Source organism: Arvicola amphibius, chromosome 5, assembly GCF_903992535.2.
Source record: "Arvicola amphibius chromosome 5, mArvAmp1.2, whole genome shotgun sequence".
In the NCBI taxonomy this organism is placed as follows: domain Eukaryota; kingdom Metazoa; phylum Chordata; class Mammalia; order Rodentia; family Cricetidae; genus Arvicola; species Arvicola amphibius.
In genome coordinates this window covers 73,035,698-73,179,876 of record NC_052051.1, presented here as the reverse complement: position 1 = coordinate 73,179,876, position 144,179 = coordinate 73,035,698, and the positions used below count along the sequence as shown (strand labels likewise).

Genomic DNA, 144,179 nt, shown 5'->3' with positions numbered 1-144,179 from the left:
ACAATAGAGGAGGGCCGCTGCCTCTTCTCTGCCAGAAAAGAGAAGTGCTTTAGATCTGAGTAGCATGGCTGGTGTCAGAGGTACCGCGACTGGACTAGCAGCTGGGCTGCGACCGGTTGCCACCTGACTCGGCTTGGAGTAATCCACTGCCATCCACCAAAGCTTGAAAAGAGCCCCAAAGGGCCGTGATGGGAGAGGCTGCTCCTGCATCCTTTTATGTGGGTGAAAGCAGCGCTACTGCCCGGAACACCTCTTACAACAAAGATTTGCTTCGACTTAGCACTTTGGCTGGGACAGAGGGCGAGTCTCCCCACAGCCCGTCAGATCAGCCAGGGAACTGATAGGAGGACTCTGTTACGTATATTCATCCAAGCCATGAATTCTAATGAGAATTTTAACTGGGATTCAGAGGAATAAACAAAGGGTGGGCCCCTAAACGTCTCTCCCATTGTACATTGACACACCAGCAAGAGGAAACAGGTTTGTTCTGGAGAAAGATAACTCAGGAATCCATATTGATGTTTACAACTGAAATGTACAGTCTCAACTTGTGTGGGTTTTGCCTATCTCTCATCTTGTTTCAATTCCTTTACATTTTCTCTGTGTGTGCTGATGCCTGTGTATGTGTATGCGCACTGGTAAATGCCTGTGTGTACAAAGGTCAACCTCAGGTGTTTCGACACGGGCTTTCTCGCTGGCTCAGAGCTCACTAGATAGGTTAGATGGCTGATTAGAGAGCCCTGGAAATCCACTCATCTCTGTTCTCCACTGCTGAGGTCTCTAACAGGACACTAGGCTTGATTTTTTTTGTGTGGGTTCTGTGGAACTGAACGTGGGTCCTCATGCTTGCAAACCCTTTCCTGATGGTAGCTATCTCCCCCGGCTCCTCTCTTCTGTCCTGAAACTCTAGGTTCACTCCATTACCAAAAGGACTCCTTTGAACACCCCGCTGCGTCACAGGACAGTTCTAAAAGGACGGTAGCAGTAGTGTCCTCTCTGCACGAGGCTGTGCTGTTGCTCGTGCGCACTGGTGCTGGTCACTGCGGTTTCTACACCTGTGTGACTTTCTTGGGCCAGTAAAACGGAAGAGTGATTGCCGGTCATTTCCAGGAAGAAAGCTTAACAGCCCAAGTCTTTTTTCTCTTTGCCTCAGTGACTAACTTTAAAATATCCCAGACATGCCATTCCCAAAGCTTGGGTCACAGCGGGAAGATGGTATGGGGTGGGGCTGGAGCCCACATATACTAAAGAGGCAGCCTGAGGTTGCAGAAGGCACAGTCATTTGGGGTTATCTGTCACTATAGCATAGCATCTCACCCAGCCTGTCCTGATCCACATGATATTGGATATGGCTTAAGATTTCTTCATGTTCTTCTTAATCCTTAGAATATATATCCCATGAACGACTTCCTGTTAAGGTGCCATTTTATGGAGTTGTCCACACTAGCTCCTCCTCCTCCTCCTCCTCCTCCTCCTAGAGATAGAAGAAGGACAGAGCGAAGGAGACGGAGAAGAAGAAGGAATAGGAAGAACGGAGAGAGAAGCGAAGAAAAGAACAGAAGAAGAAGGGAGAGAAGCAGACGAAGAGAGAAGATACGCAGACATCTCTCCCTCTCATCCTCCTCTCCTCCTCCTCTTCCTCCTCCTCTTCCTTCTCCTCCTCTTCCTCCTCTTCTTCCTCCTCTTCCTCCTCTTCTTCCTCCTCTTCCTCCTCTTCTCATACTACTGACATAGTACAGTTATTGCCATGCTCCTTTTGCTGGATTTTTGTTGAAAAGATTCATAGATAGGGAATTGCAGTGCTGGAGGCTAGATGAACTTGAGATTTTGCTCGATGCTCCAAATCTCTCTGTTAGCCTGGCATCTTTCTGCATCTCTCCCAGCCAGCACCTTGTGATGGGGTAAGTCTTCAGTCTTAGCACAGCTCAGTAGCAGACTTTGGGTATTCACCAATCTGACAGGGAAGGAAGATTTCTCCGCTGAGCTTCCACCCACAGCTCGTAGTCGGAGAAAAGTGAGCCTCTTACCAGATAATGTAATGGTCATTCGGATCCCCTCATGGACTCTTCATATAGTCTGCCTGTTTGGGGTGGCTGGCGGCTTCCTTCTTAACTTTCAGCAGCTCTGCATTTCCTAGGAATATTCACATTTAGTCTAGGATACAAACTGTATTTCAGATGGAATGCAAGGAACTATGGAACATCTAGCATGATTATTAATGTGTCCTTCCTTTGACCCAGAAACCCCCCAAGGCACTGGACTTGGCCTGGCTGAGCAGGTGAACCAACAATTTCCTACTGCTCTTCTTGTTATACAATAAATACACAAATAAACCCTTAGCCGTAAGGTCATCAGCTTTTTGCTTATGTATTTGCTTTTGTTGCTTGACATTTTCATATATATTCAAGCCATTATAAATGTGTATTTAAATATTTTCTCTTTCACAAAGCAGGCCAAACATCTAATCTTTCTCTTGTCTGTCATTTTTCTCCTCCTCATTTATTTCTTATATTTTTTCCCACCCACCCTTAACAATTTAAAATAAAGGATCTGATGTAAAGTCTGCTGCGTGCAGCAAGCAAGCAAGTTCCCTATTGATACAGGTTGAATATGTCCTTAACATGCTGGAAACCTAGTCCTCAAGGCAGTGTCTAAGAGGTGGAATCTTCAGGAGTAGATTCCTACATAGTCCAGCCATGAACGAACGGATCTGTTGGTTACTGGGGAAGTGGCTCTGAGATAAAATTAAGCTCTGGCTGGCATACTTGCTGTCTCACTCTGTCACATGTCCCGTGTCACGTGAAGAAACTGTGAGGAGGCCTACCCCAGGTGTTGGTGTCAGCCTCCAGAACAACAAGCCAAATCTACCCGTGTTCTTCACAGTCTGCCTAGGCTGTGGTGCTCAGCCGCAGCAGCAGAACTCGGATGTAGACACTGGGACGGGAGAGCAGAAGGTGGGGGACCTGAGGGGTTTGTTCTGTTCTCTTTTCGGAGCAAACACGGAGATGGAGGATAGGCCGTGCAGCACTGGGGACAGCTGACACTATGCACAGTCCGTGGAAACCGTGGAAACGGCTGAGGTGTGGACAGACGCTGGACCCTATCTGTTTTCCTGTCCCTGCTCAAGCCCCCCTCAAGTTTTGTTATCTTTGTCTCTAATCTGCTTGGCCATATAAACCGTGCCTTTCTCCCTGATCTGGGTGAGCTTGCATATTTCAAGACACCCACACCACAAATTCAGCTTAGCTTACTTTGTCTGTTGTGCTTCGCATTTTGTACGGAGGCTCCTAGATTGGGTCTCTACCCCACACAAATGGTACTGGTCCTTAAGGGTTTATATTTAAGACATTTGCTGCAGTGTCATCTGCATGGATAAGATCTGGCCTGTCTTGGGGTTTCTATCTTTACAAAACCACGACCAAAGCAACTTGGGGAAGAAAGGGTTTATTTCGCTTACACCACTATACCACAATCCATCATTGAAGTAAGTCAGGGCAGGAGCTGATGCAGAGGCTACGGAGGAGTGCTGCTTACTGACTTGCTCCTAATGGCTTGCTCACTCTGCTTTCATATAGCACCCGGGACCACCAGTCCAGGGGCAGCACCGCCCACAATGAGTTGGGCCCTCCTCATGTATCATCAATCAAGAACATGCACCACAGGCTTGCCCACAGGCCAATAAAGTTGGGGTGTTTTCTCAGTTGCAGTTCCCTCTTCCAAGATGATTCTATGAAATTGACATAATACTAGCTAGCACACTGTCCTTCTTGTGTGGGTTATACTTGGGATAAAACCTAGGGCCTTGTACATTTAGGGCAAGTGTTTCTCCGAGGTCCATCCCTAGTCCAGTTTCTACTTCTTTAAAACATTTAATTTTACTTACAGTAACATGAGTGTGGTAAGTCCATGTGAGTGTAGGCACTTGTGTGCCACAGCAGATGTGTGGAGGGCAGAGGACAGCTGTCTTGATTCATGTCTTTCCACTCTGGGTTCCAGGGACTGAGCTCAGGCCATCAGGCTGAAGCTGCAAGCCCCCTCACCCACTGAACCATCTCAGTCTTAGGTTCCGCTTCCGAGCACCGCAGCTGGAAACAGGAATATTTCTCAGCAGCTCCAGTCCATGGTGGTACTTCCAGAGAACAGGCTTTGTGTTGCTTCTTAAGGATGAGTACCAACTGGATTTATTGGCTTAGAAAGGTGGCAAGATACACTGCATCTCAAACGCTATTCGAGAGAGATGGACCCTGTGTTCGTTATGTGTGTGTGTTTGTAAAACACAAAAAACAAACAAAATTTCCTTTACATCCATAGATTTGCATTAATTAATTAGTTAATCTATCTTTATGTGTAAATGTATTTGTGTCATGTGCACATGCACCCTTGGAGGCCAGAACTTGTGTCAGATTCCCTGGAGCTGGAGATACAGAGAATGTGAGCTGCCTGATGTGGGTGGTGGGAATTGAACTCCAATTTCCTCTGGAAATCTAAGCCATCTCTTCAGCTCTTAAACTACTTCTTCTTCTTCTTCTTCTTCTTCTTCTTCTTCTTCTTCTTCTTCTTCTTCTTCTTATTATTATTATTATTAATTATTATTGTAATATATACAAGCATAATAAATGCTTAATAGTACTATTGTTATTTTAAGTAAGCATTGACAAATGAATAGAGACTGTTTTGGGCTGGTAGTGCTGAGGATAGCGTGGTAGGAGAGAGAGATGAAAGAGGAGACAAAATTGCTGCTTTCTGCAAAATGGAAATATTATTTATGGTAAAAATTAAAATGGAAATGTGAAAATTAGCATCCTAAGTTACAGCTATAATATTATAATGAATATGGAAAAGTTATATAGGAGTGTGGAAAAATTAAAATATTGATTTAATTACATGAGTAGAGTTGGGGCAATTTTTATTTAAGGTTCTGTGGCTATTTCGATGTTATTTTTCCTAGCAACTCTTTCAAATGGGAGCCCAGTATAGCTCCTGGCGAGCAGATACTCAGTAAGTGTCAGATGTTGCTGAAGTCATTTTATTTTGAGAGCAGTTTCCCAAGCAGCTTCCTGTTCTTGGACTCCTTCCAAACGCCATGGCTCCTCACAGCAGCCTCCATGGCTCCCCTCTGCGCTGCTGCAAGGCTGCTCAGTGGTCTTGTCTATTGAGCCAAGCTCACTGCCTGGAGCACGGTGTTCCTGAGATGAGGAGTCCATCCCAATTATCCAGGCGACCCTTTGCAAGCACAGAGATCTCTGTGAGAGGGAGGCAGGAGTCAGAGATAGGTGGAGCTGCCATGCTGATGGCTGGAGCAACATCCATAAGCCAAGAACCATGAGCAGTGATGGGAGCTGGAGACAGAAAGAATGGCCTCCCTTGAGCTGCAGGAAGACCCCCTCATATTTGTATCAGCTGTTTCCTTCCTCGTTATAGCAAATTTCCTGCAAAGAAACATTTTAAGGAAGGAATATAATGGTTTTCTTTCTGGCTTACAGTTAGAGGGGAAACAGTTGGAGGGATAGTGGCGGAGAAGTTATGGCAGAGGTAAAGTCCGGCTGGTCACATTGCATCCACAGTCAGGAAGCAGGGAGTTAACAGTCATGTACTTCCTGCAGCAAGGCTTTTCTTCCTAGGGGTTCCATAACCTCCACAGACAGGGCCACCAGCTGTGCACCAAGCACAAACACATGAGCCTATGAAGGACATTTCACATTCACTACCATACCTGACCTCCTGAGACTCATTCAGACAGTCCATAACAATGGTAGAGGATCTCTTCCATCAAACTACACAATCATGACCCCTTTTACACCACCTGCAGCAAACTGACAAAGGAAGTTTGGTTAAAACATGTCTCATCACCCCAGTTTCCTGTAGCGTTCCATTTGGATGACTAGCGCCAAGTACTACCCTGCTTTCTGCTTGAATTCCTGTATGACTAAATCCCAGTCTCTTCTCAGGCAGATGGATGCCTGGGGAAGCCTTTGGACAAGGTGTTGCGCTTGGAAAGACAAGAGTTTACACACATATTTACATATGTACAAATGACAGAAACAAGACTGGAAGAAAATGAGCAGAATATTAGCAGTGGTGGAAATGTTAACTTGTTGTCTGCCCTAGGCTTTTGAGGATTTCCCCAGATATCTCTAACATAATGGTTAGAAATGAGACAGTCTAAATGTTTGCACAATTCCCTGGCACTGCAGAAGTGATCACGAGGGCTAGAGAGGTGGGGGAAGGCTTGTGAGCGGGCAGGAGTCTGAGCAGGGTCTGGAGGGATCACACTGGAGGACAGCAGAAGCAGAAGGCATTCCTGCTGGGGGCTAATGTGAACTGAGAAAAGGATCACGTTCCCAGGAGTGACGGTTTGAATGAGAATGTCCCCCATAGGCTCATATATTTGGATAGTTGGCCCCCAGTTGGTGGAACTGCTTGGAAAGGATCAGGAGTTGTGGTCTAGATGGAGGTGTGTCACTTGGGCTGGGCTTTGAGGTTTCAAAAGCTCAAGACATTCCAGTTATCAGTTATATGTGAGTTCTCAGCTACTGCTGCAGCGCCTGCCTGCCTGCCTGCCTGCCTGCCTGCCTGCCTGCCTGCTTTCTAGCTGATGGTCATGGACTCCAAACCCCAAATAAACACTTTCTTTTAGAGTTGCCTTGGTTTGGGTGTCTTATCACAGCAATAGAAAAGTAAAAAAGATATTAGGTTAATAAATAAACCCAATTAACTTGAAGAAACAATCCTCAGGGATTCTAATAAGAGTACAAAGAAAAAGTCAAAATGTTTTTATCATGGATAATTAGTGTTGGAAGCTGTACTAGTATTCTCTGTGCAATATCTAACACTATAATACTGTATTATGTCACTTTATCCTTCCAGACACTCTTACAGAAAGGTTCTAGAATTATCCTAGATATGTAGATGAAGTCATAGAAAAACAGACTTGAGTAATTGCAGTAAGTAGTTGAATCTGGATTTGGATCTCCAAATCATTCCAAAAAAAAAAAAAGGTGTGTTTCAGAAGTAGGTCAGAGAGACAGGCAAATAAAAATACTTGAGACCTTGTCATGGCTGGTATGTTCATTTTCTATTGTGGCATAGCAAATTACCATAGATTTAGCAGCTTAAAACAGCATCCATTTATCTCATTGCTGTGGGTTCTGAAGTCCAGGTGGGCTCACCTGGTTTCTCTCGAGGGTCTCCCAGTCAATCTCGCTGGTGGCCAGACCAGGCTCTTATCTGGAGACTCCAGGGAAATCCATTTCCAAACTCTTTCTGTTGTCACTCAAAGCCGTCCCTACGGTTGTTGAGCAAAAAGGGTCTTGTTTTCTTTCTAGCTGTTGTTAAATTCTTCCCATGTTTCTAATTTTTAAATTCTTTGGATATTCATGGAATAAGACTCCATCCCATACCTGCCCCACTCCACAATCTCCTTTTTGCTGTCGGCCATGTGGCTGTGGTGGCATCTCAGCCGGCTAACAAATCCCCTTCCCCAAGGGGAGCAGGTTGCACAGGGCTTGTATTTCTGGGTCATTCTCAGAGTTCTGCCCTTGGCCCCAGGCAGATCTTTACTTTATCTTGGAAGAAAGGCGTGGTTAGAGTATTGATAAAGGCCATGCCTTGTGGAATGGTGGGTTCTGGAGAGGTTACTGGATATTAGTGTCAGGGGGCTGAGGCCAGGAAAGAGTGAAAGCAAAGGCTCCAAGCCTGGGTTTCTGATAGCCGGGTGGGGCGGCGCTGGAAGACGAAGCCAGATGGGAAAGACAGTCGTAAGTGAGACCTCTGTGGGCTTGGGGTTCATTCTTGGCCTTTTGGAACACTTTCCTCCGGTATTTCATCTGATCCTCATTTCACACCTAGAGGCTGAAGACATCACTCCTCCAAATGACAAATGAGGAAACTTACAAGACTGGGAACATCCGTGCCTCAAAGGTGTACTCTGGCCATGTGGCCAAGGCCACTGGGTGGGCCTATCCTTCTTGGAGCTCAGCCCAAGGACACTAAGCAGTATGGATTGATGGCTGTATTGTCACGGGTTCTCTGGGTTCCATCTACCCTCGCCTGGCATGTAGGCAATTTGTTTCATCCTAAGAGAAACAAGTCAGGGAGTCTGGTTGACAGGCATCCATCAGGAGACAGAAGATGGGAGAAACTGCTTCACAATCTGGACTCTGGCTTTCTGAGGGAAACTCCAGAGGGGCAGGATGAGAGGAGTGGTCTGGAGGGAGGGTGGACAGACTAGCCGCATCCCTGTGAGGTACGGAGAAGAGGCAAGGGACGGCTTAACAAGGAATGGAGAGGGCAAGGAGGATGGAGGGAGTGTGGCTCACAGAAGGGTAGACACTTGCTGGTTATGGTGAGTTGGAGCTATTGTGGATGAACAAGCCCTGCAGAGACGCAAGATCGAATTCCAGCTGCCCACATTCCCACAAGTCAGAAACAGCCTCTTCTAGGTCTTTGGGAGTCAGAGTTTCCAGATTTTGCATAGGGGTTTGTGTGTCTTAGAATAAGTGCCCACTGCTCCAGAATCTGACTGATAGATACTGACGACAGCAGTGAGGGTGGACCTGGGACCTGTCAGAGCAGCAGCCTTTTTCAGTGACCCACGACAGGCGGCCAGGGAGTCCTGAAGGAGTCCTTTCCTGTCTGGAGAAGCAGGCCCCAGGCAGCCTGGCTTTCAGAAACGCTATAGGGGAAAAACCCACTCCATTAAGAAATCTAGTCTGATAATCTCCGACCTCAAACACTTGCATTTTCTCCAGTCTGCCTGGCTAGGAGAAAGACAGGAAGGAGAATTTAAAGTGGCATGTATTGATTGGCTTGGCTCACCAAAAGAAGGCCCTTTACCAGCTCTTCCAATTACAATTTATTCGATCGTGAAAAGGGAGCTAGAGAGACACCCACCCCACCCCCACTCTGGGAGTTGCTTCCCCCTCCCCGTGAATTATGACGTTATCATCCTTCGCTTGCATTTCCGAAAGCCGCCTGGTGAAGCAGCATTTCCTCGTACCTGGGAGGAATCAGTTATGAATGAGATGGAAGTCTGTGTTCCAGAGGCCTGGAAGACTGGATGAAGTAGGGAGCCAGTTGAGTTCCTAAGGCTGACTGCCTGTTACGTTAGGAAGTCGCAGGGTGGATGGAGACTGGGCTGGACTCCAGTCCTGCCACCACCCCTCTCATTTTTTAAAAAAATAATTTTTTTAAACCTCTAAGCACTTAATGCCTCCAAGCACTGGTTTTCCCGTCGATAAAGCCACGGGCCTCCTTGCCTGTTTGTTGTGAAGAATCATATAGGTGCTGTCTTGCGAGTACATCAACAGGACTGAACAAAGGTGTCTCTTGGGGATTGTGACCTCATATCCTGTTCTGTGGGTGCTGGGATTAGAGTTCTTGCTGAATAGGAAGCCTTGCCTTGTGTTCTCTCAAATAACTATCGGATTAGACGACGTGAGGTTAGTTCCTTTGGCTTTGCACTGCCTCTTCTTGCCTGCAATTTTAGCAGCTGCCACTAGGCTGGGGTTCTTCTCTGCTGAGGGTTCCTTTCCTGATGACACAAGGCCATGCTGGCTTCACATAGTGGAAGCTGAGGGAGCATTCCAAGGTCCCTTCTGTCCAAACTCCATTCTTCCGACATAATCTAATCACTCACCAAAGGCCCACATCCTCACTCCATCTTCGGGGGCCCGGACAGAAATATGAATTTGGGGATGTATAAATATTAGTTCCATTACAGCTGCCAATAAGGCTAATAGATCTATTTTTAGGGTCCAAGAGACTTCCGTTATCTGGCTTTCATTTCTCTCTGCATTTTCTTAGGGAAAAAGCAATTACCTCCTGGGCAGTGAATCACTAACAGTAGTGTCGTGTGTGTGTGTGTGTGTGTGTGTGTGTGTGCACGCGCGCGCGTGCGCGTGCACATCAGCACATACTGTGGAGGAGTTGGGATGGAGAGACAAGGGAAAATTGTTTGGGATAGGGACTGGGTTGAATCCTCTGCCTTTTTTGAGATCTTTTCAAGATTGTACCTTCAGAGACAGAGTTAACAGGATCCACAAAAACTTCTGTGAGACGGGAGAAACAGAGAGCAGCATTTTCTCATAGATGTCTTCATGTGCACTCTTGATCCATTTTCCTGTTTCAGGTCTGAAGGCTCCTAAGGCATAGTTAACCAGGACAACCACATGGGCACTCAAATGGACTGCATTTTTAAGGGAGTCAAACATGACTCAGATGACTTCTATATTGAAAAACCTACAGATGAACATACAGCTGAAATACACAGAGAGTTTGCAAATCTCTGTACTGTATAGATTATGAACCTGGACTAAAGCTAGCTAGGATATGGGAATTCATGTTGGCCTATGTGACACTAGGGCAAAGGCTTTCCCTTTTGGGGCCTTGGTGAAGAAATGCAATCAACCTTGAAGGACTCCTCCAGGTAGAAATTGTTGGGTGCATATAACAGACCAACTACTTGGCAAGAACTTATATACAGAGGGGCTTAGTCATATAAACCCCAAGTCGCACAGCCCATGGCTGATGTGGCACTAAGCGATATCATAAAACTCAGGTGTTTTTCTTTCTTTGTCTCTTTTCTCTGTCACACTTAAAAGTATCAGCTCGTCTCACGATCACACATGGTCTCCAAGCAATGTCTCTTTATTCTTAGCAAACAAAGGCAAGGGCAAAAAGAGCCGGAGGGTTTACACCAGCAAAGACTGTCTCAACACATAAGAAAGTGAAGCTTCCCGTGAAGGTCTGAACTGAAGGTTTAAGCTTGAGTCTCCCAGAACTTCACACTGTGGTCACTTGACTTTAAGGTGGCTAGTAACTAGACTGGACTTAGGTCTGACCCACACTGTTGGCTGCAAACAAAAAAAAATCAATTCCTGCAGTCACACAAACATTTCTGGACCCTTAAAATCATGAGCGCACTGGCCAGTCAGCTGGTCTCATGATGGCTTACAAAGATGGAATCTGTTTAGAACATCCCTACACATATAGTCCTATGGACTATAAACCCACGAACACACAAGCATCACTCCCTTGACCTCCTGGTTTAGAACCTGACCTACCACAGGTGCATGTTAACTCCTTGTGACTGAACAAACCCATTTCCATCACTGTGCTTGGACCTCAGTGGCCTGGGCTCTCAGGCAATGGGGTATGTACCGGATAACTGGATTTTGGGGCAGCTGGAGGGCGAGGCGGAGATGCTGATGATCTCAGATGAATTCCAAATACACTGCTCTAGTGCTTTGTTTCTATACCTGATGTTGAAGTGCTGTGGGAGGTCCTTCTGTGTATGTGCTGCTTTTATTGGTTAATGAATAAAGAATCTGCATTGGCCTGTGATAGGATAGAGGAGAGCTATGTGGGGAAAACTAAACTGAATGCTGGGAGAAAGAAGGTGGAGTCAGAGAGACGCCATGTAGCTGCCGCCAGGAACAGATGAGCTGGAACTTTGCCTTTAAGCTATAGCCATGTGGTGATACACAGATAAATAAAACTGGGTTAAATTAAAATGTAAGAATTAGCCAAAAAGAAGTTACGGCTAATGGGCCAAGCAGTGTTTTAAATAATATAGTTTCTGTGTAGTTATTTCTGAGCAGCCAGGAACAAAAAAGCAGCCTTCTACAACAAATTGGCACTGCTAGGAGTTCACAGGCAGGAGAGCATGGCAGATTCCCACTGCCGTACACAGAGATATTTTCAGGATGTGCAGTACGCTGCATGAAAAAGGGTTTATGTGCTGCACACTCCTTCTCAGAGTTAAAGTGGTGAGTGAGACTCCTACCAGATGGTCCCAGAGCTGGCGGTAATAGTACCTCTGCCATTTTGAAAGGCAGAGAGTGGTGGAGCCAGCACCCAAGTCCACAGCAGCCAAGCTGCTTACCATTTTAAAAGCTCTCTAGGACAGAAAAGGATACACAATAGGGCAGATTCAAACATAAAAGAACTCTAAATGAGTCATAGTGTGTTTTTAAAATGTATGTAGGGTTGGGAGAGAGAAGAAAAATAATAAAGAGAAAGTAAATGTAATATAAAAGAGTATAGACAGTCATAGATAAAAGGAAAAAAAACCAATAAAATAAATATTAAACTTGCAGAAAAAGTAATAGAGTAAGAAAAATAAACCATGTAAAGATGGAATATACACAGAGTCTAAACTATGTATATCATTGTGTTGTTTTGTTTTGTTTGTTGTCTGTCAAGAAGCTAAGTAACAAACATATATACTTTAAAGGTATCTTGTCTTCAAAAATGGGTGTAAGAATATGTTGCTTTGGAAAAGTTCTTTTTTTTTGTTTCCCCAGAGGATGAGAACCTGTGTAATCCTTCCAGACTAATGTGGTTTGATGAACCAAGATCCTCCCAGAAAGGTTGCCATGAACATCCCAAAAATTACTTTGCCCAACAAAAAGCAGGAAGCAGTTTGGAGAGAACTACACCCAAATTCCCTAAATGATTGTTTATAAATGTTTGTTTACAATTAAAGGAGGATATGCTATAAAGATTTGTATTGGTATGGATCTTGGTTTGTTGATACAAATTTAAGGTCAGTTTTAATACATATATATACATACACACACACACACACACACACACATATATATATATATATATATATATATATATATACTTCTGCTCTTGATTAAGGTATTGTATTTGTGCAGCTCATTTAAAAATATAGTGTATAATTAAAAATATGGGTTAATAGAGAGTCATCTATAATAAGTTTATAGACGTGTTAGGTTTTCTAGATGTACAGAGATATATTTCAGATAGATAGGTATTCCTCAACCACTTCAAAGAGCCATAGAATATGGCATTTAAAATGTTTTAATAACTTGGACTTTTCATGACAATGAGACATATCTGCTCCTGGCAGCACCAATTACTTTAAGAGGAAGATGGGCATCGAAGAAACTCCTTATGGAGTTTGCTAGCCATTTGGGCAAAAAACTGCTCTTGCCTGGATTTCTTGATGTTATTCTCTGTGAACTGGACATGCAGGACCCACAAAGAAATGACTGCTGAACTTGCCTAAAGGTAAGATGATCCTTTGGGGGTTCCTGCTTCATGAAAGAGTCTGCAGACATTCTGCAGGACACAGAAGAAAGTGACTGACAAATTGCTATTACAAGGTAGAACAGATCTTCAAATTTCCTGCTTCATGGAAAAGTCTGCCTGATACTATCTATGGGCTTGTAGGCTGAAGATGGGTGCCCACAACATTACAGAAGAATTTTGGGTGACTGTTCAGGCAGCGAGATGTCTCTGTCAATTCTAGAGTTTTGGAAGTTGCTTACAATGTGCTTCCTGTTAACTTAGGTAATATTATATCATTCTGGGGTCTTTGATGGAGTTGATGAATAGATAGTCATAGTTTTCTTTAGTTATAATAAAAGATAAAGTAGATATCAATATTGTAACTATAATTCTTGCTAGATAACTGTTTTTATATGTAATTTTACTATGTTAAAGTTAATACTTTCCTTTTTATTTAAACAGAAAAGGGGAAATGGTGTGGGAGGTCCTTCTGCATATGTGTTGCTTTTATTGGTTAATGAGTAAAGAATCTGCCTTGGCCTGTGATAGGACAGAGTAAAGCTATGTGGGGAAAACTAAACTGAATGCTGGGTAAAAGAAGGTGGAGTCAGAAAGACACCATGTAGGTGCCACAGGGAGCCAGTAAACCACAACCATGTAGAGATACATTGATTAATAGAAATGGGTTAAATTAAGATGTAAGAGTTAGCCAATAAGAAACTAGAGCTAATAGAGCAGTGATTTAAATAATATAGTTTCTGTGTGGTTATTTTGGGGCTGAGCAGCTGGGAACAAACACAAGTGGCAGATTAAAGAAAACCAATAGGGGGTGTGGAAATCCTTTGGGGCTGGGAATATGGGGGAAATGTTTTCACCTCTGACTGAAAGGATAAAGAAGAGAGTGGATCCTTAAAAAAAAAAACAGCTGTGCATACAAGATCCCGCCCCTCCCAAACACAAAAAAACAAAACAACCCAAGGGAAGGAAGGGTAGAAAGGAGAAGGGAGGGAGAGAGGGAGGGAGGGAAGGAGGGAGAGAGGGAGGGAGGGAGGGAGGGAGGGAGGGAGGGAGGGAGGGAGGGAGGGAAGAGCCATAGCCCTTCCTGGGGCTGGAGCTGCAGCATGAGCGGAGCTTTGTTACACTTACAGGAAGCTGAAGGACCAAACATTCCCATCTCCTTCTCTCACCTTTGGTCACCATTTGGTGCCTCCCTTTTGCTAAGCCCCACTGGAGCCTAGAAGGGGAAAGGGGCCTGCTGGCTGATGTAGTCCCTGGAGGTCAGACTCCAGGGCACAAAGTGGGGTAAAGGGGTGTGGGGTTGTGATTTACAGTATGAGACAGCTTTAATCATTGTCTCTGCTCTTAGCACGGACTTCCCAAATCATTTTGGAATTTCTGAGGTTACCAGAGGCATAAAGATGAGAATAATAAACCGGTCTAAGCACCCTGGAGTTTCTGTGAATAAGGTGAGTTTTGGTAAGCTCCTCAGGAAGAAGGCTGGCTTCCAGGGAGGCTACCACTTGACTTTCCACTAGCCCAGGATTTAGGCAGATCTATGCAAGAAAGCCTTTGAAAGATAAGCATCCATGGAGGTGACCACAAGTAGCAGCCAGGAGGGGAGCACACATGGAGAGGCCTCAGAAGCCCTGTGCCACCCTGTGCCATCCCCATACTCTGTCACATGTTTCTTTGGAGACTTGGAGGATGATACTCCTAAAACAAGGTAATTTTTTTCTTTTTAGTATTTTGGACAGTTTGATTGGACAGAAATGAGAAGTCTTTTGAAGAAATGTGAATGCAGATCCCGACCTGTCTGGTGCTCCCCATCCTAGCCCTAACTCCTTTCATCCCGATTGGATTTCCCCCAAACAAAAACTCTGTGGCCTTCAGTCTACCTGCTGAAATGTCATTAGGTATAGAAAAAGAGCCTGGTGTGTCAACACTCCTGGACAAATGTCTGCCAGGGTGTTGCCCGCTGTTTCGGTCCCACAGAGAATAATGTGTAAACTGTTGTCTGTTTGATGGGCTACATGTAGGCTGAGGCTACTGTGTGTTCTCTAACCCAGTTCAGCTCCTCCCCCAGAACCATTACAGCTCCCTTGCTGCCCCCCAGTTCTCCCTCTCCTGGGCAGGTGAGCTAACCACACTGTGGGATGGCCTCTAACAAAGAGACACCTTTCTCCAGGGGACAGATTTTGTCGTTTTTTTTACCCCTCGAACTGCTGCGGGAGCTCCTTCCGCTCCTTCAGCCAATAGACTTTAAGATACCAGCTCACTTGGGCGTGGTCTCGTTTGCTTTAAAAAAGCAACGGTAGCTGTGTGCTCGCTCTCTTGCTTCCTGCTCCACTTCCGGCTACTAGACTCCTTTCCTGATCACGCAGACGGCTTTTGTCTGGGACGGTAATGTGTAAGGTTTCTTCCCTTTAAATAAATAAGCATTCTATTAATCATAATTCCAAACTGTTGTGGTATTATTTGTAACCTCATTGAACACCTTCATTGAACCTTCTGGGGACAGAGGAAGCTTTCCACTGGGCGGCATAGGTTTCTCTCTTCTGCTCTTTTCTCCCCTTCCTGTCATTTCTTCCTCCTCCTCTTGGCCAGACCCGAACTCATGTCACTAAGTAGGCAATGATGGCCTTGGGCTTTGGAATCCTCTCTTCCACCTCCCAGGTGCTGTGGTTATAGGTGTGCACCACCACGTGGTTAATGTGCTGCTGGGGATGGAAACTGAGTAGTGCCTCAGCTCCCTCGTCTCGCCCACGTGACTATGTGCCCGTTCTGTTTTGGGTTTGTTTGTTTGTGAGTCAGGGTCTCTCTGCAAAGCCCTGGCTGTCCTGGAGCTCACTATGTAGACCAGGTTTTCCTCAAACTCACAGAGATCCACCTGCCTCTGCCTCTGCCTCCCGAGTGCTGAGATAAAGGTGTGTGCCTACCGCCCGGCTTATGTGCTAGTTTTGCATTACTGTAACAAAATCTCACAGACCAACTTGAGAAGGTTCTTTTTTTCAGTTTCAGAAGTTTCAGTCCGGCGTTACTTAGCTCACCCACTTTGCACATGGCGAAGCTGTGCTTTAGGTGGGGGCAGGTGGTGGACGAAGCTGCTTTCCAGCTGGCAGTTGGGTGTCCAGGCCCCACTGTTCCTTTCTAGGGCATGCCCCCAAATAACTAGGTCCCATCTTTGGAGGACCCCCTCCTGTTAGTGCCAATGCTGGGGATCAATCCTTCGACACGTGGGTCTTTCGGGAACATTCCACGTCTGAACTGTAGCAAGCTGCCCCTGGACTTTGTTCTTCCATAGTCAACTAGTGACTTAATATCCCGTTTTTCTGGGTTCTGGGAGCCGTTCTTACAAATAGTCAAGCTTGGGAGACACTGCGCTCCTCTGGTTAGTGCCACCAAGTCAGAAGCACAATCACCGGGACTTCCTGTTGCCATGGAAGCAGGGTTGACGTGGTGAGACTGATGTCTTGGGAGGAATGAAGCCAGAGTGGCGAAGAACTGCTTCTGGGCAGCAGCATGGATGCTGTGAAGTGCAGGGTTGAAAGCTGAGTGCCAATGGGGGATCACATTGAGAGGGGAAGAGGCCAGGACTGGCAGTTCAAGGCAGGCTCAGTATCATTTATCGAGGGACTGCTATGCCAGACTCCATGTTAAATGCTTTGTATACATCCTCACAAACCTGCCAGCAAGCCGGGAACTTTCATTTCCCTGTTCTAAGTGAAGCTCAGACTCTCATTGACTTGTTAAAGGCAGAAATTGCATTCTGAGTTGAGATGGCCCAGCTGCATAAGCCGGGCGCTTCCTTTCACTTCCGTGGCTGCCCTCTGGATGCCACAGACTGCTTTGGATCCACCTGAACCTCCAGAACTTCCAACGGACCCTTAAGGCAGAGACCGACCTCCCCAGATGGTGGTGTGTTTACACTAAAATCCTCATGATCTGACACCTATGGGAATGGATGTTTGGAAATCTTGGGCTGGCATCTGAAATTGAGCGACAGCTGCTCCGGTTAGACGGGAGGTTTGTCCTCACTTAGCCACAGTCCCCACCACGCTCTCTTGTCCCCAGTACTAAGGCTGAGTGAGGATCAGTTGCCATCTCTCTCCTGCCTGGCTGCTGGCTCTTTTGCACTTGAATCACTCTACTCGTTTATGTTTTTATGTGTGTGTGTGTGTGTGTGTGTGTGTGTGTGTGTGCAAGCACATGTGTGCATGTGCGTGTATATGTGTGCATGTTTTCTTGAGTATACATATACATGTGCCTATGAGTGTGGGCCGTTGTTCCTCAGGCGTAGTTCACCTGAATCTCTCTCTGAGACTGGGAGCTCACTGTTAGACGAGGCTGGCCTCAGGCAGCTTCCCACTTTTACATCTGTGGGATGCTTTCTAGGCCAAGACTACTGGAGATTGAATGCCTTGTGTACACTAAGCATGCATTTTACCACTGAGGTGAATCCCAGCCCCTTTTGATTTATATATTTTTATTTTGATATGAAGTTTCACTGAATTGCCTGGGTTGGCCTCAAACTCACTCAAGGCAGGCTTTGAACTTGAACTCCTCCTACTCTATCCTTCCAAACCGCTGGGAGTACACATGTGTTCCACCAGGCCCAATCTGGATGATGGAGGTACCGATACGAGAGCAGCCGAGGGTAAGCATGCGGCGGCTTGTCTGGGATAGCGACTGAGACTCCAGAGGGTGTGGCGCCGCAAAGTCACAGTTGCTCGGCCACATCCTCGCCCCTGCCCCAACCACCAACAAGGACTGATTCTCAGGTTCATTCCCGCTGGTGACAAGCTCCTGACCACAACAGCAGCTTAGCTCTCATTAAAGAAAAGCGGCTTCCCTTGGGCTGGAGAGATGGCTCAGAGGTTAAGAGTACTGACTGCTCTTCCAGAGGTCCTGAGTTCAATTCCCAGCAACCACATGGTGGCTCACAACCATCTGTAATGAGATCTGATGCCCTCTTCTGGCTTGCGGGCATGCATGCAGGCAGAACACTGTACACATAATAAATAAATCTTAAAAAACGAAAGAAAAAGAAAAGCAGCTTCCCTGTTTCCATTCCTCTCCGCTCTGCCTGCAGCTGCTTTCCCAGGAAGAACACTTTCCTGACTTCCACCCCAAAGTTCTCCTTTGCCCTTGGATTTCCTTCTGGCTTAGGGAGAACCAGGATTTAACTGACCTTAACTCATTTAGTGGAGGGTATGCTCTAGCTGTCATGACAAGCTTCCCTATACCCCAAAGGGAAACTGTAACCCTGAAACCAGGCATTTGGTGTCTTCTCAAGGAAGGGCTGGTCATGGGAAGACCCAAATGTGGGCAGGATCTCTGCAGTGGGATGCCCCATGTTCGTCCTGCCAAGCTTGAGTTTAGATTTTCTCCACTCCTCAAGGTTCAGGGAAGTCAAATCAGCCAGAATTGAAGCCTGTAAGGAAGCAAGCAGGCTAAAGACGACCAAATGTCCCCTGCTCAGGACAAAGGACCTTCAGTTGCTAAAGCAGGGGTTATCAGGGCAAGTGACTAGGCAACACGGATGGTGCTACATTCAAATGTCAGTGAAGACTGTTCAAAGTGTACCGAGTGAGATTTTGGGTCTGTGGGATGTGAGCCCTGGAGGAGTAGTCTAGTGCAGGCCGAGTTCACCGTGCTTCTTTGTCTCGTATAGGGCAGACAAGAATAGAGAGACGGCACCAGATCCGATTCCAGCAAGGGGGCCTCAGCCTGTGCACCCTCAGAGGCACCACTTCTGGCATGTCTTTTCATTTGTGACTCCAGTCCAAACCCCAGAAAGGAAGGTGTACAGGTGAGGGGATCAGGGTTTCGAGAGGCTTGGAGCCTGGTAGCTGTCTCCGCTAAAAAGTGACGGAGTCCGCACTTGGCCTCTGGTCTGTTTGCCTCAGTGTTTGTCCGTTTGAACACTTCCCCAGGCAGACTCTTTTACACAGGAATCCCTCCAAATGAGCTTTGCTGTAACTCAGAAGCTGAGCTCTGTTCAATCTTTCTGGGCCTTTGGAATACTTGATTTTCCACTATTGGTTGGCTGGGGTGTGGCTGAAGGAAGGGAGAGAGGGCCAAATGTCAGTGTCTTCTATTTCTAACTTATTAACACCAGATCAAGAGAGAAGGTCAGAGCTGTCAGTGCAATAGAGGTGTTTGTGAATTTTATTTTCTTGTACCAAGTTGCCACTTCCAATCAAGACAGCCCAGGGCTCAGTCTAGTCTAGAATCCAGGAGCGAGGAGTGCCACCTAAAACCTGTCTTGGCATCTGTGTGGAAGGAAGGTGGGTGAGAGGCTGTCATGCATGTGCACAGACTCCCTCACTCATCAGAATTAAAGCATTGGTGTGTGTGACTCACCTTGCTGCCATGACAACCTGTTTCGATCAAGGCAAATTAAGGGAGAAAGTTCAGGGTGCTTTCTCATAGGTCCAGACTCACAGATGGGTTACTGTCCATGATGGAGAAGTCATGGTGGCAGGGGCTTGAGGCAGCTGGTCACACATCCTTCACAGTAGGAACAGGGAGGGATGGATGAAGACTTAGTGTTCAGCCATCTTTCTCCTCTTTATACAGTCCAGGAGCCCCTAGCCCATGAAATGGTGCTGCCCACACTTAGAGTGTGTCTTTCCATCTCAGTTAACCTGATCAAGATAATGCCTCACAGGTCTGCTAAGAGGTGACCCTAGACTCTGGCAGGGTGACAGTATTAACTCTTGTAATGAGAGAGACTGGTAACCAAGTGAGACTTGACTGACTACAATCTACTGCACTGTTGAGAGATCCATTTGGGCTGAAAGTGTTCTTGCAGCTAAAGGAAATCCATCCATCCATCCATTCAGTTATTCTACAGACAGTTCTCAGGTGTCTCTTACAGGCCAGACACCATGGTAGGTGCTGTGAGGATATGGAGCTGAGACTAACTACAGCCTTCCCTCATGGGGTCCCCAGGCCAGTGAGGAGAGGCTATGGATGGGCATGAGGAAAGGGGGTGAATTACAGGAAGAGGTCGCAACAGCCAAAATCGAGCATGTAAAATCTGTGTTTTTGACTAGGGAGAGGCTGGCGTAGCTCACATAGGGGACAACAAAGGAATACAGAAGGAATCTCCAGAAAGGAAGGAAGTATCCTATGGTGTCCAGAAATAGACCCTTGGAAGACCTCAGGGTCAATGACAAGAGTTAAATGTTGATAGTTAAAACTTACAAGAATGAAACAAACTTAGAAACCGCCAAAGCTAGGGCACAAATGACGAGTTCCAACGTTCAGCTGAAGGCTTGGCATGTCCTGCAGATCTAGTGTAGCTCTGGACAGAGCTGAGTTCATCTTGAGGGGGACTCTGGAGAATGGGAAGAGCTTCAGAGGTTATAGAGAGCAGCAGTGGATGCTGTGCTAGCTTCCTACGACTGTGACAAATAATCGCAACAGTCACCTCATAGAGAGAAACGTCTCTTCTGCCTCACAGTTTGGGAGGCTGCAGTCCATGATTGGATGCTTTGGGGCCTGGGAATGTATAGCTGAGAAAGACTGCTTATGTCATGGCCAGGAGCAAGCCAGTAAGGGGCGAGGTCACCATCCCATTTAAGGATGTACCTTCAATGACCTAAGGCCCTCCCATACAGCCCCACCTCCTAAAGGCTCCACTGCCTCCCAAGAGTGCTACTCTGGGGGTGACAACCTTTAACACATGGGCATTCAGATAATACCTAAGATCCAAACAATTGCAGCACTTCAGCTGTGGAACTAGCCTGAGATTGGCAGGGCAGGCGGGAACCAGAAGGTCGGCTTTGGTGAGCCAGTCTCCTGGCCTGACCCGTGCAAAGACAGGGATAAAGGAAAGAAAAAGCTGTCGTCCTCTCCTCTCCAGACAAGGGGTGAGACCAGTTTGATGGAGAACAAAGCAGGTTTGGGAAGCAAACAGATTGGGTCCAATTCTTTGTGGTTTGTTCTAGACTTTCCTCTACTCTGGTTTGTTCATCTGCAGCTAGGCCTTCAGCAGGCTTCTCCAACAGACAGCATGCTGGGTGGGTAGGAGTGGGGAGCAGTGCAGCCACCCTCGCAGGTAACACTGCCGGTAACGCTTCCTCCTTAGGCACAAAGTGAAGCGCAGGCACTGTTTGGGGAAAGAAGAAAAATGGGCCCTATCACAGCGTTTTGGAGGTTTGAGGAATTTTCTCGGAAGCCTTACTTCTGAACCACTCATGACAAGAGGCAAGACTTTCCTGGGACCACTCAGGTAAACCTCTGGAGCTAGGCGATCTGGCTGGTCAGGTTACCAAAGTCCCTAGCTGGGGTTTGCCTCAACCCAATGATTCATGAAGAAGGCGCAGGCACCTGCCAAGCATGTGAAAGTGCCTGTTTCTTAGAAGGTTTACAAACAGCTGGCAAACACTCGAGTCTCAGCCTGCAGGAATTAACACTGGGGCTTCGGCGGATCATCACAACCAGGTCTGGTGTGTGAGTAGCCACAGCCAGCCATGCTCAAGGTTCCTTTCCTTAATCATATCTGGAGCCAATAAACCTCTAATAAAAAGGAGAGGAGACAATGAAGTGAGATTTCTATGGCAACAGGAGCAGCTTGGAGTGGCTGTATCAAAATTATAGAGTCAGCTACAAAGTTTGTTTGATTTCATACTGCATTTGACTTTTTGGTTTAACCTGTAACATGAATCTCTTATTCTCCAGGGTACAATGCCAAGCTCCATTTCATTTAGTACCCACAACCACCCTGGGTCCTAGTATCAAAGGCATGGAGCCCCGACTGCTGTGACAGCTCTGGGGTGCCTGTGCTCAGGACCACAGCGGGTGGGAACCCGGGAGGGCAAACGGAAGATCCTTGGGGAAGCTGGCCTCCCTCTCATGTGGTCTAGAAGCAGCACCTTGCTCTTCCGGTTGCTGTGAGGATAAAGTTTGCTTTTCCCGTGAGACAAATGGCTGAGAAAGCTTTGGGATGCAGGCAGATTGGATCCTTGCTGCTTTTTGCTATCTGCCTGAACAGAAGAATGTGGAGTGGGGTTGTGTGAAGAGAAGGGATGAACAGTTACAAAAATCAGGCAGCCCACGAGTATGACAACACGTCTGTCTAACATGGCAACAAGATAAAAATAGGTGATAATAAGTAACATCAGACTAATTGCTGAAAAAAAACCAACTCCTAACAAGTCTGCCTTACATAAATGTTTTCACGTCAAAACCATTTAATACTTATGGACTTTATCTTATCAGCATGGAAAATTGCCAACTTTGCCACCATTAGTGGTGTGATTTCAGGCAACTCTCTTCATTTGCCTGGGGCTCAATTTCATTGGCCATAAAACGAGACTAGTAATTAACTGCTTATAAAAATGGACCAGATGAGGTAATGTGTAAAAAAAAAGGCCTTTGAAAACTGGGCAGCACTGTACTCAAGTGTTTAAGAGCACTTATTTTAACAAGTGTATATTTCGGGGGGTAAAAATCGTTGAGAACACAGTTTGAAAACCAGCCTTAAAGATGATCCAGAAGGGCTGGGGGAATGGTTCAGTGGTTCGCTTGTGGTACAAGATGAAGCCCCAAGTTTGATCTTCAGCACCCATGTAGAGAAAAGAACCAGTGTGGTGGTTTGCACCTGTAATCCCAGCACCGGTGAGGAAGAGACAGGAGGGCTCCCGGAATTTGCTGGCCAGAGGGAATGTGAAAAACACTGACATTGACCTCTGTCTTACATGTCCATGTGTAAGCACACTCCCTAAGAATACTCTAGAAGCACTATATTCCAGACTCCTGTTTTTCTTTACAGTGGAGTCTATAAATTGGAGACATCTAATCTCTTTGTGACATACTGCATTTTTATTATACCAACTTTGGTCCTTTAGGTAGCTTCAGAGACCAAACTGTTAACTTGTTTCTGGAAGAAACCTGGGTGGTCCAAGCTCCTAGATTAAGGTAGGTCTCCTTATGAACATATCTTCTGGATAAATATAAAAACTAGATTAAAACAAGCACTTCATTGTGGATAAAAAAAAACCAATCCAATGTCCTATGAGTTGGACAGAGCTATTCATAATCTCACAAATATTGATTATTTATATCTAGGAGTTTGGCTCTCTCAAGCTATGCCCATTAGCTCCCCATTCAAATTCATTTTTGGCTAAAAGCAACCAATGGCAGACCCCTGCTGGCCTAGACTGGTATTGTACTTCAAATCCCATTAATGCTGGAGATATAGGCAAGAGACAAAACCGCAGAGGTGCCAGATGTTTAGTTTTGTCTCTACTTGTATGTGCACCTGTGGGAAACGTTGGACATCTTCCCCAATTGTTCTTTAAAGAAAATATTTATTTTATGTGTATGTGTGTATGCACGTGCACTGGATGCACATATGAGCCTGTGCTCAGAAGAGGGAGTTGGATCCCTGAAGTTACAGGCTGTGGTGCTGGGAATTGAACCTGGGTCCTCCCATAGGAGGCGTAAGTGCTCTTACCTACAAGGACTCCAGACTTCCACCTTCCTTTTTGATGCTGAGCCTTTGCACTGGACCTGAAGCTCGCTGTATTAGCCAGACTGACGGGTCAAAGAGCTCTAGGGCTCCTCTACTCTCTCCCAGTGCTGGGGTGACAGGTGAGTGGGCTCCCTGACATTTATGTGGGTGCTAGGGATGCCCATGTAGGTCCTCAGCCTTGAATGACAAGCACTTTATCCACTAGGCCGTCTCCCAGTCCTACCCGCCTCGATTTCTAACTGCCAATATTTGTCAAAACTGTACTAAAGTAGGGGGAAGAAGAGGATTTTTTTGTTTTTGCTTTTGTTTTTCTACAATGGGGGATCACTCTTGAAGGAGATTCGTAGATCGCAATCTCCCTTTAGGGTAGTTTGGGCTTAGATCTCTGTCCTCACAGCTAACCTCTGTTGCTAACCACAGCTTGTAGGGCACTCAGGTTTCCAATGTGTTCATCCTCATTGCTCAGTGCACGTTCTAAGTCCATCAAGCCTCATCTCTCAAAGGCAAGGAAGAGGACTATGGAGGGCCGGAGAAAAAGGAGTGTTCAAGGACACATGTGGAGAGCTCATGATAGGAATGAGTCTGCAGCATGAGGGAAACCCCAAGACTACAATTCTTTCTCTTCTTGTGATCACTATTTCCTCTTCTTTAATGAAACTGGCATAAATTGAGGTCTGCTCCTATGAGATAAAACAGAATCCCAGGAAAGGAAGCACAGGGCAGGCCAAGGACAAGAAGAACCCACGCACTCCTGCGGAAGAGCACAGCTCTTGTTTGGGGACGGGGTATTGGATGATCCTCTGGATGACGGAAGCTGGAGGTGACAGTCATGAGGTTAGACAGAACAGGCAGATAGAGTACCTGTTTCCGTGTCCCACCTCGGTGTTGGCTGCCGTGGACAGAACACAAACCCGAAGAGCAGACCAAAGGATGAGAACGAGAGCTGGAGGGAGGGGACAGCTCATTCCACATCTGTTTGAGGCCTCACAGATGACCTGTTCTTCCCCTCGCAGGAGAACAGGCTAAGGTTTACCAATGGCCAGGACTCAGGGTCTCCACCCACTTGGCCCATTCAAACCCATGTGTGACATGAGCCAGGGTATCTTTTGTTTAAGCCCCTCACTCTTTTCCTCTGCGGGGCTCAGATCTCTTCAGTTTGGCTTGAGAGACACAAATCCACTCTTCAGAGTAAACAAAATCATCGCTTCATTCGAATCCCAGAGAATGGGTGCTGTGACTGCAAGGCGAGCTGCGGCTGCCAACCCAGACAGGAGGTGATTTCAGATGTTCTGCTGGCTGGGCCAGTGGGCAGGGAGAGCGCCACCCGTGGCTTTCTGCTCTGCTTCTCCGAGAGTCACAGCCGGTCCCCTCCTCATAGATATTTTGGTCATTACGATGTTTTTTTTTGTCATCAGAAACATATTACATAAATATTAGTATGTAAAAACGCCTGCATGTGTCAAGGTTTATAAAAAGGTGTCTTTTAAATATTTGCTTTTAAAATTATTTTTAATTATGTTTGTTTTTCTATGGGTTCCCCTCAGAGGTCCTCAGTGTTTGTGTCCTGGACCTGGTATTACACACAGCTCACAGCTGTCTGGCAGTACAGGGAATATACTCTGCAGGAGCAGAATGTGCTCCTAACCACTGAGCCATTGCTCTAGCCCAGGTAAAGAGATTTTGGGAAATACAATTGGCTATCGCTGAGTTTCTCTTCCAAAATACCTGCTTGATACCTCACTAATGAATTATATATATATATATACACATATATATATATATAAAATATATAGAATAAGGTTATTATTATCCATAACTATCCAATCAACCTAGTAGTTCATTTAACCTCTGCAGAACTCTACTTGACGTGTCTTCTTCTTCCTCTCACAGCCTTGAAGCACCATGAAAAGAAATGGTGAGCTCATTCAATTTCAGGTCATACGTGGTGCTGTCCATTCCTAAAACCAAATCCCGATGTGCATTGGCACACACATTAATACAAACATAAACACACACATTCACACATGTGCACATATACACACAAATGACATCCCCAAGTCCCTTGAGAAGTGTGAAGCAGCACAGCTGAACACCACACTATCAACAGCTCTGCCCACGTATGCCTGTCACTCAGAAACTACGATGGGTAAACGTCCCTTGTCCCTGGAGACAAGGGAGGAGGAGGCCAAGGATAAGGGTGAGAGACAGGGAAGCAGCAGAGAAAGACAGCTGTCCTTGCAAGCGGGGCTATTTATTCCTCACCATTGCTAAATCTCCTGTGACATTCCAGAGGGTCTGACAATCTCTAAAGAAAATACCACCCTTGTGTCTCCTTTTACACGGAAGGACATGAACTCTGCACCAGACAGCCTACGGCTGCATGCGGGGGAGTTGTGATCTGGGGCCACGGACATTTCTGAGAGAGGAATGGTGTCCTGACTGAATTACCACACACACACACACACACACACACACACACACACACACACACACACACTGTATATAGTACGTGATTAAAGTGATTAGTCTCTTGGGTAAGGGAATGGTGGCACAAAAAACTTCAAATTAAAATGAGGTGGCAAAAATGACTTCCAAGAGTGCCTCTAAGGGAAACAATCATATGCGGTTGCAAGCTATGCTTTGAAAGCCATTTGGAAGTGGGTGGGGTGAGACCCCAGGACGGATGCGCTGGACTAACAACAAATGGCTGCTAAACGGTCTTCTAAAAAGGGGTTAGAGCTTCTGATTCTGGGCGTGGTGTGCAGGTGGGGCATAGCTCCAGTGACAAACTCTTCAGGCTGCCTCCATCCTTTCCTTTAAATAAATGTTGATCTAATATCCAAACAGCAGCAGTTTGGAGGAGCGCAGAGTCATCTGTCTTCCCAATGTGCACAGATTTCCTCTGGACTGGAACACACACTCTCCAGCACCTCCCACCCACATGCCGCTGCCTGTCACACTGAAGCAGTGTCTGAAGTTTCCCCCACGACTTCAAGGATAACAATGAAGTGAAGACATGGGAAGAGTTAATGGCCAGTGTTGTTAGAAGCCAGACGACAGCACCCCTTCCTCTTTTTCTTCTTCTTCTTTGTGGTGGTGAGGGCATTGCACATGCTGGGCAAATACTCTACCACTGAGCTCCATGCCCGGCCCCAAACTCTCATCTTTATAACTGTACACTTCAGACTCCTGGTCCAGAAAACAGATGTAAACTCAAATTGGGGTAAAGGGGCCTGCCACCACCCTCAGCTTACTTGGGATATTGGTAGAACCCTTAAGCAGGCCAGTGCTGTACTTTCTTGATACAAAATAAAAACCCTAGACTGAAGCCTGAGACAGAGTTTACCTGGGAGGGAATGGAAGATCCTCATCTTAGAAGACTCTATCTTATCTTAGGGGTATGGAGAAGGCAAGGCGGCTGGAGACCGCACAGTCCCTTGGAGGGAGACTAAGGATGGGAATTAGTTTGCTCAACTCTCTTCCTTGGTCTGCTAGGAGAAATAGGTGTCTGCTGGGGGTACCTCCTGATTTAGACGTTCAGCATCATGAGATAGTATCTGGAGAAAGAGTGAATTTGAAAGCTAGCCAGTCTATCCAGAAAAGGTCTGAATAGCTACTTTGTGTGAGGCAATTTTGTTAGCCCTGGTAACACAGCAGCCAACAATCCAAGCTTCGCAGAGCTAAAAAGAATAAACAAACATATGCTAATCTGAAGTACTTAGAATAGATGTAACTGGGTTCATGAAAGAGCGTGGAGGATCTCACGGCTGGTCTGAGAAGTCCTGTGTGAGCTAACGTAACGATACACTCCACCTATGTCTGCAAAGGGACTCCAGTGATGAGTGACCGTCAGTCCCGTGAGTAGTTATCAGAAGCTACCACTTCTAAAGGCTCACTGTGTGTTCCAGCACTGTACTAGTTCCTGTGCATCAACTACTCGTTTACTCCCTAAGTTAGGAAAGAACAAAGTCAGTCCTAGAACCAAGACTGCTTTGGAAACCCGGGCTCAGGAGCACGCTTCACTTATTCCATGTTTCAAAGGCAAAAGCCACACTTTGTTTTGTTTTTCTTAGCAATGCCACAGCAGTGTTAAACAGCTCTTCGTGTTAACAGGCCTCCCCTCCCCCATCCCCAAAACTCCAGGTCTCAATGTTGTTCTTCCTGTCACTCCATCACTCTTCATTCCACTCCCCGGAGACTCTTCCCCACTCACACACAAAGTCAATTACGTCACATTAGCCAATGCTAGCTGTGTTTACACAGAAGGGGAAGAGCATGTTTTTATGAGTAGAGATTCTGTTTTGCTATTGTTACCTCCCAGGGGAAATAGAAATACCTTCTCTGGAGCTAGGCAGCGTGTGTGGTTTGGGAGCTGAATTGACAAAGGGTGGGTCCACACCACACCTTATTTTCTCTTCTGTGAAAGGATTTTACCTCGTTTTTTTTCTTCCAAACCAATCCTCTTACTCTTGAACACTGACTCAAGCTGAAAAATTTCCCAAACATCTGAAACCTGAGAATCTGTGCCTGGAATCCTTGAAGTTCATGGCTTCCAGATGGAGAGACTGGAAGAAGGGGCAGAGCAGTGGAAGGAGGTGGGTGGATGAAGGATGGTGGAAGCCTGAACTCTGGATCACTTCTGACTTCCCTCTGCCATCTGACAGTGTGCCAGGCCTGAGGAGAGGCAGCAGTAGTCCCTCTAAGACTGTGCCAGTGATCATTAGAAAGTAAGCCGTCGTGAAACTGTCTTCCGGGGGCAGCGATGGGCTGAGCAGCACAGTAGGAAAGAACGCCCATGGCTTGACCATCACTAAACACTCTACATGGCTTTTTGTCATCAGTGCACAGGTGGCATATCTGCAGCCACAAGTGGTAGACCCCAGGGGCCTTCATTCTTTCCCCGGGTCTTGTCCTCTTGCCAGAGCAGGGGGAGGGCTTAGCAGACAGCTTTGTGTAAATAACAGGCAAGTATAGCTTCAACAACTGTGGTTGGGTATGATTTTAATGGGAAGTTTTTCTTGGATCAGACAGGCCCTATCTTCCAGGGTAAATGTAAATGGGTTCTAATTTACCTGTTAACAAATAGAATTGGTTTACGTGTTGAGAAAGTAACATTTTTCTTTCATTCTTCCTCTTGTTGATCTCCTCTCTCCTCCTGTCATGAATGGGACTGGGAGACATGCCGTAAAGTGAAATCCATCAGACACAGACAGACAGATACTGTCTTCTCATTCATAGGCAGGAACTAGAGAGGTGACTCTCGGAGAAAGAGTGGGGTAGAGGAACTGGAGGCTGAAAGGTCAGGGAATTCGAGAGCTCGGGCACTGGGGACCAAAACACAGTTAGTTAGGAGCAGTAAGTTTTAGTCTTTTGCATCACATAGGGGACGGTAGGTTAAACAATCTGCTGCCTATTTAACAGGAGAGAATGTCCACTTCTGTTGCTGTCAGCGGCTCATCTCAAACCACTCTCTTCATGCTCCCGCCACGACCACTTCTTAGGTGCATGCTTCTACGGTGGTTCTGGCCTCTTGGAATAGGCTGATTTTAATTCAAGGATAAAGTCTTTACCTGGGTCCAAAAGGTCATTTAATGGGGGTATGGGGGAAAATAGTAAGAAAAGTTACTTTCAGTTAACACCCCTCACCTCCAGATGTTGTAATAAAGTAGCATGTAGCCAATAGGTTTATTTTTGGACTCAACATTCTCAAGACCAAGCAGAGCGGTCGGCCTCTTCTGAACCTGATCTCATGGTGTGGGGCATAGAAGTGCTTTAAAGTGTCCATCCAGGCTTAGAGATTGAAACAAGCAGAGAATGTTCTGCAGTGGCATGGCTGCAGACCTGTCTTACTCTGAGGTCTGAAGATATCACCTCTGCAACTTGAATGGTGCCCAGAATTTACAGGCTTTTTTTGGAGTATGATATGAATCTGGGACCTGGGCCAGATATTTTCATTGGGAAAATGTGGACAATTCCCACCTCTGTCCTTTTCTATTGCTGGCTATATGGTTCTAAAGTGAATTGGTATTTAATCTTTTCTGCTAAAAGTATACTGCTAAAAGTATATGCTGGCGGCAAAGAAATAATGAAAACCATTTATGTAAAAGGAAGATGGTTGATTAATATTACAGTGAAAGATAAAACTCTGATCACAAACACAGCAAAAGTCTCTAGAAAAATCCTTGCCTGTGTACCAAATGGAATGAAACCGATTAACACACTGCTTCTATACACAATCAGTGCAGTGTGTGCCTTTATAGTCATGTGTATTCACTGCACAGAAAGACAGTTCCATCTGAATGCTGCTGTAATTTTTAAGAAAATCTTTGGGTCACCAGATCAGGAACAACTTACCCTAAAGTCCTTAATGAGCCATGGGAAATGAACTGAATCTTCATTCCAGGACTTAGTATATGTACTCCATCAGAATTACAAGTCAAATACCCTTTGGCTCATGGCTCCAACATAGATAAAGTTCTCTAGGGAGGCAATGGCATCCAACTCCATGCTCACTTTGCTTCTCAATTCTTTCTTCTCCTACAGCAACTAACCACCAGCTTTCTAGGCTGGAATTGTGTTGACATTCAGGTTTATTCTTCTTGCAGCACAGATTGGAGAAGAATTGAAAATCTGTTATTACAGGTTAAATTGTGTTACACTCAATTTGCAGAGAGTGTCTAGTTTCTTTTTTTTTTGTACTTCTGATTTTGTTGTAATGACTATTGCCTAAAATAAATGGGCAATCGACAGAGGCTTAGGGATGCCTAAGTGATTTTTATAATAGCAGTATTTGTTGTTGCAGAATTTGACCTGTATTCTGGTTATGAGTTTTATTCTTCACATTGAAAACTTGGCACTACTATTGTTCATGCCATTCTATGCAAAGCACTGCAGCGTGAAAGTCACTTACAAAGCTTAGGGAGAGCTCTCCGAACATAAGAGCTCACGGCACAATGAACCCTCAGCTAAGTGGATGCACATTTTGTTTAGTTAAACGTTCTGGATTGTCAAGGGTTTATTCCTTCTAATCCCAAGGAGGTTCCCCCGCCTCTCCCGCCCCCATCTGTCATAAGCATTTAAAAACATCTACTGTATAAATACTGACCACCTTTGGCATCTTTTGTGTACATGTGATGCTTAGTTATTATTTTGAATATGATACAATGAGATTCTTTTGATACTAAGTGTCCTCTATACAATGAGTTTTGGAGTCCCTGGTCCACTTGACATTTTGTCTTCTCTATTGCTGTCACTCCCTTCCTTCCTTGAATTTGATTTCTCTGGAAGTCTGTTTCCCTTCCTTAAATTCAGTCTTCTGCAGACTTGGAAACTAATCAAATATTTAGGATTGTGTGCAGAGAACAGAAGCTCTGGGCAGGTGCCTGATGTTTGGATGTATGGCCTCCCTTGCACGATTGCTTTCTGGTATTTATTTCCACTGGTAGAAGGCTTGGCTGCCTATTTCTTAGTTTTTAGTCATTTTTCAATGGGTCGCACTTGTGCTAGGGTTTTCCCAGTTGTCTCAATTACTCATTCTCAAGTCATTTGTTTGGATTTTATGTCCAGGAACCACAAATAAATGAAGTTATCAGATGGCTGAAACTAGATGAATGAGTAGTGACTGAAATCTCAAATGGCACGAAAATTGTGGTCCTTTTTTATATGGCAAATGGTACATTGTGGCCATCTCAGACACAGAACAGTAAAACAGCTTCCTTTGCCACCCTTCTCCAAGGACAGAAAGCAGGACTTCATCAAGGTGCTGGGGACATCTTCATGATGCTTAATTAGACTACAGGCTTTGTGTCAGAGCTGGCTGACACTGGAAATTCTAAGTTCGCAGTCACAGCAGCCCCGATGCTGTCTCCTGGTGATTCCATTATTTATGGCCTTGAAATGAAGGAGGTAAAGCTAGTCTAATAGTCTCCCTCCTTCCTAAAGCACAGCTCTTGGTCTGAAGGGGATTGCAATATCTTTAGTCCTTTTCTCACTTGTTCTGTTTTTTAGCTGTATAAAGCAAGAGCTAGAAAAGGCTCAAGTTATTTGCCCAAGACTGAACTGCATGGAGGGTATGCAGGGGCAACATGATGTCTTTATCAATACTAGGTGGAGTCAGTAGAGCTAGGGGTGAAGAGTGGACACCACAGTCTGACAGCCCGACTACTTAAATCCTGGCTCTCTGTTTATTAAAATATACCTTGGTTATAGTACTTAAATCTCTAAATATGATCTCTGAGCAATAAAATGAGAGACCATAGTGTTAGTGCTCTAAGCATTAAATAAGGCGATGTGAAACTCGGAGAGTCCCTGGCCCAGACAAGAGCTCATTCAATGGCAGCTATTACTGTTAACAAAATAAATGTTTAACACTGGAAATTGCAATATTTAACAAACAGACACTCAGTGCAGCCACCGAATGACTTCAAACAGTCTTGTTTCTCATGTATTTGCTGCATTGTTGTTCTCTCTTGCTGAAAGGCTGGTAGCCTGACTTTCTCTTGAGCATATCTCGCTCTGGCGCCTTGTGAAGAGCAGGAGATAGTCCAGACAAGGTGCAATTTCACTTTTTTATGAGCCTAAAGGAAATGAGGCTACTTGTAAGTGAAATCAAGAAACGATCAATTAAGAAAAAGAAGCTGTGTAAAGAAAGATAATAAAATAAGGAGGACCAGGGCAATGGGATGCGGTATTGAGGAGAAAGATAATAAAGTGAGCAATGGGGCAACGGGATGCGGTATTGAGGTACTGGCACCAGGAAGCAGGGGTGAAGACCTTCCAATACACTGTGGTTTGAAATGCTGGAGACTACCAAGTTTTCTGGCGCCTGGCAATGCTACCCACTCAACCCCCAGCAGAGGTGCCCTCAGCAACTGGGGAGGAAGTGGGACGTAACGACGGCTCCAGGAGACAGTCTTCTGCTTTTGGCTTTAACCCAGCCAGGCTTATTGGGTGACCTTGTGACCCTGTTACAGACAAGATGCAGTTTCACTTTTTTTATGAATCTCAAGGAAATGAGACTACACGTACGCAGAATCAAGAAATGATCAATTAATCAAAGTTCTCATAGTATCAGGTAGAAAGACTTAATGAAGACACATTTGAGAAAAGGAAATTAGAGCAGGGTTCATAAATGTCCTTTCTGGTGGCTTTCAGGATTTTGAAACTTTAAGTTTTAAGCTTTTGGGAAGGCTTGCATTTTCAGGTCCGCATAGTTCTAGCATCTCTCATCTTCACATCTGGCTACTGAAGGCCTGAGTGCAAGACTCCATTTCAGTACATCAGCTGGCCCTACGTGCAAAGCCAGCCTGAAATGAGTTTACTTACAACTTAATTCTCTCATCAATTATATTCAAATAGGTACCTTCAAAGTTCCACAGGGATGGCTCTGCTAGCTTAGCTATAATTTGCTCAAGGGTGCTGGTTAGTTTTTATTTCTAAAGAACATTTGTCACAGACTAAATTTTGATCTTACTACTAGTTAATCAAAATTGTAAAGTTGTAAGTGGTGTTTGAAAAGATCACAGGAGTAAATACCTTATAATCTATCCACGTATCAAATTTGATCCAATCTAGGCACTGTTATAATAATAACATGCTCTGCCACCTTCCAGAGGTCTCCTAAGGAAGGCACTTTAGGAAGTCAGGAGTAAATTAGGTCCCCAAATCTAATAACACAAACACCATAGCTAAGCATGCATATCGTCATGAATATTTACATCTAGCAGGGGCCTTTGTGCACCACTCTGAGAGACAAATGGTATTTCCAGTAATAGTTTATTGATTTCCAAATGCACAGGGGCGCCAAGTCCGAACATCCTGGGATAGCAGTAAATCTCTCTTACAAAATAATTTACAGTATGAAAATGATATACTGAAACATTAACTCAGGTATGTAATTCCCTTGAAAGATTGAGTGTTCCCTTGTTTAGTGTACAGGGAGGAAGGGGAAGATGACTAAGGAGGGAATGTGACTGTGTACACGAAAACAGGCAGAAGACAATGGATTCGTTGGTTCTACCCACTCACACATTGTGGCCTGTCACTGTAAGAAGACTGGTCAGGTTTGACTTCCACAAAGTATAAATCACTGGTCCCCTCAAAGTCACATCAAGTCCAGTATGGACTCTGGCTGCTTTTCTATACCTTTAAATGTCTTCATTTATTTTCACTTTCTTGTTCTGGCCCAAGTTCTGGTGTTTCTGGTGAGTTCTCAGCCTCACATGGTAATGTGAGACCAAGTGATCCAAATGATCTGTTTTCCTGGCAAACACTCAGTTCCTATGGCTCTTGGAATTCCATAGGTGAAGGCTTCAGAAACACTGCTAGGTAAAGGCAGTGCCAGTAAGATCTGCAATCCCCCTTGTGGGCCTGTTCCCTTAGAGTAGGCCTGCACTTAATTTATAATGGGATTTTTGTCTTTAAAAACACAAACAAAACTAGATGTGCTCAGCCCACAGTAAACATGCAACCGCTTTACTGAAAAGCATGTACTGAACAGCTATTACACAGAGTACTATCAGGAATCAGCAGGACATTTTCTCTGTGGGGAGATAGGACTTCCTAGACCTCTGACTACTACAAGGGTACAAATTGTACACTCAGGCCCAAATGGAGTGACCAAAATGATCCAAGTCACCAAAATGACAGGGCATATAAATTTTACATGTTATTAGACATGGTGGAAGGGGGTTGGGGTGCAATTTCCTTCCTGGCTGTCACCTTGGCTCTGTTTTAAAAGTTGACACCTACCACTAGGGGCTATTCTGAAAAGCCAGCACTCACACTCCAATTATCTGGTACGGAGCTAGAAGAAATCTTTGTGGTGGCATATAAGATCACCAGGGGCAGTTGTCTCACTTAACTCTTAAATAATAGTATGTGCATGTGTGTACAAATCTCTCTCTCTCATTTACACCCCCCCACACACACACCAGGTAAGGAGTCCTAAGTCAGTGATTTGAATTGGCACCTTCTCACAGAGTACAGAATATGGTAGCTGAGTTTACTAGAATATGAGGATTTGCTTTTCTATAGCAATGAAGCAGGAGATACTGAAGACTACTGTCACCTTCACTATGTCTGAAAACTTTACCCTCTTGAAGGCCAAATCCCCTTTTGTTTCTTTTGTGGGGATGACAGTGAAAGAAAATACTCCCCAGTTCTAGAAGGAAGCTCAAGTTAATAATGAGTACGTACAAGGTCTACTAACAAAGAGGAGTAAGGTCATCTTGATGTCTTTGAAACATGGTTTATAATGTGAACGGGCACAACTGCACTGGGGAACTGAAATCTCTTCCTCTCTCTGGATTTGTGAGTCATGGCATGGGGCAGAGAGCTGACTGCAGAGAGGGGAGAGCTGTGTTCAGAATGGTTCCAGCATTTCCTAGCAACTACAGACAAGAGACCTGTCCTCAGCTCATCTACAGACAGCCTGGCTCATAGCCTATCCTCAGCTTACTTCCTTTTCCTGGCTGTCAGAGCTGAGAAGTCAAACATATCTTGGAACTGTTCTCAAAAACTCAACATTCAGAAGGTTGACAGGACTTGCTGTGGGTACCCGACTCATTTTTGTAGACATCCTTTACCTGAATCACTTGATGATTTCTCCTAGGGATCCGGGTAAACTCTGCTTTCCACAGTCAACCAGGACACACACAAATCTAACTCACACTGACCTGGAGGGTAAGAAGCTTCCTCATGAGGGGCACAAGGCCAAGCAGCAGGTCCTAGCTCTGAGGATGAAGCTGGCATCACTGCAGAAAGCATCCTAGCTCTTACACTGATAAATGCTGAAGCTGCTGTGCTGTGTTTAATTTACCGGTTAAAATCTTACCAGGTGCTGGAGACAGCAGGAGCCCATAAGCAAATCTGAAACCCTTTCTAAAGAAAGGGGAAAGCTTTCCTTGAGGATTCCAGACAGATGAAAATTCATAGAGACAGGTTGGCAAATATTTTTATAGTTCTGTTTATAACCACTATATAAATGCTTGAATTGCCCAAATACTGATATAATAATAGCATGATTAGGTGTGGAAAGCCAATGATCTGTCCATTGGTAATACAAGGTCAACATGTAAAGATCAAACAATGATTACTAGGGAAAGACAACACAAGCTTCCAAAATCTGAAGTCTTTTCAATCTTATGATTTTCTACATTTTTTTCTACAGTAGTTTTGGTCCTCTGTAAAGAATTTTAAAAACAGGATATCATTGGAGGTTGTTAACTCAGGGTGTATTAAATTCTCCAGGCTTTGCAGACAGATGGTAAAGGATCAAAATTGTCTAAGTTATCTACTAGCCACCAGTTTGTGAATGAATATATATATTAATTTTAAACTCCTCCCTCCCGACACCCTTATATGTGTAGTAAGCTAGGGTAATATCCTAACCTAGAGCATACAGGCTTAGCAGTTTCCTGGCCTCAAAGGAATAAATCATTTTATAGCATGCACAGGATTGAACAATGATATAAATAGGACCTTACAGTAAGCATGTGCTGATTCTGCCTCAGAACTATCCTGTACACACAATAGCTGCCCCTAAAGCTTTGTGATAAGTATACAGGTTATAGGCAGACAAACGGGCAGGCAGGAAAAGGGGGATTTCCCCCAAGGCAGACTCCTTGGATCCACCTCAGAGAAACTGAAAGTCTAGAGCTTGGTCAACAGCAAGTGCAAGGCTGCTTGGATACAGTTCAAAAAGAATCTCAGCGTGAACATGGAAATGCCACACAAGCAGAGGGGAGGGAACACACTGCCCACTTGCAAACGACTGATACCTTCTAACTCTCCTACCTTATCTCTACAGTGTTAAGTGTCTCTTCTCTAACAACTGTTTGTTCTATTAAAACACAATGTTATCCCCTGACTTTAAATCATTTGGTAAGAAAAACTCATGTCTCGAGAAGATGTGTGTGTTTGTATGTGAGCTTGCAGTTGGGTATCTCTCAACATACCACTGCTTCCTTGACCCTGAAAAGTGTGGTTGTAAGAACTCTGACCTGGGAATGGGAGAAGGCCAGGAAATGCAGCTCTGGGGCATGCCTGCTCATGCTACATGGGAGGGGAGAGCTGGGGTGTGGGAGGGAAACTGAAGGCCTGCTGCAGGGAGAAGGAGGATTCCAATTGTAGGAAAGAGAGGGAATGTTTGCTGGCAGATGGATCTGAATCCAGCCAGCCAGCGAGTGGCATGGATTCTCATCATAGTGCACCGAAGCCACCTTAGGCTAACCTGGGGGTGGAACTGGTAAATTTTACGGTGACAATTCCCACCTGGTGATATACATGCCAGTCTTCTATGTTGTGACAGACCTAGTAGTCCATACAGCTAGCCCAAGAATTCAGGTTTTATCACTTTAGTGACAATTTGGAAAATTTGGGCAATCTGAATTCTGAAACACTGATTTCAACTTTCAGTCAGATTTCTCTGTTCTTTTCCCATCACACTCCTTAAAGTCGTTTCCTTTCTACCACTTCAATCACTCTTTCCATTTCCTCAGCACTGAATTATGAATATGAAGTCCTAGATAATACCTATACTAAAAATATCTTCTTTCCAGCTCTGGACTCTCTTCAACCCCTTGTTCCACCCAGTTGCTCTAATTCCTTTCACAAACGCATGGCTGGACTAGGAGAGACTGTCTAAGGAGCCAGTGTGGCCCTGCTTGGCCACATTTGCTGTAAGCTTCAGCACAAACAAAGTGGGTTTTCTGTTTGCAGGTAAGGAAAAAACTTATTTCCTTTCAAGATATTCTAGAACCTTCCTAAGGAAGTGATACTGTTGACTTGCACAATATTCCAGGGGCTGGCTTTCCTGAGTAATAAGTAAGTTCAAAAGCAGCCTTTGGGGAGTTGCCTTGAAGAGCCTCCAAGTTGATCAAAGGGGCTCTTCCCATGACCTACCACAAGAGAACAAGAAGCACACAGTCAGTACTCATAAAACTTGTTGTCTCTTGGCGACATGTGTGCCTGCTGTGGACCTGGGGACGTATCCAGTGGAAGAAGTTTGTTGCCAGGCAGCTTTCACAGATATCAGAAGCCATTACATACACGCTGTCACATACACACGGGGAAGGGGTGTTTTCCACGAGGAATGGTTCTCTTCATGTGTCCTCTTCTTCACTGGCACCACCACTATGAAAGAAAGGGAGAGGCACGTGAGTTCAGACATCAACCACAGGAAGGGAGGCAAGACAATATACAGGCTGATGATCTCGCGCTACTGGGCAGTAGAGCAACAGGAAGTACCTTAGTTCTTTTGATTTCTGATTTCTAAATTTAACTATAGTGATCATGAAAATTAAAAACTTACTATCTTGGGTTGTGAGAGGATCAAATAAGAACATGTGTAAAATATACAGTACCCAGTATACTGTGATTAAGTAAAGGAGTAAGAGGCATCACGAGACTTAGAATTTTAATAAGCAAAATAAACTGCTGGCAGAAATCAGAAGTTTGATTTCCTTTAGGTGTTAGGCCACCTATTAGTAGGTCAGAAAAATAAGAAGCAGCAATTAATGGCATTCTGCCCTGGGTGGAGCCAATGTCTTGCCCATGCAGCAAAGTTAGTCTCCAGAAAGTACTCTATCTCATCAGGACACTGGATCATTCTCTGTGTACCCTCCCTCCTTCCCTCCTATCACATTCCATAGTTTGGTATTTATTCTCATTCCCCCTTCTACTGAAGTATATAAGGGTAGCATTAGTACTATTTTACCAATGATTACACATCTAGAAGTTGTACAATGAACACATAGAAGTGCTCAATAAAATGACTTCCAAAAACAACAGAAAGGGTGGGACTGGACTGATGCAACCAGAAGATTCCAGGGTCAGTGTTTCAGTGCCAAAACCAAGTGTACAGTTCCAAAGGAACAGCTACTACTTCAGTTGCTCGGGGGAGAGCACCACTGGTTCTGGGAAAAGGCCGCAGGGGTGAGCACCCTTGCAGAAAGGCAAAGCAGCAGACCTGCCTTGGCACTCTTCATTCACTTCTAGAGGTCACCGATTCAAACAGACAAGAGACAACTTGATCTCCTGCTCACTGGACCTGAACACAGAAATATCATGACCCGGAACTAGACTGTTAACCCAGTCTTTCTATTACTCCTCACTACAATCCCAGGATATTGGAATTATTATTCTTTTATATTGCCCAGATGAAGAAAGTGAAGCTCGGTGAGATGTAAGAACCTAGAGTTCTTTGAGATCAAGGTTTAATTTTGGCTGGAAGTCAAAAGTTCCAAGCTGGTAGAGACAGAAATGGTTTATAATGTATTAGCTTCCAGCTATGACCTAGAAAGTTCTCAGAAAGGATTATCTTTGTCTACATAAATCTGTGCTCTTTGTTTCCATCTGGAGAAACAGTTGAGAGAAAATATTCTAGCAATGGGGTTCTAGTACTTCCAAGGTACAAACACTTAAGACATGGGCCTATAGATTAAGGGGAGTGAAGTCTAGAAGCCAGAAGAGTCAAGTCAGTAACATGCCACATCAGAACTCTGCCCTACTTGTTTCCTATTGGCTGTCCAGTCATGAGATAGAGGGTGCATGTAGGCAGGGCTGACCAGAGGACTGCCATTAGAGCAGTATTTGGTGGCATCTGTCCCAAAGGGAACAAAGGGTCTTTTATAAAAAGATTGTAGCCAGAATCAAAGCACAGATAAAATTGGCCCCATATTTCCCCACTTGGTACTGACAGCAAGCTCTTTTTGTTTCTCTGCCAGCCTTCTTTCTAATGAGAGGACCGATGGTGACTGTGTCCTTTCCTTAAGCTGCAGTTCACTTTTTAGCGTTCTTGAGATAAACCACTCATGAACCTACTGAAATTCATTCAGAGTTTTGTCTGTGTGTCCCTTTGTCTGAGAAAGGCCATGATTTTCATCATAGTTTCAAAGATGTCAACAACCCCAACATCAAACTGAGAATATCAAATCATACACAATTTCTTTTTCAGTTTTTTTTTTTTGAGGGAGGGGCAGTTTGATACAGGATTTCTCTGTGTAGCCCTGGCTGTCCTGAAACATCTAGACCAGGCTGGCCTTGAACTCAGAGATCCACCTGCCTCTGCCTCCCAAGTGCTGGGATTAAAGGTGTGCGCCACCACCGCCTGGATCAGGGTTCAGGTTTTTACTATAAAACTGTATAAAACTTGGAGTAGTTCAGGGAAAAGGTCAGAGGTCTTTACTAACTAAATTTATTCTCATTACCCTAAGAGAGATCTGTTCCTGGGCCTGAAAGATAAAATTCTCTCACTGTTTAGAGCAAGAGACCCTGTGACTCTGATATATCATTTATTGATTTCTTCAACTGCTAATTACTGACTGTCTACTGTGTGTTAGGCTGGATGTCAGAAGGGCACAGTAGTAACCCACACAGATGCCACAGCTCTGGTGTGATGGGGGCTCAGGAGATACTTTGTTTTGTTTTTAAAGAAAAAAGATAGCACATTTTCATAAAACAATCTGTTTCTCATGATAATACTAAACAGAAATGTGTAGCACAGGTACCAGTTGGTATCTGAGGTCTCTTTGGGTTACTCATCAGTTAGAGGCGTCTCCTTTCTTTTCCATTCTGCTCTCACTTATTACATGAGCGTATGTTCAAGCGACCTTATCTGAAATGCCTTAAAATCTCCGTGGTTCCTCTCTAGGTACCCATCTGCTTCCATAGAAACACCTACTTGTCATACAGAGATCTACAACTGGACTGGGATTGTAGGTTACAGAGATTTTTAAGGTGTCTGTTTAATGTATCAATTTCTAATGAATGAGGGGCATTAGGCAGACAGCCATTCTCTTCATTCTACTGAGGTCCTTAAGAAGGGAGTACCATCATACAATGACCCCCAAGGTCATGGAACTGTTGAGGGTTAAATTCTTAGTGAATCTCACTTCTTCAGGGTAGTGCTACATATCTTGCAGTGTTACAGACAGACTTTTTAAATACACATGATTAAAGGAGTTGTACCCTTCCTTTTAAAAATGAAAATTCAAAATTTGCCTAACATTCTCTCAATACCTTTGTTTTGGCACCTGAAACTATTATATTTTAGATTAAACATGTTATTTCTAAATTTCCTTCAGATAGTTTAGATGAAAACAGTTTTTTAAAATGTGTATATGGGGTGTGTGCATGTCTCTCTGTGTGTTTCTGTGTAATTATGGAGGCCAGAGGTTGATGTTGGGTGTCTAACTCTATAAATCTCCACTTTATTTTTGAGACAGTCTTACACGGACCCAAAGCTTACCATTTCAACTAGAATAAATGTCAGTAAGCCTATGACATCTGCCTGTCACCACTCATCCCCCAATACTTGGGTGATAGACATGAAATGTCAACACACAGTTTTTATGTGAGCTCTGAGTGTCTGAATTTAGGCCCCCCTGCATTTGCTGGTCCTCGTGCACTGAACCATCTTCCTGGATAGGTTTACTTATCTTTTTACTGAATGACAACTTCAAAGCTAAGGAAATACAGAGATTGAACATAAGAGTTTCATGGTTCTGACCATTCTAAGCAGGTTTCTAGAAAAATTGTCCCTTGTCAATGCTGGTAATAGCAGGGCACTGAGTACTGTGGATTAGTTAGGAGCCTTCTGCTGGACTGGTCTGGATTGAAGGTAGCCTATTTAGAAATGTTAGTCTTAAAGCTGTAGTACACATTCCCTGGTGTACGTAACAACTTTCCAGGGATGACTTGCGTATGGATAATCATTAGAACAATTAGAACAATTTGCAAGTCTTTATTTCTACGTATCTTTTTTCCTAAAAGTGATCATCTCAAGAACATGGGGTACAGGTTTTCTTTGTAGCCAGGTCCATTTTCAAAATCTTCTTACTCCCACTTCAGGAAAGATATATACACCTGTTTACACACTGCATTGCAAAGGCTTTAAAGAGATCCCATGAAAGCAGGGTAAGAAATAGTAACACATTATTCTCTATTACATCTATATAAGACAATAGCTTATCTCTATGTTTCACTAAGATTTAAACTCAGAAGACTGTTGTCACAAAGTACTAGTATGTTTATTTGAATTGGATATAAATGAAATCATATCTAACAGAAAGTGAGTGTGATTTGGCTGGCTAATTTGGGTGTAAGAAATGGATCTGTCAATTAGATTATATAGTGAATATTGTCTGTAAATTTATTAAGTTTGTGATGTCAGTTTTGACAAAAGCATACATAAAATGAGATGGATACTACATGATATGAGCAGTCACATACTTTCTAATTATCTATACTTGACCCAAAACTTAAGGAATTAACTTAAAGGAGGGCAAGGAGGCACACACTTTTCCCTATACTTCAAGGGATGAAAAACCAGAACATTTAACTAAAGGAACTAGGAGCACCTAAATTCCGAATGGGTTGGTGGTGTGAGATTTAGCAGCTCTCTGTCTAGGGTCAGGATCTGAGGGTACAGAATGGGGCCAAGGAGTCCCAGGTAGTATAATGAATGCTGTGTCCTCTTCCAAGAATTGGGCATACTGAGATAGCCCTTCTATTTGCTGTGGCACCTATAGATGTAAGCTGGGAGAAGATACAAGGCCCAGTCACACTCAACCCCAACCACCTGCTGAAAGAAGATTGCCATGCAGAAGATAATCCTGACAAATCCATGGACAGGTGGCTCAGCTTTGCAGCTTGTCCTCAGAGTTGAAGGGGTTTGAAAGGAAGTTAGTAAGTGAGATGGTGGGCACTCTGAGATCACAAACGCCATAGTTTCTTCCCTTATGCAGATAATGCACTGACTGTGATTGGCACCACTTGTTCACCACAGAGTTCACGGCCACTTACTAATTAACCATTGCTCTAAAAGAACTATTCAACTCAAGAGAATAGAGAAATTAAGAGATATTAACATTGAGGAGGAAAAAGGAAGAAGGAAGGCTAGATTTAGTATTTTTTTTTAATTAGGCCACATAGGCACTGCACAAAAATCTAACTGGGAAGCCCTGAGCTTTCAGTATTTCAGTAGTTCTAGTAAGTATGTCAGCTGTGTGTGTGGGCGGGAGTGGGGGCGGGATGGACCACACTCTCTGATCCAGGAGCTTTCCTCCATGGCTCACTTGCTCCTACAGCCTGGGCAGAAAGGAACCTGAGCTGTTGTGCTGTTAAGTATGGGAACTTACTAGTCTTAACCTGGGGAGCAGGTTAGGTATAAATATAAAAAAGCAAAATGTTCTTGGTTGTCATGGGTCTAAGAAGTGCACGAGAAGACTGGCATTCAAGTTCAGGTTCTGCTATGTGATTCTGAAACATTTTCTCACTTGAGAAAGTGGAATAGCCTGAGTGATAAATATAACTTAGGAAAACTCCACAACAGATAAAGCTAAGCTCCTCTCCAAATTAAACACTTCTGAGTTAATTAACTGGCTCTTATTTGTAGGGCTTTTCTATTCTCATGCCCCTCCCCCTTTCCACTTTTTCTATCCATCCTGAAGGCTGGTCAAGTTCTACCATCTGTTTTCCTAGCTGGGTCCAAACACTGGGTTGATCAGTACCTAGAACAGCCTGAAGAATAAGCTCTGATCTCAGCAAAAGCTTCATGGTTTCTACTTCTCTTGTGGTTCTTTAGAAAATAAGGCTTTCGACTGCCAACATCAAACTAAACGGAGAAAAACTCACAGCGATCCCACTGAAATCGGGAACAAGACAAGGTTGTCCACTCTCTCTGTATCTATTCAATATAGTTCTTGTGGTCCTAGCTAGAGCAATAAGACAACAAAAAAAGATCAAAGGGATACAAATCGGAAAAGAAGTCAAACTCTCACTATTTGCTGATGATATGATAGTTTACATAAGCGACCCCAAAAATTCTACCAAGGGACTTCTACAACTCAAAGTCTTTCAGTAATGTAGCAGGATACAACATTAACTAAAAAATATCAGTAGTCCTCCTGTACACAGATGATAAATGGGCTGAGAAAGAAATCAGAGAAACATCACCCTTCACAATAGCCACAAATAGGATGAAATATCTTGGAGTAAATCTAACCAAACAAGTAGATGACTTGTATGACAAGAACTTTAAATCTTTGAAGAAAGAAATTGAAGAAGACACCAGAAACTGGAAAGATCTCCCATGCTCTTGGGTAGGTAGAATTAACATAGTAAAAATGGCAATCTTACCAAAAGCAATCCACAAATCCAATACAATGTCCATCAAAATCCCAGCAAAATTCTTCACAGACCTTGAAAGAACAGTACTCAACTTCACATAGAAAAGCAAAAATCCCAGGATACCCAAAACCATCCTGTCCAATAAAGGAACTTCTGGAGGCATCACAATCCCTGACTTCAAACTCTACTACAGAGCTACAGTACGGAAAACAGCCTGGTATTGGAGCAAAAACAGACAGGAGGACCAATGGAAACAAATAGAACACCTGATTTTTGACAAAGAAGCAAAAAATAGCAAATGGAAAAAAGAAAGCATATTTAACAAATGGTGCTGGCACAACTGGATATCAACATGAAGAATGAAAATAGATCCATATCTATCACCATGCACAAAACTCAAGTCCAAATGGATCAAAGATCTCAACATAAAGCCAGCCACACTGAACCTCATAGAAGAGAAAGTGGGAAGTACACTTGAACACATTGGCACAGGAGACCACTTCCTAAATACAGCCCCAAGCCAATTTACAGAAGAAAGAGTTTAGGGGGCTTACAGTTTTGGAGGGTTAAAGTTTATGACCACCATGGTGAGAATCATGGCCAGCAGGCAGACAGGCAAGCATGGTACTGAAGCACTATCTGAGAGCTTGTATTTTGACATAAGCAGCAGAACTAAACAGGAATGGCATAAACTTTTGAAACCTACATGCACTGGAACTGTGGTTGTGACTAGTAGTAGAAAAAACACGCTGATCTTCAAGATCCCATTCTCGCACACATAAGAGGCCTCCTTTAAGAAAGGTTTCCACATTGGTTTAAGAAGACATATAAAAAGCACTCACTCTAGGAATGATGTAATTATTTGTTAGATTCTGAAATAATCACTTTGCCAACATTTTGATATTAGGTTTTCAAAATAACTGTATAACAGCACTGACAATCCATTTTACAGACGAAGAGAATGAAGAGCAGAGTAAGAAAGTGTCATCCCAAGTCCCAGAGCTAGACAGAGCGGCAACTAAATCAAGGCCTGTCCCTTGTTTTTAATCCTGTGCAGGAAACTCAATGACGGCAAGGCAATCTACTAGGAGGTTTGTGAAGTCAATCTCCCAGCATCTACCCAACTAGTTTCCAGCTAAAGATTTTTCAAGGCTTTGGAAGACTTAAAACTCCACTGTGATTATAATTGCTAGAAAAGTTCCTCATGTCATGGAGAATCCCCAACAGCCTTGTCAAAAGCAGGTGGGAGGGCAGCGAGATTTTTTTCCCCTTTTATTTTTTACAACTATAGCTTGCTCTCAGCTTTCCTGTTATAACCTTGCTGATAGACAGCCTTTCCCGTCAGTTTCCAGCAAACTGTCATGCCAAATCCCCACTACCACCACAACCAAGACAGCTGAGCAGCAGAATGCTTAGAGCAGAGTCCCTCTAGGTCAATTTCAGTTCTGTCCGGCCAGGTCAGAAGCACCAGGCTTGCTTTTTATTCAGTTCCACAGTAGTACATTTAGGCTTTCAGCTCATTTCTTTTTCTTCCCCTCTGGAAAATGGAATCTAAATTAAGTTCAGATGATGTGCCCTGGTCTACCTCAAGGAACCAGTGAAGGTAGTCTGGAAAAAGTCCTGCTTTGTCCTTGCAGCCTCTAGGGGTCTTATAGGTTCAACACGTCCTAACCACACTGTAAATGTTTCTCAGAGAATGACTGTGGTCTCCATTCCCCAGTGTTCACTAGCACGCCTGGCACTTAGGACACATGATCCTTGTAGCACACCTGCATTTGCTGCTGAGGTGAAGAGTGGAGAAGGTGGACCTTCAGTGCAGAAAACTACATCCAACAGAAAATAAGACTTTCTTCTAATGCTATAAACTATTTATCTGGAGAACTGATGGAGGAGAGTTATCTGTCTATATTACTTTTATTGGTTAATTAATAAAGAAAACTGCCTTGGCCCTTTAAGAGAACAGAAAATTAGGTAGGTGGAGTAGACAGAACAGAATGCTGGGTAGGAGGCAGTGGGGAGACACTTCAGGCAGTCACCATATGCAGTAGCCATGCTTCTCCTCTCCGAGATGGATGCAGGTTAAAATCTCTCCTGGTAAGCCACACCTCGTGGTGCTACACATATTACTAAATATGGGTTAAAGGAAGATGTGAGAATTAGCCAATAAGAGTCTGAAACTATGGGCCAGGCAGTGTTTAAAAGAATACAGTTTCTGTGTAATTATTTTGGGTAAAGCTAGCCGGGTGGCGGGACACAGCCCCGCCACTCCTTCTACAGATTGGCGCCCAACGTGGGGCTCGAACCCACGACCCTGAGATTAAGAGTCTCATGCTCTACCGACTGAGCTACCGAACCCTTAAGGAAGGTAGTACAAGATGCTAACTTATGTATGTAAGAATATGACCAAGACTCCTGACCAGGATTGTCACCTGAATTGTGTGCCTTTAACAAAGCTATTTAATCTTATTATCCATTGTTTTAGTGATCTGTAGGATAAAGCATCATCAAATAATTCACTCTATTTTTATATTTTCAAATCACTGAACTCACTCTTTCAGTAAAAATATTAATTGAACATTTACAATATATTAAGCCCTTTAATAGGTGCTTTAATAGCATCAAGAAAGACAGACAAGGTTTTGGCTTTCTTGGGTATAATCTCCAATGAGACGACAATAAGCAACCTAATTAAGCTGGGCAGAAAGTACTATGAGGGAAATGAAGCAAGATTATAGGATAAATATAATGTGTGCTTGTGTCAGGGCCATTCAGGAAAGTGAAAACACGAGGATACGCCTTACAACTGAGTATTAAACAAGAAACAGATGAAATGATTAACATACTTCCTAATTAGTACTCAGCCACAGCCAAATGTTTTTAAATCACTACTACGTTTGACTTTTTCATCTTACAGTAGCTGAACCACTACTACGTGCAAATAAATGACCAAGTGAAGGAATGTAGTTAAGGACCTCTGTGCAAAAATGTATGTAGTCTGCACACTGAGAGAAAGAGAAGAACAAAGTTAGCTGACTCACATATAACAAATAAGAAGTGGTTTTAACACTCGTCACTGACAGATGGATTAGTGCTTTCCAGGAAGACAATGGGGTCAGGAGGAAGGCATGCCAGGTGGAGGCAACAGCTTGAATAAGCTCTGGAAGATATCAAGCAGCTTAGCATGGTCAGACGGCTGTGAACAGTCCAGAAAAGCCAGAATAAAGCATGGGAGAGCAGGCTGAAAGTGACTCACTAGCAGCTCCCAGTGCTTCTTTCCATTGGTCATGCCCGAAATGTCTCCTAAGAAGATGGGGGGTATAGATGGGAAAGAATAGAAGATGAGGGGGTGTCAGAGCTCCATATGGCGTCTACCACACTGCCAGCACTTCAAAATGTGAACAAGAGCAATGTTTAAAATATTCAGGCTGTATTCTGTGCAACATTTCCCCAAGGCAGCACAAACAGCTGTTTCAGGGGAGAAAAACAAAACAAAACAACAACAACAAAAAAAACCCAAAAAAACCAATGGCAACTCAGTATAGTCTGTGTGGAGGAAGTAGGCACGCATCATGCTGCTGAAATACAACTATACAATCAGTACAGGTCTGAGTCTCAGAATGAAAGAGTGTCAGGAGCTACTGTTGGGGTCTGAAGTAAGGTGCACTGGCTTCTAAGCAGAGACTGGGGTTCCCTTTTTGCCAATGCCAAACTAACTTGTCTGTTCTAAGACCCGTTCCAGAGGCAACAAGAAAACTCTCTTTATGGGGAAAAGGAGAAACTGTGAAAACAGAAGTGTTTTCTGTCAGTAAGCTAGAGGTCCCTGGGGAATATCTTCCCCAGGATTCTGAGTAGATGTTTTTGTAAGATAAGAGAGGATCTTACTTACTTACTGCCTGATCCCTACTTACCTATCCCTCTTCTTGCATCTTGCATAGGCATGCTCATTATACATTTCCTAGGAAATGGAAAAGATGGTATGAAAGCTCTCCACCTATATCCTACTCCACTATCCAAGAAGTTGAGGAGACAGACAGTAGGCATAGACTCAGTAGGATCTGCCCCTACCAGAAGGCAGTTTCCTAAGAAGGGTTCCTGTAGTCATCTTAAAAGATGAATATAACATTTATTTTCAGTCCATCTTACCAGAGGCACTTTCTGGATTGTACTTCGGTGTTATCAGATGAGAGATAGCACTAGTCTGGTCATTACTAGAAGACCCTAACCCCATAACAACATCAAACAGGGGAGAGGGAGGAGTGCGTAGAGACAACACATATACACTGGCCCTGAACACTGGTGTCGTCCAACTAGGTCATGTCATCTAGGTTAAACTAAACAAAGCCTATTACTCTGAACTCCAAGTGTCCTGTATACTGGGAAAGTAACAGCCACTGAGCATGAGATCATGTGAGAAAAATACAGGGCCTTCATTACTTTAAATAGGTTCCCAGAAGCCACCAAACAAAAATCCCCTAGAAAAATTGTTCTGCATTCTGGAGTTCTATACTTAGAACTTTTCTTCTGCTTGAAGCTGTAGGGTTCAAAGCCGGCTGTGGGACTACTATGGCCAGCTGAGCACAGATGCGCTCCTGGATGAGCCAGCTATAGCCACTGAGATGGGGGGGATGAAGATGGACGGATAGGGTTTGTGGGGAAAGGAAAAATGCCCAGCTTTAAGAGGCCTAGGACTAGTGTGTGAGAACAGGGTGCTAAAAACATTTTTGTAAGGATCGTTAAAGACACATGCTCTCCTCTCAGTTTTCCCTGAAGCTTGTTCCCCTGTGACAGTGAAATGATAAAATTCTATCACTTCAGACTCTACTATGGAGACAGATCTGTTTATCTTTATTTCAACATAAATCTAGTGTCATGGTATTTATTTATGATACTTACAAAGCTGCCACTCTCTGTTGGCCCTACCCTAAGACCCTGCCAGATAGAACAATGCAAATACCTCAAAGAACACCAGGACGCCAATGCCCCAGTAAAGGCTAAGCACCCACTAAGACTGCTCAGTTGATGGCCATCTGTTAATAACCTGGATAACAGGCGTCCCTGCTGTCAAAACTTTCAATCCTGGCTTTCAAACCAAAGAGGACCCAACAACCATGCCCAATAGAAACAAAGGTCTAAAGTCAATCCTCTCACTTAGTAACTCCTTGCAATACTGACTCCCGCTGGCCTCAGTTTTCTTGTAGTTAGTGAGTCCTAGGTTCTTCATATTGTAAAGCATAGGAAACACTGGTAAACGATCAATGTTTTCATGAAATGTTTGAGGAAAACGTCTGCCTACAGTAGATTTCTGCTATATACTGTTTTGTTACCTTCTTCCTTAAAGGATTAGAAGAGTCTCAAGGTTCTTACATTCTGAGCCCAAATCTGACTTGTTAAGTATAGAACAATGCTTTACAGATAGTTCCCATCTACACCAGTATGAGAAGTTAACATAAAGTACATAGATCAATTTGCTTTCCCAACCACTCAGTACTTAAATATTCCACATAATCTTCACTCAGCCCAGGAGAGGCATGGAGGGATGGTTAACAATGTAGGTATTTCATACATTGTTTCTTTTGTGGACTATTTTTATATTTAAGATGATCTGCTGTGAGAAAATGAAGACATTCCTTTATAAAAACTATTTTAAGTACCTTTAGATAAATAACTAAATGTAATAGGAAAAGTGATATCTTTCACATTTAAATAAAGCCACTGGAAGTAATTTTTTGTTGTTCATTTGGAGAGAGAGCTATTTTCTCCACAAACTGATTATTCAGGTGTCTGAGAGTACTTCGGGCTCTGGTGGACCTAACCCACTGGCAGTTAGCCACATGCCTCTCTTTGCCCAGTGAAGAAGATGGGAGACCATGATCTAATAGTAAATGTAGTACTGCAACAATGGAGGTTGGGAGCCACTGGTCTATGTGAAAAGCAAGATGACGCCCCACACCCCCGCCTCAAGCTTATCTCTTAACTGTTTTAATTGGCAAGGATGATTATACTTTACAGATGTAGAAACTGAGGCTCAGAGAAGTAAGCCACATGGCCATATCTGGAATCGACATTTGGCCAATTAAAAAAACCCATGTTTTTCAGTAAAAAGAAAGTTGGAGCTGACTGTGGATTTTTATCAAGTCTGCATCACTCAGATTTCATTAATTAAGGGAAGGATAGGCGCTGTGCAATGCATGGTAGCTGCCATCCACCTGTCAAAAAAAGTTTCAACCTATCAGTCTCAAGTAGACTATAATCCAGTCTCTCTTGTGGATCTTTCATTGATCTTTTGGTTATCAATTACCATCTGAAAGAAAAGGGTTGGGAACTGAGATAAATAAACAAAGTAAACCTGGGAAGGTCATTTTTCTCTCTGAATTCTAGTGTCCCCACCTATAAAGTGGATCATAGATAACCTACGTAATTGAGTATGTTTGAGCCTAAATAGGAAATCCTATTAAAGTTCTAGAACAGGGTAAGGCTTTTTATGAACAGCTACTAATATAGCTATTGCTTTATTTCAGATTAATAGTTTTTAAAAGCCCAGAAGTTTAGAACAACTTGTTTCAATATAATTGAAAAAATAAAATTATGAGTTTCTTTTATAGCTAAGAACAAGACAAAAGAACTATAGTGGAAGCACAGAGGATTGGGTTCAAGAAATAGAGTCACATTTTCTGTGGGGCTAGCCCTCTCCCTTATGGTGCACTCTCTTTAGAGCTGAAGTATAGCTTTGCAGAAACCAGAAAGTGTACCATAAATGCCCAGGAACACTGAACATTTAGAAGGCCAAGACCTGTAGGATGAATTGATGCAAAAGACTTTGCTCTAGTTTATAGCCCCTAAAGGTAGATTTGTTAGTATCTCTGTTAACACAGGCAGCTCAACAGAAGCAGGGCTCAGGCTGGTCTTCGGGCTTGCCTAACAGTTTATTTGAGTAAAAAGCAGGGAGATGTGGGAGAATTAGGCTGGTAACAAAGCATCCCTGCTTTTACCCAGAGTAGCTGGGTCTGAGCCTAGTAGGAGCACACATAAGTTCCCTTTGCTGGAGTTTTAGTCTTCCTACAATTCTGACACATGCTTGGTCTGGTGGTAACTGCCCTTGCCTTCTGTGTTCTGCAAAAGGCAGCTTCCCTCTGCACCTTCCTCTCCTTGTCCCTTTCACAAAGACTTTGAAGTCTGAAGAAAGACTGACCCTGCCCATGGCAAAAATAAAATGTGCTTCAAATCACTGCCCCCGATGAACGGTGAACAGTGTAGCAGACTGCCCAGACCCACAGGTCTCAAAATGCTTCTGCTCTCTTGATGTTTCCTTCTAAAGATTTAACAGGTAGTATTACTATTTGAACCCACATATGGGCTCAGAGATACAATTTAGTTATTTATTTGCATTTTAAATGCCTTAAAAGTAGGCATTTGATTCTACAAATATAAACTTTTTAGCACAGGATAAGTAGTTTTCTACCATGAAGGGGCAGAGAATAACTTCTTTAAGATTACTGCCTGGGTTTCATCTAGACTTGTATTTCTGGAAAGACACAGGCAAACTAGTTCTTCCAGTTATTGACAACAGTCAGGTAATACACTGTGTAAAAATTAAACCTTCAGAGACTCAGACAGGGAAAGCATTCCCCATGCAACAGAAAAGGCGGCATCAGAAGTTCCATAATGCATTTTTAAAATAAATTTTCAGCTGTAAAATTCTGGTGAGATTTACTAGCACTTAAAAACAGAGAGCAAGCCGGGCAGTGGTGGCGCACGCCTTTAATCCCAGCACTCGGGAGGCAGAGGCAGGCGGATCTCTGAGTTCGAGGCCAGCCTGGTCTACAAGAGCTAGTTCTAGGACAGGCTCTAGAAACTACAGGGAAACCCTGTCTTGAAAAACCAAAAAAAAAAAAAAAAAAAAAAAAAAAAAAAAAAAAAAAAACCCAAAAACAAAACAAAACAAAAAACAGAGAGCATTTTTACTTTTCCTAAGCCAATTTCTAGGAAAGGTCTTGGCCTTTTTCTTTTCTTCCCCACCCCCTCCCCTTTCTGGGACATGTGCTGTTGAAGGCAGAGGAACATTTTCTGAACCCTTAACACATATGTCTTTAGTATATACAGATAAACAGACATATATATATGAACACATCCTAAGTTTAGTTTATAATCACTATTCTGGCTTGGATTTACCTCATAAATAGTAAATCAGTGATCTTAAACTATCCAAGCTTTATTAGGAAGATATTCCTAGATTTTTACAAGATTTAGCTGGTATAATATAAACATGTACTATTCTTGAGGATATTATTATAGTCTGTGAACTATAATACCTCTTATTTTTTAATTACTGCAACTTATGAATGATGACTCATACTACTGGCTTTTGCACATTTGTTTCCAGGTACTCTTTAACTCCTAAGCCTTAAAAACAGCATATATGATAAGCTGATATATATGATATGGGATAAAAAACAGCATATGCATATATACATCTCATGCAATGCCTTCCTATAGACAGGTTGAGTGCCTATAGCATCATGACCGTAGACACACTGTGCAAACGAGGGAGGTCACTGATGATAGAGGACTATATCCCCCCCCCCTCCATAAAGGACCCAGAGCTTTACTGTCCATACTCATTCTTGACAATATGCTCCCACTCTTACCAGAAAGATCAAGTCACACAACTACTCCTAATCCCAGCATATTATGCTTCCAAGTGGGTTTCTGTCTCACTTTACACCCTCAAAACTGAAGGTTCTATCAATATACGGCTGATGGATAGGGAGATGGCAGGTCCTGAACAGCAACCTTCCTTACAAAAATCTGAGCACAGTTGTACCTAGCAAGCAGGCCAAACATGTACTCACAAAGAAAACTGCTTGCATAGGTTTGCCAATATGCACAGCAAATAATCTTCAATGTGCCCTTCCAGGAAAGACCTGGACTCTCATTTCAGGCACACAATTCATTCTGACCAAACCATTCTATCTACTGCATGAATGCAAGAACATATGCAAACACACAGGGCGCCTCTCATTTCCTCTGGAGTAATGGGAGCCTGGGCAATACTTTAGGCATTCATTTCCTAACATAAATTAGAATGGAACATCAAAAAACACCAGTGACATCTGCATGGAAACATAATGTAGTCATTAGAGTTGGTGTCATTACAATGAAAGGAAATGTATTCATAATGGTAGAGCATTTAAAATAATGTGTTGTTGGATTCTATGTTCATAAAAACAATAATGAAGAAACAGGATAGGCCACATAAATTAAAAGGAGTAATGGGGCACAGAATGGATTCAAGGACTCTGGGCAATGTCAGCAGTGTGGCACATTCCTACATACACAGGGATAACGTTTTGATAGTGAAAAGGGAAAAGAAGCTAGGAGAGCATCAGGCTAACACTGACAGAGTCTAAATTCTGCCTCTGTTCCATCCTGTGGTACTATACAAATTACATCGAAACTTGTTACTCAGATATATAAAATAAGAAGAGCTGAATCCTCTCCCATCAGCTCCAGGAAGGAATGAAAGAATAGAACATACATATAAAGAGCTTAGCATCCAGTGCAAAGTAAGCACACGTATAATTAGTATAGTATATTCTGTTTCTGTTGCCACTAAATAAGTGTATGGCACTGTGATTTCAGCAAAATAAAGTGGAACTAATAAATCCTTCCTTTCCAACACACAAGTTTATTATGAGCAGCAAATGAAATGTTTGTCTGATATTACACACTAGCTGACTTGGTAATTGTTCCCAGCTCATTCCACTAAAGAATATTTGCATGTATGTTCGATGCTGCAGTTGGTATTGGCTTTATAATCTTGCTGCAATTGTGTATTACAAAATAAATAAAAAGAAAGAAAGAAAAATCTGGTTTGGTGGTAGGGTTACTAAGTATGATCTTGGGGGAAGTGTGCACTTCCCAGATTAACAGAAACAGGGTCCTTTCATCAGGCTTGGGCGAGGATACAGAACCTCAAGCTGTAGTCCTTGTCAGTCATAAGGGAATCCTAGTGTCTGCTGTTGACTCTGTGAGTAACAGTGCATGATGCCAACCCTGACCACCTGAGTATGATCTCCAGGACCAACGTGGTAGAAAAAAATCAACTCTTGCAAACTGCAAGACCTCTGAGAAGACCCAAAGCAGTCTTGACATCATGAGTCACTAAACCAAAGCCAGAATTCATTTTCCTTTGTATGTATTCTGTGAAACAAAGAAACTATTATTCTTAAATTACTCCTCACACTGAGCTTTCTGTTGCTCGAAGCTGAAAACAATTCTAACTGATATAATGTGGAAGCTCTCAGGGGAATCAAAAAGGCAGATACTCGAAGATATCTTTCTTTGCCAAGATTTTCCTTCCCTTGGTTCCAGATCACTAACATATTTTTTGTTTTTTATGTATGTATGTGCAGAGGCCAGAGACAAGTCTCAGGTTTTATTCCTCTGGTATCATCCACCTTTCTTTATCTTTTTTTGAGACAGGGTCTCTCACTGGTCTGGAGCTCACCAGGATTAGGCTATAGTGGATGGTCCAAGTTCCTCAGAGTCTTCAGGTCTCTACTGCGGCAAACCTGGGGTTATAAATTAACCACTGCATCTGGCATTTTTACATGGGCTCTGGGCATCAAATTTTGGTCTTCAATATATTTTATCAACTGGGTCACCTCCCCATTCCTATTTATACTGTATTTTTTTCTTTTTCTTTTTTTGAAATTTATTTTAAAAAATTTATTATAAAATTTTCCACCTCCTCCCCTCTTCCCATTTCCCTCCCACTTCCCCTCTCCCTCCTCCCTCTCCAGTCCTAAGAGAAGTCAGGGTGCCCTGCCCTGTGGGAAGCCCAAGGCCCTCCCCACTCCATCCAGGTCTAGGAAGGTGTGCATCCAAACAGACTAGGCTCCCAAAATGCCAGTACATGCAGTAGAATCAAACCCAGTGCCATTATCATTGGCTTCTCAGTCACCCCTCATTGTCAGCCACATTCAGAGAGTCCAGTCTGATCACATGATCGTTCAGTCCCAGTCCAGCTGGCCTTGGTGAGCTCCCATTCAATCAGTCCCACCGTCTCAGTGGGTGGGCGCACCCCTCGCGGTTCTGACTTCCTTACTCATGTTCTCCCTCCTTCTGTTCTTCATCTGGACCTTGGGAGCTCAGTCCAGTGCTCCAATGTGGATCTCTGTCTCTATCTCCATCCATTGCCAGGTGAAGGTTCTATGGTGATATGCAAGATATTTTAACCTATTCTTTGGAACTTCCATTTGATAACAATTGTGTTACAAAGTCACCTGAATTTTAAGAAAATTTAAAAACATTCAAATAGCTTCCTTATCCTGCCTCTGGATTGAGAAAGGCAGGTAAAGGGTACACTGTTGTTTTTCTCATTTTAATAGTGGTTCCAATTTCCAGGCGTGAGTTCATGGCATCCCTTATTCCTATTCCCAAAATTATTTTATACCAATATTCTCTTGTTTACACAAAATAGTTTTTTATTTCCTTCTTTGCTTTTTAAAAATGTTTGTTTCCCTTCTTGGAAATAATCGTATTTGGCACCAAAACAGATGTTAACATCATTCAGCAGTTCCCCTCTGTGGTGTCTCAGTTCCATATTGGTAACCAAGGTTCTGGAGGCTTCCTGCTGCATAGAGTCCTGATCATTCCTGCTGCAGTGCGCAGCAAGTTAGGCTGCACCTAAAGTGTATAGTTCTCTGCCAGAAAACAACACAAACTCTGATGTCTGCACTCTCTCATAAACCAATTTGTCTCTGGGACTCATATAGACTGCTTTCTTCTTAAAGAAAGATTATTAGCTTTCCTTCCAAAATAATAATACCAAATAATGCAACACAGATTTGCATGCATAATAACACACTGGCCAATGGTGAAACATTATGTATGGAGGTGGCCCCATTATACTGCTTAGTGATATCATAGCTGTTTAAAGGTTCATTCTATATGTTTACATAATAACTAACAACACATTTCTCAGAATGGCTCCCTGTTGCTAATGTATGACTGTATTGTAATGATTCTGATAATATATCAGAAACATGTTTCATGGTTATTAAACAAACGGCATCAAAGAAATGAAGAAAAGGAAGGGAAGGGAAGAAAAGGGAAGGGGAAAGGAAGGGAGGAGAGGGAAGGGAAAAGGAAAAGGAAAAGGGAAGGAAATTGAAGAGGGAAGGGAAGGAAAGAGGGAGGGGAGGAGAGGGGAGCGGAGGGGAGGAAGAAACCTAAAGCATGTGGTTTGATGCAAGTCTGGCGTTTTGTGTCTTATATCTGTAACTCTGCCTCCATTCCCCCTATCCATTTTGGCTTGGCTAGCTCCTTAATTCAGTCAGCTTTCTGCTCAAACATACCTCCTTCAATCCTTTGAGCATTTCCACACCTTATCTACAAGAGGAGGAGAAAGAGCAGCACTAATGAATACTCAGTGTGTATTCACTTAGTGTATCTACTCTGCTGATCTTCATTTCACCTCCTTTGAGGGAAGGCCCTGGCACTGAAGAGGTTGTTGCATACTACGGGCAGTGAGGTAGGCTTTGGGAGGCTATGTGGTGTTGAGGAAAAAGCAAAAGTCCAGGGTCAGTCCTTACAAAGCACATGGTACTGGATCCCTTCGTCTCTCAGAGCTTTCGTTTCATAATCCATATGAAAAACTGGCTCAGAGGATCAGTATACAGTGTCATGAAACAAAGACGGCAGTTAGTTAATTCTCTGCTCACTTCCTAAGGCTGTAAAGATAGGAAGCGTTATAGGAATTCCAGGAAAGCGGTCTAATATTTTTCCCATTTCAACAGTCCCCTTAGCAACTGTCCTGATCTTTAGAAGTGATTTTCGACCTTCCTAATGTTTTAATACAGTTTCTCATGTTGTGGTGACCCCAACCAAAAAATTATTTCGTTGCTACTTCATAACTGTAATTTTGCTGCCATTATGAATCATAATGTAAATATTTGATATGCAGGACATCTGATATGTGGGTTGAGACCCACAGGTTGAGAACTGCTACTTTACGGCAACACTCTCAAGTTGCTAAGTCACAAAGTTGAGTCCACAGGTCATATTTTAAAAAGTTTTAAGTGCATTCTCAAAACCCTGAGCATGAGTTTACCCTATAGAACAGGAGAGATTTAATTCTCACTTCTCACCTGATATTCACTTATTTTAAATAGCTACTACATCCAATGGAGATCAGGACACAAATAAATTTTAAAGAGCTTTGGGTGTTGATGCTTCCAGAAACACAAATCCTTAGATGAAGAAGGACGGCGGGGCTGTGTCCTGCCACCCAGCTCCTGCACGGCTAGCTTTACACATGAAATAATTACATGGAAACTGTACTCTTTTAAACACTGCCTGGCCCATTAGTTTTAGCCTCTTATTGGCTAATTCTCACATCTTGCTTTAACCCATATTTAGTAATCTGTGTAGCACCACGAGGTGGTCGCTTACCAGGAGAGATCTTAACCTGTGTCTGTCTTGGAGAGGAGAAGCATGGTGACATACTATGGCGACTGCCTGAAGCGTCTGCCTTCTCTCTCCCAGAATTCTGTTCTGTCTACTCCACCTACCTAATTTTCTGTCCTATTAAAGGGCCAAGGCAGTTTCTTTATTAACCAATGAAAGTAACACATAGACAGATGACTATGCTCCATCACTTAGATTTTATCAAACCAGTACATTCAAAGCCACATAGGCTGGTTCACTTTGTTGATTCATTTGTTCATCAGTAAGCACCACCTAAGTGCCAACTCTTTATGTAGTCCTAGTGATAAGAGTTACCAAATCAATTATTGAATGGCAGTCATTTTTACCTAGTGCTTCATGGTCTTCATCCTCAATTTATCCCATAATCACTAGAAACAGCTCCAGTCTACAGACAAGAAATCTGAAGCCATGTTTACATAAACTATCTTCTTTTTTGTAATATATTGCAAAACTGTCTATTGCTTATTGCATGATTAAAATTTGTAAATATGGCAACACTGTCTTCTGTCTTCTATTTAACAAGTATTGAGCTAAGTGGTTTTTCTTTCTCTCTAATTTCTGAGTCTTGAAGACTGGCCTCAAATTCGCATTTTTTCTGCCTCACCCTTTTTAAGTGCTATGTTTATAGGCATGCTTCACCACATTCAGTTTAATTAAGCCTTTTTAATCTCAAACCCTATGCTGTTTATGACCACATTCTAGCAAGCAGGTTCTGAACACACACACAGTACTTATCATGGTGCTAGATACTTTCTTGAATTAAAAATAATCAAGGCTAGGCTATGATCTTCCTTAGGGTGGGAGACATATTTTTTATGTTTTCAGTCTCTTACATATGCCAATAGTGTTTTTTGAGTTACTTGATGAGATTATGATTTGTTTTCTAAAAGACATAGCAGAATAAAAGAGACAAACTTATATGAATAATTTAACATTTAAAAAATAGGACGAAGGCACAAAACTATGGAGGGTCAATGAGTGCAGAAGGCAGGAGCACAGACAGGGAAATGCACTTTTCTCTGACATTACTCAGTAGCTAGAGGAGGTTGCACTAGCCTCAGCATCACAGACTCAAATGCTTTCAAGGCATGACAGGTAGAACAAGTAAATAAAGAAAGGCTGAGGTATACTGAAAAAGTACATACCTATCTTAATAACAGCTCAGTTCTTGCTGGTCACTATCATGCAGAAATATTCACCCTTGGATTTTAAATACTGACCTGAATTTTTAAAATACTCAAAGCAGACAAAACATTGCTTTATGACAGATTCGACTGATGACTTAACAGTTTGCAGTCTTAAAATCAATTACTATTTCCTAATATTTAAAGAATATTTTAATGTATATGTGTGTGCATGTGTATATACAAATATACACGGATGTGAGGATGTCAGATATCTTAAAGCTGGAAGTATGGGTTGTCAGCTGATCAATATCAAGTGCTGGGAACAGAACTATGGTTCACTGCAAGAACGCCAAGTGCCCTTAACTGCTGAGCCAACTCTTCAGCCCCTATTTCATAATCCTTTCATATCAAGGGCTCTCTCTGACCCTCAATGGACTTCAGATTTTGAAACTCAAAGAAATTCTTTTTGGTTTTAGGTTTTGCTTGTTTGTTTTAGAAGAAAAGTTTAATTAGCACATTGCAAAAGGAGTAACAGGTCCAACTGTAACAAATTTTAATCTTCTAACAAAAGCATTTCAAGTAAGTCATTAGTTCCTTATAAGAATTTAATGGGTGTGGTGGTGCATGTCCTTAATCTCAGCACTTGGGAGGCAGAAGCACTTGGATCTCTGAGTTCAAGGCCAGCCTGGTCTACAAAAAGTTCCAGGACAGCCAGGGCTACACAAAGAAAACCCTGTCTTGAAAAATCAATGCCCCCTCCTTGATAAAAAGAAACAACAACAACACGAACCTAATATATTAATTGACAACAAATCAAGTCTTCACAGGAAAAAAATGATTAACATTTACTCCATCTAAACAAAGAAAGCTGGCATTTTTATTAATGAGTATAAACTTGTTACAGATTAACATTAAGATTTTTCTACCAGAGCTTTAGATTACTGAAAATACACCATAAATTTTATTTCTATCTTGTAATCTGGAAATTAGAATTATTTAGTTAAACAAGTGGGCTCTACGATCTATCAGTAGTCCGACTACTGATTGCAGTGAGGTGTAGTAGGGAAATATGGGATTTGTACTCTAAGAGAACAGTTTCAATCGCAGCCTTTACTAACTGGGTGGGTATTCTAGTTTGATTTCTGTTGTTGTGAATAAAAACCATGACCAAAAGGTTGTGTGTATAGGGGCGGGGGAGGGGTTCCATCTTACATTTTCTAGTCACAGCCCATTATTGAGGGATGTCAGGGCAGGAACTCAAGCACGAGCCAAAGCAGAAATCACTGGAGGTTGCTATTGGCTCAGAGCCTCTGGGTTTGGCTTAGCTATTTTTTTTTAAAATATAGCCCAGGCCCACTTGCCTAGGGCCGTTAATTTAAGATGTAAAAGCTAGCTAGAAATACACCTGAGCCACTGGGCAAACAGTGTTGTGATTGATATAGTTTGTCTGATTATTTAGGTCCAGGCAGCCAGGAGATGAAGGCGCAGTCTCCATCTACAACCACCTACTGGATGTACTCTGCTAAGCCTGGATTCTGCACACGACAACTCACTTCTCAAGGCTGTGTCCATTAGAAAATAGTAAGAGAAACACTGATGAGAAAATCAAAGAAAGAGAACTGGCAGCACCTTGAACTTCCTTCCTGAATTCTCCCTCCTAGCTGACAGAGTGGCAGCACTGAGGGTTATCAACAGCAAATGAAATCTCTGATTGATAGGGAGGCAGCCTCACATGAAGACAAGTCTTTTCTCTGTTCTTGTTCATATTCAAGTAAATATTATTCTCAGTTAAATCACATTTGTGATCCATGTTTTTCTCTTCTCATCATAACTGAAAGAAGCACCTTGATAACATCCTGTTTAATATTATTATTGTTAAAATAGTTCTGGCTCATGAATAAAATGAAAAGTCCTCTCTGATTCGTAGAACCACGATGATGGGAAGCATATATTGCCTTATTTTACATCTTTATTCAAAGCAGTCCAGGGATTGGTGACAGCTTGAGTCAGAGCTGGAGAACTAGAAGCTTGGTTATGAGTCTTCCAAACATGCCTTATTAGGCAAACATATATCAGAGGGTTGTTTCTTAGCAGCTCATATTGACAGACAGACCCAAACAGCCAGGAACTGATGTTTCCACTTCTAACAGTTTACTAATAGTTAAATTCATTATATGATGTGGCATTTCCCTCTGTATGCAGTAATTACCATAATGAATAAAGAAAACTGGCTTGGCCTGATAGGGTAGAACAGAGCTAAGCAGGGAAAACTAAACTAAATGCTGGGAGAAAAAAGGGCAGAGTCAGAGAAAAGCTATAGAGCTGCTGAAGATAGACGCTGGGAACTGGTAAGCCACAGATTAATAGAAATGGGTTAAATTAATATGTAAGAGTTAGCCAATAAGAAGCAGAGCTAATGGGCCAAGCAGTGATTTAATTAATACAGTTTCTGTGTGATTATTTCGGGTCTAAGCTAGCCAGGCGGCCAGTAACTAACAAGCGACCTCCCTCCTACAATTATACACTGCTTTAATATTCCTGAAGTTTTCTGGCATGATTTATCATAAATCCCTCGTGTCACAATACTATTGAGGCACAAATCAGATCTGTTTTACATATTAGGGAACAGGGCTCCCAAAAAGCAGGGACTTTTCCCTGTCACTGAAGGAATAAGGGAATAAACTTAATCAGTTGACTCCAAATTCACTCTTTTCCTCATATGCCCAACCTGTAAGAGACAACAGTAAACAAACCAAAAAAAATAATAATAACAAAAAAATTAAAAAGGGATAAGCCATATGCAAGGGTAATGGTCATTGTTCATTGATTATCTGTGAAATGGTGGGTGTGTCCCCCCAAATGAATTTATTCTGGGAAGGATACTGAATATGGGCAATTAGGCTACTCTGTTACCTAATTATTGGAAAATAATATGGATTTGAAGAAAATCTAAACTTTCTCTACACTGTATACCTCTGACAGGCTCAGTATCACAGCATAGCAGAATATCACGCAATTTACTGACCTCTGCCAATGTCCCAATCTATCTCAGGAAGAAAGGCCCTAAAATGTACATTATGTTCCTCCTCGATTTAACTTTAGTGACCTGAACTGGCTATGGTCAAATAACTCAGGAAAAGTTAACCAAAGGACAAAAGGGTTTGCTGGGCTTTCTCTGAAGATAGTGGTAAGGCAAAGGTGGGTCTTGCATCAAAGAATTCCAATGGAGCTGAGGCCAAAGTGATACTTGGACAATTTAAAATTATAAGGAAAGATGAGAAACAAGGAAAAAGAGAAAGGTTGTTCTGTTGTGAGGTCAGTAATGTGGGAAGGAGAATAAAGTAAAAAAGGAAATTGAGAAAACTCTCTTGTTCTAACCAGACTTCACTGTCCCTACCCAACATACACATTACTCTGTTGTGGAATATTAGTTTAGGATGTGTCACATTTGTTTATGCTGTGGAATATTTGCTTAATGTTGCAAAGATGTATTGTATTCTTTCATTTTACATTTGTTTAACTCTGTAAAGCTATGTTACTTTGCCTGTTTAAAACACCTGATTGGTCTAATAAAGAGCTGAACAGCCAATAGCTGGCTGGAAAAAGGATAGGTGGGGCTTGCAAGCAAAGAGAATAAATAGGAGAACAAATCTAGAGGGGGTGAGAAAGAAGGAAGCCAGGGGCTAGGCATACAGTCATCCACGGAATAAGAAGGAAAAAAAAGACATATAGAATAAAGAAATGTAAAAACTCAGAGGGAAACTGTAGTTAAAGAGAAATAGGATAATTTAAGTTAGAAAAGTAGGACAGAAACAAGACAAGCTAAGACTGGGCACATTCATAAGTAAGAATAAGTCTCTGTGTATTTATTTGGGAGCTGGGTGACAGGTCCCCAAAGAGTAAAAACAAAACAAAAAACAACCAAGTACACTTCTTTCATTGGATCCTGCCACATGAACAACACTTTTCCATAGTCCTCACCTCACCCTGTGCATCTGAACTAGCTTAAGACGAGGGGGCTGCTTCTGTTTCTTACCATTATATGGCTGTTGACTAACATAACAATCAAGAAACATGAGAATAACCGAACGGGTAGAGGGTTAAAAAGGAAATTTGAAAAGACAGGTGGCTAAAAAAGAAACCAAGATTTTTATTTATCCTATTAAATTCTACTGAAGTGGAGAAGAATAGATGAAATAACTTTGATTGAGAAGATGTCAGTCCAAATTATGGCTGCTTGGAATGCACCACATTTACTTCAATCATGTTGATTTTCCTTTTAGAGTCAGAAAGATAAATACTGTGAATGTCTCTCTTTACACAGTAATGCCTGATGCCAACAAAGGACTTAGAATAGTGCTTTATATGTATTTCTTCATTGTGGACAATGGTTCAAATTTCCCTTGTAACTAACAAAAAAATTATGATACGTCAGCTGACCTGAGCTAGTGAGAGCTCACTGACTCTGGATTGACAACTAAGGACCTGCATAGGACCAAGCTAGGCCCCCCGAATCCAGGTTATAATGATGTGGCTTCGGCAGTATCAGTGGGACCAGGATCTAACGCTAATGCATGAACTGACTTTGCGGAGCCCCTTCTCTGTGGAGAGATACCTTGCTCAGCCTAGGCACGGGTTGGGGGACGCTTACTTGTGCCTCAATGAGGTGTAGCAACAGATTTAGTTGACTTCGCAGGGAAGGCATTACCCTCTCTGAGGAGTGGACTGGGAGATAGAGTAGGGGGAAAGTGGGGGAGGAGGAGAGGAAAAAGGGGGAACTAGAATTGGCATGTAAAAATAGATAAATGTGATGTTACTAAAAATCAATAAATTATGATACTTATACTCTACCCTCCATCAATCAATGTACGTTGTTCATACATTAATCTAAAGAGGTCAACATCAGTAAAATTTACAAGATTCCCTTGAATGAACAGTTATTTTTACTGTTTCCTGCTTCACACAATTGTGGGTATGGGTTCTGATTCTAGCATCAGAAACACTTGTACCACTTGGCTCAGTGGACTATGAGTGCCTCAAGGGTGGGGTCTACGCTTTTATTTTTGTTATATCTTGCTCTGTCTCATGCTTGTGAAATAAAGGAGGAATACACCCTTAGCTCTATCTCAGGAGGGAGGTTCTGGAAAGAATAATTAAGGTTAAATTATTTTTTCTGTAACAAATCAACTAGGTTATCACTATATATCTAAATGGCTTAACTATGTCAATTCTTTTAGGCTGCCATTATAAAAAAGATATACTAGTATCTTTTAGTATTATGTCAGAATTTAGGAGCTGCTAGATAAATGTTACATTCCCAAATACTGGATAGGATGGGATTTAAAAATATAAACAAACAAACAAAATGAATAAAGTAAGGAACTAGTGAGACTGTTCTGTGGGTAAAGACAGTGAGCCTGATTGCGATTCAGTACCTGGGATCGACATGGTCAAAGAGGGAATGGACTACCACAAATTGCACTCTGACCTCTCTCCCTCCCTCCCTCCCACCCTCCCTCCCTCCCTCCCTCTCTCTCTTTCTCTCTCTCTCTCTCTCTCTCCCCCTCTCTCTCTGTGTGTATGTGTGTGTGTGTACAACCTCACCACATTAAGTAAATGTAATTAAAGAGCAAACAAACAAACAAACAAACATTTCAAATGTTAAATACAATACTACTCTCCTTTTAGGGAGTACATACTATATGGTAAATTTAATAGTGAAATGTCAAAGTACTCATATGGCTAGAAAAGTACCAAACTCACATTTTAACTAAAATGGCCAGAATATGAGGATACAAAGTTCGATTGAGTTTCTCAGAAACAAAGTCATAGGCCAAGCAAACTCCAGCAGGCAACTGCTGTGGGACAATGGTCTTGTACAGTCACTTATATTGTATTGTTTTAATAAAATGCTGATTGGACAGTAGCCAGGCAGAAAGTATAGGTGGGGCGAGGAGAACAGGAGAATTCTAAGAAGAGGAAAGACTCAGTCTGCAGTTATCAAAGAGGAAGCCAGACACAGAGGAAGCAAGATGTGAATGCTTCACTGACAAAATGTACCAAGTCACATGGCTAACATAGACAAGAATAATGGGCTAATTTAAGATGTAAGAATTAGTTAATAAGACGCCTGGGCTAATAGGCCAACAAGTTTATAATTAATGTAGACCTCTGTGTGTTTCTTTGGGACTGAATGGCTGTTGGACCAGGGAGAACAGAAACTTCTAGCAAAAAATGGTGCCAACGTGGACAACTGCATCCGCATAAAACAGAGAGCGTAGGAAGTAATTCTAGACCAAAAAGAATAGAATGAAGCATGGCTTTTTGGTAGCAGCATTTTCTTAAGTGGGCTCTGTTTGTTAGAGGCAAGCACTCTCATTTAAAAGAGGCTTCCTGACTCAGCTTTAGCTGTAAGAACCTTGCAGCTCTTTTAAGAGGCTCTGCCATAAAGTACTTAAATGGTGTTTATGAATAGCTGACAGCATGCTTCTTGGTGGTAGCAGGGACCTTGAAACTCCATAGAGTTGTAGCAATAAACATGGCTCTGGCCAGTACCTCTGCCATGAGGCTAAACTCTCAGAAAGCTAAGGAGTGGGCTGGATCCAGCTGTCAAAGCCAGGGCTTTAATCCTAGCCATATCGCTTAGCAAATTAAAGACTCATGTGATCAGAAAAAGAGAAATATACAGTAAAGATAGATTCAAATGAAGAAAACCTCTAAATGATTTATAGTGTGTTTAAAAATATGTGTAGGCTTGGGAGAGAAAAGAAAAAGAATAAAGTCCTTGAAATAAAAAAGAGAGTACTTGGGTGTGGTAGAACACATCCTTAATCACAACACTTGGAAGGTAGAGGCAGGTGGATCTTTGTGAGTTCAAGGACAACCTGGTTTACAGAGTGAGTGCCAGGACAGCCAAAATACAGAAAAACCTAGTCTCAAAAAAAAAAAATTAAAAAGAAAAATAAAAGAAATGGAGTTTAAAATAAAGCCACATAAAAATGGAAAATACACAGAGTCTGGATACTGTATGCTATTGTGCTGTCTTTGAATTGTTAGAATGCTGAGGAAGGAGCAACAGCTGCTAAAAGACATTTGATTATAAATGCTGCTGGATTAATCCAACATACATATTTTGAAAATGCCTTGACTTTAAAATATAAGTCAAAAGATATGTTACTTTGGAGAAGAGGTTTTGCTTTTGTTTCCACAGGAAATCAGAGGCTGTGGATTCATTCTGAAAAATTCTGAAAAAGCAAGTTTGTTCAAGGAAGACCCCTGAGAAATCTCTGATAGGAGCAGATGGCCCACATGTCTGAGTTCTACATCCAGAACAGTTTCAAGACTGCTGGCTGAGATGATCAAGTCTCACAGAATACTCCAGTAAGGACTTGATCATAATTCTAAATTTTCTATAGGTCCCCATAAGATTACCAGTGTTCCCTAATCAGCCTGGAAAACTATGCCTGTATTCCCAAAAAAATGGATTATGGATGTTTTTCTTTGTTTAAAGAAAGCTAAACAAAGGAGATTAGATTCAGAGTTCTTGTTTTGAAAAAAAGGGGGTGGGGAGTGCTATGGGACAATGGTCTTGTACCCTGTTTGTACATTGTATTGTTTTAATAAAATGCTGATTTGCCAGTAGTCAGGCAGGAAGTAGAGGTGGGATAAGGAGAACAGGACAATTCTGGGAAGAAGAAAGACTCAGTCTGCAGTTGTCACTGAAGTGAGGCAAGATGCCTCACTGATAAAACATACCAAGCCGCATGACTAACATAGACAAGAATAATGGGCTAATTTAAGATGTAAGAATTAGTTAATAAGAAGCCTGAGCTAACAGGCCAATCAGTTTATAATTAATGTAGACCTCTGTGTGTTTCTTTAGGACTGAACAGCTGCGGACCAGGGGGGACAGAAACCTTTTTCAACAGGTAACAACTAAGCTATGCAAATTACTTCCTATGATGTCAGGTTAAAACAAAGGAAAAAAAAAGTCTTCCTCTTTGGAAAGGGCACTTTTCTATTGACTGTTGAGAAAGGGGAGAGGACACCATTAAAAACTGTGGTATAATGCTAAAAGACCTAACTTATTCACTATATTTTCATATTCAAACAGGAAGGGGTGAAGCTTACAGAGCTAAATGTAATCAAGGTGCAGTCAATGGAAACCCAACTAATAAAATACAGTAATGACTCAGATAGTCTAGTATCTGAAGCTACAGTAGAAACTTTTCAACACCTCTCAAACTAAATCAAAGTCACCTCTAAGTAACAGGCACGAAGAACTGATTTTTCAGTGATATAGAAGCTAAAATAAATACTTACCTGGGTCTAACTGAGGCAATTTCTTCCTAATCTTTTTACTTCAAAGACAAAAGCAAGGAAGACCAACTATGCTTGACTTAGATGACTCAAGATAGCAAAGGTAAAGATGCCATGCTATCTTTTTAGTGCTGGGATTGTTAACACATGTACCCCATACAATGAGGAAAAGGAGCCAGGTGATTGCTGAACTCTCACAAATCAAAAAAGTTGCTTCTTAAGAGAAGCGTGAAATAAAGGAGAAACAAAAGACAGAAGTATGACCTTCAAAGGGAGAAAGACTTGGCAGAAGTTTCTGATTATGTAGAGATGTGGCAGTAGGGAAATATAAGGTTTCTCTCCAGACTTCCAGGCTGACATTTGTGAAAGTGTTATGATACTGTAAAATATACTGGTGGGAGCATATAATGACCCCAACATATCAAAAGATGCTACATTAATTCACGACTTCATGGCCTTGTATGTTTCCAAAGATCTAACTTTGGAAATGAAGAATCATTCTGTCTCCTTTCTAGATTCATAACATATCCCAGGAGAAAGTGAGGAAGAAAGCTGAGCAAAGTTGAAAACGGAGGCCAAACACCAGTGTACTGAGACAAACCCAAAGTGGAGCTGCCAGTAACATCTTTTGTTTACAAACTAACCTTCCTTCCTATTAGCACCACTCCTAATACAATGTCTGTGATCTCCAGAAACAGAGACCTTTAGAAATATCTATCTATCTATCTATCTATCTATCTATCTATCTATCTATCTATCTATCTATCGAGAGAGCACTAGAAGGAATCTTTAGGGTCACATCAAATTCAGAATTCTCATTTCTAAATGTTTAAACTTAGGCCTGAGGAATTTCAAAGACTTTCCTGAATTTACTTAATTAAATAACGCCAGAGTCAGGCTTACTCCTCAGGCCCATGCTCTTCATCTGATGCTATTCTTGTTACTGTTGCTATAATGGCCATGTTCACCATGCTCTAAGAAAGAGCCATGCACTCAGAAGTCCTTACTAACCATTCTTCAGTCAGGGTCACAGCAAGAACTGCTCACTTACGTTTAGCACACTGCAGAAAGGAACCAAAGAGCTCCAGTGCTAGCACTCCAGAGCATGAATATCACACAGAGGGGATGACACACTGGGTAAGTAAACAATAGAGATAAAAGTGGGAAGTCAAAAAAAATGAACTAAAGAGGCAACAACGTCCAACTTTGAAGGAAAGATAGAGGATATATGGGTAAAATGAATGAAAGTCTAGTTTCCCAACAGCAGAGCTCCAGAGTAAGAACCAGGCCAATCCAGTCTTCACAGGTAGTCTTCTTGGCACTCACTAGACATTCAGTAGATACCAAATGAATAGACCTGGATATAATTTTATTTATTTATTTACTTATTATGTATACAATATTCTGTCTGTGTGTATGTCTGCAGGCCAGAAGAGGGCACCAGACCTCATTACAGATGGTTGTGAGCCACCATGTGGTTGCCGGGAATAGAACTCAAGAACCTTTGGAAGAGCAGGCAATGCTCTTAACCACTGAGCCATCTCTCCAGCCCCCTGGATATAATTTTATTAATTGCTGCTGCGGACAGAATCTAATGTTCTATTTCACTACTTGTTATTTTGATAAAGAATTTGCTGTAGGAGCACATTCAGCTCCTTCAGTCAAGAGCATTAAGATACCAGTCCACTTGGGCATGGTCTCTTATACTGTGAATGCAACTATAAAGTGTGCGCTCTCTCTTGCTTCCGGCTCTCGTTTCCAACTAGACTCCATTCCTGTTCCCCGTTCGTGCAGAGGACTGTTATCTAGGACAGTGATCTGTAAGTCTCCCCTAAAGAAATAACCCTTTATTATTCATAATTCTGAACTAGTGGAATTATTTTGTGACTTCCGCCTTCAAGAATTAGTGCCTGTAATTTGACTCAGTTCAGGAAAAAAATAAAATGTAGTACATATTTATGAAACATTTTTTGACTCTCACAAACATTTATTGGGATAAAGTTTTGTGAGAAAATTATAACACAAATGCAGGCATAAGAAAAAAGAACGACACAAAATTTGAAGTTTACATTATCTAATGGATAATGATAAACATCAACTTATTAACGTATTACGGTCTTAATTCCACTATATACAACTAAACATAGTAAAAAGCTATATTATAGATTATCAGTTTGTATGATAGTGAAAATAAAAGAAGTTTTCAACTAAGGTAAATTTTTACTTAATTATTTAAAATTCTTAGAAATAAGTGAAAACATCACACATCAAGATTAACCAGACCTAAAGACTATACAGCTTAATGAACTTACATACAATTAGAATTAACATTCAAAACAGAAGCTGTGGAACACATTAACTTTTACACTTTTAGTATTGAATACATTTTATGTACTTATCCTAAATGTTTTTTCTAGTTCTAATTATGTCATGGATTTTTATTTGTTTTGGTTGTAGAAAATTAATTTCATGGGGGAAAACCCTAAAGAATGAAGATACAGACATACAGTCATAGCTATTTCAGTCTGAAGCCTGAGTCACCATCTCTTTCATTGAGCCTCTTCTCCAACTGGGCCTCTGCTGTTTCATTATCAGGCTACTTCCAGAAGCAGGTCACAGCCCTTCCCCAACCTCTACCCAGCAACCTGAGAGGAGAGGTAGCAGCAGGCAAGGTTCTTCTAATTGTCCAGTCCTTCTACTTTATGGAGAAATCAACCCTTTATCATTATTTAGTGTAAACAACAGCACATTTATGATAAGGTTTTACTTACTTGGAGCAAGAACTTGATTGCTGCAAAATCTATGCTACTAGTATCACACAACTTACAGAAGCCAGAACTTATACCAAATTATCCATCAGTTTCTACTGAGAAAGAAATGTTTCTAAACAAGTATGCATATCAGTCAAAAAATAAGCAGGTGGCTTCTTAGATAACATATGAGGAAAGGGGAGACTGAATCCATTTAAGCCACCACAGAAGATTGCAAAGGGCCTAAGGCTCTGAGGGGAGTCCTGCTAACATGGGGTACATGGTGCTTACAACAGGAGGGGCAGTTCCTTCAAGTCAGTTTGGTAGCTACTTGAGCACATAGTTTTCTTTTCAAACAGTAACAGGATAGAGCTGATTTGAATAATAATAATAGTGTTATTTATGTAAGCACAATCTAGAATTTTCCTGAATAAAACAAAGAACATACTTTCCTATCATTATTGGAAGTACTGACTAAGCGAACAGCTCTAGATGCCTTAATGTACTTGGATCTTAGCAATAGTTATGACACATAAGCATTTCTTCCAACATTTGGATACCAACCATATGGTGGAGGCAGTTGTTCTTGAGGCCTGACCCTAAGGATGAATCTAGGCCCTAAGCTTTGATTCTGACACTGTCTGAACAGAACCTCTGCCAGTTCCTGAAGTACTGGGCAGAACAATGCTGATTTGTAAGGGTGATTTTTCCTTACAAAGTTTTCTAAAGGGAGTAAAGGCTGGGTCACATCAAGGTTTATCTTCCATGTCTAGAACATCTTACCATTTCCCAAAATCTCATACAGTTATTCACGTAACTCCTCACCCCTAACTGCCAGCACCTTGCTACCCACAGTTTGCAGACATTGGAAGCAGACTCATTAATAACAGCTGAGGGGATATATCCTACATATGGTGACAGAGTATATGCAAGAGAATTTAATGTCTTCCTATCCCAAACCAAGGATCTTTCTTATACTAGCAAAGCTATTATTCACTCAAAACTTTAACAAGTGGCTATTTGTAATGTTAAGTTGGGAGCATCACCCTGGCCCCTGGCAACCATCCCAGCACCCTGGCCTGGGAGTTGCACTGGTCTGGACTCCAAATCCCAGCATACCAGGTCCTGACCTCACCCCAGGTGAGGACTAGGATCACTCCCACGGGGTATTTAAGTGGGCGCCCAGAGGAGGAACACGTGGTCACAGGTTTTGCATGTGCTCCCCAGTTTTCTGTCTCCCCTGCCATGCTCTTGGCTACCCAAGAGTGTTGCATTTAATAAAACATGAGCATTTTAATTTGGTTTGATTTGACCTGATTGGATTTCTTTGCGCTGGCAGAGCGACTCGTCTTAGGATTTTTTTTTCCTATCATATGGAGGTAATGGTGAAAAGGCCAATTAAAAAAATAAACACGACTTTATATCAAGTCCTTCCTGACCAAAAAGGAAAACAATGAGTCAAATATAGAACACATTTTCACGTGGCAATATGTCTTTATAGAAAACCAAAGCAGGGTAAAGAATAAAGTTCCTAAGTATCTCAGAAGCCCTGGATAAAGTAAGTGAACAAACCACACGAACATTTAAGGATTACCACTCAGCAGAAAGAACCTGACATAGAACACAAGGGCACAAAGGTTATGATGCAAGAAAACTTTGCTCATCTGCTGAAGAAGAGTAAGAAATGAGTGTGGTTTAAACTGTTCAGTAGTGGCCAACATGAGGGTGAAGCGGCGGCAGAGTGTCAGTTTGTAATGTCACAATCCATTTCCCCTGGGTAATTCTAAAGCAAAGCTGGACATGATATACTAATAATACAAGGACTGCACACCCTTCTTAGCATCTGAAAAGTTCCCTCTACTTTAGATGTCAAGAATGGGATAAGAAGTGGAGAGGGAAGGGAGGTTGAGTAAGAGTGGCAACAGCAGCAGACTTCTTTGGGGAGAAAGGATGGAAAGCTGGAGGTGAGTGAGAGTCTTTGGATTGGGCGGACACATACTTGAAGATAAATGTGTCAGGGTTTGTCAATTAAGTAGACACGAGATGCGAAGAAAAGACAGACAATGAAGATGACTCCTATCCTTGTGAGACCAAAGATTTGGTCTCATAACTCAGTCCTTTTTAGTACTAAGTGCCTCAAAGCCAAATCTGACCATGGCTTCCCAGGCCATTCCCCCAGGGGCTTCCTACTTAATTGCTCACAATGATACTTGGTGGGCATGTTGTACTGGCCTCACGCTCCCCGCACCCCAGTATTCATACCTTAACCCTCAGTAGCACCAAAGGATTCTTTCTGTGTGCTGGTACATCTGATTCCTAGACTCATTTACCATGCAGAGAATAAATTTCTTGAAAAAACTGGAGAACTACACCCCTTGTCTCAAAGGAAACAACCACCTTGACCCTAAGCATCCTGCTGGGAGCCAGCCTTGTTGGCATGGGGACTGGAACAGAGTCACTGGTTACCCAGAGTCAGCATTATTCCAGCCTCTGAGCGGCCATCAACCTAGACATAGAAAGACTAAAAGCCTCCATTTCCCACTTATAGGAATCCCTAACTTCCCTGGCTGAAGTAGTGATGCAAAACAGGAGAAGTTTAGACCTCATTTTCCTACAGCAAGGAGGATTATGTGCAGCTCTGGGAGAGCAATGCTGTTTTTATGTGGACCACTAGGGTGTTGTAAAAGAGTACATGGCTAAAGTTAGGGAAGGACTGCCTGATGGAAAAAGAACACAAGGCTGACCATCGATGGTTCGAGTCCTGGTTCAATTCATCATCCTGCTTAAAATTTTAATTTCCACCCTGTTGGATCCACTTGTTATCTTAATCATGTTGCTTACTTTTGGGCCCGGTGTCAAAAAAAAAAAAAAAAACAAACTAGTATGGTTTATAAAAGAAAGATTAGGGGCCATCCAGCTACTGGTAATGCGGACCCAATATCAGTTGCTCCCACAGAAACCCAGAAAAACAATAAAACTTAAAAGAGTTCCATGATTGGAACTCTTAAATACCAATCAGAGGGGGGAAATGTGAGACCAAAGATTTAATTAAGTCTTAATTTTACAGAAATTCCGTTTTCCCTAAAGGCCACCTGGTAAATAACCAAGTCTTGACTCTGGCTCCAGAAATGTGATGCCATAGCAGAAATTTGAACATATACCCTAAAACTGGCCAATTAAGACAGGGAGCAGGGCCATAAAATTTAATGAGGTCCAGATGTTCCTAGGAGGTATCCTGTCCTTGAAGATACCTTGTCAGTTATTAATAGCCCTTTGTTTGGGATTTTGCATTCAAAAACTGACCAAAGGTTTCAGAAACTACTTTATCCTATATACTCCCCATCCAATCCCAAGACAACAGGACTCAAACTCCCCTGATTATGGCATTTCCCCTTTAAAAGTTTGCCCCTTCCCCGGGTTCAGGGCTGTACTTCCCTCACCGACTGTGTTGGCATGGTGGAGGTTGTGCATTCCAAACTTGAGTTTGAATATTATTAAAAACCCTCATGAAATTTGCATTGGAAATCTGGCTCCGTAAATTCATTTGGGGTACAGAAACTTGGGCATAACATCCTAAGGTAGGATGTTACCATTTTCTAGGAAAGCAAAGTCAAGGATAAAAGCATTTGGGAAAGAGAGAATAAAACAGGGTCATGTTTTGAATAATCCCAGTCTGAGAACAAAGACATGAAATATAGAAGGTCTTCCTTTTAAGTTTTCTCAACACCTGTAGCTCCAGCAGAGCAACCTTGGACAAGCTACTCTCATTCAGTTTAATCACCAACCTAACACATGGACAGCAAAACCACCTCTCACAACTGACATAAGGAAATGAGATGCTATTGTAGAATATTAGTTTAAGATGTATTACATTTATTTATGTTATAAAATATTTGTTTAATGATGCAAAGAAGTGTTGCATTCTTTTATGTTGTTTTTGTTTAACTCTGTAAAGCTGTGTTAATTTGCCTGCCTAAAACACCTGATTGGTCTAATAAAGAACTGAACAGCCAATAGTTAGGCTTAGATGGGACTGCCAAGCAGAGAGAATAAATGGGAGGAGAATTCTAAGAGAGGGGGAAAGAGAGGGAGGGAGGGAGGGAGGGAGGGAGGGGAGCTGAAATAGGGGGAGAGAAGGATACCAAGGATCAGCCACACAGCCAGCCACATTGTAGGAAGGAAAGAAAGACATATAGAATAAAGAAAGGTAAAAAGCCCGGAGGCAAAACACAGTTAAAGAGAAAGGGGATAATTGAAGTTAGAAAAGCTGGCTAGAAATAAGACAAGCTACGGTTAGGTATCATAAGTAAGTTAAGTCCCTGTGAATTTCTTAGGAGCTAGGTGGTGGGCCCCAAAGAGTAAAAATCAAACCAACTACAAGATGTAATATAAACTGTATAGGTGATCAAGGTCAGTTTCTTTGCTTCTTTGCTAATTCTGGTAAGTGATTGTTTAAATGACTTACCCTTGAATCTGAAGTTATCAATATAATTATGTCTTCACAAATACCATGTCAAAAAGCTTTGACCTGTCATCATCTAATCTCATTTCATGTGTTTAGCACTTTACATTTTATTTTTTTAAAGATTTATTTATTTATTATGTATAAAACAACATTCCTTCCATGTATGCTTGCATGCCAGAAGAGGGCACCAGATCTCATTATAGGTGGCTGTGAGCCACCATGTGGTTGCTGGGAATTGAACTCAGGACCTCTGGAAGAGCAGTCAGTGCTCTTAACCTCTGAGCCATCTCTCCAGCCCCCAGCACTTTACATTTTAAAAGGGCATAGAATATTGTTTCTGATGGTTTTTCTTATACACAGCCTTTCATGTGTATTATGTTGGTCCTTAATATGCAGAGTAATGACTAAAGCCTTTATACATTATAGATGAAGAAATTGAAAGGCAGGCAAGTTCTACTGCAGGCCTCCTTGGTCACAGTGTTCTGTCTGCTGACCTGTAAGTCAGAACACTGAGTTGTTAGTGTAAAATCTACTTGTCAGTGAAGCCTGCTCACATTAGAAAAGTTTCTGACACTGAATGGTGTCATGACCTCTAATGAAAAACAGGCAAATAAATAAACACCATGACTATTCATCAGATGCAACATTTGATAGTTGCAAAACGCTTCTTTTTTTGTTGACTCCTGTCAATGTGAGAGATCCTCGATATTTTCTAGATGTACAGGGCACTATCATGAGACCAAAGTCAATTTAAAAACTGAAAAAAATGAACATTACTTTATATTTAGCAATGTGTTTGCCACTCTTCTGCATTCATTCATTTGACCAATATATCAATTCCTTTGTACTAGTCAACGTGCTAGATGTTGGAATTCAGTAGCACCACAGTGCTGTTACTGTCAAAAATAGAGAGGAGACCAAGAATGGCTAGATACTCTTAACACCAAAAAACAAAACAAGTAAATAAGCAAGCAGAAGAAAAGGGATTACAGTGTTAATTACAATGAAGACAACACCAATTCTATTTATCACATTTTAGGTGAAATTACAGACATTAATTGTTCTTGTCCTTAATAATTTTTTAAAATATTTTTTTTCCAGTTTATTTATTTTTTATTAAAAATTGCCATCTCCTCCCCTCCTCCTCCCCCTTCTCTCCCCTCCCCTCCACCCATACCCCCACTCCCTCCCTCTCCAGGCCAAAGAGCCATCAGGGTTCTCTACACTATGTTGAGTCCAAGGTCCTCCCAACTCCCTCCAGGTCCAGGAAGGTGAGCAACCAAACTGACAAGGCTCACACAGAGCCCGTCCTTGTTGTAGAGACCAAGCCCATCGCCATTGTCCTTGGCTCCTCGGTCAGCCTCCTCCATCAGCCACTTTCAGAGAGTCCGATTTGGTCGCATGTTCCATCAGTCCCATTCCAAGTGGACTTGGTGGTCTCCCATTAGTTCTGTCCTGCCGTCTCAGTGGGTGAACGCATCCCTCATGGTTCTGACTTTTTTAAAAACCTCAGCAGTCATTTCTAGGTCTCCTTCCCCCAAGAATGTACAGTAACTTCATTATCTATATATTTAATATTTACATTTTCAATCATGGTGGAAAGAAATGATCTTAACAGTTGTGAAATGGTGTAGAAGTCCCAGTACTTTGAATCAAAATGGAGTAAGATTTCAAATTATGAAACGAGTCATTAAACCCTTTTTCCCCCCAAGATAGCGTTTCTCTGTGCAGTCTTGGTTGTACTAGAACTCATCTGTAGACCAAGCTGGCCTCGAACTTACAGAGATCCACCTGCCTTTGCCTCCTTCCAAGTGCTGGGATTAAAGGTGTGCACCATCAAGGCCCAGCTGTGTCAATAAATCTTTACACCCTCTTACTGGATGGTGAATAACATTAGCACCATCAGTGAAGGAACAGCACGCCCATAGCTCATCTAGAGGAACATTGCTTACAAACGGTATTTTGTGGGAAAGGTGCCTTCTGACAGGCAAGTACGGAAATGCTAGGTTAAATAAGGGAAACCTGTCTTCTTATCGCAGGACTACTCCGTTGTAAATCATACCACGGGATCTGTGGAACTCCAAGAGCTAGAAAAATAGGCAGCATTTGCCAAACATAACACTGGCCCACGAAACCAATTTTAGAAGGCCAAGTTAATAACCCAATTCACAGTCTCATACGCTTCGGAAACCATGTCTGAGGATTTCTACCTATGCAGGCATGTGACATAGGTCTTTTCAGGAGCCTGATGTTCTTTAGGCTTGCAGAGTTTTGAGTCAACAGAAGAAAAGAAATACAGAGAAGATCACAGGCTAATAAGAAACACACAAAGATTGTGGTTTTATTTTCTACCAAGATCTAATACCTTACTAGCACTGTATGGCACATTTGGTGAAATCTGTTAAACAGCCTGATAGAGAAAAATGTGATAAAAGGCTCACTGAGATTTTAGATGACAGTCACAAATTTCTTCTGGCTATAATTATTTCAGTTTCCATGTCTATACTTTCAGACAATGCTTAAGTTATTATTTTTTTAACAAAGGACTGAGAACTATTCCAAAGGCCTTCCAGACCATATCAATATCATATTGAAAGGCAAGGTTACACTGTTTTTGTTGATGATCAGCGCACATCAACGACATCTCTGACATAATCCCTTCTCTATGATACAGGAAAATTACATTTTCCAACATAATTATTAAGTCAGCAGATCACCTAAATTCTGATATTGCTTCACAGTAACTTATTAGGTTTTGAAAGTTCTGGAAAATTGTGGGTAAGTTGACCTTTTTCAGTAATGGTTATCACTCCATGATCCCTATTTTCTAACCAGAAGGAAGGATTGAGAAAGCTTTGCTTTCTATGATAGATATTAAAAGAAAGACAAGCAGGCCTCCTAAAATGTCCTTTAAAAACTACACATGGTTTACACTCCTTAACTCACACTTGAAATTCCAGAATATATGGACTTAAATGTTACTGTTCTTTTCTCTGTGTCCCCTCCCATACTTCCTTCCTCCCTTGTCTTCTCTTATGTACATGAGGCAAGGTCCCACGGAGCCCATCTGGCTTGCAATTCCTTATGGAACAGAGGCTGAGGCGAACTTGGATTTCTGTTCCTGTTGTCTCCACCTTCCTAGTGCTGGATGATGCCCTATTTCTGTGGTGCTGGAGATTAAACCCAGGGTGAATTCATATACCTGAGGTTAAGACTTTATTGAGCTGCACCCCGAGCCGGACTTACATGTTTGGTTCACAATATATCCCTAGCAACAAAGACAATATTAGAACAAAATAGGAACTCCATAAGTACTTTTTCTCTTCCTTTTAATACTTTGCTGTTTTTAAAATAAAATCTGTTACCACAACACACACACATACATCCCACAGGAATATAAGGAAATTTCCTTGCTATATACTATAGCATCTTTCTTATGAAAAATACATTTACCATGGGTATTTTGAATAAACAGATTGTTAAGGATAGCTTTTAGACCAGCATGAGCTACAGAAACAAGTTAGAAAAAAACCTCAACACTCATACTTACATGATCAGGAATACTGGACTAATACTGAGTTACAAAGGAGCCAGATTTTAACAACAGAACATTCACCAATATTGTTTAGGTAGTAAATTTTATTTTACAAGTTAAAAAATACTATATCCAGAGCAGGATAAATGGCTAAGTGGGTAAAATGCTCGCCACAAAAGCGTGAAGATCTGAGTTTGGCTCCCCAGCACTACTTTAAAAGAGGGGCACACAGTGTGTATCTGTAACCCCAGTAAGCAGAGGTAGTTGAGACAGGTAGATAACAGACTTGTTCGCCATCAAGCTTAACCCAAATGGGGAGCTCCGGGTACAGTGAGAGACCAATTCAAAAAGTATGTTAGAAGGGCCAGAGAAATGATTCAAAGGTACCTGCTGAACCTGAGTTTGAGCCCTGGAACCTACACTGTGGAAGAGAACCAACTCATGCAAGTCATCTAATCTCTACTTGTACACCATGGTGCACGTACACACACTAATTAATTAAATTAATATGCCCTTTCCCTGAAGACCAGCTCCTATAATATCAGAAGATGCTATGCAAGCTGCCATGAAAGAAAAGTAAATAACAGCCCTACTCAGCTGTAAAGTCTGAACCACAACCATCACCAGCCCACAAGATATCCCAAATGGCACATTTAGTGGCACTTTTATTTGGGGGTGAGGGGGAGCCAAAAGCTGTCTAGCTGGACTTCAAGCAAGCTCAGCAGTAGGGAACCCATGTCTGGTGCTCTACATCTAGCTAACTGCCTGTGGCTGGAGAGGTTAGAGAACTGCAAGAAGAACCTACTACTGTCACTTTCCTAAACCCATCCCCTCTATTCTCTGGTAAATGTGTATACCCATGGAAAATACAGCTTAGCCCTCATCAGAGAAACTTCTCCCCACAGCAGATACAGACTCTTAACAGACATCCACAATTGGACAAAATGTAGAAGTGGCTGGGGTGTGCCTAACCCCAACTGGTAAATCTACAATGAAATCCTACACCAGAGCCTAAAGGAATATTGTGGAAGAAGAACAGGAAGGTTCTACAATCCAGATGGCCACAATGCCTGTTGTGAGCTAGTATCTTTAGATATGACAGGAAAGCTGCACCCAGGAAATTTCAAAAACATGATTACCTAAATATGACCTTCATAATGACAATACCAGTGGACATGACAACCTGAATGGAAGAAATTCCCAAGGCTCACTCCTTGATGAAGAGTTATAGGCAACGGCTGCTGAGAGAGAATCAGTTTTTGCCAGAGGTAAGCCCTTATAATAGGTTATCCAATACCAAGTGGTCCTCCCTAAACACATGTACATACATGTATAAGCATACACATATATACAACAACAGTAATTAAAGAAGAGGTGTGAACTTGAGAGGGGGCAGATGGAAGGAGTAGGAAGGGTAGAAATGATGTCATCTAATGATAGGGAATTTATACTTTCTTAAGGAAAGACTTTCAACATCAGAATGCCTGTATCTGAGTGTTTGTCTTTTAATGGGGCTAATGTACATAATTGCAAAACACAATAACATTATTATTCCTCTTAAAAGTAAAGTAATAAAAATTAGAATTTTGAAAAAAAATGAGAATGACAGAGGAAGAAGCCTGATGTCAACTGCTGGAATCCACACATGTACACACAGACACACATATACAAAAGATGATGTCAACTGCTGGAATCCACACATGTACACACAGACACACATATACAAAAGAAAATACTTTTCTTGTTTCTTTACTGTTTTTGTTATTGTTGTTGTTTTAGATTGGGACCATGATCTCCCAACAGAATGGTATTAAGTAAATATAATAGGACAATAGGATTCAGTACAAGGACCTACAAGTTCTGAGACTTGATTTAAGTCCTGAACATTTATGGATCTCTATAAGGATAATAATACTGTCTTCTTCCTAGGTTGTACAGTTAACCAAGACAGAGATTGGTTCATGTGTGTGATGGGGTGCTTTCACTAATACAGCTTCTAAAGAATTGATAAAATAAAGCCGGAATCAAACATCTAAGTAGATCACTTCTACAAGTCTTTTACTTTCTAGAAAACCATTTCTCCTTCCTAACCACAGAGGCTGGAATTCCTAAGAAGCATGCTTTGTGGTCCCATCCTTCAGAATAACAGTATTTCTGAATTGTTTCTGACTGGGTGGTGTCGCTGAGGTACTCATTCATATGCTCCCCGAAGTCTCTTTTCACAGTCAGTGTGACATTCTTCTTTCCTCATGTTCCTTAAAGAGACCCAGTTGGCTGGGACCTCAACCCTTCATTTTAGTTTATCAAATTCCCAAGCAGAGGGGATGAATGTTGAATGTCAGGGGCACGCTGGGTTGCAGCATCTGTGCCTGGCCTTTACATATATGCAGCTTGCCAATAATTGCTGAGTTTTCTCTCTGACAACAATAATCACCCCAATTTGTTCCCCACCCCCACTCCACCCCCCTAGTTAATTATCAGTTCTGAAATTAAACTGCTTGCTTCTCCTGCAGTTGTCATGGCAACAGTTGGCCTGCACCTGCCACTGGGTGAACAGTGGCTCTTTCAGAAGAGGCAATAGCAGTTGCTGGCTCCACAAAAGCCAGGGGGTAAACTAATGTTTACCTGTCTGGGGACCGCAGTTCCTGTTTATTCTCCTTCAGGTACTTTCTTCTCAACTTTTTTCCCCCAAACTACCTGTTTGTATTTAACAAAGAAAGGGAAAAGTCTGACAAAGTGTTGTATCCCTGTTGACTTTTATAATCCTACCCATCAGCTTTACTTACTCCTAGCCAACAAGTTGCAAGATCTAGGTCTACCTCCTAACAAATGCAATGCAGTATAAACACTGAACATAGGGAATTTTAAGTTTGCTAGCTCTGGGTTCTAGTTCTAGCGATATTGCTTGCTAACTGTATGGTTATAGGTCAATCATTCAACTTCTTATGGTATCAGTTTCATAATAAACATAAAGGTGATAACTATAACTATAAAAGCTGCTTTAAAAGTTCTAAGATTACATAGGTCTAGCTCCCATTTAACATTCACTGTATCAGGAAGTCTCACTGTTGTTGCTACTAATCCTGGACAATGCTTAAAGACAAAACAAAGCTGCCATCTTGGTCACTTTATTCTTGTCTAAATGACAGATAAATTGCCACACTGCCCCCACACCACCTAGATCAAGATGCATCTAACAGCCAGAGCAGTGAACCGCTGAGAAGCACTGCTTTCCCTGCCTAGCTTCCTAGAAATTTGTCAGCTCCTCCCTCTCTGTACTGCTTTTCTCACGTTCAATCTCACTTTCCTTTAAATAGAATTGATGGAAGCAGAGAGTAAGGAGACATGTAGTCACCAAGGAAACAAAATGCTTTTCATTTTACAACGACATTGCAACCTACAGAGAACTGGTAGTGGTACTGAGGACTTTGGGGAGTGGGATGTTTATATAAGAAAGTGTTTTTCTTCCCTGAAATCTCTGCTTATGGATAAGAAAGCATTTCTTTCATGATCCTGTAAGCACTCATGTTTAGGGTGTCTAAACAAGTACATTTTGATCCATGGTAGAAATCATTTGAGATACCACACTATTATATCTGTATTGTTTTTCTTAAAACTTTGAAATCACTTCCTTATAGTTTTAATGTCAAGGTCACTAAGTGACTCTACAGTTCTTACCAACTCAAAAAAGTCTGGAATAAAGAAAGGAAGAAAACAAAATAAAACCCACCCACTAGTATGTGTTCCTGGCATGTGATATAGATGTCTACTGAAAGTTTCCATTGCCTCCATCTTAAAAAAATAAAAGGACCCTCAGAGGGTGGGAAAATACACTGTTACCTTTTGCCTGCTTCTCACTGGGAAGAAGCAAGAAGGCACTTGAAACTAACTAGCAGGTTTCTTGCACAACAAAAAAAGACACAATGATCAAATTTGCTGTGGCTACCCACACGAAAGAGGGACACTACAAGGCCATCAAATACAATTATTCTTTAAAAAGATGCTGGAATTCTGACTTCCTAAAACTTATTCTGCTAAGAAGCAAGCCAAAAGGCTAGGAAGACAGTAAGAAAGTGAGGTCGCAAACAAAGTGCTTAGAATCAGTTCTGAGAACCAACATGGCATCCTTTGACAGCAATTTCTTTGACTAGGTTTTAAGTAAAAGATCTATACCCTACATTTGTAAAATGTTGGTACATTAAGATTGTCTTTCTCCATTAATTTGAAAGGAATTAGAGAACTATTTTCCAAACTTTTTTTTAAATTAGAAGAACTGTAAAAATAGGAATATAGATAAAATGCAAATCAATGATGTCCTTCCACGAATGTTTTATCTCATATTTTGTGTGTATGTATGTGGGCACCTGTACACCAGAGCATGCATTGGTGACAATTTGTGGGAACTGATTCTCTACTTCTACCATGTGACTCTCCAGAATTTAATTTGGGACTCATGCTTGGTGGTAAGCCCTTTTACTAGCTGAGCCATTTCACTAGCCCAGATGTCATATAATGATGGAGAAACAGAGGCATTAAAAACAAATAATTTAGGGGCTGGAGAGATGGCTCAGTGGTTAAGAGCACTGCCTGCCTGAGTTCAATTCCCAGCAACCACATGGTGGCTCACAACCATCTGTAATGAGACCTGGTGCCATCTTCTGGCCTGAAGGCATGCTTGCAGAAAGATTACTGTATACACAATTAATAAATCTTAAAAAAAATAATTTACAATGTGTAACAAATTATGAGGCGTGACTAGAGAGGAACAGGAATTCTGGGCATCAGGAAGTAGTATTACCAGGAAGCTTAGGCAGGTCTAAGCCTTTTGCTGTCTCAGCACTTCTCTGCAGTCTCGCAGTGCATTCAGTCACCCAGCAATCCCCACACAGCACATGCGTACCTCGGAACCTTTATATCTGCTAGTTTCTCTGCTTCCATCAGAAATATTTGCTGGTTTCTCTGCTTCCATCAGAAAATACCTCGCTCTACCCATTTGCCGAGATCCAGAAGAATTCTTTGAGTTAGCAGTACTTTACACTCAATGGATTTACTTTACAGGATTATTATCATACAAGGATATAGCTTACACTTTGGAGTCAAACTACTTGAGCTTGGAAGCTGAATGCCATCTTTTTTTGTTGGGGGGGGCAGTGTTTCTCCATTAACAGTCTTGGCTGTCCTGGAACTTGCTTTGTAGTTCAGGCTGGCCTCGAACTCACTGAGATCTACCTACCTCTGCCTCCCAAGTGCTGGGATTACAGGCGTGTGCCACCACCGTCCGGCTGACTGCCATTTTTTAAAAAAAACATGTTCTCATAAATGTATAACTTCTCTGTGACTCATTTTTTTCATCTCAGATGAAAAATAAAGATAAAATATAAACCAGTTACTAGGGCTATTGTGAGCAATAAATAATTTAATATATCTAAATATTTAAAATATATCCTCACATAATTCATTAATATCCTCACATTAATTCACTGTTTCTTTAAATATCTTAATGATTATTATACTGCAATTAAATATGATAATAAAGTTGTTTATTAACGCTCTCAAATTAGAAGTTGAGATCTTTTTAAATACAGAACAAAAGTCTGATGTGGGAGTCCCTCTGTGTGCTGTGATTACCATTAATAAATAAAGAAACTGCCTTAACCTGTTCATAGGGCAGAACTTAGACTGAATGCTGGGAGAAGGCAGAGAGAGAGAGAAGCCATGGGTCCGCCAGAGACGGATGCTGGGAACTTAGCTGGTAAGCCACTGTCAATGTGGTGATACACAGATTAATAGAAATGGGTTAAATTAATATGTTAGCTGACAAGAAGCTAGAGCTAATGGGCCAAGCAATGATTTAAGAATAGTTTCTCTGTGGTTATTTCGGTTCTGGGCAGCCGGGACAAACAGCAGCTAACCCAACAAAAGTCTTTGTCCTTATATCCTCATTAGCATAGACCTGGGCACAATTTAGGCAATCTAAGATGTTTTCTGGATAAATTAATGAGAGAGTTTCTCTGAATCTCTTTTGTTTGAGAAGTTAGGGAACAGAACTCCCAATGGATTCTTGTTGGGTGAGACTTGAAGTCCAGAGTATAAACAAGCACATCATCCTAACCACAATGCTGGACAGCAGGTAGAAATTGATCAGAGAAGAGCTACAGCAGGAAAAGTGACAATCCAAGCCTGTTCTTATCCAGCCTTTCTTTAGCATTATGAAATCCTGAACAGTAGGCAGATGTAAAGAGAATATAAATGCAATAACTATACAGCATTTACATTTGGAGGCAGAGTCATGTCAGAGGCATTTTTCCAGATGCAAATGGATTCTCTGGTTAATACATGTGCACAAAATAAAGTTGTGACTCTCAGGCAAGTTTCTGAAAACTTTAGCAAGGAGGCTAATTTGGTACAGACAGGCAGTACAATGTACAGCGTAGCTTCACTGTCCACCTGGCTAGAGGAGGAGATAGGCTAAGTAAGCCCATGCTCCATAACATAGAAATGTCAGTTAAGACACTCCCAGGCTGAATACCAATTTAAATGTTGGCCTTGCTTTGCTTAATAAGCAGCCCAACAGTTTCTACTCTACGCACAAATATCAGAGTCCCTTTATTCAGCTTTTAAACAAGCCTCCTAAGTTGAAGAGAATGTAACAACCAAACCATCAATTTGTAATCTGAGGACAAATGAAACATGTATATCAGTGATTTAATTATTTTATTTTGATAAGCTTTTGGAGGTCAGAAAAATATATGGTTAATCATTTTAGGAAAGTGGAATATGTAGCATGCACCTTCAGGGTAACTTCTTTATTTAAAATATAAGTAGATGATGTCCTCTCTCCTACCACTCCCATGCCTGCCCCACACCCCAACAAATTAATGGCCTCCTCTTCCTTAGCCATTGTTGTTCTTAAGGAAACAAAACTGTGATTTATAATTTTAAAAATTACTAATTAAAACGCACACAACTAAAATAAATAAATACTTTCCAAAGACTATGTGCTAGATAGAGGCTTGCTCTCTGGCACTACTGGGAGGTAGGTAGCTCATCCTTAGAAAGTGAGTTCTGCTGAAGGACCAGGGTATAGGAGTATGCACTAAAGAGCTATTGAGATTCTGGCTCTCATATATTTTTGCCTCCCAGGAACCAAGGGAGGAAGTTTCTTTTACTATTCACTACCTACCATGATGTACTGTCTTGTTACAGGTCCAAGGACAAGACAGCCCATGACCATGGATTAAAGCCTCTGAAACTGTACATGAGATAAATGTAACTTTTTTCCCTTAATTTATCTGGGGTATTTTGTTGCAGCAATAGAAAAATGACTTAACACAAACCTCCAAACTTGGTAAAGGTGGGAAAGGGAGGTGAGTATTTACACAGAAATAACAGTGTACAAGGTTAAGTGGCTTGACCAAGGTCACATCATTGGTCACAGGCACAAACAAAAAGATAGGTAGGTTAATGCCTTTTGTTCTTACTCCTTCTAAACATGCTTCCTATTTCATCAGACAATCAGCACGGGTCACATTCACAATGATCTCAACAGGCACTTTATGCCTGAATAACAGCTAGCTTTAAAGATGAAAATTCTACAGAAGTTTTCTGTATAACTGATACTATTAAAAAGCCATTTTCCTCTTAGTTTAAAAAGAAAAGTCACACAAAACCTCAACAAATCAAAATTGAATACTGATCTTGCTCCTTTTCCTCTGAACACAAGAGTTTAAGGGTCTTTCTCTCTGCCTCTGACTGCCTCCCACAAAACAATTGCTTTCACACCAGCCAATCATACTGCCATCCCCTCTCCTCAAATACATATTACTTCTCAGCAGGCTTCAGCAGGGGTAGAGAAGAAGCCAATCTGTGAGGCAGTGAACACAAGAGCTCCCATAATAGTACAGAGAAGACAGAAAATTGCGGCCAAAAGTGTAAATTGCTTTTCTTGGTTGAAGAAAAAAAAATAATCATTCTGGGCTTCAAAGACACATCTACAAGATGACTCCATCGTAGTTAGTATTCATGTTCTACATATAGTCTTTTGCTCTACCAAACCCTCTAAGGATCCTTGTCAGCCATATGACTGTGTATCATGATTTGAGTGGTAGATAACAGACAGAGAGCAACAGGAAACTATCCTGTGATGTCAAACAAAGGCTTGCTTGGCTCCCTAGAGAATACTCTTGGTGTTGGTGCTCAGGAGATTAAGTAGATATCCCTGGATAAGCACAATAGCTAAGGAGAAGAGAAATCACTTTTAGAAAATAGGTCATAGCAATTATACGTTAGTGAGTCACGATCCCCAGGTCAGAGAAGTAAACCGAAATGATTCTTTGAGGACTGTGTGAATTCTCTTGGCTTTCACAAAGAACTTTGTGCTTCCCATCTGCAGACGGTTCAAATGAGCCTCCAAAACAGATCAGACGCACTTCATAGTTCTGCTACTTACTATCTAGCTTGTGTTCTCTCTGAGAATTTATTAATATGTCCTCAATGGGATAATTACAGCATAAGAGTTGCATGAATTAAATGAAACTATATAGTAAGCACTTTGGATATAATAAATGTACAGGGTAGCTACAATTATTGTTGTTGTTAATTTGCTAGACAACTACACAGTAAAATTTGCTAAAGAATAGGCATAAACAAAAGCACAGTATCTAGCTGTATCTTATCAAACAGCCTAGAAAGTCAACACTCAAGAATAAAGAAGACAAGAAGACTCCAGCTGGTGAAAAGGAAGAAAAATCTATTCCACAGGATATAGGATTTTGTTGTTGCTCCTTCTTCAGTAAAGGATGACTGAATATAGACCCTAGTCTCCAAATATTCATTACTTAGCCATTCTTTATGCTGGGAGACCTGTATTTCCCTCCTTCCTTTATACATCAAATTCTCTTTTAATCTCTCAACAACACAGAAAACTTTGGAAAAAATTCCCTTTGGCTTGTTGAAATGGTAAAGTGTATATATCATAAATGAAAGAAATTTTAGATCAAAGGCAATCTGCCCTGAAGTGCTAATTGGAATAGATTGAGCCAAATGGTAGTTCAACACAAATAAGCTGAATGGAACCAACAAGCATGGATTTAAAGGTTAAGAAGAAAATAAGAATCCTCTTTCCTCTTTTTGCCAATTTAGAACATGCTCTCAAGAGCACGTAATACTGAAAAAGGTTTTGTCAATTCCCAGTCCATGAGAATCCGGCTGACACATATGGCAGTGTGACTGGAGGGAGACAGCTTGACATCTTAGTTACTAGTAAAGAAACTCTATGCCTTGTCAAAATGACAGTAAGGTATCTGCAGTTAAACCTGAAAGCTAGTCTCTCACACTTCTCTGCAGGTGTCCTTACTCTTCTAATCAATGTGACTTTGGAATGTGGTCATAACAAAATGGAATTGTTCAGCCTAATCAAGCTCTGTCAGGATAGAAAAGCCATTTCCTATCCCATGGAGCCTTCCTATTACTTCTGCTAAGCTCTTGTCTCTTAGTATGGTCTTGTTTGAACTCTCTTTGGGGAAAAGAAAATCTAGAGCTGTGTCTGTCCTAGATTTCAAGAAGCTTGACAATAAAGGGGTAAAGGGCCATGGAGAATTTGGTGTCCAAACCAAATTACTGTGCAAAATGGTGAAAATGTAGTTAATAACTAGAAAAAAAAACATTGATTCAGGATCAGTGCTATAATTTGTCCCGGTGTGGCCATAACCAGAGGTAATGTAATCTTTAAAGGTGAGGCCTACTGGAATGTGACTTGGACACTGAGGCACCACACTCGGAAGGAATTAATTTAGGCCTACAGAGTTGGATTAGTTCCAAGAAAATGAGAGCCCAAAACCTTCCGCATTGAGCCCCTTTATGTACACATTCAAGCTACTAAGATGCCATGTACAATGAGGTCCTCACCAGAGCCAACAGATAGTGGTGCCATGATCCCTAGACCCTTCAGAACTACAAGCAAATCAATGTCTTCATGTAGTACCCACCCTCACAGATTTTATTGCAGAACACAAAACAAAAACATCTCACTTAAGTCAATTTACCTAGGTTTATTTTGTTTTCTTGTTTTGTGTGTGTTTGTTTTTGAGACAGGGTTTCTTTGTGTAGCTTTGGTACCTGTCCTGGAACTAGCTCTTGTAGTCCAGGTTGGCCTCAACTCCCGAGTGCTGGGATTAAAGGCATGCGCCACCACTGCCAGGCCTAATTTACCTAGGCTTATGATTACCTCCAGTTCACTTTCCACTCTGAAGACAAAGCAGAGACATCTAAAATACAAACCTACTAAGGCCAATTTTTCTTCAAAGTGCTGTTTTTGCTCTTTTTGAGAAGAGTTTCATGTAGCCCAGGCTAACAAGGCTGGCCTCAAACCCTTAATCCTTCTGCCTCTACTTTCTGAATGCTGGGATTACAGGTCTGTTGTTTAAAATTCTTTAAAGGATTACCACTGACTGCAAGATAGTGCAAATACCCTAAGAAAGTTTCTAAAAGATCAAAATTATTACAGTGCTTTTTATCGTCTACTTTCTCTTGTCTAGGGTTTTTACATAACAATTTGCCTCTGCCCACAAGAACTAAGCCATGCTCATCCTTTGCTGCCTTCTCTCCTTCCAGACCTTTATACAAACTCTTTTCTGTTAGGACTCCCTCCCTCCCTCCCTCCCTCCCTCCCTCCCTCCCTTCCTTCTTTCCTCTCTTCTTTCCCCTCCTCCTTTATTTTGCCTCCTTCCTTTCTTTTTTCTTTTGAACAGATGATGGTTTAACTCTTTCCTCAAGCAGGCTGAACTTCCCTTATCACTTCCTCCATCCTGCTGCTCTACAGGCTCACCTCTTCTGTCTAGACTCTAAATGCACAAAATAGGTACCAGGTCTGTCTTAGTCACCATTATGTGTGTAATGGTGTGTAGTACATGCCTGTGCTACAAGAAGAACATAAACTAATTTTAATGTTTACTTCTTTATGTAAGTGATTTCATGAATTTATGTGTATTCCATGTGAACAGGAGCCCACAAAGGCTAGAAGAGGGTATCAGATGCCCTAGAATTAGTTATTGATGGTTAGGGAGCAGGTATTTCTCTTAACTGCTCAGCCATTTTTTTTCAGCTCCCACAAACACGTTTTATTTATTTTTTAAAAGATTTATTTATTTATTAACTATACAGTGGTTTGCCTGCCTGTGGGCCAGAAGAGGAAACCGGATCTCATTAGAGCAACCATGTGGTTGCTGGTAATTGAACTCAGGACCTTTGGAAGAGCAAGCAGTGCTCTTAACCTCTGAGCCATCTCTCTAGCCCCCCACAAATACATTTTAAAGGAATAAAAATATGGGAAGAACTAGGAGGGTAGAAACCATAATATAGAACAAGCCTGTTCCTGAAAATGTTTTAAGGTAGAATCTGAAGGGATTCTCTGATGTGTCTGGCCTGAATCACAGCAAACCAGAGTGGGTTATTTCTCTGTAGTTCTAAAGTGGAAGCTAAGAAATACAGCTCTTATGAAAGTACTAAAGGATGCAGATTCAAGACATCATTTAGAATTTTAAGGAAGGGGTTGAACAGTGCCAAGTCCTGTTTATCAATGGAGTCCCATAGACTCTCCCTAAACATCTCAGGCTATTGCCATCGTTCTTGTGTTATTCTTCAGAATTTGATGGCAAGACCCTATTGTTGAAGATACCACATATTTCAGTCAGTAGACATGGGGCAATTGAGCTATACTGACCTGGAAGCTTCATCTCTAGTGGCTAGCTTTCACTGTAGTGGAAGATACCATGCAGGCTACTGGGGATGATGTGGGTAGGTTGTATCGATATTCTAACTCAGCTGTAAATCTGGCAAGATATGCCCATAGAGAAGAGTGGGACCAATGTTCTGGGAGTAACTGAGCACTTTCCTGGTTTGATTTAATGCCAATCCACAAAAATGGGACACATGCCTGCTACTGTTACCTGGCCCATGAATCCACAGTTGGGTAGGTCAGGAGCCCCAGGAGAAAACCTACTATTATTCTGCTTAACAGACATCATTTTAGCTCCCTAAATATTTATCTTTATAGCCATATATTATTATGTTTGCAACCCTCATCAGAGAAGTTTCTTTTGCAGTAAATGGTGATTAACACAGAGACTCACAACTGACCAATATGCAGTCTAAGATATCATAGACTGCTCAGCCCTAAATGGGATATCAGTATCATATGCCCTCCTCTGCAAAGTCCTCAGAGGATCACTTGAGAAGAGGAAGAAAGACTGTAAGGGCCAGAGTTAGTAGAGGGTTACTGTGAAACAGCCTTTCAGGACAAGACAGACTACCACCCACATGAACTCACAGTGCCAGCAACTGCACTCACAGGGCCTGCATAAAATCAAGCCAGCCAAAATCCCAGACTTTGGATGAGGGAGAGGCTCACAAAGTCCCACTCTTAGGTGAGGATCTATTGGCAATTGATAGCTAGTGGGGGAAGAAAAATGCCATTTTTTTCAGGATTGTGATAGTTGATAGGTTGCCCATATTCCATTGGATGCTCCTATACCCATGCACATAATGGCAGTACTAAATAGACTCAGTGGGTTTAAAAGGAATACATGGAGTTGAAAGGTAAAAATCACTGTGGGGATATGGAAAAAGTTAGGGAGGAGGAAGTAGGGGGTAGATTTATCATATCACATTATATTCATGTATGAAATTTGCAAACAATACGTTTTTAAGTGGAAGAGGAATTTAAAATGTCATAATCAGCTCTGTCAACTTGACAGGATCTAAAACTACTTATTAGACAAACCTCCACATACACCTGGCTTCTGAGGATGGCTGTGGGGAATTATCTTCATTAGGTTAAGTGAGGTGGGAAGCCTTTCCACTGAGAGTGGCACTATTCCCTAGGTGGGATCTTGGACAACATAAAAATTAGAAGTTGGAGTGAACACAAGCATTCACTGCTCTGCTCTTCTGCTGCAGATGGAATGTGACCAGCTGTTTCAAGTTCCTATTGCCTTGACTTCCCCACCATAAAGAATTGTACCTTGAATTGTAAGCCCAAATAAACCCTTTCTCTCTTAAACTGCTTTTGCAGGGTTTATTTCATCACAACAACAAAACAAAACAAAAATAAAAACAAAAACAAAACAAAACAAACAAAAAAACCCAAAAAATAAAACCTGAGACAGGAGGAAAAGGAACTATATTCATTGGTCAGAAATAAAATCAGAGTCAAAAACTAGCTCTCTGGGCATCTAGGACAGTTTGTTTAGATTCCTTTAAAAAGGAACTGAGCTACATTAGTGGCACTGAGGTCTGAGGAACTCTGGTCTCTGCAGAAACCGTTCAGGCTCTACTGGGACAAAGACAGTGGATCACCTAGGGATATAGTCTTAACTGCACAGAAAGAAAAATGCTTGAGGTGAAGAAAAACCCACTGAGGTTCTACTTAAAATTTATTAGGAAGGAAGGAAGGACCTGTGGTTAAAGTAAAGTTCAAATAGCGGAGACCCAGACACCCTTTTTGATATCTCCCTGTCTTGAGTCCTTTAGTCTCCATGACAGATGGGGCCTGTCTGGACCACTACAGTTTGCTTAATGGCACGGCTGCAGCATGTCCTAGAGTCCTTCCTCACTGCTCAAGCAGATGGAGAGTTAAGAGAGGAAAGTCAAGTCCAAGTTCATTATAAGACTGACGCAATAATAAATGCTCTGTTAAATTTCTACCAACTGTTGATAGAGTACAAAGGCCTTTCTCCCCTTAAATAATGTTTCTTATGCCTATGACCTAGTATTCATTTTGCTATTCATTGTGACAGAAAAAATGCACAATCTAGAGCACATTCACAAAACCCAATTTATATTAGAAAAGAACACGGTAAGTTTAGTATGTCCACCTGATAGTCTAATTATCATTCAAATACAGAGTCCGCTCTTCTGAACAAGGGCTCTGAATGTGCTAAAGAACAAAGCAAAGTCCCTGTCACTATGTACTTTCAAGTCCACCTTTATCTGGAATTTACAGGCAGAAAATGACACAGACGGGGAAGGAGATAGAAGTCCTACAGAACAAAGGCCTCACAGCCCTGGATTAAGACAGATATTCCTTTTCTCTGCACTCCCTTGCTTATCTCTATTTTAGGAGCATTAGAAGGTCACAAACATCATTCCACTTCTGAGAACAGACAAGCAGCAAAAATGTAGTCTTACCTGGGTCCTTCTTCGTCACCCTGAAAAACAAAGAAGAAACAGAGTTAGAAATCATTGCTGGTAAAAACTGACTCAGATTTCTTTAATTTCATGTCCAAACCAAAAGCAAGGTTGTCTACTTATTTTAACAAAGACAAACCAAAAGATGTCTAAGAGCTAAGACAAAGACTAATATATCCCCTAAGTTCAAACTACTCAGCAGAGATGGACTGATAATTTGCCCTTGCAAGCACTACAATTCCATGCCACTGGGGCATGCTAATTGGTTAAAATGATCCTTGGTTTTCCTATCTGTTAATGGGTAGTTTGAGCATCAGTAATCTACCTCATTCATTACCCAAACAATACTTTTCCTCTTTTTCTTATTCATTCTGCAGAAAATGTGTATTAATTTTTCTATGTGGTTCATTTTCTTGACCTAACTTCCTCAGTAACCATCACAACAGATGATTTGGCATCTCCCTCTGTAACGAAAGGAGAGCTTTCAAATGACTCTGAACCTTTCTCATAGCAGTCATTTATCCTTTCACACTCCCTTCTTCAGTCATTTAGGGCTGATTCCAGTAGAGAATACACCTTCTGGTTATACTCCCAGAGATTCAATGAATAAATTATTCCACCTTGTGTAAGCTGGAACTAGACACTCTGGGATCAAATCTTGGCTCTATCACTTACTTGCTGTATTACTCTAGCCAAGTTATTCTGCCTCTTTCAACTTCAACCTCCTAGTTTATAAAGTGAGGTAATAACTGTCTCTGTAGTAATAAGATCAATATGAGGATCAAATAATGCTCATAAATGCTAAGCATAGTACCGGAGTGGACACTGTCAATAAAGGTTACTGATTAATATTAGTAGTAATTCAGTGTGGATCACTAAAAATATACAAGTGTGTGTAAGTGCTAAGGATAACCTATTAGTTCTCAAAAGGGAGCTCATAAACAGAAGATAACTACATATGCTATGGGCTCTACCGAAGTGATAAGCAGAATGACTTCAGAGACAAAAGGAAGAGAAGGTGACATATACATTGATACTTGGATAAGCAGGATTCTCCCAGGCTGACAACAGTGAAAAGTGGAAGGAACACTGCCCTAACAAGGGAAAAGACGTAACAGTTTAATTAAAATAGACACAATAGTTGATAGGTAGGTAGGTAGGTAGATAGATAGACAGACAGACAGACAGATGATCGATAGGACAGCAGGAAGAAAACTCTAACAAGAACAAAGACATGATAGTTTAATTAATAGAGAGATAGATAATAAGATAGGAAAGGATAGGGAGAGTGGCAGAATTTGGGTTCTGTGGAATTAGAAAATGAAGACGTGTGATGTGGGAGGGTCTTCTGTTTGAGTTGATTTCATTGGTTAATTAATAAAGAAACTGCCTGGCCTAATAGGTTAGAACATAGGTGGGTGGAGTAGACAGAACAGGAAGAAGGAAGTGAGGTAGATGGCTCAGTCAGATTGCCATGACTCTCCATCTTGGGCCGGCCTAGCAAATGAGCCAGGCAGTTTCTTTATTAACCAATGAAATCATCAGATAGATAGAAGACACACCTACATCAGACGTGGCTATGTATTTTGGGCAGTTTGAGAGTGGGGCTAAGGGCACTGTGGGTTAAGAGTGCAAGAGGGATAAAGACTGATCACCAGAGATTAGGCCTGTAAAGGAAGCTCCAGCCAGGAAAGTGATTTAATCATTCTGTGTACCGGAGACTGAAGAGAAGGGCATTCCAGCAGACTATCGAGGGCTGAATGGAGTAAGGGCACTAATCATTGTACTTCAATGAGAGAGGGCACAAAGTGCTGAAAGGATGATATAGGGAAGTAGAGGATATCTTTGAATTTTGATCAACTTACACATCTCAAGAGTACTATAATACAGCAAGGAAAGTTCATATAATTTAAATTTTATGAGTTATACAACCATCAGTGACACAATTAAACCTCAACACAATTTTTCAATTATCTTTGGCTATTTAAACATAACGATCTAAGAGAACCTTGTAGGAAAATACATCTAAATGCTCTCCCATGATTTAAAGCAAGTTCTCCTCACAGCCACACATCTTGGTACAATGGTTATGAAATGGGATTTGTGTATGGTTTTCATTATACCCCTCAGTTCTAGCACTTTGTGAGGCTGAGGAAAAAGAGTGGTGAATTAGAATCCAATCTACATAGGAAGGCTTGTATGAGACTGAGTAGGATTTCTGAGTTATAAAAACAATCTCACTATAATTCCAGCATAAAAGTTTGGTAATTAACTTTTCAAGATTCAGTTTTCTAAACAACTATGTGATATAGTGTTCAATAATGGGGACCATTACTGAGCTTCTTCTGAACTACTCATTGATATTGTTTATGAGGGAATAGGAGAAGTAAGAAAGGCAGTTTTGTTGTATTTCCACTTTTTTCAGAAACAACAGTCACTACTACAAAGTATGCAGAATGCCAGAATAAAAGTTTCACTATTGAAGGACTGAACAAACAGATGAAACAAGCACATTTACAAAGTATACGTCTATTTAGATGATGTCACCAAACATCCAGATGACTATAACTTGCTGGTAAAAAATATGCACATGTTGGTCCTGGTACCTCAAATGTTCACCTCTATCTAGAAAGCCTTATTAATTCTAGGTCCTCCTTTAAGATCAGGCCTGATTCAGAAACTTCCTCGCTGTGGAACAATGGTCTTTGATCCAGTCACTTGTATTATTTTTAATAAACGCTGATTGGCCAGTAGCCAGGCAGGAAGACGAGAACAGGAGAATTCTGGGAAAAGGAAAGCTCAGTCTGCAGTCATTGCACAGACGTAGAGGAACAGATGAGAATCCCTTGCTGATGAAAGGTACCAAGCCATGTGGCTAACACAGACAAGAATTATGGGTTAAGATGTAAGAATTAATTAATAAGAAGCCTGAGCTAATAGGCCAACCAGTTTATAATTAATGTAGTAGACCTCTGTGTATTTCCTTGGGACTGAATGGCTGCAGGACCAGGTGGGACAGAAACCTCTGTCAACACTTCCTCACTGAGAGCTTGGGAAAATGATGCTCTTTTCTAATCTCTGTGCCTGTGGAGTTCATCCTTCTCACCTAGCACCTAAAGGAAACTGATGGTGACAGTACCACATGGTATCTCCCTCACTGGATTTCAACCATTTGAAAAGAAACTGTATTGTTCATATCTAAGGTGTATAAGAATATAGTAAATAATTACTTAGGAGTTCAGGCAAAGATATGGCAGGATTTAATATTAATTTTTATTGCCATTATAAGTTAATTCTGGCTACAAATAATAGAACTGACTTCTTAGATTATGCAATATTCCCAAATCCCTCCATCCAACATCGTGAGTGCTCTTAGATGACACACTGCACTAGAATGTGACCTCTCCTTTATACTTCTGACCAGTGGAAATAAGGTTCACTAAGATTCAAGCTGAATCTAAAATCTGCTCATTCAGGTAAACCTGCAGTAATCATGACAAGTTAAATAATAAAAATGAGGGTAAGACAACCATTGTCCCCAAGAGTTATTGTTTCTTGAGAATTTAAATGCTTCACAGCATTTATTAAAGATGGTAAAAATTAGTAACAATTTTGCATATATGTTGAACATGCAAAATACTACAAAAATTAAATTACAACAGTGCCTAAGATTCTACATTTAACTTGCTTTGAATCATATCTCCTTCACTACAGAGTAACACTAGATATATTAGACAAGTAGTTTACTCTTGATTTCTCAGGGTGCCCAGAAGGCAAACCCAGAACCTTAACATGCTATGTGAACATTTCCAATGTGCTATGTACTAGTCCCAACTAGGCATTTAAACTGGTAGTGGATGTAGATCATACTGAGAATATGACATTCAACTTCAATTAGCAAACTCACATTTTTCTAACAATAGCTGGACACAAAGTAAAAACTAGTGGATTTTTAAATTCAAAAATAAATGCTTAAGATATGTACACTTCATTTTTAATAAGTTCTCCCCAGAAACATTCCTAGGATTATCTCATTGCAACTCAAAACTCTCCGTTCAAAAACTGTCAGAGTATTGGGGGATATACTCAGTTGGCGGTGCATCTAGCACGCACAAAGGTTTTGTCCGTCCACTGTATTACATAAATTGAGTGAGGTGGCATAGGTCTGAAATCTCAGCACTTGCCTAATAGAGGCAAGAGGTTATTCTCAGCCACATGGCAAGTTTGAAGCCAGCCAGGGTTACATAAGACCCCCATCTCCTACAAAAACAAAACAACAACAAAAACCATATACATGAGGTAGAATATAGAAATATTCATGAATTACAGATTAAAAATAAGCATATCAAGCATATTGTTCTATTTTTACATTTGGGTCACTTTTCATACACATACCTGGAGGGGGGCCTAAAGTCTTTGGGCAATATTGTAAAAGCAGAGTGTTAGCTAGATACTTTACTGGCAAACAGGCTTCCCGAGTGAACACATGCTCTCTAGAAGAGCCACATAGCTCTATATTGTATCCTCCTATTTTGTGAAGTCCTTGCTGAAAAGGAAGGAGAACACTGAGGCACAGAGGTAAAGGTCAGACTGCAGACTGCGGACTGCAAGGAGACACAGGAAGTGCCCAGACATCCATTATTTCTTAAGCAAATTATCCTGAATAATAAAAATTTGGATCAAGTATTTTTAATATTTAATTCTGATAGAGTAGAAACTCAGAAAACAGAGAAGGGAATACTTCTTAGCTTGAATTATGAAGCAAATGTATACCTAATACCAAAAACTTACAAAAATATTAACATTAAAGTTACAGATCAATACCCCTCATGAAAAGTCATAAAACCTCTTAAATTAGCACATAATACATCATGATTGAATAAAACTTTATCCCAAGAATATAAGGTTAGTTAATATTGTAAAATTAATCAATGCAATTAATAATTACAATACAATAAGAAAATCCATATAGTCATTGATAGATACAGAAGACAAAAGATAAAATTCAGTACAGTTTATGACTAAGAAAACTTCAGTTTGATGAAGAGTACTTAGAAACACCATGAGCAATGGTAACACCCTGAGTTCTGCCCTGTGCAGCAGTGAACAAGGCAAGACTGGATCTTCACCATCATGCAGACACTGCACAGGTGGGCCTAAACCTTAGAGGGAGAAGCAAGACTGTTGTCGATAGCATGACTGCTGATGCGTAAAACCCTGAAGAATCGATTAAGCTACAGCTATAACTGATATGGGAATTCAACAAGGTTATAAATACAAGGTGAGGGCTAGAGAGATGGCACAGAGGTTAAGAGCATTGACTGCTCTTCCAAAGGTCCTGGGTTCAATTCCCAGCAACCACATGATAGCTCACAACCATCTGTAATAAGATCTGGTGCCCTTTTATGGCCTGTAGGCATACATTCAGACAGAAAACTGTATTTATATTAAACAAATAAAATCCTCTTTTAAAAAAAAACAAATACAAGGTGAAAGTTCATTTGTTGCTGGGGACAGTAGAGCATATAAGAAGTTACAACTACTTGGAAGGCAAAGGCAGAAGGACCCCTTGAACCAGAAATCTGAGGTCAGTCTCGGTAACACAGTCAAACCTGTCTTAAAGGAAAAGTATTTTTATGTATAACATAAAAAACTGAAAAATAAAAATTAAAACAATTCTTTTTATACTACTGAAGATACTAAGGACACAAAAATATATTTAGCAAAAGCAATTTAAATTAACTGAAAATTTTGAATCATTTTTGAGAACATATAAGATAAAACCTATAAATTAAGACATACATACCATGTTTCATGAAAGTGCTGTTTTCTGTAACTAATTTCTCTTCAGGAGTTCTATATTCAAGGCATATCCCCTTCTTATTCATTTTCAGATGTCTAATTTAGTATGTCCTAGTGTGGATTTCTTAAGAATTTATATTTTTTGGGTTTGCTCTACTTCTTAAATTTAAAGGTTTACATTTTCAACTGAAAGTTAAGAACCATTATTATTTTTCATACTTTTTTGAGCTTAACATTTCTTTCTTGGCCTTTTATTATATTGATGTAGGATTCCCCTCTGTATGCTGTGAATACCACTGGTTAATAAAGAAACTGTCTTGGTCTGTGATAGGGCAAAAGAGTAGAGCTAGGTGGGGACAGGGGGGACTAAACTGAATGCTGGGAGAAGAAGGCAGAGTCAGAAGTCATGTACTCCCACCAGAACTTTACCTGGTAAGCCACAGCCTCATGGCGATGCATAGATTAATGGAGATGAGTTAGCCAGAAATATGCTTAAGCTATAGGCTAAACAATATTGTAAATAATATGGTCTCTGTGTGATTATTTTGGGAGTGTGAGCAGCCGAGGACTCCCTACAACAAATTGGCACCAACATGGCCAACTAAAATCCACTTAAAACCTGACAGAGTTTGGGAAGGAATTCTAGGCCAAAAAAAAGTTCAGCTGTAGCAGAAAAAAGCCACAAGGTTTTGAAAGGGCTGCTTTCTGGGCAGTGCTGCCAGTGTGAACTCTGGCTCTTTCAGAAGGCCGAGCATTTAAATGGGTGCTGTAAGTTACTTGGTGGCAGCATGGGCCAACTGGTTATCAGAGTTGAGGGTGAGGACAGCTCCCACCTGGCAGTCTCAGAAGCAGTGAACAGACTCGGGGGAGCAAGCAGGCAGGGCTGTATTTCCCCAGATATGCTGCTACTTAGGTTTTTAAAAAGTGCTTAGCAGTTTAATAAGTTGTCCTGGTCAGAAAAAGGATTATGCATACGCAATATAGACAGACTCAGACATAAAAGACCTCTAAATGAGACACACTGTGTTTAAAAAATGTACGCAGGCTTGGGAAAGAAAAGAAAAAGAGTAAAGAGACAGTAAATGTAATATAAGAGAGTACAGTCAGTCACAGATTAAAGGAGTAAAGATAATAAAATAAATACTAAACTTTTAGAAAACATAATAAATTAAGAAAAATAAGCCACATAAAGATGGAAAATACAGAGTCTGGACTGTATATTATTGTGTTTTCTTTGAATTTTTTGACTGTGAAGGAGCTAAGTAGAGAGAGACATTTCATTGTATTGGATGCTAAGTTAAACCAACCTATATATTCCAAAATTTGGGTCTAAGGATACCTTGCTTTGGAAAAGAGGTTCTTCTTTTGTTTTCAAAGAGGATGAGAACCTGTGGAATTGTTCCACACCGATGTGTTTTGGTGAACCAAGATCCCCTAAAAGTTCGCAGTAAACACCCCCAGAAATTACTTTGCCCAACAAAAAGCAGGAAGCAGTTTGGAGAGAACTATATCCAAATTCCCAAATATTGTTTATAAATGTTTGTTTACATTTAAAAGGGGATATGTAATAAAGATTTGCATTGGTATGGATCTTGGTTTATTGATACAAATTTAAGGTCATTTTGTTATATGTATATTTCTGCTCTTGATTAAGGTATTGTTTGCGAAGCTCATTTAAAAATGCAATGTATAATTAAAAAATATACGTTAATAGAGATTCATCTATAATAGTGAGGCCTGTAGTCATGTTAGTTAGGTTTTCTAGATGTCTCTCTCTTCCTTTCTTATATGTATATGCCTGAGTGTATGTCTGTGCAAAATGTGCATGCAGAAACTTACAGAAGTTAGAGGAAACTTTAAATCTCCTGGAACTGGAGTTACAGACAGTTGTGAGCCACTATGTAGATACTGAGAACCAAACCTAGGTCCCCAGAAAGAGCAGTAAGTGATCTTAACTGCTGAGACATCTTTCCAGATCTTACCCCAATTTTTATACCGGGTCTGTATATCCCTGGCTGGCTTAGAATTACGTGTGCAGACCAAGGCTGGCCTGAAACTCACAGAGTTCTGCCTACTTCTGCCTCCTAAGTGCTGGAATTAAAGCTAGTTATCACCATGCCTAGCTTTTGCCTTGATATATATACAATTGGAAATGTCTAAATATGCTGTTTGAAATATCCCCCAAACACTTCATTCTGTTATGAAATGCATACAGTTAAGTAATACTGACTCACATTTACCTTGTGTCTTTTGTTTGTGTTAGTCTTTCTTTTGTTTTTCACAATATGCTCTCTACTGTTTGTTTTGTTGTTTTCTTAAGAATTTTGATTTTCTTGTTGAAACAGGGTCTCTACAGGTGGAAGTGACCTCCCCTTCTCATTCTCCTAAGTAGCTGTGCCACAATGCACAGCCCCAGGTGATGCTCTTAATCCAGCAAATATGCCTTCAATGTATACAGATGGATCCACTAGACACTCAATGGGAAGGAGGCACCTTTTGCTAGTCAGAAATTAGATCCAAAATTTTTCACTCTGTACTGTTTTAGGCTTTACCTGACTCATTTTAACCCAGTCCTGTTCTCATCTCTAAAATAACTTTAATCTTTTCTATGTTCATTTCATGGCTTGAGATGGAATGTGTCTGTCACTTGTCCTCTACTTTAGATTTCTGGTTTCTCTTCTTAACTATGATTAGCATCTGCCCCATTGACTATACATTCCTTTAAATTACGTTGGATAATACTTTGCCAGGCCGAAAAGCCAGGTATAGACCCTAGTAGCTAATACCTGCACTCTAGCGTCTATACTAGCTGGACTCCTCTCCAAGTTTTTAGTTTATTATGTTTAGAGATCACAAGCGGGCATTTCCATAGTTAACAAACATGGCAGTCAGGCTCCCCATAGTTCTCCTGCTAAAAATCACCAGCATTTTCATTTACCTCTGCCTTTGGCTCAGCTGATTCATTAGAGGTATCAAGTTGTTCCTTGGCCTGGGCCATCTGAGTCATCAACCTATCCATGTGAGATTGGATGTCCGCCAGTATCTCAGTCACATGAGCTGTGGCCATTGCTTCTTGGATGTCCACTAAATGAAGGGCCTTCTGCTCCTCATCAGCAATCACTTTCTGAACTTTCTTAAATTCCTGCTGTATAAATACCTTCATCTGGTCTCGAGTTACCTGTAGAACACAGATATGAAAGAAGTAGATTTAACATAAAGAAAGAGAAATGGTAGAGTTTTTTAATAGTGCTACGTAGTCCTGCTCAAAATACAAATTATGGTTGCTGTCTCATTTTGAAGTCTTAGAAATACGCTCTCAACAATGTAAATTTGATAAATTTCCTGGTAACGTTTTATTGTTCAGGAACTAATTCTTTTTTTTTTTGCTTTGGGTTTTACTGATTTATAAACCACTAATATGTAACTACTTTAAAAATTGTAATAGAAGAACATATAAGATAAAAAAAAGTATAATTTCTAAATTTCTAGCCAGATACGGCAACTCATGTCTATAATCCCAGCATGCCAGAGACTGAGGTAGAGTCAAGAGTTCAAAGCTAGCACAAACAACCAGTGACTTCCAGGACAGCTGGGCTATAGAGGGCTCTGTCTCAAAAACAAACAAAAAGGGAAGAGGAGAAAGTTTGAACCAGGAATAGTAAGTAGTACTTGCCTGAAACCTTAGTACTTAGAAGGCAGAGGTAGGAGAATCAAAATTTTGAGATCTATTGGTCAGTATGGTAAGATTGTCTTGCAAAGTCAAAACACAGTAATAATAATAAAACCCAAAGAAACTACCAGTTCAGTATGTCTTCTCATTTTTATTGGTTACTCACATACACATAAAACTGGGTAATGTTTCTATAAATAGATTACTGTGAATATATGCTTCTATGTCTTGCTTTTCCATTTAAAATGTCGGTGAATACAGATAGCACCTTCATCTTTTGTATTACTTTTTATCACTTGCAGGATATAAAGATATATCCCATTCATTCCTCTCTTAACAGAAATGTGCAATTTCTAAATTTTTACAACAATAAATATCTGAGGGATAACTCTTAATATTGACATGAGTGTCTTCAGAGATCTCTTAAGTCAGTAAGCCATTTCATACATTCGCTAAACTTACTGTGCTGCTGATTTCATACATATGCTAAAGTTATTGTGATGCTGCCAAACTGCTCTCTGAAGAGGGTGGAACAATTATACAACAATGTGCGAAAGGAAGCACTGCTCTACAACCTCATCAATACTGCATAATATCAAACTGTTACATTTTTCAATGTAGTAGGAAAAAATGCTACTGTCTTATTTTACTACAACTATAAACCAAACACACACACACACATGCAATCGCATGCACACATTCACATACGCACACACATGTGTGTGCAGCGTTTGGCTAAGAAATAAGAAATGCAAACAAAATAAAAACCTAAGAAAATAAAATAAGTTATTTTAACAAGTGTATTTTCTCATTTTGCTTTGCTGTTTTTGTGGTACTTGTGATCAAACCAAGAGCCTTACAAATACAGAGCAAATGCTCTACCACTGGGCTACATCCCCAGTTTCATAGGTGTTTTAAAACAACCATCCATACTCTGTGTGCCTGAGAAAAGGAACAGGAAAGGGACTAGGTGGTTCATTTGTTAAAGTACTTGCTGTGTACGCATGAGGGCCTGCATTCATATTTCCAGCACTCACATAAAAATGGATACAGTGGTGCACACTGGTAACCCCAGTGCTGGGGCAGGAGCAGTGGTGGCACGGGAAAGACAGACAGATTCTGGAGCTCATTAGCTAGCAGACTAAGAGAAAGAATGAGCTCCAGGTTCAGTGAGAACTCTTGTCTTAAAAATAAGGTAGGACCGCAGAGATGGCTCAGAGATTAAAGTGCTTGTCCTGCACGTGTGAGGACCAGAGTTCAGATCCCCAGAACCCATGTAAATGTCAGGTAGGCATTGCAGCCCACCTGTAATCACAAAGATCAGGAGACTAACTGTACTGAAAGCTTTGAGTTCCACTGAGAGACCTTGCCTCAATGAATAAAGGAGAGCAAGTCTAAGAAAGACTTCTCAGGTCAACTTTGTGGCTCCACATGCATACAGACATACATCTACCCACATGCAAACATGCACATACACAAGTATGCCAATCATACACAACACACATGAAAAATTAAATTTGAAAGATGAAGAGCAATTATTAGAGACACTACACATCAATTTCTGCACTTACATAGAGACTACATGCGTGCATGTGCACCACACACACACTGAAGTGGTAGAACTATAGGTAACAAGAAAAAGGACCATCAGGAAACAATGTGGGGAAGGAAGAACAGGTAGTTACTGCCTAAGTGAAATTCTTTTATAGACAAGGAAACAGATACAGAAGCAAACTTAGAAGAGAAGAGAAGACTTCAACTTTTCTGTTCTCGGCCTGGTAGTCTTTTTTCACAGAAGTCTAGCAGGGAGACAAAGATCACACTGCAAAAATGTAAGAAAGAAAACTGAGGAACAGAAAGGCAGAAAGTAGGGGAAAGAGATGAGGCCATTTTAAATTAGCCTATTAGAAATGGAATGGAGATTGATGAGGTCTTAAGCAGCTTTTTAAACAATGCCATAAGGATGCCAAGGTAAAAAGAATGCCTGTATGCCAAGTTGCCAGGGACACATCACCTGGCTAAGTGATCTAAGCTCTCTAGAATTCAAATCTTCTCTGTAGGTGCTTTCCTTGGTGCTGGTGAAAAGATGGGAAATGTTAAAAGATGTTTCTAATGAGTTTATCAGATTGGGAACTAGGATTTGTGCTTACATTTTTTTTATATTTCTATTGTACTGTACGCACGTGAGTGCTGCTATGGTGATCATTAATCAGTACATTTCTACTATTCAGATAAATTAACTATTAACTGATCTTGGAGCTTCTCTCAGAAACTAAATCTAGGACATTTTCATTAAGAGATAAACTTTTCTTAATGCCTGATATTCTCTCTAAATATTTTTAATGGTTTCAAGGGACTGAAAATGGCAATTATGATATAAACTGTCTGCAATCTACTTGACTAAACCTCACATACACATGTGTTTCTCAAAAACTATGAGTCCTTCATGCTGGTTCCTATTACCTGGAAGTCTCAGGAATCATTTCTGAGTGGGTTTATTGGTACTTCTTCAGCCTGTCCTAAAGTTCCCCGGAAATGTCAGTGATAATCTCATTATATGTGATGTCTATAAAAAGGGAAAACTCCATAAACTCAAAGAAGAAAGGTAGATAGACAGAAGGGTGAAAATGGAATCTAGAAGCTTCTTTTTAGATAGACAGCATCTACTAAACTATCAAGCCTTACTCCAAACAAAATCTTAGTGTGGAATCTTAGAGGCTAATTAAACCAAAGATGAACTACTCAATTAAGAGAAAACTATGCCCCCCCCCCTTCTTTGAAATGCATACTTACTTTGGCACTGAGTATCTCCAGAAGAATGTTACAGAGGAACTTGGTCATTCACACAAAAGAAATTGTAAATGGAGCTTCCTCTCTTTGGTCAACTGGTTCCAACTGGCTAAAAACGCTTAGCACTTTCCTTATGAGCACAATTCTCTATCTTCTTATAGCTACATTCGTGCAAAAATGCCACTACTTAAACACAGCATTGTTTATAATTTGGAACCACTGGTGGTTAATTTATGTATGGTCAGAACATAGTAGTGAACACCTATAGTTTACCTTATTTTATAGGTGAAAAAGGGAAGCTCTGGGGGAGAACAGTCACAATATCAAGTTTGGAAATTTTGCTTTGGTCCAGTACCATATGTTTTCTGCTATAACATATTGCTTCTAATGATCACTTTATGACTGTTCAAGTCCATTGACAGAATTTATCTGAGACAGGATCTCTCTATATAGCCTTGGCTATCTTGGAACCTATAAAGACCACCACCACGCCTGGTGATGAAGTTCATTTCTACCTGAGTTATTTCCTTATTTAATACATCAGTTCTCATATGGTCCCCACCAGTATAAATGATTTATATCTTTTTTTTTCCTCATGGTTTATTTTTTTTTTATATTTAAAAATTTCCATCTCCTTCCCTCCTCCTACCCCCCTCCCTCCCCTCCTCCTCCCCCTTCCCTCCCCTCCCCTCCACCCATAACCCCTCTCCCTCCCTCTCAAGGCCAAGGAGCCATCAGGGTTCCCCATTCTATGCTAAGACCAGGGTCCTCCCAACTCCCCCCTGGTCCAGGAAGGTGATCGACCAAGCTGAGAAGGCTCCCACAGAGCCCGTCCATGCAGAAGAATCAGAGCCCAGAGCCATTGTCCTTTGCTTCTCAGTCAGCCCCCGCTGTTGGCCACATTCAGAGAGACGGGTTTGGTCGCATGATCCATCAGTCCCATTCCAACTGGAGTTGGTGATCTCCCATTAGTTCTGTCCCACCGTCTCCATGAGTGAACGCACCCCTCTCGTTCCTGACTTTCTCCCTCATGTTCTCGCTCCTTCTGCTCCTCATCAGGACCTTGGGAGCTCAGTCCAGTGCTCCAATGTGGGGCTCAGTCACCTTCCCCATCTGTCGCCAGCTGGAGGTTCCCTCACGGTCCTGACTTTCTTTCTCATGTTCTCTCTCCTTCTGCTCCTCATCAGGACCTTGGGAGCTCAGTCCGGTGCTCCAATGTGGGGCTCTGTCATTTTCTTCATCTATCGTCAGGTGGAGGTTCAGTTCAGATGGAATCAATGATTTATATCTTAAAGAGTTAAATCTTATCCCATGATATATTCTATACACTCTTGTATTTAATATTTCCTAGCTAGACTAGGCCCAAGAAATATGTAGACGGGCACTTCACACATGCATAATTGGACACATCAACCTTGGATTAAAAAGCTTGTACTAAAAACAATATCTACGCAAAGCATTTGACATGAACTAAAAGCTATTAACTCCTTGCTAGCTGAACTATAGGAAACCAAATTTTATTTCTTTTTACTAATCAAAGGTAGCTTTAAAAGAACAAGAAGAATGATAGCTGGAAAGCATCATGACAGTAAAAACAGTATTCCAGAAAACTAGGTCTTTTTCAATAATAAGATCTCCCAAGTTCATGTCTCATATATGACTGGAAGAGCTAGTTTATAAATAAAACAACAGTGCATTTCTTAGGCTATGAAAGTTATCAAGCAGTTTAGAAACACAGCAGATGTGAACTCTGAACCACATTCCATCACCAACATTCTCAGTAAAGTCATTCTCATGACCTAGTTAGAAACCCAACTTCCTTGGGTTTTACACTGGGGTATTGAGAATGTTCAAGAAGACCTTAAGTAAAGTGATGAAATTTCAAGTCTTCCTGTTGAGCTACAACCCAGTAGTGGAGTACTTGCCTCCAGTATGCAGTGTCCTTGGCTTAGAGCCCCAGCAGCACAAAAATCAATCAATCAATCAAACAAACAAACAAACAAACACCCTAATCTTTCTTAAACCAGCATTCCCATCTTCCCTGCATGCCTCCAGAGAAAAGCAGCCATGTGTGGTGTCTGCTCTACACTTCCTTCATGAGCCCTGTGCTGGTAACAAAGCACTAGGCCTGCAGTCTAAATTCTCTCTCACAGTTGCACTTCTCTAGCTCCCTCATTACCAGCTTCTTTTTGGAAATTCTATACACTCTTTGCAAGTCACTATGATTCAGAGTTTTCATTCCTGCACCACTGACACTTGAAGCTAGCAATTCCTTGCTGTGAGGAAAAGCTAAGGCATTATATGATAGTCAGCAGCATCTTCCCTACCTCAGCTATGACAACTGAAAGTGTCTCTGGACTTTGCTGGAAGCAAGGAGAAACATTAGACTTTGCTTTCATAATTTTATCCCATCTTTGGAATACAATTATTACTCCCTTGAGAGAAGGCCTGTGATGTCTGGATTGTCTCTCCATGTAACTCACCTCAGTATTTCTCTACTCATGAACATCTCCATCTGGACACGCTCCTATTACCTAAGCCATCACACTTCAAACCGAATCACCACCCACTCCTCCTTACCACTGCTGCTTTTGTTTATCAGTGTCTCTCACGTTAGGGACTATAGGAAGCACTCTGTGTGGAGTACTTCAGTTAGCCATTACAGTGGTGCTGTGAGGTAGCTATCATTATACTTATTTTACAGATGAAGAAACTAAGGTGAGGAAAGAAATCTAACCCTGCCCCTAGTAAGTGGCAAACTGGAGTCCAAATTTGTATAATATGAATACATAATCTGCCTTCTAACTATATGATTTTATTTTTTTCATCAAACGCTGATGTGCCCTCCTACCTCCCATTCAAAGTAAGGGCATTTAGGCAGGTATCTATGATACCAAGTCAGGTCAGTTTTATCTTCCTCTTCCCAGGGCTTGCTCATAGCAGTAGGCAACTGGTTCTGAGGAGCCACACTTCCTCTGACCTTCTATAGTATGGCTGGAGATTTCTCTACCTCCACTGATCTTCACTAAACACCCAGACCCACGCTTCAGCTCTCCTTTTCAGCTCTCCTTTGCCCAGTCTATTGACGCCCTAATGCAGTCCATTCTCCCCACGCCAACTTTCTGAAACATAATTCTAAGTGACAAGACATTCGATGTGAACCTATGCCTCGAATCCAGCTACAACTTTCAACTATATCTTAGTTTTTGTTCCCTTCTCATCTCTCCTTGGCTCTGAATTGTTAGGTTTTTGACCTTGACTTCAAACACCACCTTTGATCCTTTCAATATTAGAGACTATTTATATTCCTCATTCTCGCCACATTGGAAGGGAGACCTAAGCTTTGATAGTTTTGACCTGGTTTATACCTCTAACTTTCCAAACCACATTCTCTCAGACAATAATCCAAAATTTCAATCAAAATACTCCATCCTTCCTCTCTTTTCCTCTGGTATTTATTCCCTAAACTGTGAAATTTGGTTTTTGAGCCTAAGCTTTTGAGGTCCCTACGTATGGCATTACGCTAGTTCCTCACTTTCCCCCAGAGTTCTTTTTCCTCAACATAAACATGCATGCCTTAAGCATATATATCAGAGGACAATGTGTTTTGGAGGTTCTGTTGTGGAATATTAGTTTAAAATGTGTTACATTCATTTATACTGTGGAACATTTGTTTAATGATGCAAAGATGTGTTGCATTCTTTTATGTTGCATTTGTTATCTCTGTAAAGCTGTTTTACTTTGCCTGTCTAAAACACATGATGGGGGTCTAATAAAGCTCTGAACAGTTAATAGCTAGGCAGGAGAGAGAGTATAGGTGGGGTTTCCAGGCAGAGAGAATAAATCGAAGAGAAGAGAGGACTGAGAAAAAGATGAGAGAAGGGCACCAGAGGCCAACCACTCAGCCACACAATCAACCATGGACTAAGGAAAGAAAGGTATATAGAGAAGGTAAAATCCCAGAGGCAAAAGGTAGATGGAATAATTTAAGTTTGGAAAAGCTGGCTAGAAATAAGCCAAGCTAAGGCCAGGCATTCATAAGTAAGAATAGGTCTCCATGTATTTATTTGAGAGCTGGGTGGCAGGCCCCCAAAGAGTAAAGAAAAAAAAAACAAACAAACCCAAAACCAAACCAAAATAAAACAAAACAAACAAACAAACAAAAAACCAATACAGGTTTTGGTACTTGAAAGGGCCCGATAAACACATGACTCTGCTAATCAAATTGAGAAGTGAACAGCAACTGTACACCCCAGGTATCTAAGAAAGGCATAGTCCAATTGTCAAAAGATGAGCAGCCTTTACCAAGAGGCATGAACATCTATCCACTATGGGGGCAGCACCGCTGTGAAGCATCTTCTCCTCATGGGTCTGCTTGTCCTGTTGTCAGCTGCTGTGACTTTACTATATTGACAACTTGATGTATAACCCAGTGACACACACTGAAATGGAAGCAGCACAAAGCAGTTCACTGGGGATGGCATGCTCGTGCTGACTTGACATTACTGCTTGCTCTTAAGATGCTTCTCTCTCTGCCTGACCTCAGAGTGGAAACTGAGATCACAGTCACAAAATTCTAGTATCACTTCTGAGATAAAAGAACTCTGGATGACCTGCACTCCAGGACTACAAAGTAGGAGTCTCCAGGGACCTCCAGGACCTATAAAAACTGAGAAGAATCCCTCTAGTCTGTCTTGTTTTCCTGTGTTCTCTCCATCTGAACCCAGCATAAACTAGAAAGACAGCTACTGTAATGAAGGGGGGGGGGTAGAAAGTGACACTAAAAGTTTGTGGGGACAACCATATATAACTTATAATATTTTTGAGCCTGTTACATTTGCATATACAAAGAAGACCTATTCTACCTACTGAAGACTAAAGCAATTTTTAAAAGGACTCACCTCTTAACCCAAGTCCAGAAAGAAGAACACCAAGTATTCTCCCTCATATGTGTATCCTAGCTTTGAATTTTCAGAGTTGTGTGTATAACTTAAGAGATCTATGACCTCAGGAAACTAAAAAGATCTGATGAGAGGGAGAGGGGGCAGTAGGTTAGAACACCTATATGAAAGTACATATGGAAATATTGGAAGCTTAAACAAGGGTGAGAGGGTGGGAAAATAGGGGACAGGATAAAGTGGTGGTATGGTTAACCCAAACTAAGGATGTATGAAAAACCTATGGAAACCCACTACTTTATAAGCTAATTTAAAATATATAATTAAAAGAGGAGGAAGAAGAGGAAGAGGAGTAGGAGAAGGAAGAGAAATGAAGAGGAAGGAGGAGACGGAGAAGGAGAAGAAGAGATGATGCAGACACTGAAGAAATACAAAGAATCATTAGGTCATACTTTAAAAACCTCTACTCCACAAAATTGGAAAATCTATAAGAAATAGATAATTTTCTCAATCGATACCAGTTACCAAAGTTAAATCAAAAGCAGATAAACAATTTAAATAGACCCATAACCCTCTTCCCCCAAGGAAATAGAAACAGTCATTAAGTCTTTCAACCAAAAAAAAAAAAAAGCCCAGGGTCAGACTGTTTTAGTGCAGAATTCTACCAGACTTTCAAAGAAGAGCTAATGCCAATGATCCTCAAATTAGCCTACAAGGAACATTAGAAGGAACATTGTCCAATTCATTTCATAAGGTCACAGTTACCCAGATACCCAAATCACACAAAGATTCAAGAAAGAAAGAAAATTATAGCCGGGCGGTGGTGGCGCACGCCTTTAATCCCAGCACTCGGGAGGCAGAGGCAGGCGGATCTCTGTGAGTTCGAGGCCAGCCTGGTCTACAAGAGCTAGTTCCAGGACAGGCTCTAAAAAAGCTGCAGAGACACTGAACTGAACAGAGAATTCTAAACAGAAGAAGTTCGAATGGCCAAAAGACACTTAAGGGCATGCTCAACCTCCTTAGCAATCAGGGAAATGCAAATCAAAACAACGTTGAGATACCATCTTACACCTGTCAGAATGGCTAAAATCAAAAACACCAATGATAGCCTTTGCTGGAGAGGATGTGGAGTAAGGGGTACATTCATCTATTGCTGGTGGGAATGCAAACTTGTGCAACCGCTTTGGAAAGCAGTGTGGAGGTTTCTCAGGAAATTTGGGATCAACCTACCCCAGGACCCAGCAATCCCACTCTTGGGAATTTACCCAAGAGATGCCCAATCATATTACAAAAGCATTTGTTCAACTATGTTTATAGCAGCATTATTTGTAATAGCCAGAACCTGGAAACAACCTAGATGCCCTTCAGTGGAAGAATGGATGAAGAAAGTGTGGAATATATACATATTAGAGTACTACTCAGCGGTAAAAAAAAACAATGACATCTTGAATTTTGCATGCAAATGGATGGAAATAGAAAACACCATCCTGAGTGAGGTAACCCAGGCCCAAAAAGATGAACATGGGATATACTCACTCATAATTGGTTTCTAGCCATAAATAAAGGACATCGAGCCTATAATTCGTAAAAAATCCTAGAGAAGCTATATAAGAAGGTGAACCCAAAGAAAAACATATAGTTATCCTCCTGGATACTGGAAGTAGACAAGATTGCCGGACAAAAAATGGGAACATGGGGGTGGGGTGGGTTGGGGGGAGGGGTGATGGGAAGAGAAAAGTGTGAAGTGGAGGATGGGAAGAGCTTGGGGGAATAGGATGGTTGGGATATAGGAAGCGTGGATATGGGAACAAGGAATTATATATCTTACTTAAGGGAGCCATTCTAGGGTTGGCAGAGACTTGACTCTAGAGGGGTTCCCAGGTGTCCAGGAAGACGCCCCCAGCTAGGTCCTTGGGCAGCTGAGGAGAAGGTGCCAGAAATGTCCAGATCCTATTGCCATACTCATGAATATCTTGCATATCACCATAGAACCTTCACCTGGCATTGGATGGAGAAAATGACAGAGCCCCACATAGGAGCACCGGACTGAGCTCCCAAGGTCCTGATGAGGAGCAAAAGGAGGGAGATCATGAGCAAGGAAGTCAGGACCGTGAGGACTGTGTTTACCCATTGAGACGGTGGGACAGATCTAACGGGAGACCACCAAGTCCAGTTGGAATGGGACTGATGGAACAGGGGACCAAACCGGACTCTCTGAATGTGGCTGACGGTGGAGGAGGACTGAGAAACCAAGGACAACGGCAATGAACATGAACTCTACAGCATGGACGGGCTCACTGTGAGCCTTGTCAGTTTGGTTGCTCACCTTCCTGGACTTAGGGGGAGCTGGGAGGACCTTGAACTTAACATAGTGAAGGGAACCCTGATGGCTCTTTGTCTTGGAGAGGGGTGGAGTGAGGGTATGGGTGGAAGGGAGGGGAGGGAAGGGGGAGGAGGAGGGGAGGAGATGGAAATCTTTAATAAAAAAAAATGAAGAAAAAAAAAAGCTGCAGAGAAACCCTGTCTCGAAAAACCAAAAAAAGAAAAAAAAAAGAGAATTATACAATTTCCCTCATGAACACTGATGCAAAAATACTCAATAAAATACTTGCAAACCAAATCTAAGAACACATTAAAAAGATCATCCACCATGACCAAGTAGGCTTCATCCTAGAGATGTAGGAATGGTTCAGAATATGAAAATCAGACAATGTAACCCACCATAGAAAACCAACTGAAATAAAAAAACAAAAACACATGATCATCTCATTGGATGCCAAAAAAGACTTTGGCAAAATTCAACACCCCTTCATGATAAAAGTCTTAAAAAGAGTAGGAATACACAGAGTATACTTCAACATAATAAAGGCAATTTACAGCAAGCCAAAAGCCAACATCAAATTAAATGGAGAGAAATTCAAAGTAATTTCACTAAAATCAGTGGAAAAAAACTCACCTCAACCTCCATTCTACTCATCTTTCTACCCAAATACCTGCCCTACAAAGTCAAATACTTGTATATCAGGGAAAGTCTACCTCCAAAATAACTGCATACCACCAGGACCCAGAAGGACACCTGATACAGAACTTTCTTTTCAAGGTCCTCTTTCCTGCAGGGACCCACAATGATACAGCGCAGGGTACCTGTTGTACTAGAAAAATGGTTTTCAGGACCGGCTCTGCTAGCCACTTCTTGAGGCTTAGGCAAAGAAAAGTTTATTTGTAAGTAGGATAACAACATTCTCATAGATATTTTATGACTTTAGCATAAAATAACACATGGGAAGAGTTGTGTGTACTCTCCAGGCACACAGGCCAGTGAGTAATCTGCTGCTGAGAGATAGCAGTATCTGAACAGTCACTGTGGGCGTCTGTGTGACACTCACTGGGCTCTCATAAGGAACTCCTTGCAAGTTTTCTTAAAGAGAGACTCTACACTTGGGGAATGAGATTCTAGTTGCCTGAGAGCACACAGGGAAAACATTCTTAGAAGTGGGGATTGCCATACAGAATCTCTTTGCCTTAGGAGCCCTGGTTGTTAGGAAGCAATGTACACCACCTCTGGTTTGACAAGACCTCTCTGAGCATCGTTTCAGATAGCCTAGACTACAACAGCAGCAAAGCAGAATGTGTAGGAAGGATAGGTCGGTCACATTCTGCTCTCTAGCACCTATACAAAGTCTGTGACACTGTAGTTTCCTCAGTCTCACAGACTGCCTCATACCCTGTTATTTTTCTGTGCAGATGAAACCCTATTTCTTCCCTGTGGGAAATTGGTAGCCTGTGTTGTATTAGACATCTTCATAGCTAAACTACTACTATCTTCAGGATTCCAGCTGGACCTGCTCACCAAAGACCATCACAGTTGGGCTTGCTTTCTGTTGATGTTTCCTACTGGAAAGGGGATGGGAAGGCACATGAAACCCTTAATTAAATATGCAGTCAATCCTCCTAATCAGTTGTAGGTAATCCTGCCCTAAGTACACATGGCCTTTTGGTCTCTGGGAAAGGCTAGAGGTCGTGAATATAGGTGGGGAATGATGTGGGGAAGAGGTTCTGTCTATGCAGCTATGGGGAAGCTACCATACTTCCTGGGTGATACTGTAAGTCACCTGTCCTACTGCCCATAACCCCTCACCACTGCTCTGTAAGGAAGTTTAATAAACTCATTGGTTCTCTTGGGTGAACCTTAGTGGAATTGTAACTTGGTTTGTCATTGAGACCTTAGGAGGAAGAGTAGACACTGTTCACATCGCTTTTCAAGGGAAGGAATTTTAGCAACATCTGTATATCTAAGAACCAAGAACCATGAGCCACAGTGCTCATTAACTAACATGCTTTTCAGGTCCCTAAAGGCTCACTCCTTGTTTCATATATCCTCAGAAGTCTCCATTTCAAGGCCCAGGTTTGTAATTCAGTGATAAGATGCTTGGCCTGGTCCTCAGTTCACTCTCAAGTACCAGAAAATAAAAATTTCCATTTCAGACTATTAATTACAACACAACATGATTAATCCTACTCTAAGAGATAAAATTGAAGGAAGGCTCCAGCACACTGACAGTAATAGGTGCTGTGCTATGTGGACCAGGTCATCTGATTCTTTCACCTTCAGAGGAAAGGAAAGCATGTCATACTTGATATAAATACTTTGCTCTGAAAGTCTGAATAAACTCTACATTGAAAAAAAACTTATCAGCATCATAAACTCTGTGACCTTCCAAAATTTATTTCAATTTTTGTTTATTTTAGTGCTTGATCTAAATGCTGAGACAATTAGAGGAGAGACATTATCCTCAAATTTTACACACACATAGCCTTAAAAGCATCTACATACAGACTACAGTAGACTGAGAGTTGCATTTTGAAGACTTAGTTTAAGTTACCAAAGAAAGCATCTTTTGTTGAGTATACTGTAATTTTATTTCTTGAAAGGTTTAACAACAGGAAAAGGGAGGGAAAGCAGGGGAGATGCAGGCTCTTAAATAAACGTCTAGCTGGTTTTATCACTGTTATCATAGTAGAGCTTTATATCTAGGTTCCCAGGCTCCTAAATTAAATGTCAAATACAATTTACACTTAAAACATGAAGTGGCGTGGCTGCCATGGAGGAGTATGGACAGCTCCACTGCTCTCTCCCCATTAGCTGCGGAATCAGCCCCTGAAAGCACTCAGCAGGACAGTTATCAAGTCTCCTGTCAGTGTGGAAAGGAGCAAGGGTGAATATAACAATGAATTGGTTTTATTAAGCCATTTAATGCTCAGTCCCTTTGCTTTCTAATAATGCTACCCGGTGACTCAAAATCATTGCCGCCTTACTTTTTGTTTTATTTTGTTTTTTCGAGACAGGGTTTCTCTGTAGCTTTGGCGCCTGTCCTAGAACTAGCTCTTGTGGACCAGGTTGGCCTAGAACTCCCAGAGATTTGCTTGCCTCTGCCTCCCGAGTGCTGGGATTAAATGCGTGCGCCACCACCACCCAGCTGCCACCTTACTTTTAAAAACCATTTTAAAAAGACAATGTATATAGAAGTTCCTTATGCTTTGAGGGCCCCAATAAGAAAGAGTTACAGTCAAAGGATAAAGTTGCAGGAGAAAAAAGAGGGAGCAGGGGAGAAAATAAAGAATCTTAGTGGCATTTACTTTAAAGCAGGGATACACCACCTGGCGTGGTCTTAAATGAAACATAACAGCTCTTTCTTTTAATTTGACACCAGGCAGTTCTGCTGGTGAATTTGGTCCAGAACAGCACAACAGATGTTATGCAGTGCACTGTTTCTATCAGGAATACTGACACACAGCTACACACACCCAAGGCGGCTACATCTGTCTTGACTTGCAGGAGCAGAGAGCTAGGCTGAACAAGGTCACATACTTGACAGGCAGACCAGGCCTGCAGAATGAGCCAGCCAGCCACACCAAGATATCCCAAATGTGAGAATTTAACTCAATTTATTTGCATATCATTATCACTCAAAGAGATATCAATGGCCCTTAAAACCTACAATCTGTAAGTATTACTAAGTCTGAGAAGTGCTAATTGATCCAAATATAGAAACTAGTTATTTATAAGTGGGTAGCTTCATTTTTTTTTCTCAGAAAAGATTGGAAAAATCTCAATTCTATAGGGAAGAAGCTTTCCCCAGATCCACTTGTCCTCCCTTTAGGACTAGAAGGGCAAGTAGTAGCCACCACTAACAGGATGTCATACTAAGCACTGTATCTCCTATAGCCTTCCTCTCAACCTCTGAAGTATATACTATTATCCCCTATTTTACAAACAAACAAAAATCCCAATAATCAAAAAGTTAAGCAAAGGAGTTGCCCAAGCTTGTGCAGCTATCCATGTTAGAGCTACTTTTGGGGTAGAAACCTAAGCTCTGAATAACTGTAGAACATACACTGCTTCTCCCTGTCAGAGGTGAACAGCGGGTTCCTGACTAAAGCAAAAGAAAACACTATTCATAGCTAACACTTCAAGGAAAGGATGGAGCAAAGTAATTCAGGCAGTAATTTGTCTCCCCAAGGACTTTCTTGAGGTAAGACCCACAGGCCTGATAATTCATTCATTGAAGTATACAGTTCAGAGCTGGGCATCATGAAACACGCCTTTAATCCCAGTGCTCAGGAGGTAGTGGCCTGTAGACCCCTGTGAGTTCAAGGTCAGCCTAATCTACAGAGTGAGTTCCAGGACAGTCAAGGATATACATGCACACCTAGTCTTCAAAAAAGAAAAGGGGGTGGGGTTTGCAGTAGTACAGTTCAGCTTTTTTCATATTCAGGTTATTGGTATATCCAGAGTTGTGGAACTATTACCACCATCCACCTCTGAGTCTTTCATTACTCCTCAAAGAAAACCCATGCTTGCAAGTTGTCACCATTGCCCCTCCCCTTGATCCTAGACAACACCAAGTTTACTTTGTATTCCTATAAATTTATCCAATATGAGCTTTTATAATATCAGTAGAATTATATGTTATTTGGCCATCTGTGAATAACTTTTTAAAGACTTAAGAGATATGATATCCCCTATCTTTGTTATACCTTACCTACTTGGTAAGTCTTGAACATGGTTTTGTTTCTTCATCTATGAAGTGGGAGGATTGGAGCAAGTGGTTATGACACTTTACAAAGGGGCACTATTCTGTCACCGTAAGACATATCAATCAGTAAGGATATTGATGCAATGAATTAGGTGGTTATATGACTAGGAACCCAACTCTGAATTACATTTCCCTGTTCCAAAAAACATTAGACTACAGCTGTCATATTTACCAAAATACAAACAAAAAATACTGCACAGAATCTGTTCATGCCACCAAAAACCTAGGGCCTCATTAAGTAAAATTTCTATTCAACAGTAAAGGTAAATTGGCTTTCATGATTCTAGAACCCCAAACTGGGGTTCAAGGATCAAAGTTTATTCAAATGATACAAATATATGCATTTATAAAGGTTTTAGCAGTAAAGGTCAGAAAACAAAACTTACATGTATAGTGTATATGTGTTTGTACACACACACACACACACACACACACACACACAGCCTAAAAGGCAAAGTATAGTAGTATCCTAAGTTTTAGGATCTCTCTCATTTAATGTCACTAACTCTGTACCTTGGATTGGTTTAACCAAATCTTAGAACACTGAATTATGTGAAACAGCTGAGATTCAAGAACCAGTATTAACAAAACTCCCAAACTTTATAACCCACTATGGGCAATGGAAGAATAAGTGATATTGATTTTCTTTATTCTTTGTACTTTTCTGTTCTTTTCTAAATGTTTACAGAGAACTCATATTACTTTTAGAATAGAGGGTAAAGGGAAAAGCAAGGAGAAGAGGTCTTCTTTCGCAAGGATAAAGGGAAAGGTATAAGGAAGAAGTGAAAGAGACTTGTTTTCCCCTTTGTGCTCTCTGAATATCTATAGAGACTAAAGGGGCTACAGCTATTTGTGAGTGGTTCCTATGCCAGAAGCTAGAACTGGCCTGAGAAACTAGGAGTGTTTTTCCCCACTGTCATCCTTGACCAATCAAACTAGCTGGAGTTATGCCGCAGTCAGAGCTAGATGCTCTGGATGCTATGGCTCTTTGTTGTCTTTCCACATCATCTTTTAGAAAAGGTCATTTACCAATTCGGGTGCTCTGGGACTGTGGCCATTTTGGCTGAAGGATCCCAATAAGGGAAAGAAAGATATAAGAAATACACATGCAAACAAACAAAAACAAAAACAAACAAACCATGCTTTGTTTAACATGTTTCTGAAACTTTGGCTAGAAAAGAAATTTTTCCAATTTGAATATCAAACACATCTAGTCAGTTTATTTTTGAAGAACAGCTTCCCAGCAATCATTTTTCACAAAGTCAAGGCTGTTATAAAAGCAGTCTTTATCCTCAGTATAGGAGATGCTAGCTATCTGGAGGCAGGTAACCTTTAAAACAAGCTCCACCAAAGCAACACACACATGCACAGCTTCTTCCAGTCTTGTGGAACTTCTTATCCATTAATAGTTCTGATTCTTGTTTTCAAGATCACTTCTAGTGACTGGGATTTGATGTTTTCTATGGTTCTTCTAGCTTCAGAACTCAACCTATTCTTAGAACTATAGCACAGTCTTTAATTATTCTCCTGTCTTGACTCAACACCTCTGTTCACACTCCTTCTTGAAGCCTGTTCCTTCTTCCTGACTTTGCTATTTCTCTGTTAAAAATGAGACTATGAAACCATCCCAGCCTCTTTTGCAGACTGTACCCACTTTCCAGCTCCCGTTTCCATCCCCATTTCTTTCTTACTTCTGTCCAACTCACTTGTTTCCTAAGCCTGGATTTTTGTTTGTCTGTCTGTTTCGAGACAGGGTTTCTCTGTAGCTGTGGAGCCTGTCCTGGAACTCACTTGGTAGACCAGGCTGGCCTCAAACTCACCTGTCTCTGCCTCCTGAGTGCTAGGATTAAAGGCATGCATCCCCATTGCCTGCTAAGATTGGATTTTTATATATTTCATTTTTTTTTCAAATTTGAAAATCAGTCTTATTTGAAGAAAGCAGAAAAACAGAACAAACAAACAAAAAGCAAGGAAAATAGCCCAAAGATTAGCACAGTGGTTCTCAAAGTCTGGGACTATGTCAGCCCACATCAACTGAATCTCAAAACTCTGGGGGTGAGCCTGAAATTTTTTTTTCCCCTTTGGTTTTTCAAGACAGGGTTTCTCTATGTAGCTCTGGCTGTCCTGAAATTCACTCTGTAGACCAGGCTGGGCTGGAACTCTTATTAGAGATCCACCTGCCTCTTTCTTTCAAGTGCTGGGATTTTAAAAGCATGCACCACCACCGCCCAGCTTAGAACTTTTAATAAATCCTCTGAGTGATTTTTATGAACAATAAAATTTAACAATAAACTAAAAGCTGCCTAGGTAAGGTGATACCAACAAATGGACTGGGCCCTCTAGCATCAATTACCAATTGAAACAATCACTCACAGACAGACTCACAGGCCAGTTTGATCCAGGCAATTCCCTACTGGAGACTTTCCTCCCAGAAATCACTAGGCTATGTCAAATTAACATTTAAAGCTAACTAGGACCTGAATCTTATCAATAGAAGTAACTAACATTCTATTTGTCAACACAAAAGAATATCTAGAATATTCTGTATAGTGAAAAAAGCAACATGAAACCATAGGCATCACATAATTTTTGCAAAATAATAAAATCAAAAAATATCTAGAAACTTATACACTAAACTGTTAAAATAGTTGTAATTAAAGGGGAATTCACTCTAGCTTTCCTTTATGAATATCTGCATCTTTTATCTATAAGCATAAAATGTTTCATAATTATAGAAAAGAGTTAATATAGGCATCTTCCCTTGCTCTTTAGCACAGTTAAAAGTGAACTCAGAGGCTGGAGAAATAGCTCAGCTATTAGTAGCACTGGTTGCTCTTCCAGAAGCCTGAGTTTGATTGTCAGCACCCAGATGGCAGCTCACAAGGTATCTGTAACCCCAATCCCTTCTGAGCACAGCATGCATGGAGTGCTCAGACATTCATGCTGACAGAGCCCCACATATAATTAAATAATCCTTTAGAGTGAATTCAATTGGTAGTAGATTTTACTGTCTGGACAATCAGGCTTTGGGATGTTTTAGGGGTTCTAGTAGGGCAGAGATACTGAAATGAAAGGTCAGAGAGCCTGAACTAGTCTACCCTCCTTACGTAGGCCAATCCAAAGAGGGAATGGTAGAGTTACTGCAGGATGACAGGACAGACAGAAACTTAGGGGAACTTCTGGAAGGTAACTGACTTCTGAGAACATTCTTTATGAAAAGTTTATATTAAAAGTGGCCTGTTTTTCTCTCTTCTTCCTGGTATGGCTGTCACTCCACACTTCAACTCACTTCTTCTCAAGCCAGCTCCATGTACACTGAAGCAAATTCATGCAGGAGACTAAAAGGGGGCTTGCAGGTAAAAGGGTAGACAGTGTGCCCCACACACCTAAGATCAAGTCAGGTGCTTATCTTTTAGCTTACATTAAAGGCAGCGGTTCTCAACCACCTAATACTGTGACCCTTTAATACAGTTCCTCACGTTTTAGTGACCCCCAAACATAAAATTATTTTCATTGCTACTTCATAACTGTCATTTTGCTACTGTTATGAATCATAATGTAAATATCTGATATGCAGGGTATCTGATATGTGACCCCTGTGAAAGGGTCACTTGAACCCCCCCAGGGTTGAATCACAGATTGAGAACGCTACATCCACTTTAGCTGGACTCTTCTCTCTGGGAAGTTTCTAAAAGAAGCACTGACTGTAGTCATAAAGGAGGCCAAAGCCTGTAACAGTAATCCTTTTTACTGCTTTGCCAGTCACAAACATACAGGTATGGCAGAGACAGTTACCCATAAGAATCAAAGAAACTTCTCAAGGTGTTTAGATGTTTTCAGTTACCTTTAGTATTTAGCTGGTTCAGCTTTATCAATGGGAAGAATTATTCACAGCAGGAGTCCTCCTATTCTAGGTAGGAGAGCTGCTAAGGTTACACAATCTACTTTTCTATCTAGATGCTTACTACCGTAGAACCTTACCATGTCAATATTTTCAGTGTCATATGAAAAGAAAATTACTGATGGCCTCAGTTATTAAAGAGCCCGTTCTTGCCAATGGCTTTGCTTCATTGTGGCGTTTCAGCTTTAAAAACATGATTACAAAGCACAAAGATGAGACCTCAGGGTCTGCAGTGAGAACTGAAAACAAGAGTAAAGGCACTAGAGTCATTTGACTCTCATCTTCACAATACACTAGATTTGGAGCAATAACTCTACTTCTTTAAGCCTCACTATCCTTAAAATAAATTAAGCTGGGATAAGGAACTACTTCACAGGGGTTTGTGATCATCAAAAAATATAGAAAGGGAAGGAAAATGAGATGCTATGTTTAATAGGGACAGAGTTTCAGTTTTTGACAATAAAAACATACCAGAGGTGGACAGTGATGATGGCTGTATAGCACTCCAAATAAACTTAATGCCACTGAAGCACACATTTTAAATGGTTAAAATTTTGTTATATATTTTGTCATAACTATGTAAGAGCCCTAGAACAGAACCTGGCTGTCAGATACCCCTATTAAAGGGAGAGACATAAAAATAAAAACATGTTCCTTTCCCTATTACCTGTGAGGCTCTAAGTTCCCAAAGAGCCATCTAGTCCCAATACTGAGTAGTGCTTCAGTAAGTGTCTCAGGAAGAAGCGATCTATTAGTCATAACTCCTCTTGCACATTTGGCTCCCAGCCCACCACCTCTACCCTCACCCCACTCCAGTTTTATATCTCTTAGAATCTCAATCCTCCAGCTCCCCAAATCTTGCAAAGTAGCTGGGACGCTCAAATCATTTCCTAGACCAGACTCCAGATAATGAGGACAAAGGCATGCTTAGCGGCAGCTGCCTTCTGCAAGCCAGGGACTGACAAGGCATATTAGTACTATGCACCAAACTGGCTGGGTGTTCAGGGACCAGAATTACGCTGATCAGTATCTCAGATGCCTCTGGGTACTAAGGAACACACAGGACAAAAGTCTCAAAGGTCTGGTAAAGAAAGATTAAAAATGCACTTCTCTGCAATTCAAAAAAAAAAAAAAACAACAATTAAGGATTATGTGTTATAAGTCATAAAATAGAGAAAGGGAAATAGATGATTTTTCTCCAGGCATATGAGAACACTGTTTTTGATGGTGAGGCTTAATTGGATCTAAACAGAAAGTACAGATAGATAATCATTAACACTTCCTGTACTCAGGTCAAGGAGAATAAATGTTTGCACTACCAAGACCCAGTTAATTCCAAAACAATACTTACTTTAGGATCTGAGCTCTTGAACTTTAACCTTTCCACCAATTCTATCATAGCCGCCTTCAGTCCACCCGAATCTTTGCTCTAGGAGAAAAAACAGTTGAGTCACTAAGTAGCATATCATTGCTCTCTCAAACACAAACAGGAGAGATTTCAGGAGAGAATGGACAGTAAAACAGAAAACAAATTCGTCATCTCATCAGATAAAAGAACTAAACAACTAAGGAGGGTGTGTACCCCTCCCGTCCTCCATCCACGGACAATGAGGATGAAGTAATAGACTGGAATGAAAATTAACCTCAATGTGGCTGGGTATGGTAGCACTTCCCTTTAATCCCAGTACTCAGGAGGAAGAGACAGAAGGATCTCTGTGAGTCTGAAACCAGCCAGGCTAAAAAAGGAGGAAGGAAGAAGAGAGACAGGGTAGAAAAGGAGGGGGAGAGAGAGAGGGGGAAAATTAAATAAACACAATTGGTAGAGGATGACTTCACTGCCTCATCTCAGACTCCAATGTGCCTGCCTTCAAGACCCTGCAAAGGAGAGTTCTGTCTTACGGACTACTGAGTTTTATTTTGAAGATTTATGTATTAGATACAGATGTACACAATATTATATGTACCTACAAAAATAAAACATCTCAGGCTTAAATTCAAATGAAATTACCATATGCTAGTTAAGAACTCAAGTTTTTTGACAGATATGGTTTTGAAGCTGTTTGGCACCAATTAGTTAACTAACCTAGAACAAATTATTGAATTTCTCAAAATCATCTCTCTTGACAACAAAATGGGGATGTTTGGATGGAAGCATCACTCCAGGTCCTGGCTCCCATATATTCAAAGAGTCTGGAATGTTCAGATGGAAGCTCCACCCCAAATCCCCTCCCATGGAGCACCTGAGTCCACACTCCATGGCCAAACAATGACCCTGCCCCAGAGATGTACAAGACCTCTCCCACCTCTCCCACAGGGTATTTAAACTGTCCCCCAGAGAACACATGGTTTTCTGGTCTTGCTTTCCTGTCTCCTCTCTGGGGGGCTGGAAAGTCATCTTAGAGCATCTGTATCCATTAAACCTGGGCTTTTTCTAATTCGGTTTGATTTGATCTGATTTGGATTACTGCGTCAGTGAAGAGGCTTATTGGGGTCAGAAACGTTTCAGTAATATAAAGGGTAATATGATAATTAAAATGTTTGCAGAAGTATTAGCAGTGTGCACAGCACAAAATAAGTGTTCTAAAATCTAAAGTTTTAGTCTACGGCCATACCACCCTTTAACGTGCCTCATCTTGTCTGATCCTGGAAGCTCAGCAGGGTGGGGCCTGGTTAGTTATGGCCAAGTGGATAGGAGACCACCTGGGAATAGAGGGTGCTGTAGGCTTTAAAAAAAAAATCTTAAGTTTTAGAGTAGCTATAATAGGAAAGTAAGACCACTTTTAATACATTTTACTTAATTCAGTATGTCTAAAATATTAGCAACATATAATTTTGATATGAGGTTTTACCTATTGTCTGGCCCTTTCTTCTCTTGGGAATCCTTTCTTTCACAATAAATTAACTCTTCTAACACATACATACACACACACACAGGCTGAAGGTGGGGAAGGAGAGAGAGAGAAGAGAGAGAGAGAGAGAGAGAGAGAGAGAGAGAGAGAGAGAGAGAGAGAGAGAGAGAGAGAGACAGAGAGTGTCTTATACTTCCCACCCACCCCCAGTTAGGTCTTTGAAATCTAGTTCTTATTCATACAGCCCAATTTAACCCAGACTAGGCACATTCATGTTATATGTGGCTAGTGACCACTGTAGAGATGAACACAGAATGTAGACTCTTACTTCCTGGTTTCAAATGCCAACTCTATAACCAACTGTGTGGTAGTAGGCAAGTCATCTTACCTTCTGCATCTCTATTTCTCTGTCTATAAAATAAAGCTAGCCATTATAGTACATATTGCATACAGCTGAGAAAGATAATTGTGTTCATGTATGCCAGGATAGAAGAGGACCTAGTACTGGATTTAAAAAAATGAAACATGCATTTAATTATTATTTTTGTCTGTTTTCTTCAAGATGTCTTGAGTTCCTTAAAAGCTGGAACGATCTTTTAATGTCTGTATCTCCTACACCCTGCATCAAGAAGGTGGTGCTTTACCAGGGCCAGAATAATGGCTCAGCAGCTAAAGGCACTGTCACCCCAATGGTTTCAAGCCCGATTACCTGAGCTCACTTCCTTGAACCCACACAAAGGTGGAAGGAGAGAACTGGTTCTACAAATTTCTTCTCTGACCTTCACACATGCACACACATGCATACCTACAAATATTCTCTCTCTCTAAAAAATTTTAAAACATAAAAGGTAGTGTTCAAAACAAACAGAGGTGTAAAATGTCCACTGAATGAATAAGCGAATATAAAATCTTAAACACTCATTATAATCCAGGCATAAAGCAAGATCTAAAGTGACAAGAACTAATTTATTTCCTTATCTCAGAAACTCTATGAGATAGGACAAGACCACTTATTTTACCAGTAAGGAAATAAGCATAAATACAACAATTGTCACTTTATGGGAGAAACGGCACATAAGAAGTACAAGAATAAACAAATACTGCAAAAGTCACTTACTCAAAATCAGCCTCAAGATCAATCATGACAGTCTCCAAATCTACAAAGCCAATTCAATCCCTCCCAAACAGGAAATACTTTGTAAGACGCAGGTATCTTAGATAGGATTTCTATTGCTGTGAAGAGATGCCATGACCATGGCAATTCTTATAAGGAAACCATTTAATTGAGGCAACAATTTACAGTTTCAGAAGTTTAGTCCATTGTCATCACGGTGGGGAGCATGGCAGCTGGTAGTATGGTGACACCCAGGCAGACATGGTGCTGGCTACATCTTGATTAGAAGGCAAAAGGAAGTGAACTGAAACACTGGGCAGCATCTTGAGCATAAGAAACCCCAAAGTCCACTCCCACAGTGACACACTTCCTCCAACAAGGCCATACCCACTCCAACAAAGTCACACCTCCTAATAGTGCCACTCCCTATGAGCCTATAGAGGCCAATTACATTCAAACCACCAGACTCCATTCCATAAATTAAAATATACTAAAGGCTGTCTTCTCCCACTAAGCTTCCTCCCTTCCTAAGACTACAAGAAAATGGTATCATATAGCCATGCCCAGTATCAGCTTTAGATGTGCTCTCTGAACACAACTCAGATCACATTTCCATTCTAGCTGTGGCTCTAAAGTTTAGCCATTTCTTTTTTTTAAGTGATGGCTTCTAATTCTCCAGTTTCTATAGTCCTTTAAGCCTTTAATGTCTATGGTCTCACACCTAACAGCTGGGAGCAGAAATCATACCAGAGAGGGTGAAACTTTAAGTACCTAAAAAAGGGTTAAGTTGCCAGACACAATCCTGCTTTTTACAAGATGATCAGACAAAAAGAACCTATTTGGTGACATTATTCCTCTAACCTATACTCATTGGCTGAACAAGCAGGTTTTGGCCCTAGAAATCTCTGCCCTACCCCAAACACTGACACACACACACACACACACACACACACACACACACACACACACACAGACACACCCCTCAGCTGTTAGCACCCATCCTAAGCTATTCAGCAAGAGCCCTAATGGATTATAACTTTCCCCCTGGCTGCAGAAAACAGAAAGGAATGCACTAAACTATGTCTTAAAAGCCTTCAGAAAAAGAAGAAGGAATCCCCTAAGCAGCAGACAGACTCTGCAGACAGCTGTGCCTTGCTAGTATAAAGAGACGAGGAAACCCTTTGCCTTTTCCTAAAAATGCATTTCGCCAGTGGAATTCTTCCTCCTGTTCACAAAGCATCAAAAGCATCACCTACCCAGGGGGAAAGAGAACAGCACCCGAGAGTCTCCCTTCAGGAAATCACACACTCTACCTCTCCAGCAACTCAGCTATCCTCAAACATTAATTGGGCTTTATATTGAGTCTGCTATGTTCAGCCTCAAAATGAGTATGAAGAAAATCTTCCTTAATAGCACCACCACCACCAAAACTGAAAAAAGAAAGTTTCTTTAGGGCAGATCTGTCTCTGACAAGTTTTAGAATTGGAGGAAAAAAAACACACAAAGGGAAGATCCTGGTACAAGTTCACCGCACACAACCTTTGTATTCTCCACCCCAGTCCTTCCCTACAATCTAGGAAGCCTTATGCACAAGTGTTCAATGGAGTATGCAAGCTCTACAAACACCTCTCAAACAGTCCCTCTGGCCGCACCTGCGACCTAGGGATCAGTACATATCATGTGTAGAATTCATTGGCAAGATCAATCTTCATACAGACAGCTCTATAGGCCCTGGTAGCAGGCTCAAGACATTCTGACAGAGTTCTTGGAAAGCAGTGTGTAAGAGGATAGGTATGGTGAAAGGAAGGAACTTCAAAGACACAGGGCAGAAGATAGGAGGATATGGGTCTAAGGGTGGTATCTGAGTATAAATACTCCCAATCTGTAGAGCTGTATGATGTTTCTGTTAATTGTTGAGGGCAGTCTAGACGACCAAAACTGAATTTTACACATATGCACACACACACTGCTATATGTCCCCCAATGTTCCCTCTGTATCCCTTGTTCTGAGAACTGAACAAGGACACAAAGGCAAGTAATTCTAACCTTTCAAGTATCTCGTCCCATAAATGAACAGATTCGACCATATCATTCTGAAGCAAGTGACACAGCTTGGGGAGAAGAGGGCTTTTCCTTACATGGCACTTCCATCCCATAATGCATTCCAGGATGCGGATCAACATGAGCACACCTTGCTTTATGCACTTCTTCCCTCCACCAAGACAGTGCAAAATAAACACGGGCTGTGCTGTGACACCTATAGTTCAGAATCTGATCAACTGTCATAAAAGTCAGTTCCTAGGGTAAGTCACAACAAAACTAAAGGACAAAATGACTTCCACCTCTCACACAAAGCTCCAAAGCACTGCCATATGCTCTTTTATTGGTATTCCTCAAAACCCTTAAAAATGCTGTATTCTCATGTTGCTGATAAGAAAAGTAACTGGTGGAAATCAAATGAGTGACTCAAAGGGCTTAAACACCCCTTCACTAACATTTCACAGTGAAACAGTATCAGAGCTAATGTGTTCACACTTTACAGTGGATAAAAATGATGTTGTGCAAGTGAAGTCATGCCTCCCAAATCACAAAATCAATCAATAGAAAACCAGGAATAGAAAGATGGAAATGAGGAAGGTTTATAATATATAAAACAGAAGAGACTAATATCAACATTATATGAAAAATGTTTAACAAATTTCTCAAAATCAGTAAGCCCAAAAGAAATGTGAAGAAAGGATATGAGCGGAAAAAGTGAACCATGACAAATACATCAGAAGACACAAAGGATGCTTAAAGTTCCTCATAATTAAGATATCCGTCTTTCCCACCAGGCTGGAAAGGATGCTTTAATCTGAAACAATCAGTACTAAGGGGCTCTGGGAAAATCCCATATGTCACTTGATTTACAAGTATAAAGTGGGAATGCTACTTTGAAACCATGTCAATCATGTACATGCCTATCTTCCTCTTGAGGAAGGATATGTCAAGGGGGCATGTATAAAAATATTTGTAATATTTCCAATCATTTAGGACTACATACTCTGAGTGTCTAATAGTGAATGGATAAGCAAACTATGGAATTAAAGAACTATGGAATATGACAATAAAAAAATAAAGAAGATCTGTATATATCTTGATTTATAACAGATATACTATGGGATTTCTTAAAACCTGCAAAATAATTCATACAGTATACATTTTCTATGGGCAATATATGTAAACAAAATAAAAGTGGTATTTCTGTGTCTGGTATTAAGCATGATAATAGGAAGATTTTAGATTTAGTTCAATGTACTACTAGTGGCACATTTAAGATTTAATTTTAAAAAACAACAGCAATAAGACAGAGAGAAAGGTGCAGGATAGCCCGGGGTGCCTACTTCAAACGCCTTCCCCATTAGTTTGCCTAAACTTAAATACTAGGGCCTATTTTATATAATAAGTATATGAACCAGCAGGAATGAGAGGATTTTTACCCAGTGTTCCTGTATAGAGCTTGAGTGGCCTAACATTCTCAAAACCACTGTACATGCACTTTTCTAGGAAGAGCCATAGTGGCTTCTCTTAGATTCCAAAAGAAAAGTTTAACTCTCTTACTGTAACATGCCTTGCACAAAGAAAGGAGGGCCAGGTACAACTAGATGCCACTAGGTGCTATGTGAGCTGAGGAAAGTAATTTAGTATCTGGGATTCTATATTTCTATCTTTAAATAGAGAAGATGAATAGATCAGATGCTACCAGTGTGAAGCATGTAGTCTACAGAACTGCTTCCTTTTGTATTTAGTGTTGTCCTACATATCACAGTAGCATTTAAAATTAGCTACAAATGTTTACAGGTAAGATGGTGATCTAGAAGCTAGCTCCCTACAGCACTAAAACCAGAGTTAGAATTTAAAAAAAAAGAAATGAACAAAAAAACAAACATTCCCCTCAGTGCCCCCCGACTCTATTTCAAAAAGAGAGGAAGAACCTCAAAATTCCAAACTTAGTGATAGAACAGCTGGAAAGTGCTGAGAAAATAAGTGGAGCCAAACAACCCCAACCTCAAAACAAAGTTCCCTGTGGGATGAGGGGAAGCAGAGCCTCACTGAAGTGATTAGCCAGCAAGGCTGATAAAATGAGACCAGAAGACCGAGCCACAGGACAAACTCACAGCTCTCACTGTTGAGAGCTTTGGTGAGACAGTGACTCCTCTGGCAGCCAGTCAGCAATGGAGAGCAATCTTGTAAGTAACACTGGGAAGTAATGTCAGGCACCATCTAGAGGGGTAAAGATACTGTTTTAAACTGAGCTACCCTGGCGGCCTGAGAAAAGGAAAGTTACAAATCAGAGAGCAAATTCAACTGGCAAAGCCGAGGGTGAGAGACTGCCCTGAAAGCTGTTGTACAGAATGAAAGAACTTAAGCAGAGGCATGCAGGGGCAGGCCTCTCACTGGAAAAAGAAGTCCTGCTTCCCAGCAGCCTTCAACTAAGTAATTCTGAGGTCTGGTATTCCTGAGACTGAGGTTAGCAGGCAAATCGAACCTCTACAGCCACCAACCTGATATTTATTGGAGAGGCAAAAACTCTGAAGTACCAAGGGACTACTTGGTATCTACAGTACGGTGGTTAATGCTTTCTAGGTTTTGAAAGTACAGAGACAGGTCTTCATGTACAAATCTCAATGCTGTTTTTGCTTCCCCTCCCAACACACTTGGGAGACATGCATCCCCCAAATCTATCCCAGATAGAACATTAGCCACCCTAGAGGACAGAGTCTGCGGAATCTCTAGAAGGAAGATTCCAATCTCACAGACTACAAAGCTAACTGTGGCTAACAGAAGCCTTTGATATACAATAGGAAGCTACTAAAGTGAAGATAGACTCAACTCTTGTACTGTTCAGGCTCAGCACCAGCGTAAATCATTTACAAACAAAAATGTATCACAAATAATTAAAAACCCTGAGACAGATGCTGGGGTTCAAGCTGAAGATTAGAAAAACAGGACTTGGTGGGTGGATAACTCCACTTCCAGAAACCATAAAGGTGTTAAATGAAAATTCCAGTTACAGGGGTGTGCCGTTTTCCTGAGTTATTGGCCAGGAAAGCCAATACGGGCTATTGGTCATCGCTGTTGGTTTCTCCCCACAACTATTAAGACCACATTACTGAAGATACCACAGACTTTGGTTGTGAGATATAGAGAAATCAAGTGGGAGCTGAGTTGAAAGTTTCCTCCATGTGACTAGCTTTCATAGTGCCAGAAGGTTCCATGCAGGACGTTATAGGTAAACTGTCACTAACAGTGTAGATCCTCAGCGATGGGTCCTGTGAAGTTCCAGCCAGTTGTGTGCACACTGGTGCAACAGTGGCATAATTTTTTATAGGGGTAACCAACTCCTTTCTGTTTGGACTTCATCCACAGGAGGAAATGCATGTCTGGTACTATAGTGTGGCTAAAAGGCCATAGCCAAGGAGGTCATGGATCCAAATGGGGAAGCTATAGTATCAGCATCATCATTTTGCTAAATGGACACCATGTGCCCATCAACTTGCTTTATAAATATTTATGCTTTTGCTTGCTCATAGTCTAGTACTGCTGTCGGCTTTGGTCAGAGAAGCTTCTTTTCTCAGTGGGCAACAGTTACTACAGGGATGCATAACTAGTCAAAGTCCTAAGAACAAATGATTGCCGAATGCTCAGCTCTCACGAGACATCTCTATCATTCCCTCCAAGGTTCACAGAACATTCTGGAAGAGGAGACTAGAAGAATGTAAGCCTGGAAGAATTGGTGAAGTATTGTGAAATGCAGTCTTCCAGGCATAGTTGTGATTATCTGCATAAGACTGGCCCATCAACATTTCATTGTGGAGAAGGAAAGGGTTTACTAAGCCTCACCTCTTCCTAAGGACCAACAGCAGTAAATGGTGACAACAAGACATTTCCTTCAGAGAAGTGGCCTCTGAAGTTGCCCATGTTCTTATAAAAAACTCTTTACCCATGTTCCTGTACATAAAAAGTAGTGTGTATACCGATGGAATTTTATTCAGCCATAATGAAAAATGAAATCATGATATTTACAACAAAATTAATGGAACTGGAAATTATTATATTAATCATAACAACCTAGAGCCAAATAGAAAATGTATGTTTTCTTATAAGTGGGTCCTAGAATTTAATTTTTTTATAAGTTTATGTAGGGGATGTATAGGTCATGAAACTAAAACCATGACTGAAAAGGGAGATGTGAAGGGGAAACAGAGTAGATGCAACATGAAAATGGAATGGAGGCTACTGGGAAAAGGGAAGAGACCAGTGGAAAAAAGAAAGGGGATAAAGAAGGGGATATGAGGAAAAGAATCAACAAAAAGTATATGGGAAAATGCCATAATGAAATCCATTATTTTACATGCTGTTTTAAAAATGAAACATTTTTGTTAAAAAGAAATGAAATGAAAAATTAACATCACCACTCCACACATAAAAATCTCTGCCACCGTCTGCATTTTATTTAATTTCCAACTAGAAACCTAAACCATGCTGGGAGTTTAGTTCCTCAGATTCAAAATTATTCTTGGATCTGAAATCCATTACCCTGTGTTTTTTATTGTTACTATTGTTTTTAAAGATTTTATTTTTAATGTATGTGTCTCTGTGTACGTGTTATGTATGCCACATGGGGGCAGGTGCCACAGAGGCCAGAAGGAGGCAGAGGATCCCCTAGATCTGCAGTTACAGGTGGATGTGAGCCATTCAACACTGGGAACTAAACTCTGGTCCTCTAAAAGAGCAGAAAGCATTCATAACAGCCAAGCCATCTCTCTAGCCCCTCAGCTGTTTTAAAACTAACTATCATGTCTGTTAAACCTATACATTCTTCACCATCTTCTACCCTAACACTGGGCAAGGAGCAATACTAGCCCTCTTGTTATCTTATAGTCTGTTCTCCATGCAGAAATTGAGTTAATTTTTGTTTTCTTTTGTTAGACTGAGTTTTTGCTTGTTTGTTTTGCTCTTGTTTTTGTTTTTAAGACAGGACGTCACCATGTTGGAAGTTGATTACCATCCTCCTGCCTCAACCTCCCGTGTAGATTACAGCTGTACACTAACATACAAGCTGAGTAAGTCTTAAGAACCTAAAACAGATCACTCATTCCCTTGCTTAAACAGAACAAGGTCACTCAGAAGAAAATCCAAAATCTTTATAATGGCCTAATTGGTAACTTGACCTTTTTACTCCTCACCACCTCCCCAAGCCTGCCTGCCCTATTTCTTATACTCCAGCCATTCACTTAACTGCCTCAGCAAGTCTGTTTCATCTTATGGCCATTCCCTCCACCTGAACTACTATGCCCCCAGACGCTCCCACAACTGGCTCTAGCTGTAACTACAGTGTCAGAGTAGTATCAGAGCTACCCATTCCCAATACACCAATTAAAGAGACAAGTGAAAGTGAATAGCAGAGAAAGATTTATTCAATGTGGCCACACTGGAAACAGAACAAAACTAAGGGTTTATTGGTCCCAAAACTGTCTTCTGGGAATTGACATGAATTTTAGATTGAACTAAGCAATCCCAGCTACGGTGTGGTCCTGCCCATTATTAATTTTCTCAGCTCAGGTCCTACATGTAGTCTGGTAAATTGTTAAACCAGCAATATGGTAGGAGCTGAGGGTGCAGCCTGGCCCTAATGAACACTGGTCTTCATCTGCAAGATGCTCTGTCTGAGGTTCGGCTCGTCTTAAAAGTCAAGCTGACTTAAGAGGAAAGGGTTCTTTCTCTCCTTCAACCACAGCACAGATGGAAGGCAGGCCTCAGGTTTGCATCCTGCTTTTGGATGCCTGTGAGCCCCAGTGAGGACTCAGTACTGTTTAGCAAAAGAGGTTTCTAGGTTTCTGTTTCAAGGCCACTATTCCAGGTCCTCTTCAGAGCCTTCTATAGCCTTCCTCTCCTCACATCCTACCTATTCTCTATCTCCCTTTTCAGTGTTTGTTCTTAAAATTGTGCATTATTTAAAATAAATCCTATGACTTAACTTTGCTTAATATATTTTGTTCATAGAATGTAAGTTCAATGACATCAGAGACTTAGAATTATTTGTAGGTTCCTTACAGCCCAAAACACTCCACATGGAAATTATTTTTTCTAGATTTTTCTAAAGTATAAAAGTTACCATTCAATATAAATATTTCTACCAGTTGCCTGTTTTTCAAACATTGTTTTGAGATATATTCACAGTTCTGGTTTATTCATTTTCATGGCAATTTATATTTAATTATGATCATCCCATAATTTCTTTTGCTATCTTCTGTAAAGGGATTTTAGTTTCAGCATCTAGTAGGAAATAAACCACACACAGTGAAAATCTGACTTGCTCAGGTGCATAAGAAGCTCTCTAGAGCTGATGGCTTTAAATTCTGCTTAGGTACTCCCTAAAAAAAATTGGAAAACTGTGCTTACTCCTACGTTTTTAAATTGTCAGCTAAACTGGGTATGCATGGTGGCACATGCCTATAATCTCAGCACTTGGAATCCCGAGTCAGGAGCATTGCTACAAGTTTGATGCCAGTTTGAGCTACACATTGAGTACCAGACGAGCAAGTACTACACAAAAGACCTTGTTTTAAAAAGTCAAAAATCAAAGAATGAAGAAATAAATGTAAAATTGACAGCTAAAATATCTCGGCATAAATTTTCCACCTGGAAAATTAAAGAATTTCAATAAATGTGTTGAATGAAGAAGTGAAAAGAAAAAACATGAGGCCATTAATTAAATTCAAATAACAAATACAGCTCACTAATTTACCTCATAAAATTGTGAGGGAAATAAGTGGCAGGCGTGTATGAAGTTGCAGTACAGACGGCTGCATACAGGAAGTGCTCCACACATTCTGTTGCCATTGTGACTGTTACTAACGGAATGCACAGTGACAACTCAGGATCAGATAAACCAAAGAACTGCTGCACAGAAAGAACAAACTATTCTGCAGAATAGGAGGCCTTTCAGGAGATGAGAAAAGTAGTTTGAAGTATTTTTTTTTTATGCATGAAGTACATCCCAGCAGACAGCAGTCAACAAATGGTTCTGTGAAATGTAAAAAGCACAAGTAAGAGAAGAGTAACTGAGAATACACAGAGAACAAAAGGAATAGGAAGAATATGCATTCTGGTGGCAGAGCTGAAGTGAAATTCTTCTTTTTACTTACTACTATGAACTGAAGTTCCCAGAAAAAAACAAACAAAAACAAGTAGCCAACAACAACAATAAAAACACCCAATTCTGTTAAATGTTCTACAAGGCTAATGGACTCATTACAACTCCTGTGATTGTGGAAAGTTGGGATGTTTCTTGTTGAAAGCCGTATTAATTTGTGCTATCTTTAACCCCCCCCCCCCCCATAGCTATTTATTGCCCAACTCTATTAGAACTAGCACCCTTGTAAGTATCAGGCAAGATCTTTTTAGGAAACAAACTTTAATTTCTACAAGCTCAAAGGCTAAGATATCAAATCGTATCTGCGGGAACCTCCCACTTTGCTGTAACTTGTACACCTGATGCTCCCACCAATGGATTTTAAAGACACTTTTATCAATGGTTTTCTTTGTTCTGTTACTATAAATACTTCATGAGCCTGTTGCCATCTTGAAGTAAAGTATTTAAGTACCCTGAATTTGTGTTCCTGGGAAATGGTCACTTGTACTTGGCTCTGGAATAAGCTCTTATTTTCTTTGTATTAAAATTGTAATTCTGCATTGACAGTGAGTGATCTGGCAAAATTCAGCCTCTTTAAACATCCGTTCCCTCATTTATAAAATGAGAATCAGGGCAACACAGCTTACTAGAGTGAGGGTCAAGTGTAAAACCATGAAATGTATTCAAATTTCTCAATAAATGGCAGTTATTACTTTTTCCTTTATCGCTAAGAGAGTCTCAAAATTTAGCAAATGTTAATCTCTTTTAATTTTACATCTCCAGACAAAGGTCAGCATTTTTACTCTCTACGATTACTGAGTCAGAATCTACAATTCAACACAACTTATACCCTGTCAGGGTTCATAAAGACTCAAAGTCCTGGAAGAAGAATGGGAATATCTATAGAAACTTCTCTTCATAACTATCTACTAGAGTAACTGAGGCTATTCTCTACCTAGAAAGTAAAGAACAAATTGTTCCCATCACCCCTTGACTCCTGTAGAAAGTTCCCACGGTTACAGAGTATAGAACAGAATCTGAAGAGAACAACAGCCAAACCTGTAAACCTAAAATTAACCTAGCAGCTGTGTTTTGGGGAGCTAATGCATAATCTAACAGGAGGACACTAAAATATAGGAACCTCTTCTCTGAAGACAAGTTTTCAGAGCTTAACAACTCAGCCGATTAGAGCAGGCAGAAAGAACAGAAGAAGAGGGGGCTGAACAGTTTCCACCAAAGAAAACTTGGTGTCCAGAACAGCTCCTGCTGCCAGACTAACCCGCCTGGAATTGGACTCAGAGTAAAGACAGCCTCAGATAGCTTTCTACGGTAATGAGAGCCATCAGTTTCTGAGAGCTTCGAAGATCATGCACACTGTCCTAGGCCCTATATATGAGTTTATTTCTCTTTACTATAGCCCTAAGGAGGAGGACAATTATGCCCATGTTAAGAAACCAAGACTCAGCCAGGCAGTGGTGGTGCACACCTTTAATCCCAGCACTCAGGGAGGCAGGCAGATCTCTGGAAGTTCAAGGCCAGTCTTGTCTACAAAACAAGTTCCAGGACAGAGATACACAGAGGAACCCTATCTTAAAAATAAAAAAAGAAAGAAAGAAAAAAGAAAGAAGGAAGGAAGAAAGGAAGGGAGGGAGGAAGGAAGGAAGGAAGGAAGGAAGGAAGGAAGGAAGGAAGGAAGGAAGGAAGCAAGCCAAGACTGCTAGGACTGCAAGGATAATGAGGCAGAGACTTCAACATTCTTCCTTGAAAACAAAACCTTTTAGTTTGTCAGACTGTGTAGCCTGGAGAAATGATTATTTCCCAGTCTCCCTTGAAACTAGATAAACTATGGGATTGAGTTCTGCCCCATGAAACCTAAGCAGGAATTCATGCTTCTGGAAAGAAACATTAAAATAGAGGGGTGTGTCTTTCTTTTCTATCTGTTATCTTAGAAGTTAGGCGTGCTGGCTAGACTTCAATGGCCATCTCAGTTTGTAACAAAGATAGCAGAGAAGAGCTGGCAAGAGCCAAGATAAAACTTCATGTTTCCTCCAAGCTTAGACTCCTACATCCAGACGTCACTTACACGGGGAAGAAATAGGCATCTATCTTATATGAACTGCTGCCAGCTGAGGAGTCCAAGTTATTCCATCACAGGTATAATTGAACTTAGTTCCAATATAAACACTGATATATGATGGAGGAGTGTCAACCGCGACCATTTTCCCAAATATTGTTTATAAATGTTCTTTTACATTTAAAGGGGGATATGATATAGATATGAATAATTTGCATTGGTATGGATTTTAAGGTCAATTTTCTTATATGTATATGTATTTCTGATCTTGATTAATCTATTGTGATTGTGTAGTTCATTTTAAAAACTGTAATGTATAATTAGGAAATATAGGTTGTTACTGGATAATCATCGATAATAGTAAAGCTTGTGGTTATGTTAGTTAAATTTTCTAGATATATAGAGATATATTTCAGTTAGGCATTCTTCATATCTTTCAAAGGCTACAGAATATGGCATTTTAAATGTTTTAATAACTTAGGGTTTTTCATGACAATGAGACACATCTGCTCCTGGCAGCACCAATCTACTTCAAGAGGAGGATGGGCATCGAAGAGGCTCCTTATGGAGTTTGATAGCCATTCGGACAAGAAACTGCTCTTGCCTGGACTGTTGCATAAACTGGACACAAAGAACCCGCAGAGAGAGGACTGCTGAACTTGCCTAAAGGTGAGATGGTCTTTCGGGGTTCCTGATTCATGAAAGAGTCTGCGAGACGTTCTGCAGGACACAACAGAAAGTGACTGAACTGTCTTTGAAATTTCCTGCTTCATGGAAATGTCTGCTGGACAGTATGGGCCTGAAGGCCAAAGATGGATGCCCCAACGGTACAGAGGAACTTTGGGTGACTGTCCAGGCAGTGAGTTGTCTCTGTCATTTCTAGAGTTTAAAAGATGCATATGACTTATTTACTTAGATAATATTATATCCTTCTGGAGTCTTTGATGGAGTTAAAAAATAGATAGTTATAGCTTTCTTTAGTTATGATAAAATAAAATAGATTTAAATATTGTAACTGTAATTCTTGCTTGATAACTGTTTTGTTATATGTAATTTTACTATGTTAAAGTTAAAGCCTTTCTTTTTTGTTTAAACAGAAAAAGGGGAAATGATGGAGGAGTGTCTGTGTGTTACTTTCATTTATTAATAAAGAAACTGCCTTGGCCCTTTAAGAGACAGAAAATTAGGTAGGCGGGGCAGACAGAACAGAATTGTGGGAAAGAGAAGGGAGACACTTCAGGTAGTTGCCAAATGCAGTCGCCATGCTTCTCCTCTCTGAGATGGATGCAGGTTAAGATCTCTCCTGGTAAGCGACCACCTCGTGGTGCTACACAGATTACTAAATATGGGTTAAAGCAAGATGTGAGAATTAGATAATAAGAGGCTGAAACAAATGGGCCAGGCAATGTTTAAAAGAATACAGTTTCCGTGTAATTATTTTGGGTAAAGCTAGCCGGGTGGCGGGACACAGACCCGCCGTTCCATCTACAGATATACACTACAGTACAATGTCTTTATCACGTCTTTAGTGATGCCTTGCTATTAGATAAAATTATTATACTTCATATCATACATTTATCAAGTATTTCATGTGTGTTAATTATCCAGTAGGCCCTGTAGTAGGTGCTGGGAACATAGTGAAGACTAACATATACTACTAGAGTTATTAAGAGGTAATAGCACAAAGGGAATAGTCCTAACACTGACATAATAACCAATATTTTGGGTTAGAATAAACGAATACCGATTGTTGCTATGGTAACATAGACAGCATTTATCTAACACCATACCTACCTATTAATTCCTTCCCATCTTTCAAAGCATGCCAACTACCATTTTCTCCAACAAACCATTGTGGTGCCAAGCCTCTGGCTAAAATCACTCTCTTTCACTAAATTCACACAGCAGATCACACTGTTTGTAACTCTCCTCTACTTTGTAAGTCTCTTGGCCAAAATGCCAAGAAGCAACTGTTCACACCTCTCCTCTAAATACTTAAACCCACCAAAAAAAGCAAATCCATATTTTTTTTAAAAAAGTCAGTTTTATTTCCCCCTGATACTATGTTGTCTTGCCCTCTAGTATAATGACTGTCTGTCTGTCTCTTTCTCTCTCTCTGTGGACCTGCCTTCCCTGGGCCAGGCTTTTGTATTTCTCATCTCCACTCCACATACCACAACAAAAGCTTTGTTCTTGTCTGTACTCTGCCTTCTCCTCAGAGAGGTCCCTGAGTACCTGAGCTCATTGCTGCCACCCAACAGTTCAGCCCCAGATTATAGATACTGAAGTAGCCAACAGGAAGAAGTGCACGAAAGGAAGCTGCCATCTCAGACTGAACAAGAAAGTAATTCTCAAGTTGAGACTGAAGTAGAACCACTTAAGGGTGAGTCTGTCTAGATACCAAGCCATCCTCTTTCCCTTCAGCTTTCTTATGTCCGAATACTTGCAGATCTCCTGGGTACCCAGTGCTTCATACTATTATTACTATATTAGAAAAGGAAGAAAAACCATAAGACAGAAGATATCTGAATAGAGACAATAAAAAACAATATGTATAGACACGTGTATATGTGTACATACATAAGTTAGTGAGAAAAAAGATAGATAACCAAATACTGAGTTTGCTCTTCTGATCTGATTACACATCACAAAAGAGGAAATACAAAAGATACACAGAAACCAAAAGGGCTGCAATTAAAACCACAATATGACATCATTCATTACACAGTCACCACACTGGGAAAAATGAAAAGTACTGTTAATATCAAGTGGCAGTGAAAACACAGGGCAACAGGAAATGTCTTCATGATTATGCCAACTACAACAACCACTGGGAATACAGATGGTAACACTGGGTACCATTTCCACTTAAATATAGGAAAATGGGAGTCAGGAGGCATGGCCTCCCCAGGAATGCTTACACCTGCAGTACTTTTTGAGAAGATGTGTCATTTTGTTTTTGAGACACGATTTTCCAAACTCACTATGGACTTGAGATTAACACTGAACTGTGGTACTCTTGCATTCACCTCTGGAATGCTGGGATTACAGATGTATGCCACCAAGTTACACCTGCATCAGTTGTAACAGCAAGAAATTCGAGAACCTGGAAACAAGTCAAATCTTCATTTATACAGTAACTTGTGGCATATCCATAAAATGGAGTTCAATACAACAATGAAAAATAAATCGCAGCCAGTCAATGGATGAATCTCACAAATATCTTTTAAAAAGTGCCGCGCACTGCACTCCCGTGTCAGCGTTCGGCGCGCTGGCGCCCAGTTCGCAAGATTCGGGCAAGGGGCTGGAGGTTAAAATACACAGACACATACAGACAGAAAGACAGCAACACGGGTCATCCTTGAATTCCCCAAGAATGCCCCCTTTATTGTGTTCAGTGGCAGATTATATAGAGATAGCCACGCCCCAGCCAAACCCACCAGAAACCACTCTCCTGCCATCAGGAACTCCTGAAGGTCTCGTGCTCAGAACAGCTGCAGGCACTCAGATCAGGGGATTACAAGAAATTCAGGATCTGGGGTCTCACTGATCCCAACAAAAAAGTAATACTGCACTACAATTATGTAAAGACCATAATGTCAAGTTCAAGTTCAGAAATGCACACAAATGCTGAAACACATAAAGATAAGTAAGAAAAGCATTGGCCCAAGTCAGGAAAATGGTTAGCAAAAGAAGACATGGGAAAGAGGTATGAAAAGTGTCAACATTAGTAACAATGTTCTATTTCTGATCTGGGTGATGGTCTCTCAAGTATCTATTTGTAGTTACTTTTTAGACTGCATATTTTGTACACTTTGGAATGTGTATTTTACATTAAAAACAGGCGCAAGGGAAACATCAATACGGAGTATTTTCGCTATCAAAGTATTAGTTATTCTGAGGCCAGTGGTTGTAAGGCTGCTTAGGGAAACCAAAGTCCTAATATGACATTTACCAACTCTCACTACTTAATGAACACGACACACAGAAAAACTGTTCTTACTAGTTATAGTCATCCACTGTATACAGAAAGGCAACCCAAATGCAATCAACAAATAGTTACTAAAAGTCTACTGCTGACCAAAAATATGTCGAAGATAACACATCAAAGTCTAAACAGTGAACATGAAAACCTCCGTCCCTGGACCAATTCAACCTTCCAGCTACACACCTTCCTAACTAAGGCTGAAAAAACGAAGAGCCTAGGGCAACTCAAGGCACACACCAAATCATCGTCTAGGTCACCACTTTCAGAGGTTTCTCACAAGAACTGGCTACTTGGTTTTGCCAAAAACCATGGTTTCTCACGTTTTCAGGTGGGCAGAGTTGCCATAGCAAGAGCACTAAGTCAAAACATTGACCCTAACAATGGTGATGATGTGAAAAATGGCCTAAGTGGCGTCAAAATTCTCAAGGAACCAAGGAACGCTCAATCAGGGATCCAGGGAGAAGAGATTTGCAAACTTTCAGAAATCATACCCAAGATTTTCTATGTACTTGTATTTTCTCAGATGAGAATCAACACCTTGACAATTTCAACCAAAATGGTAGAGTTGGCACTGCTCCCAACAAGGTGACTTGTTTGGTTTTTTTTTTGTTTGTTTGTTTGTTTTTGTTTTGGAGAGACATGAAAATGAATGTGGTCACAGCTAGCTATCTGAGTTGAAACTGGGGGTTCTGGTCCCCTTAGACATATGTTCTGAATGCCCGATACTCACTCTCAGTTCTTCGAAGGCCTCATCTAGTGTGGACAGCTGGTGGCCCCGGTGAGCCCCAATGACGGGACACAGGACACAGATGAGCTGCCTGTCTTCCTGGCAATAGGTGCTCAAATCCAGCCCATGGTCCGGACACTTCCTCTTGGCCACTCTCTCCGCTTCCATCTCTATTTCGGGGTCAAATTCGCTTTCTGCCTCAGTTTCTCCCTCTGCCTCGGACTCTCCTTCTTGGTTGTCTTCCTCCGCCTCACTTTCCTGCTCATCCTCCATCTCTTCCTCGCTGTCTTCTTCACTCTCCTCCTCTTCGCTCTCATCCTCACTGTCTTCCTCCGTCTCGCTCTCCTCTTCCGACTCACTGTCCTCCTCCGACTCGCTCTCTTCTTCCCCCACCTCGCTCTCTACCTCTCCCTCGGGCTCCCCTTTGGCCTCGACGTCTTCGGGGACCTCGTCGTCCTCGCGGGCAGGCGGGGTCCAAGCCTGGGCGCCATGGACGTACTCGGCCAGGCGGTGGCTGAGGAACTTCTGGCGGTGCGCGTCGGCGTGGCGGCGGCAGTAGCAGAAGCCGCAATCGCGGCACACCTCCTCGGCCCCGGGCGCCTCGTCGGGCTCGCACTCGTCACACGTGCCGTCGGGAGGCAGCTCCTCGCAGGCCGCGCCCACTCCGGAGGCCATGTGGCTGCAGGGCCGCGGCCGAGGCCTAGCGGCTGATGTGCTCTCCGCCTGCACCGTGCGGGGCCTCCGCACTCACGCCCGCCTGCTCCCCGGGGACTGACCGCCCGCCCCGCTGGGCCGCGCCGCGTCTGCACCGCTGAGGCCTTGGGCCCGGGCAGCCGACAGCGCTGGGCCTGCCGTCCACTCGGCCTCTCTCCGCTGCGCGCCGCGCTGCGCCTCGTCCCTCACGCGCCACTTCCGGCTCGGCTGCCCGCGCCCCGTCGGCCCCCGCGCCCGCCGCGCAGCTCAGCCTCCGTGGCCTGGCAAGATCGCGGCCGCCGCGGGCCCCGCGCCGCCCCGGTTCCACTTGCCCCTCGCCGTCAGCGGCCTCCTTTCACTTCCTGAGTCACTTAAAGCGGCAAGAGCCTTTTTCTACGTTTTCCCGCGGGGCTGAGCATCCCCCCGGAAGGAGAAGCTCCAGCGCAGGCTCTCCCTCACCGAGCTGAAGGCGGTGGGCCCCGCCTTCCCCACGCCCTCCCTGGAGGTGTCAACCTGACCGAAAACCACTAGCCTGAGGTCCCTGAGGACTTATGTCACTGGAGTGTCAATCTGTCCCCGCCCCATTACAGTCCTAGGAATCTTCAAGGGACCAAGGCCCGAGGCTCTTTATCAACTCGAGCCCGCCCTCTTGGGATTACCATAAAGCCCCCAAAAGGGCTGTGTTTGTTTTTCTAGACTCCAGGAGTCTCAGTTTCTGGCTGAACAAACAGGCAGCATTTTCCGACCCAAATACTATGCTTTGCATTGTTCGCAGAGTCTATTTGCATTCCAGCCTCTTAGGGACTCAGAACCTCTGGGAGGTAGCTGTGTCAGGTGCAGGGAGGTGCAGAGAGACCGTATTTATGAAATGAGATTTCAGCTCCCCCATTTACTAAAGGTCTCTAGATTCAGACCTGGCTCCAAGACAATGGAAAGGGGCTGTTACATGTTAAGCAAAATGCTTCAGCCTGTGCTGGGTCATTATGTGGTGTTTTCAAAGCCTGCTTTATAATTTTATTCACAAAGTCCCTAAATCCTAAGACCACCACTTAGTTTTGTATTCATGGACAAATTTATTCACCTTTCTGTTTTTTCTGCTTTAAAAACAAAAACAAGAAAACTATGTAAAATAGAAATAATGATAATAACTATAGGGATTTGTGGATTAAATGTAAAGGAGCCTACACTGTTGTGATCACTAAACTTTATTATTTTAGCATTAATTGTAGTTAGTGCTGACAATGACCCTTTGAAGATCATACCGTATCTTAAACAAGTAAGACGTTTTGGCGGGCTGCTGCCAAGGTAGGCTTTGCCATCTCTACCCTCTATGGTTGTCTCTCCAGTAAAAAAACAAACAAAAAAAAAAAACAAACTTGTATTTGCGAGAGGAAACAGGACATTTTGTTCTACTGAGGCAGAGGAGAAGTGCGTCAGAAAAATAGAAGGTAGCTGCGCACGTGATGCTAGCTTTAATCCCACACTTGGGAGACGGAGAGTTTGAGACAAGCACCAGCTACAGAGGGTTCCGGGACAGCTAGGGTTACATAGATCCTATCTTTGAAAGGAGTGGGGGCAGGGAAGGAAGGAGACAGAGACAGGTGGCCTCTGTTTCTTTAGATAAGAGTGCTAGGATTTCCAGATCTCCACAAAAACATCAAGGGATGTAGAGTATAAACATTTTAAATAATGCTTGATGTCTCTTGTTAGTCTCTGTGCAGCTGTTGTTAAATATATTTTTTGGAAAGTTTGGAGATTTTGTTTGTTTTTAACCTTAGAACAAGTCTATAGAATGTTGGAAAAAAATAGATTTGTTTTGTTCCAATTAAATTCTGTGCACATTTCTAGTTTCCTTAAACTATTTTCTCTGGAAATTACTTCCATGTCTTCATTCAGAACAAAGATTGATACACCATTCTGGAAAAAGGAATTGGCCAATGCCCGCTCAAGCTTCAGCATTAGTAGATCTGTGAGTAGTGCCTGTTGCTTGGTGATTTCCATTCCCTTCCTCTGGCTGAAAATAAAAGTATTTAGGCTTTAAGAGCACAATGGTATTGCATTTACAAAATCTTTGAAGTGAAAATACATTTTTAAACGTATTTTTGACTGTGCATGGTGGCATACACCTTTGGTCGCAGCTTCCTGAAAGGCTGAGGCAAATCTACCTGGAGAACTTAATAAGACACTGTCTCAGGACAAAATTAAGAAACATTGTACCATTGCTCAGTGGTAGAGTACGTATCTAGCATGCATGAAGCTCTGGGTTCAATACCTAATATAACCTCCCCCAAAGGATATTTATGGGTCCCAGAGTTTTGGGCAAGAGAAGGTAACGTATTGTTATCATTATTATTGTTGGTTCTTCTTAATTTCAACCTAACAAAACACAAGACTGAGATTTAACATGTGCTACTTCGCAATTTGTTTTTGAGCCTTCTGTGAAGAAAGTCTTAGAGGCAGAAGTAAATGAAGCATTAGAAAGAGACTTCGTAAAGGTCTGGTGACCTTGTCAGTGAGATGAGCTTGTCTACTTCTCCCCAGTGAAAGTAGAACCATCTAGTTTCTCCAAGCATAGTAGTCTTTGGGAACATCTAGAGCTAGCCTTATTTTAATATATTACTTATTATTACCTGAAAAATGTAGACGATAATAGCCATCTGTTGTCTCACTTCATTCCCATGAGCAAGGAATCCAGGAATGGCTTAACTGTGCGTGGCTCAGGCTTAGAAATGTAAGCAAGGACATTGTCAATACTCTAGGCATTTAAAGGCTAATCTGCAAATGCCGTATTTGTTTGGAACTGAGCTCACTCACAGAGCCATTGGGAGGAGCCCATACTACTCTTTATTGGACTATTTGACTGAATTTTCCCAAGCCAAGAGTGAACATGGTAGAAGGCATAATATCTGTTATGACCTAAACCATATGTTGTTATTTCCAACATAGACTATGGTCACAGATATAATATTGCTCTATCCAGTGTGGGAAGAACCTGACCAAGGGCATAATAACAAAAGATTTGAGTTTTGGGGAGCTTCTAGGAGGCTACCATAGTCTTCCTTTTGGTCTCCAGTGATCTATGTAACTCCTAGAGGTAAACTAGACTCACTTTTTCTGATAGTAGACATCTCTTCCCGTGATACCATCACTCCAGAGTCATCTAAACTGACTGCAGATGTGAATCTCCCGATAGAATGTTTTCAATTAAGCTTCTCGAGTTTAACTCCTATTCATCTTAACACCAGTGTTTCCCAGATATAATGGTGAGATAGTCTCAGTAGAACTGGAACAGACAATTGTTCCAATGGAAGATAGGTAGCTCTGATGGCTACTGCTCCATCAAGATCCCTAAGCCCAGGTGCATACATGTAGGGTTAGTTCTTTGGTTAGGGTGTTCAGGTCTGTTGCTGTGTGGGAAGGACTTTCCGCAGTTCTTGAGTTCACCTGTTGGGCTCTTAATTCCTTTTCTGTTTTAAGTAAGACATGTTTTAGGGGCTGGAGAGATGGCTCAGAGGTTAAGAGCACTAGCTGTTCTTCCAGAGGTCCTGAGTTCAATCCCCAACAACTGGATTGTGGCCTACAACCATGGATATGGTCTACATGCAGATAGAGCACTCATATACATAAAATAAATCAATTAATTTTTAAAAGTAATACATGTTTGAAACTGGACAGTGTTGTTGCTTTGATTTATAACAATAGACTCTAGGAGATCTGAATGCTACTTTAAGTTTTACTTTTTCCATCCTTGCTTGTAATACTTTTAACAGTAAGTTATAAATACAATTCATTTTATTCTGTTACACAAAATTCATAGCTACAGATCTTTTCACAATGAGCCAGTTTCTACTGAGACTGTCCCTCTGCTCACGC

The 144,179-nt window shown here is 41.3% G+C and overlaps 1 protein-coding gene across 1 annotated transcript; it reads right to left on the bottom strand.

The window, feature by feature from the left end:
- Positions 1–33,279: 33,279 nt before the first annotated feature.
- On the bottom strand, positions 33,280–140,741 carry Trim44 (tripartite motif containing 44). The gene is made up of 5 exons (XM_038331588.1): positions 139,617–140,741; positions 121,035–121,112; positions 100,266–100,505; positions 91,526–91,545; positions 33,280–37,657 (listed from the first exon to the last, which is right to left on the bottom strand). The coding sequence occupies exons 1-5, from the start codon at positions 140,286–140,288 to the stop codon at positions 37,627–37,629; spliced, it is 1,041 nt and encodes a 346-aa protein (XP_038187516.1). The 5' UTR covers positions 140,289–140,741; the 3' UTR covers positions 33,280–37,626.
- Between the last annotated feature and the right edge of the window lie 3,438 nt (positions 140,742–144,179).

What these genes read in the sequence shown, in the direction of transcription:
- Trim44 (XM_038331588.1), bottom strand. Translation starts at nt 140,288, where the DNA reads ATGGCCTCCGGAGTGGGCGCGGCCTGCGAGGAGCTGCCTCCCGACGGC. An exon ending in AGGCCTTCGAAGAACTGAGA is followed by an intron (nt 121,113 to 139,616) that starts GTGAGTATCGGG and finishes TTTTTCTCCTAG; the next exon opens with AGCAAAGATTCGGGTGGACT. An exon ending in CAGCTGAGCCAAAGGCAGAG is followed by an intron (nt 91,546 to 100,265) that starts GTAAATGAAAAT and finishes TTTGTTTTTCAG; the next exon opens with GGTGACGAAGAAGGACCCAG.